This window comes from Ciconia boyciana, chromosome 9 (assembly GCF_034638445.1).
Source record: "Ciconia boyciana chromosome 9, ASM3463844v1, whole genome shotgun sequence".
In the NCBI taxonomy this organism is placed as follows: domain Eukaryota; kingdom Metazoa; phylum Chordata; class Aves; order Ciconiiformes; family Ciconiidae; genus Ciconia; species Ciconia boyciana.
Genome location: NC_132942.1, coordinates 1,060,955 through 1,182,850, shown reverse-complemented (window position 1 = coordinate 1,182,850; position 121,896 = coordinate 1,060,955). Strand labels below are relative to the sequence as shown.

Below are 121,896 nucleotides of genomic sequence, written 5' to 3'. Positions count from 1 at the left end.
GGTCGGATTTATCGGGGTTTTTTGTTGTGGGGTTTTTCCTCTTCTCCCCCATCGTGCTGTACGTATCGGTCTCTCTCGTCACCTGCCACGGTTAACTTTCCTGTGACTCGGTTTAACTCTTGAGATCTACGTGGATGTTGCTAAGAGCACTTTTCTTGCCTTTGCTGTCCCTTGCCGGGATCGGATTTCATACTAACTGGACTCTGTGTGCCTGTATGTGTGTTCTGAGTGTCTTGAAATTTTGCTTTCCTTTACAAGAGCTATGCATTAATTGTAACCAAGGTAAGACTCGCTGTTCTTGTTCCCTCATGTGCATGTCTAAATTAGATGTTTCTTTAAAGATGAAGTATGTATTTTCTTCTAAACGGTGGAGTCATATGTAGTCCTTCCATTGATTAGTACTTGTGAAAAAGAAGCGTAGAACTTGCAAAAAAATAGACCTATTTAGCAGGAGATCTAGCTTGGCTTTCTAAACTGATCTGCTTTTCTCTGTTGCAGCTTCTATGATGCTTAAAAGAATCATTTGTGTCTTATTTTGTCTTCCTTTTTGACAGACCTGTGAATGACCATAGGCTTGGCTTGACCTTGATTTTGATGGCTTTGTTGGAAGATCTAATGATGTGATTGCATTTCATGAAGTGATTGCTCTCCAGCCTCTATGGCTTAGGGTATAAGCCACTTCTGCCACACTGTCACTCATGGACAATTCTGATTTTTTTTGAACAAACCTTTTGGCTATTTTTCTTTTCTCACTTCCTTTCCCCCCCCCTTTCTCCTTAATGTTGGGAGCCTTATTCTACACTTCGATGTGATTGATAGTCCTGCTGCTTCGTGCTGCTGATTTCTGTTTTAAAGTACAATGGCTCTAAGTGGCAACTGCAGGACTTACCTTCCTCCTCGAGAGCAGGGGACTGGGCTGCACTCCTTCCCGGAGGTAGTGGAGCTAAACGTGGGCGGCCAGGTTTACTTCACTCGCCACTCCACCTTGGTTGGCACCCCTCACTCCCTGCTGTGGAAAATGTTCACCCCAAAGAGAGACACAGCTAACGATCTGGCCAAGGACTCCAAGGGAAGATTCTTCATCGACAGAGATGGTTTCCTTTTCCGCTATATTCTGGACTATCTCAGGGACAAGCAAGTGGTTCTGCCTGACCACTTCCCAGAGAAGGGAAGGCTCAAGAGGGAGGCCGAGTACTTCCAGCTCCCGGACTTGGTCAGACTCCTGACTCCCGATGACAACAAGCAAAGCCCCGATGATTATTGCCACAGTGACTATGAAGAGGTCTCCCAAGGCAGTGACACGAGAATATGCCCACCCTCATCGCTCTTACCGCCTGATCGGAAGTGGGGATTCATTACCATCGGGTACCGGGGGTCGTGCACTATTGGCAGGGAGAGCCAAGCAGATGCCAAATTCAGGAGGGTCCCAAGGATTTTGGTTTGTGGAAGGATTGCTCTGGTCAAAGAGGTCTTTGGAGAAAGTTTGAATGAAAGCAGAGACCCAGACAGGGCTCCGGAAAGGTACACCTCCAGGTTTTATCTCAAGTTCAAACACCTGGAGAGGGCTTTCGACATGTTGTCCGAGTGTGGATTCCACATGGTGGCCTGTAACTCCTCGGTGATGGCTTCCTTTGTCAACCAGTACACAGACGACAAGGTCTGGTCCAGCTACACCGAATATGTCTTCTACCGTAAGTACAAGACATTTCTGAGGGCAATGTAACTACCTGTTTTAAGCCACTCTCTTCTGCTGACTGTACGATTCTCAAAGCACAAGGAGTGCAAATTTCCTTCTGTCTTCTGCGGACTGAGGCTTTATTTAGATCTGGGGGGGGATAAGCTTCAGTTTAAGCTTTCAAAATGTAAAGCGAGGCTGAACTCAATGGCTTGGTCTTGGCTAGGTGGCAGCACAGACTGCCAAAAGCACCCCATCCCTGTGGCTGGAGGACGCTGCTGTCTCTGGCTGTGTAAATCAGCCATCTGACTGCCTTGCACGCTTCCCGAGTACGTGCGGGATGCAATATAAGCCTTGCAAACACACTGCAGATTTAATTACAGAAAATCTTCAAATGGGATTCAATTTACAAAGGTAATAGCTGCTTGATAATAGTCAAGCACAGTCAGCCAAGCCATCTGTCAACAAACCTGACACACTTGCACACAGGGAAGGGAAAACAAAATCCCATCCCCCTGGCTGCTTTTCAACAGGGGGCCTTCTCGGAGCCAGCTGATGTGCTCTGAAATGAGGGCTCAGAGCAGAGAGAGAGGCAAGTTGCTGCGCCTTGTTATGCAACATGCCTATGAAAAACAAACTATCCTCATAATGAGAAGTATCTGCCCTGCTTACCGCAATCACATCAGATCACATACTGTTGTGGTAATTTTAGCTGATAGCTCGAGCAGGCTCATTAACTTTCTAAGTTGATATTCAGGTAGAGGCACCGTTACCAATGGTAACACGAGGGTAATTTTGATTCTATAATTCTGTATCAGAAAATCATTCCACAACTGCTGTGCTTAAATATTCGAGAGGTTCATGAGGCTGTTTTCCTCCATTTTCATTTCAAGAGGGTGAAGGATGGAACATTTCCCCGGTCCATTTGTAGAAATGGGCTTTAGCCAGCTGCTGCTTTGGACGGTGGGGTTCGGAGAAGGATAATGCGTTGCCGGCAGACCTGCTGCGCTCTGTGCGGTGCTTACAGTTAGCAGGCTCGGTAACGTGGAGAGCTGACAAAAGTTTTAGATGAAAGATGTATCGGGAAGTGAATAGTTTGTGTGTAATACTGGCTTCAGCGCCATCTACTCTTGTGTCTCGGCTCAACAGGCAGCCCTAATCTGCTTATGTAATGATGCTTAAGTTAGCATCCTGAAAAGCCATCTGTATTTTTGACATGCATAGATTTACTTAAAATTAGTTTTCTAGCTGGATTTCTTAGCAAAACTGTTCTAAGGTCACGGATCCGCTTATATTCCAACGGGGATGGATGATTTCTATTATTAGGCTTCTTCTGTTCGAAATCATAGTGTCTTATACAAGGTATAGGAGCAGAATTAATGTAGTTAAAGGAATGGATTAGAATAAATTGTGTTTGCATTTACATTTAAAATCGGAAAAAAATACAAGTTCCTTATAGGCACAAGGGTTTGCTAACTGAAGAGAGGATGAAGGTAGGTTTTGCATGAATTGGCAAACACAGACTCCTGATTTTCATATTGCTCAAATTTTTACCTTCAAGGATCGCTCGTTGCTTCCGCATCACTATAACTAGGGTAAGGTACCGAGATGAGAGGTACCTTAGAAATTTTGGAGAGTGAAAGTCTATAGTAGCTGTCACAAAATCTTCTGTCACCAATGCAGGGAAAGCCAATCCAATTAAAATTCCTGGAAAGACTCTTATCCAGTTCAACAGGCTTTGCATTTGGCTCATAGCAGTTTTGTGGATTTTTGACACTGATACCGTTTCAGAGATGGATTTTTCAAAGGGTCCTTCCCTAGGTAAAAGCTAAAGCAATGACCGTGATGCCAGATCACTCTCTTTTATCTCGATCCAGATCGTTCCGTTACACTTTGTGCCATTTGCTGCTTGCTGCGATAGAGCCGCTGGTGGGCCGCAGGGGCTCCCCAGCCGCGTGCTTGGGGTCTGGCGGCAGTCGACCCCAACTGCAGATCCCCCAGGTATTGTGCCAGCCGACCTGAGAGCAGGCATGATACCTACAGAATTCACCTGGAGCCAAAGAAATCCCTTTCCAAATTTCCCGAAGTCATTTCATTTGAAACTTTGAGGACCAATAAAATTGACATCTGGCTTCTAGTGGAACATTACAACTTCTCTGCAGCTGCTTAGCCATAATTATTTAATTAGAAGTTGCCAACTGTGTCTATATAAGCATTAATTCATCAAGCTGTTGTGATCAGGTTAATGGGCCTAAACATGGGAGGTGTCGAATACAAGCGGTTAGGCAGATGCAGAGGTGGTCTTTGCAGAGCCCCTTAGTAGCTGCTGCGAAATGCACAGTTGGAGGGACTCTTCAGAGCTGGAAAGGATGATTATTTCCAAAGGAGGAAGAATAGAGGAAGGAATGTTTTTTTGATACGCCAAATATGCTCCAAGTACTACTCAGAAGTTAAATGCCTGCGGTTGGCACGAAGATAAAGAACATTCTTCATGTGCAAATCCTTTTGAAAGTAGATCAGATGGACCGAAGGGGGTGTAAACTGTGCAGCTACTCACATGGGTGCAGTGTGCGCTGTTAACAGAATTACACGATTAATATTGTATGACGTTTTCTCCCCTTGTTCAAATTTAGGTGCTATTAAGGCTAATGGGAGATTCATGTTCTCTGTGGAGGAGGCTTTCCCGAAATGCAGGGCACGTAGAAAGCGTCCAGTACAGCAAACCTGCAGCTGCTTTGCTGAGTGGGTGGCAAGATGGGCTGCAAAGCTGGCACTCGGGATGACAGTGCAATCCTCGGAGCGCAGCTGGGCTCCACTCCAGTTTCAAACAGGCTGATGCAAAGGAGGGTTTGGAGACAGGCTGTGTTGATACATTAGAGCCATAATTAAACAGCTCTTTGAAACGCAGTTCCTGCGTGGTGGGGAGGCAGGAGTCACAGCCTGGCTCCTGCTCACAGGTGGAGCATGAGTTGAGGAAAGGAGGTGAGGGTCTGCTCATGCATTTTCTTTCCCTCCAGTTTCTCTCACGTCAAAGATGTTTACTTACATTTTATACTGGCTAAGGTTGGATTTCTAACTTGAACCATTTTGTGGTTCTCCACCCGCCCCCGTTGTTTTGATGATCTTGAAGTAAAACCTCATCTCCAAACACTCTCATTTTTGAAGAGGGTGATAGCCTGTGCTTGGATCTTCATTTTTAAATGTTTTCAACCTTTACGAGGGGGTGAATCAAAAAAGTGCACTTGAACATCTGGTAAATGTTGTGGCAGGGGTGAGGGGTGTTAAAGCATATGGGCTGGCTCAGCCTTTTGTAGCCTGGCCCCGTTCCTGACTTCGCAGTGACAGCAGCACGCTCTTTTTCACCACCTCCCATAGCCTACAAACAAGCCCTTTCTGCCTGGTTCCAGTCTTGCAGCATTGCCAGGACTGTGGGTGACAGTCCTGCACGTGGATGGTGTGATTGCCAGAAGAGCAAAATAACAGGTTGGAAACGGAGAAGGCTTTAGCTTCAGACAGCAGGTCAGCAACACGGCAGGCTGCGTGGATGTGTCTGCAGAGCAGCTAGGAACCGAGTGACATGGCAGCGGGATGGGATGGGACGGGATAGGATGGGATGGGATGGGGAGAAACTGCATGGCAGCCCCTGTCTGCATATTGCTATTGCCCCCAAAACCCTGACGTCACGTCCCTTCTCTCTCTGCTTGTCGGTGGCCAAGACTGCAATAGGCTCTCAGAGCAGTTCACAGTACAGAGGGGAGATCTTAACTCTAATATATCACATCAAAGCCCTTGCTTTTACGCTCATGGCTCCCTGCACAGCTGTGGGTAGCACCGATAAGGAGCGCAGTTGGCACCACAACAAGCAGGTTGTCCTCTGCTCAGCTGGAGCAATAAAGCCAGGGTAGAGAAGAGCTACTAGGCAAAAAGGAACAAATATAGAAGAAGTACAGATGGAGGAAAAGGAGAGAAAATTCACACGCAATCTGGAGAGAAAGAACTAGGGAAAAGATGGGGGTACTGACAACTACACCAAGACACGGTGAGGGAGAAGTTGTTAGATACGTCAAGCCTTCAGTTTAACCCAAATGTTTTCCCGCAACCAGCAGGTGGAGAGGAGTTGACAAATGCTCCTTCAAGTTCACTCGCAGAAAAGAATACAGAGATTTAGACAGATAACTGTCCCTGCCCTTCCTAAGGCTGTGTTTGAAAGTCTGCGCAAGCATGAGAAAATCAGGACAATCAGTCTGATTTGCTTAAGCCTTGCCTTGCGCCGGCCACTTCACATCTGCACACGTGGAGCAGCTCAAGCACCTGCAGATGTTCAAAGGAAACTGTGAGACATTCCTGGCACTGTAGCTCTGAAAGCCAAAAATTAATTAACAAGGCTCTTGCTCCTGAAGGACATGTGCTGCCTCTGCTCCCTCTAGGGACAGTTGTAAATTTTGGCCTTCTCACCTTACTCTTCCCAGAAGATGCTGGCTGGGTGTGCTTTTCCCTTGCTGGTAGGAGGGTGATGCGCAGAGATGTTTGTTAAGTAGGTTTCAGATTATCCTGGGACAAACAGATGAATCCTCTGTGGTGGGGCTGTGCAGGAGGGAAGAGAAATGCCAAGAGAGATCCTCTGCAAATGCGTTCTGATGGCCATGTATCTCTGGGATAATCCTGGTGTCGTTTACACAGGATGATCCACTTGGGATTAATGCAGCCAGCTGCGGCCCGTCACTTTGTATGCATGAACAGACCTAAAAGATCCCATACTGATGTACCTACCACTGACTCATAAATGAATCGCCTGGTAGAAATTTGACTAACAAAACTGGTGCTCTTGCACAGTGACACCTACAGCTGTGCTGTCAAACGGGTTAGATGTGGAAGAGGAATATCACCTATTTTCCTCCTCTTTAAACTGATACTGTTCTATGTTCTAGTAGTTGGTTCTGTCTGGTTTTAAATCAGTGAAGATCAAAATAACCCAAAAGATAACAAAATAAAGTCTAATCCGATTAATAATGCAAGCTTCCTTTCCTGTTTCCAGGTAATTATTGTCATTGTCAGTGAATCTGGTCCACCTTGCCAAACAACATTCTCTGGCACAAGGATTCGTCTGCAGGTGGTGGGGCTGTGATCAGCCAAGCCTGCTAGAGTATTCATGTCAGAAGGACCTTGCTCCTAGGTTTTTTGGTTGGACTTGAATGATGGTTGATTTTTTCCTAGTTTGTCACGGCAGACTGAAAAGCCTGTGGAGTTTGTTGGTTTGATAAGAATTATTCCATAGACGAAAAATGCTGTTATTTATTAGAAACCAATAGTGTCAAATCTGATTGTTAGATCAGTCTAAAAGTCTCCAGCTTAATGGATAACTGAAGCAAAAATTGGTAAAAAAGCTGGTTGGATATAGGACTTGGAGTTCATTCTAACAATGTATGGGTAGTGATGTTCAGGAGCCGGCAAGGATGGCTTCTGGGTACTGGCCTTTGTCTCTGCCCAGTTTTCACGGCATGGCTGGTTATTTCATAGCCCTTTGGATATGATCTTCATCGGCTTGAATGTTTGAGATGATAGATGTTTAGCATGATTGTACAGATCTGTTACCTTGCTGCTCCAAAGTACCACTTGGCGATGCAAGTCCCCTCTCTGTCACAACACCTGCACAGCAGCTAGACAGATTTCCTCCCAAGGAAAATCCGTACCCCTCTGTCCCGTGTCTGTGGAGGTCTCTGCGGTGGAAGGGGGTTTGTGAGTTCAGGAGATAAAATCAGCACTGCCTGAAGAGGTTGCTGAGTGGGTTTTGATCTGGTGTTTGCGTCTTCCTTCTCTTTCCAAGCTGTCAGGAGGGCTGCGTGCGCTTCGTGCAGTGCAGGTGTCGGGGAGGCAATGGAAATATTCGTGCAGGGTTCAGTGAAGTGAGGGCCTGGCCGCGGGTGCAGGCTGCCGCGCGTCCTCGCTGCGCCCGGCCACCACCTCTGCTGCTGCAGGATCAGCGGGTACGGACTGGAGGCAGAACCTCACCTGTGAAGCTTGCATTGCTGCTGCTGCTCTGTGATCCAGAAAGAGACTGTCATGACTAAAGGATTAACCAAGGGGGGCTGGCATTTAGGGAAAAAAGAGTCAGTGTATTTTAAACTGCAGTCCTGAGCTGGATGTTTTCCAAGAACAGCGTGCGTGAGGTCCCACAGCACCGTTTCGGTAGACTGACTGGTCAGGGGAGGGTTTTGCTGTAATAAAAGTAGATGTGTGCCTGTGAGGTGTTCCCTCACTGGTGTCCCACAGAGGTGGGGAAGCAGGGAATGCCCAGTCTGCTGCCCGGGGTCGGCAGAATCACGGGTAGAAGTGGCCCAGCATCCTTGGGTTGCTCTCTGCGGAGCGTTGTGGAATGGCTTCCGCCAGCTGGTTTTCTGCAGTTTTATTCAGCCTGGTGAGGTCTGGCCTTTTTAAACATTTGCTGAAATGTAGTTGTGGTTCTTATGAAAACAAAATCTGAAAGAGCAAAGGAGTGTAAATAAGAAAACATAACACAGATATTTGCCACTCAATGAATATCTGCAACATATTGTATACACAGACAAACACTTCCTTGCAGCAGGTTGGGGTTTTTTTTCCAGCCATCCCGGATTTGTTTAAATTTGTAACTGCAACATTTTCTCAGTTTCTTTGCCTTTTTTTTCGGCTTTTCAAGTTCAAGGCTAACATACAGTAAATATGGAGAGAAGCAGCAAAATCTAAATTACATCTTTGCAAAGAGCAAGAGTAACCTTTTATGAAACTCACTCAATGCTGTATTTTTTGTAAAGGAAGAAAATAGACTGAAGTGAGTTAGACTTGGTGGAATTGCTTAAATTGTCACTAAGGTGTAATGGCGAATGAATTGGCCAGTCCAAAGAATCCTGCTCGAGTGATTTCACCCTGCTACTTTCAGAAGACGTGCTCAAGTTAATAATTCTTGAGTATTCTTGAGTATTATTGAGGAATACAATAAAACATGGCTGCCGTTATTATGCCTCCTAATGTTAACCCAAGTGCTTAAGGAACAGTGGAGCTCAAGCTTCAAATCTGATGATGGAAGGGAGCGTGTTATTTTGATGATTAGGGAAGTGCTGAACACCTGCAATGCCTCTTAAGTCCATAAAGATTCAGGTCTGAATATGAGTAAGCAATATAAAAGCTTAGTGCATAAGGTAACATCTTCCTTCACAGGGCCACTGTAGGAGGCTGGTGTTTATTTCTGTGCTAACGGCCCTTACTAAGGCCTTCCTAGGAACGTCGGACTTCTGTTTTGGAATGAATGTCCCTTGGTTCTACCTCTGCTACCAGGATCTGGGTAAATAAAATAGAGAATGAACAGCAGTATACTGGGCACCAGAGTACTGTGTAGGCTGTTTTCCTTAGTTTTCCCAAATTAGCTTGTTATATTAGTTTTCTAGTAAAGTTTAAAGGAAAGCGAGAAGTCTAGAATTGGGAGAATAATTTTTACATTTAAAGAGCTGGGTATGAGCTTTGTTGAAATACCCATAAATATGAACCGTTCAATTAGAGTGTGATCCTGTTGACCCCTTTCTATTGACTCAGTCATGTAAAACGCCTTTCCATCCATAAGCCGAGTGTTGGTGTGAGAACTCTACAGCTGTAATAACCGGTTGGACTTAGGAAGCTGGTTCATAAATCACTAGTGTTACAAATTTTCCAGTGCTGCTTCTGAATCTACTAACAAAGTGATTAGCGATTTATAGGAGCTCATTGATTAGCTGCTAAGGCAGCTAAAAAATTCCCCTACCCAAAATATAGTGAATAAAACCCTGGCCATCCTGGTTTGCAATCCATCCGGAAAACCTCGAAAACAAACCCCTTTAAGTCCGCAGTGAAAATCTCTATAGCTCTGCTCCAGACACGGGGCTCTGGAGTTTGTTGGAAAAGGAGTACCACATCCCCAAACGCTTAATTTCAAATGGAAAATGAACCTGAGTTTTGGTGTGTGCTTCTAGAAGAACAGAATTGCTTTGGAGGGAGCAGCAGCCCAAGGGGTGCTCTCATCCTCGCTCTGAGCTTGGACTGCGGGTGGGAATGGAGACCCAGTGCTGCTCTTTGGGCATTAGTCTTTGCCCAGGGCCTGAAAGCCAAATTTAAAGAAAAAATTCTCTCTCTACATGTTTTGGGGGAGACTTATTTCAAGACTTCAGATTGAATTTCCATCAAACTGAATCAGAGTATATTTTTACACCAGAATTAAATCAAGCTGAAATAGAACCCAGTGGAACATGCTGATTTTGACTGAATTTTGCACTTTAAATATTCTCAAAGCCAAAAACTCAAAGCAAAGCTTGGGTGAGCAAAAAGCATGCCATCAGAGAGCTTGAAAAAATGTTTATTTGGGCATTTTTGGGCACGAAGGGAATTTTACTGAATTTTTCTCAGCTCAGGGTTGTCACTGGTAGTGTGGGAAAGTCCAACATTTTGTTCCACAAAGGACCAGAAGGATTGCAGAGGCTGATCCCGAGACTGGGAAGTGAAGATGGCTTTTTGCAAATGTCCTTTTTGCATGCGCATATGAAAATGTGACTACTGATCATCAGTTAAACGAAACGTAACATCTGTATCGATAATGGATGCTTTCATATAACATTTGAACAGAGTTTTCTCTTGCAGTGTTGGTGCCTTAGTGCGGTGTCATGTGGCAAATGAGCATAGGCTGGGCATCAGAGCAGAAGAGTGGGGCTTCTGGAAAAATTGAGAGGTTTCACTGAAGATCTAACACCTCCTTGCTTATAACATACCAAAATCAGTAAGGAGGAATTTGATAAGCTGCTGATTATTTCATAAGTGTGTTGGCTTTGGTTTTCTTTGGTTTAATCTCTTAGTTTTTAGGTGATCATCAAAGTCAGTGCAGGGAGCTGGTCCTCAAGAGAGTGCCTGGTTCTTTTCGTTTGGGACAATGTTGCAGCATAATTGTGGGGAAGAAAAAACTACCACTGTCTTCTTGCAGAATTAAAGAGGGAATTCTGTTTCTGAATTAATGGCCCAATAGTGGTCAGTGGTAATATAATTTTAATGCATAAATAATACTATTTATTATATTATTTATTACCTTTATTGTTAATATTGATAGGGTTATATGTTACAGTTATAGGCAGAAGAGTAAATATGAAGGGCTCAGATTAATGACAAAAGCTCTGCTGAGCCCAGCAGAGCTGCACCAGCTACCACAGCTGAAGACCTGGCCAAGCATTTCTGCAGCCCATTATCCCTCTATTGCTTCTTACCCTGACAAAAGCGTACGCTCCCATGTGGCTTGGCTAATTAGAAAGGTTTGCTATGGAAAATATCTCATTGTTTGACATAGCAAATATATTTAGTTTACTTTATTTAAGTACAGCTAGAGAGGTCATATCGGAAACATGTTGCTGACCATTTCTTGAGAGTTGGGTTCCTTTTGTCTCATTAGTTTGATCATGACATGCTATAACCTGAGTGCTTTTCTCTGACTGATTCACCTCTCTGGCGTTCCTGCCAGCAGGGGACAGAATGACTTTCTCTCAATCCTGCCATCCCTCTTAAACCACAAGACTTGTAGGTTAGAGAGGTTTTGTACCCATGGCTCAAGTAAATCCTTTCATTCCCTTGGACGTTGTTTAACCTAAACCATGCCCTAAGCCCAAGGGTGTCTTTACTTTCCCCGGTGAAGCCACAGTTATCAAGATGCAAAAGTATGTGTTTCCTAGCTGGGGGAAGAGTAGTTTCTAGGTATTCTTGATTTCATTCATTTGTGAGCATTCAAGAGAACGAATCCTCTATTCTCTCAAGTCAATGCACTTATATTACATGAGGATTAAATCATTCCCTTCCTTCAATTCAGAGTCTGCAGATAGAAAGCCGGTCTGCCTTACTTTAAGCGGACAAAGAATATTTAAATAAGGATGCTGATAAAAATGCTTTCACCAATAAAGATTTGATTAAAGAATCTGTTGCTTTAAAGAGTCCTGTAGGCGAAGGGAGAAGTCAAAAGATACCATTTCTTGCAGAGAGACTGACAAGTTGGTTTAAGTTTGGGAAGGATTTCCCCAGCCCAGTGACAGCCGCACTGCTGGGCAGAGACCAGGTCCCTCCCCGCTGGGTCACCGTGCTCCTCCGCTGCACCCCCCCGGGGGCTTTTGCTAAGGCCAGTTCACCTCTTCCAGCCCGGGCAAGGATGCTTCTGATTTCAGAAGTCCAATGAACATTTTCACATGTCATCACAAAGATGAACATTTAGTGGCAATAGTATTTGTTCTGTGCACTGGTTTTGATGTCCTTCATGATAGAAATAAATAAATACAGTAACCTCCCTCCCAGAAGGACAGTATTGTCACATTTTTTGGACTTAAAATAGAAATGGATGTCACAACTAGTTTTTCTCCTGGTTTATATCTGTTAGTTGGTTTGGAATTTTTTTTTTTTTTTGCTTGCAGGATGGGCAATGAATACAAATGAGTCTACCTCCCATTACAAAGATAAAACAAAATTCCCCAGGTATGAGATTAGGCATCTCATGGTCATCTGCATCCCATTGAGACTGGCAGTTCTATTGGAAGTCATTAATGGGGAGAATCAAACCCTGCTCTAACTTGCTTCTACTTTTAAATCTTCAAAATACTCGACTTGTACCTAGGAAGCATCAGTATTTACTTTATAAAGATTTTCTGGGTTTAAGAAGTCAGAATAACCTTTCCTGTGCTGAAACTCAGAGGACTGGAGAGGATGATCCATTTGAAACTCCTAATAATTGCATCCTTTCTTCTCCAGCAGCAGCCCACATGTTTCCAGTCGGGCTGGTACAAAGCAGGTGGCACGTTAGCAGCCAAGTCCTGTTGACGTGGGCCGGGTGACTGATTCGTCTGCCTCTCCCCGGGCATTTCTGGCGTCTCTTTGATTTCAGATAAGCCCGGGGATTCAGACCTCCTGTCTGAGGCTGTGCTGTTCCCTGGCCATGAGATGTTTCCCATTCCCTTTGGGTGCTGCACGCCACTCCGTTGCTGCCATGCCCGAACAGATGCGCTGCAGAACAGAGGTTTGAGTTTGTGGATTCGCAGTCCAGCAACAACAGACTCGGGATCAGACCAAGTCTGGGTGCAAAAAGGCAAAACCCGCGGCTCCCACAGCATTCATAGCTGCTGGCAGTGAAACTGAATTGTGCTCATTTGTACATTTCTTTTCCAGCTTTTGCTAGTGGCTTTGGTACAAATGGCGTTGTACTTGAAGTGTGTCTTTGCAAGAAGGCAGTCACATACGGACGGGGAAGGAAGGGCAAACCTTCCCACAAACCGTTTGGGAAGCAGCCTCTCTACTGCGCGCCTGCTAATGAAAATGCAGCGGAAACCAATCATTGTCTGGATGAAAGCTAAAAGCTACATGGCAGACAGTAAATAAATAATTGAAGGGAAACATTGCACATAGATTTCTTGGGGAACAGAACTTAATTAAATTTCGTGAACATGCCTACGTAGTTCCATTGATCAGGAAGAAATGGGTATGTGCTACGTCTTTAAAATTTACTCACTTGACAGTGTTTTGCCTTCCTCCCCTCCCTCAGTTTCATTCACTTCATATCCTGCAGTGGTAAGGGAACATGTTTCTATTTTTCTTTCCTGAAGAAATTGATCCTGAGAAGCACAGGATATGATGTATGGTTTGTAACTCGACAATATTGCTAAGCAAAAAAAAAAAAAAATCACTGAAGAAGGCTTGGCAGATATTATATTAATTTCCATTTTAAAATGGATTTTTTTTCCACTAGGACCAATAAAAAATATGCAAAGGCTTTCAACAGCCTCTCTAGTAATAATTAGATAAAGATGGTGTAAATCTTACTAGGCTAATTTAGCACGGTAGGCTTTTTTAGACACTTCCCGAGACATTTTTTTGCCATTGAATTCACACTGATCCCTGAATTCACAATTCCAACCACTCTGGGTCTTGCTGGGATCTCAGCGTCTCCTCTTTGGTCCATCACAGAGACAAACAGAAGCAATAGAGGTGGCCGCGCTGGTGCCTGGCAGAGGTGCAGAAGGACCAGACAGTCACGGCCACCGCCGTGGCCCAACAAAGGGCGCTGGGTTGTGCCAGGGGACTTGAACCTCATCACAGCCGTGATGGCTCTCTCTCTTGTGGAAGGGCTTCGCTGGGGCTGCCAACTTTGCAGGTTGGCAAACGCGCCGCTGTTGTTGAGAACAAAATATATTCCACGAGAACCCAGAGAATTTGTTCTGTTTATTTTTTAGTCTCCAGATGTCCTACCCCAATTGCCCTTTTACGTTAGGGCTGTGAGGGCGGCTCCTGGAGTGCACCGACGGCCTGGGCCTGTTTCCCCCACCCCAGGGTTAGCAGCAAGTACCCGGATCCATTTTGCTCCAGGTTGGCTGCTTTTCGTTCCCCGTCTCATGAAAGTATGGCAGCGAGTTGTTTGGTAAATGAGGAGGCTGCTGTCCTTGCTAGCATAATTGTGATTTGGCATATTGGTACAATATTAAAATTCCAATTGAACAGATGGTGTCAGGATTTTAACTTATGCTTATGAGATGCAGATGGTCCAAGGAGTGAACTTGTACACTAGTTATTTTTATTTTGAACAGGTTAAGAACAAAATACTTTTTGACTATTGTTATTATTGCTCTACTTGTCATTTTTTCTTTCCCTGTGCGTGCGTGCACGTATGTGTGTCTCTGTGCACGTGTGCAAATCTTCTCATAATCCGTTTTCCTTGTAACAGCCCTATTTCTGCCTGAAAGCCCTCTCTCTCTATTTACTGTTTCCTTCCCAGGGGCCCTTTTATTTCCCCTTAGAGCTGGTGCTGTTCTCCTTGCGAGGTGCGGGGTTGAGGACCTGCCTGCCAGGGCTGCGGACTGGAGCTCTGCAGAGGTGCCGGTGCTGGGTGCTCGGCCCAGCCTCCCCCAGGGGAACGGCCCCGTGCCCAGGGCGAGGGGGGAGGCAGCCACTCCGACACCTCCCGTGGCTCTGAATGCCCAGGCAGGGCTTGTCAGGCGGGAGCGCTGAATGGGCCACGTACGCCGGTGTGACTGAGGATGCTGGGGCAGGTTTCTGGTCTTAGTTGCACTGGAATAACTCCAGATTGACCCCACTTTTACGCCGGTAAGGATCCAACACTTATTATCTAATCCTGTCTTGAAACACAGGGTTATATGTTTGTCGTAATTTATAAGCTTATTTAATCTTTTCTAGAAAAAAATACAATCTACTGCTACAAATTATTAATGGCTACCTGAATATTTTACAACTACTACATAGTACTAATTTTCATGCAAAGATACCAGTGTTTTGCATAAAGCACCTGCATACATTTTCTGTACTGTTTCTCCTGCCCCACGTCACGTAGCCGGGGAAGGACTTCGGAGCATATGTTCCAGGCAAGTCTTTTGCGTGCCAGCCTTGACTCTGCTTTGGCTTTGTGTCTGCTGGGGACTGCAGTTGGTAGCATCTTCTTGGAGGGGTGAGGTGTGACGTGGCTCTTTGATCTTCCTTCTCAGCAGGGGCGTTTGCTGTGTGCAGCTGGTCACGGGGAAGCTTGTGCCAGTCTGTGGTGTTGGTGTTTAATTTAGAGCCCAATCCAGAAAGCAGGAGAGTCCCAGTGCCTCCTGCATTTCAAACAAGCTGTAGGTATTTCAGCTCTTTAGATTGGGGAAAACAACATTTCCCAAGGGTTAAATCATTAGGTGTCTCCCCGGGTTACTCCTAACAAGGGAACGTATTTCTGAGGTCTGACTGATCAAGCCACTGGACCAGCAAAAGTAAATCTTAGTCTGTTACCTGTCCTTGATGCATTTCACGTGTACATCCTGGCAATATCGGCTGCAGGGGAGGCTTCCACGAAAGACGATGCAAACATATGGCATAAGGGCAAAGATGCCAGTTGCAGGTGTAGGTATAATCAGGTTCATTTATTCCTCCCTCGTGCCTGCTGCCATTACTCATTCCTCTCACATGCAAATGTACAAATCTCCCTGCCGCTCGTTAAAGCCCGTGGTGTTTTAGAAGATACTGTTCCCGTCCTTAAAACGCAGTGGGTCTGGGAGCACAGTGCTAACGGGATGGGAGCACTTTCCCGCGGCAGGGACCTGGCACCCAGGGACCCCATCTCCCCAAGTCCCCACTCGGGGCCCTCGGTTGCAATTTTTTCTGCTTCCTGGGAAACCGGTGGGGAATGCGAAGGGCTTTGGTGGTGGCTGGGCTGGAGGGTGCGGCAGGGGCTGGCTGGGGGCTGGCTGGGGGGCTGCAGGGGCACTTGGGCAGCCGCAGACCAGAGTGCTGCTGGAGCGCATCTCCAAAGGCTGCGACGTGTCTCGTCCCCACGGGGCTGGCATGTCCCCTCTTGCTGGGGCGGCCGCGCTGATGCAGAAAGGGCTTTTGGGATCCCCTGGAGCGCAAAAAATTGCCCTCCCACCTATTTCTGATAATTAGTATTTTCCATAATTATCCTGGATAAGATGACATTGACCGAGAAGCCCGTGCCATAGCCAGAGGTGTTTGAGCTAATTTGGTTTTCCTCGGAGTACCGGGGAAGGGTAGGCTGTGTGCAGCGCCGGGGCTGCGCGGCACCGTGCCGTCGAGGGGAACGCATCGGCCTCTCCTCTGCTCAGATGCTTGAGTACTAATGGAGACAGGGTGAGTGGGGATGAGTAACGAATATTTCATGGGAAAACATTACAACACTGTATACGAGAGCCACTGACTCCACCACATCCTCGCAGCTGCCCCCTTGCTATAGACAATGTGTTTTTTCTCTCTGGTGACCTGATGGGGAGCGAACCAGTGACAGAGGAAAGGCACAGTGCCCTGATCCGGGCTGCCACCTTCTCCCTCGCAAGCATAAATGTTTGAAAGTTTCTGTTGCTGCTTCTGAATGAGGGGATTAAAGAGCTCTGCAATATTAACTTCTTGCACTTCATGCTGTGTTTGAAACATTGCCTTCAAAACCACAGCCCCTCGGGTCTGTGGGATGGGAAAGAGGTCTCCCTCTGCCCCCCGGAGTTTACAGCAGTGATGACCCCATCTCCCCATCCCCGGTGGAGATCTCCATGCTGGTGGGGCCTTGGTCTGCCCGCTGGTGGCTGGTCCTGGCTGCAGGGAGCAGGTTACGGCTTTACACCGTCCCTTTTGCCCGCTGGGAACCTTGGGGACCGTCCCCCTGCAGCGCATCCCCATGGGACTGAGCATCGGCGGCCGCTCTGCCATGGGCTTTGCTGCCGCCCGCTCTTCTCCATGCAGATGAAGCTGTCTGCTGGCACAGCCTGGCACCAGGTTGCTTCATCCTCGCGGACGATGTCCCACGTCCCTCAGCACGCGTGCACCACCCTCCTGCCCGCTCCTTGCCAGCCATATCCATGGGATTATCATCCCATGCAGATCTTCCCATGCTTTGCTCCACCTGCATCTCGATGGCTTGAAATCAAACCAGGTCTTGACATCAGTGTCAGTACATCTGCTTACATTATACAGCCATGAAACCAAACCTGAATTCTGATATCATATTCCAAGTGTCCACCATGCTGTTTGGTGACATAAACCATCACCTTGGAGAGAGAGAAATGTTTCTGTACCCGAATTTCCTGCACCTGACCCTGCCAGGTTTCTCCATGCAATGGAGAAACCCAGAAAGAAATATAACTGATGAAGACGTTTGCAAGTTCTGTGATCTTATTTTGAACATATTTGAGAAAGAAAAAAGTGAAATGTAATAAGTAAAATATTAGGTAGAATGTGTTTGCTCAGCTGCAGTGACAACTGTAGCTACACACTGTATTTTTTGTTTGCAGATGCTGCTTTTACAGAGCCATGGCTATAGGAGAGATTAAACATTTTTTGAAAAAGTGATCAAAGATTTTGTTTTCAATCATGCTGTAGCTCTTCTCTAAATATTGGAAGCATTTTAAATTGGTTTGTATTGATAATGGCATTGTAATGCCTTTTCTTGCTTGTACAGATTGTCAGTGTTTTAATGTGCTTATTCCCAAGGGATGAAGTAACTGAAGAGAACAATTAAGTTAAACCTTAAAGAATGTTTTGTTAGGGAAAATCATATTTCCTTTAAAACGGCTTTGCATAAGGTTATTAGATACTTGATTGTTTGTGTTTCTTGCTGCTTATGTAAACAGTCTTCATGGCTAGAGCACGGTTATCGGTCTTCTGACTGCAGTGCTCTAAATCCAAATGCATAAATACGCATGACCTAAGTCAGGGCTACTTCCAGAGCCTTTCAGGAAAGGCTGTTCCCGCCGTGTCCTCTCCGTGGGACCAGGGGGGAGGTTTGTGCTGAAAGGGGGGGACCCTGACCTCCGCCGTGCATTTCGGTGCCCGTCCCCTCCCTTTTCCCTGGCAGGGTTGTGTAGGAGCCAGTTCAGGTCGCTTCCAGGGCTGAGGGGAGGCAGGCTGGAGCCTACGGACCTTAACAGGCACTGCATTTTTAATCTGAAGCATTTTCTTTTACTCCTATCTGAAAATGCAAACCAGGGGACGCTTGTGTGTGTGTTGAAGTGCTCATCCGTATTTTTGCCTGTCATAATACGCTCCATCACCTTCTGCGCTACCTGGGCGTGCAGTGACACAGCCACTTCGGAAAGACAGATCAGGTTTGATAAATTCATAAAGACACAGTTTGCCAAAAGCTGTTTGGATGTACAGGAGTCACATTTTTACTGAACTGTTCTGAACACGTCCACCTGGATATAACCTCATATAAAACAATTCCCTTCTGCAGGACAGGGACACGTTCCATATGTCCCCAAAGGAGACTGAATCCATCTGACGAGCCCTTCCTCATCAGCCCTTTGAGCTGACACGTATAATCACAAGGTCCCGAGTAAAAATGCATAAACCTCTTGGTAAGCGTGGGATCAGAAGGATTCTGTGCCCATTCACTAGCATTGTTAAATTGATTTCAACGAGATCTTTAAATTATTTTCAGCCTTCGTAGCTGAAGTTTTATTTGGTCTGTATTGCACGCCCTGATAGCAATGTGCCAAATAATAATGTGTGTATTCATTTGACCCTCCCAAATTCACCAGAAACACAGAGCTAGGTTCTACAACAAGGAAAGGTTTCCCTGTGCTTGGAACTGTTGTTTAAATACGGGATGATACAGAACCCGTCTTGTCACCGTGTTTTCTCCTCGACAACTTATTACTGGGCATGAAAGACAATCCCATGTGCTTTCCCTAAGAATGCATCACTGACTACCAAAATAGGAGATAGGGAAATGTGGTATGGATTAGCAGATCTTTAAAACAACACAGAAGGACCACTGTCATCCGCTACCCCTGTTGGATTTGCTGGCAATAGCAAGCTGCGTGCCCCCATCACTGGGGACGACAACCTTGTCCTGCTGGCTGATTTACCTGGGCAAACCAGGAAAGAGCAGGAGCCTGGGCTTATAGAACGGGTCGCTTGTGAAGCAGCTGTGTTGTCTCCGGCATGATTAAAAAGCCCCCACCAGTAACGTAGCCCCCAGGTGTAAGCTTACGGGTGGTTCCTGCAGCCCCAGGGTCAACACTTGTACTTACCTTAAACCCCCCCCAAACTCCCCCGGACCCAGAAGCGCCCTGTCTCCAGACAGGAGCATGAGGATCAACGTCGGCTGTCATGAAATGCTCAGAAGAATTGCAAGAGCTGGCAGTGTTGATGCATATCGATACTCTGTTTATGTTTATTGCAATAAAGAATATGATAAAAGTCCCACATAACCAATATTTCAGCTGATCAAAATCCGGCTTATTTGTTCATTTTTATTGATGCTCTGATCTCTGGTGAGAAAATAATTGGCTTAAGCAGCAGAAGCCTATTCCATTTAAAATCAGTGACAGCTTCGTTCAGTGGAAGCAGTAGGTGACCCCATATACAGTAAACAAACAAATATTCTTACTTATGTACCAATTATGTGTTGGATAATTTAAACTCTGAAGTATCCAGTTTGCTTTTCACTAATTATTGTGCTGTCTCTTTGCATATGTCTCCCCTTGGCTAATTGCAGTTTTTAAACTTCTGATTGCGCTGTAAAATATCAGCAGGTCTGCAAACTGCGAGTTGCAAGCTCTGCTAGGAGAGCATGCGTGTTTGGGAGCAGCATATATACCTGTGTATATATTTAAGTTACAGATCGCTCTGTTGTGCACAGGAAAGTAGCCTTCTATATCTTAGCAAAACTCAGACCGGGAGGGGAGGCAGCGGAGGCTGGATCTGAGCTCTTTAGTTGCTCTTTCAGCTCCGCATGAGTTTGCCCTTGCAGCTTTCGCAGTGCAACGGGCGGGCGATGGCAGGCGCAGGAGCAGCAGCCCCTCACGCGTGCCAGCAGCCACCGAGGAGGAGATGAAACAACCCGAGTCACTGGGTACCAGTGAAGTTATGTGAACCGAACGGAGCGTTGTCAGGGAATGAGCTGTCTGCTAAAAATAAGTGTCTTCGTTTCCTAAAGTCATTTATTTTTTATAAATGCCTCAGCCTTGCATTTGTTTAGCAGCAGGACAGCGTTCCTGTATTCCACTGGCATTGCCTTGGCTGCAAGAAACTTCTGGGCCCTAAAAGAGCTGATTTTAGTCTTATGGTAGTCTCTAAGTTCCTCCACTTGTTGCTAGCGATGAGCCTGGCTACGTCTCTTTATTGGAAACAGCCCCTATCACCGCTTGTAGCCCAACCTTTTCTACCCGGCACAGCTGCGGTTTGTCAGGACGTTCATCTGCAGGGGGTGAGCGCTGGGGAGGCGGCAGGGGACTGGGGGGGTGTGTGCTGGAAGGTGCGGGGAGCGAAGGTAAGGCTGGAGCTGTAGTTGGAATTTGGGCTTCTCAGTTGCTTTGAGTATTTATGCGTGAGTTTTTGGACTGGTCTGTTTTAAAGATAAACCTAACTTGAGCATTTTTGGTAGGGACTGAAGCCTGCGTCTGTTCTCATAATGGAGGAACACCTAAGCTAACTGAATAAAACTTAAAGTTTAATGCATGATTTAGCTATATGATTAGCTGAGCTATTCTGCATATTGAATATATTTGGTGCTTAAGTGAGAACATAAAGAACCTGAGTAGTGTAGAAACCTAATTTTCTCTTAAGATAATCTATAGGCGTGTACAAGTGTTTCATAAGAAAACCCAACCTCAAGGAGCCATTTCTTTGCTGTTATTACAGATTGAAGGAAGAACTTGTTTTCACATTGGCTTAGAGTTTTGCTCTGCTTAGGAATGAGTATGAGATAAAGCTGATAATCAGATACACAGATTCTTTCCCTAGTTCTTAAAACCATACTGCTAGTAACGATTAACATTACGAAGACACGTGCTAGTATTCTACTGCTTTATGGAAAAGTGTCAGCTAGGGATGTTAAAGCATCTGTGCAGTCACCAGCTGGCCCCCCAAACCTCTTGGGCAACTGCAGTTTTCTTTTTGAAGGCTGCAGGACGTGCTCTGTGTCGCAAGTCTGTCCCTTTGCGGTGCGAGGCTTGGCTGGGCGAGGGGGCTGCGATGGCGGGGAGAGGCTGCTCCTGGGCTCTGCCTCGGTGGGGTGTTGCTGGCTGCCTGGGGAGGATTGGGGGTTGTGAGGGTTTTTCTTTTCCTTTTTTTGCTTTAGCTTGTATTTGTTATTAGCTTTTTGTGAAGACTTATTCTATTTTTTTTTTATTCTCAGAAACTCTATCCAGCCTCTCTGCTTCCTCTTCCCAATAATCTGGCTGATACAAGTGGCATTGGATTGATGAGAAGAGAGGAGGGTTGCCCTGCAACCCAAAGGCATAACTGTAGTAGTATGGCTTTGATAAAACAGCATGCCCTAAACAGATAGGGCGAGTCACAGGGAGGTTAAAATGTTGTTTTCATTCAGGAGAACAGGAAAGAAATTACACTTTTGTCTATTTTCACTTTTAGTGCAGAAGACAAGCTGCTGGTTCTTTAACGTGCAGGATGGCTCAAGTGAGATGTTACCCAGCTGAATTATTCATAAAGCTATAGCGAGCTCCAGCAAGCAGCCCTTTAGAGCTCTCAGTCCCTCTGTGGGCCTTTGCCCACCAGGCTTAGGCTTCACCTAAGTGCTCTTGGTCGCAAGGAGGGCTGAGCCCCCGGTGATTTGCTCTTCAGCCTTCTCTGCACCAGCCCAGGTCTTGCCACCACCTTTCCAGCTCTCCCAGCAAACCACATCTTCAGTAGGACTTTTTTTTTTTTTCCTAAACAAAGTCCACTAAAGCTGGGCTGTCTCAAAGAAGTAGTTTTGTTAGAATTGTACTTAGCAAATCAGCAGCTCTCGTTTCCCCCTTATATGTGAACATTACTCAGATAACACTATTCACATGAAAAGATTTCTTGAAATTCTTTAAGTGCACATTAAAATGCAAATTGGTCTTCTTATTAAAGATTTCTGGAAGTTCTCTGACAACGCATTTAAATGCAAATCACTGAAATGTAGACTCAATATTAAAATCCAAACAATTATTTGATCCACATGCTGAAATTAAAATGGGACTATGTTATATGTCTCCATAAAACCAGTGCCATTTTAGCAGCATAGGGGAGGCAGCTCTGCGTGGGGCTGGTCTGGCCTTTTGGGGAGCAAGAGGGGCAGGATGGGGCGCATGGCTCGTGCAGGGCTGTGCCAGATCCTGTGTCCCAGGGTCACTGAGCTCTTGTGTCCCACCACGGGGATCTCATGGGGTCAGACTTCTCTTTGCTGAGACAAAAGCTCCTGACGTGGATCTGGACTAGCGGAATGAAAAAGCCCGGCTGGAATTTATAATAAAGTGTCCCTGATGGCATCAGGTCCTCTTTGTGTCCAGTTTGGGTGTCATCAACATAAAAACGTGCACGTGAGGAGCAAAGGCAGAGCGCTTGAGCTCTGCCCGTGTGGAGTCAGACTCATCGACATCCAGGAGATACAAGTGGGAGCATGTGAGGCAGCAGAACAGGCTATTAAAATACCCTTAGTAAGTAAGAAACTACAGCTAGATTTTTTAAATTTTGCCCCAAATTATGCAGTCTGAGGTTAAAGCTCTACCCCCAACCAAATTGATGGTAATTATTTGATGGAGTTTTAATGGGCGTGCTCTGAGGCCAGCTCTAAAAGCTCTTGGTGTTATGGGCTGCAGCTCAGCTGAATGCATCTGATCTGGTTTATTTTAAAGTATGATGATCCATTAGGAACAACAGGCTTTAAATATCTTTAAAACTGAATGAGGTCCTTTTTTTTTCTTTTGCTCTGCTGTGCTTATGAAGTTCCTTCAGAAAGACTCGAGAGGAGCAAAAGGTGCTTTTCCACCGCTCTTTCTTTTTTCCTTTTTTTACCCCTCTCTGGTTTTATTTAGCTGCTTCCCCTTAGGCTTTGCTTTCTCTGTTAAGTAACTTGGAGCAGTGCCTTCCCAGGCAGCGTGAGACCAGGGGAGCTGGTGCTCTGACTGCAAAGTGCTGTCCACTAAGAAAAATGTTTCTTTTGCTCTCCTAGTTTCTTTCAGTCCTTAGACCGTCTTACAAATAAGACGCAACATTTTCAAACACAACTGTCAAGTTCCAAGTCGACAATGTTGTTTGGAGGACACTAATGACTTTGAGATATACCAGGAATTTAGGACCAATATATTTGGGAAAAATCCTGCCTGAAGTGCAGGCTTAGCAAAGCTCTGGGCGTGTGAGCTGGAGGATGCCGTGGGGCAGAGCCAGCCTGGCTGCAGAGCGAAGGGTGATACGGTCCCTTGCTGGGCCGTGTCCCGCTGGTGCTGCGGCCGTGCACAAGCTGACGCAGTTTAACTGCGGGTTAGCACAGCAAGTGCAACGGAGCAAAGTCCTGGGGAAGTGGGGCCGTGCCTTGAGGGACGCTGAGTGTCTGCAGGGCATCCGAGAAAGCAGCGTGTGCTTCATCCACGCTTCTCGCAGCCAGCCCTGGGATTTTACTGAGGCAATTTTCTTGGTCTGATGTTGGCATACTGACTTCCCTTGCTAATCTTCCAAAGGCAGATGGATGCTTGCCTGAGCCCACGGCTGGATAATCCCGGGGGGGTTAAGTCCTCACCCCAGTGTCCCCTGTTGTTTGCTGCAGAGGGAGGTCAGCGTGCGAAACCTGCTGCCTGCTCGCTGGTAGGCTCCGTGCCAAGCTGGTGGCAAAGGGGTCTCAGACCTCGGTGAAAATGAGTGATACAATGGAAGAAAGAGTAACGGTTACACCCTGTGAGGAGTCGGAACGAAGGCGTAGACAGCAATGCTTACGTTGCTCCTTGTGGAGCAGCATCTGACAACCCCCGGGTGTGACAGATGCAACCTGTTGCTTATAAACTCATTGCTCTTGGTTTGCTCAAAACTCTGCATTATTGATCGCCTCTGGGTGGTTTGAGCCTGGCTTTGCGTGCGTTCCCGCACCAGGAACGGTTTGTAACCCGGATGCTGCGACTTCTTGCATGGTGTTTGTCCAGCTCCTTGGCTGGAGGCAATGTGTTCCCACAGCAGATGTACAAAACATGGGGGTCAAAAGGAGATAAAGATTAGCCAGCTTCTAGCATGGATTTGCTGACCATGGAAGTTTCACAGACGTTTCTTATCGGCACTGGTCGTGGCACATGAAGGGTCTCGTGTCATCAAAAGGAACAGAAGCGGGTTGACTCTTGAGCAGTTTATTCACAGTTAGGAATTGTTTGTGTTATGCAGCTTTAGATGGGCTGAAGGGAGAGAGGACAGTGCAGGATCACTCCTGTCTTCATCGGTCATGTCCGTCTTTATGAATGGCTGATGTACAGCTAACATCTGAAGTTTCTCCAAAAGAAAAGGGGGATTCTTTTCTCTCGTGAGCTGGATATCCCACAAATGAGCTTTGTCAACACCAAGGTTTTATTTATTTGGAGTATTTGTATTTGAGGGATCTGAAGCTCTGCGTGCGTTTGGATCTTTTATGTTATTTCATGTGCTAATCAGGGCTTTTTAACTTGACTGTCACTCAGATGCTTCTTGATGATGATGAGCAAAACTAAGCTATTTTACTGCTGAGTGTGTATCATCAGTGAATTTTAATTTTAAAGGGGAAAGGGTTTTGTTTCCATGTTTTAAGTATGATTATTTAAAAAAAACAGGATAGTGGTGTTGGACAGATAATCATCTAAACAAAATTGAATCCAAAGTACAGAATGAATCTGGTTGTTCCCCCCTCCTCCATATACTCTTTGCATGAAATTAAATTGCATGAAAATAAATGTCATGCCCAAGTATTTTGAGTGATACACAAGGACAAAATGTACTGTAGCTGGTATCTATCAGTATCTGAAAAAGAGAAAGAAAGGGAAGCATTTTGGCTCCTGATACTCATGGGTTATTTGTCTCTGCCCCACCCTTTATTGCAAATATTTTTGTGTTGGGGAAAATCAGATCATCAAATGTAAATGACAGAAAAGGCATTTTATATGTAAGCGGGTGGGAGCCTCAGGAAAAGGCGGGGGGGAGATATAGTGTATACAGAGAAATCCAGAGTTTTCCACATGTGAAACCGAAGTAATCTCACCTCTTTGGGTGCGGATTCACTCCAGCGTAGCTGGAAGAGGAGCGGGCAGCGAGTCTGCAGGGGCTTTGCTGGAGTGCGCAGGGAAGCAGGCAGTGGGAGGCAGCAGCCCACGGTGGTGAGGGTATTTTTGCCCGTTTGTTTGCCTTTAGACTCATCTGGCATCGGTGCCGATGGCAAGGCAAGCACAAGCCAGGTCTGTCCCCGCTCCTGCTTTTTTGGCTCTGATGCGAAGGAGCCGGGTACCGATTCCTGTTGCCTCTCGCCCTCATGGGAAGATGGTGCATCTCCTCCAGCGGGAGGTCTGGGGGATGGGGACGGGTCCCTCCCTTCCTCCGCAGCTGGGCCGAGGAGACCGACACTGCTAACCACCTCTTGTAACTTGATGGATTGAGCCATTTCCTTCGTGCTGCTAGGTTTTGAACAGGGGTTGCTGATGTACTGCTCCGCAGGCCTTCATTTACAGCAAAGATCTGTATTTTCCAGTGACATATACTGCAGACGAGCATAACTGTGTTTTTTACCTTCTTAGCCAGCAAGGAAGAATAGCTTCTGCCACTGACTGTGGGCGATGAAATCCCTGACATGTGCTCTTTATTATGGGCTTAAGAAGCCTGGAAAATCAGGGAATCGGCAATCCCTCAACATAATACATGTTAGCTGCAGCGTATAGTACAAATCATATTGGAAAACTGCATTATTCTCGAGCTATTTGTCCGTGGGTTTTGTTGCTAAGTTGGTGCTTTCTCATTCAGAAAAGAGACAGAAATGCAAAGTACCTATCGTCTGTGGGTGCTTAGATCTGCGTGGAAAACATCTGCCGCACACTGGGAGTGCGGTGCTTAACTTTGTTCTGCTCCCTGCTCAGACCCCCGTACTCTGTATCAATACTGGAAATGTCTTTTGATGATATTGGGAACTCATAGAAATTCCTGGAAACGGTCACCTTTTGGGGTGCCGGCACTGAAACAGCTCAGCACCCTCCCCTTGAGCACCGCCAGCTGCCTGCACCCACCCATCGCAGCGTGGGGGGACGGGCAAACCTCTGCAAGCCGAGGAGGGCTCCGTCACGGATACGGTCGTGCAGTGCTTTATGGGCTTAAAATTCAATTTCTCATCCTCTCACACTACATCTCTTATGCTCCTTTTTAAGTGCTGCTTAAGCATTTGTCATTACATTTGCTCCAATCGTACTCGCTCGCTGGGGAGGCAAATGCAGTGAGCATCGATCGGCACGCGGGCTCCTTCCGGACGGGGCTGTGGTGGTGCCGGGGGCTTTCGGTGCTTGTGCCTTCCCAGGAGGGAGCGAGGCGGCACCGGAGCGCAGACCTCCAGCCGCTTCGTGCAGCTTTTTGTTTTCTAGATCTCTTTAATGCCTTTGATTTTTATTTTTAATTTTTTTTAAACATATAAAGGAAAACTGCAATTGAAGATGGTGAGCTTTACTGCCATGAAAGGCCCCTGAAAGCCCAGCAGAGGCTGGTCTCCTGGGACGCTGCATGTTGGGTACCCTGTTGTGTCCCCCCCCAGGGAGGTTTTTAGTCCCAAAGTCACCTCTGCCTGTGTTTGCTCCCCCCTCCCAGTGGACGTGCTCTTGCTTTTCCCTGTGGTGCAATGGCGGATATTTCCATTTTGCTATTGAATTTGCACTCTCTGCTTGACCCAACTTAGGAAATTGCTGTCCTCAGGCTTTATTTGAGACTTCTGGGGACGGGGAACCCAACAGCAAGCAAACAGTGACCAGTTCAGTCTGCCCCGCTTCCCCTTCCTCCTCACCCGGGTAGAAAAGGCTTTTCTCCTAACAGAAATCACCCAGCCCCCTCGCCGTGCCCTGGAAAATACTGCCCAAACACATTTTCTGTAATGATCCCAGAGCAGCAGTCAGTATTTAACGGCAGCTCTTTAAAGCTGCTTGCTGGGCTCTGAGGAAAATTCCTAAAGAAACAGTTTGTAGGAAATGTATTGGAAAATTAACTTCATGTTCATCAACACATCATTAACGGTTTTCTCACCCTAACAATCAAAATGTCCGTGATTGTTTCCATCCTGGAAAAAGGTGAGCGCTGGCACCAGGCCATATGTTCTCTCATCATTTACTGATGGCAGTGCTGTTCCCAGGGGGCTGCAGCTTCCTAATGAGTGGGGACAGCAGAGAAAAGGCATCTGGCGTGTTTATCAGCCTGCTTACAGCTCAGAATCCAAAACCAGTCAGTGTTGGAAGTGATATTTTTTTTTTTGTAAGTTTTTACAAGAAACAGGCATAATTCATGAATTCCTTTTGCCATTTGCAGTTTTCTTTTTCTCCTCTCTGTGTCTCCTTAGCCACCCAGTGCAGCTTATGATCTCTGCCTGTGTTTTCTGACGTCTCTCTCTCTGTGCCAGCCTTCTCTGCTGCATGAACAACACTTTTTTTCTTTTTCCTTTTTTTTTTTTTTTGGATGCTGGTCTCTGAACGTATGGTTAGCTAAAGGTGCCAAAGCTCAGTCTTCCTTTTATTTGCATGGGACAGATGTGAAAACGCCCCCCCTCCCCACACACACAAACAATTTTTGATGAGCCTTAAGTGAGTTGTCGTAGAGCCTGTGATTCTCTCTGTTGCTTCCTATGAATAGTGGCGACCGGAATTATCAGGTAACTTGGCTGATGGTCCCCAGAGCAAAACCGCCGAAGGCTGGCAGGCTGGGCGTTCGCAGGGATAAGCGTGGGCTGAGGAGCTCCTTTCCAAGACGGGTCGCTGCTTCTGGGTGTCCGTGAGAGGCTGTTCCCCCACAGCCTTGGAGAGTCACCCTGCCGCTTCCTGCGAGGGTCTCTGGGAAGACAACCACGAACCCCGTTTCAGGCGAGAGGAGGGAGGGAAAGCAGCAGCTTACGGCTGTCGGAAAGAGGAGGCAGAGGAAGGGGGACACGGCTGAAGGGACGGCTGGGGGAATGACCTTTCCCAGGATCTTCTGGTGGCGTGTGAATGGCAGGAAGGTAAAACAGCCAGAGGGAAGAGTTTTGCAATGATGGAGGTGAGGATTTTGTTTACATGGAAATAGGGGAGAGATTGCATCTGTAATAGTTGAGGTGAAGAACTGGCAAGGTGTGATATAGCCAGGACGCGGGGACACAGGGACACCCAGGCTGAGGATGATCCCAAGCTATGAGGCCGAGTTACTCGTATGATCAAGATGTTGACCACAGCGATGGAGAAAAGTGCGTGGTGAATGCGGCGAGAGTGACGTCTTCCGTGTTCGCTAGAGCTGAAGGACAGACCTCCTTGGGGCTGGGGGGGAGACTGAAATTGGGGTCTGAACTGGAGAAGTGTGTCTGGAGCTAAAAAGGTGCATCCGTGAATCATCAACACAGAACTGTTAATTAAAGATGTGTTGGTGGATGAAATTATGCAGAAACAAATGAGAAGCAAAGACAAATGAGGCAGTTTGCTGAGAAACGCGCAGAAAACTAACGAAGGTGTTGAAGAGGATTTTCCAAATGACAGGTTGCAGGAGAGATTTTGCGTAAATATGTGGAGTTTCGGGGAGAGAAGAGCTATCTGAATCCCTGAGTCGGAAGGGATGACAGACTCGTATCCTCTCCCGTGGGCGCTGGGGGTCAGGAGAGGCTCCAGCAGAGTGTGGTGGCCAGGACTGAGACTGATAGTTTGGGGTGAAAGTGAAAGAAAGGGCACCTCACAACTGAGACGACGCCTGTAAACAGTGCTGTCGGTGACCTTGGAGAAAACAAGGGCAACGGAGAAGCAGTCGAAAGGTGCATGGGGTGACGGGGGTGTTGCTCCCTTCACAGCGAGCTTGCGGCCAGCCAGTCTGGCGGCAATGGAGAACGATAAAAATGAAAGAGGTGGCGCAGGACTTCAGGTGGGGGAATTCAGTCTGGCCACCATTGAATTGCTACGAGACGCCTGGCCTGCGGGGCTGAGCGAAGGAGGCAAGCGCGAGTGCTGTGAGCCGTGCCCTCATTTGCATTTAAACTGCCTTTTCCCTTGTGGGTGAACATCACTAAGTAATCTCCTGGTTTGCTCATGCTGACATTAAAAAGGGAATAACAATAGGGTAACAAAAAAAGATTAATTTTTAAACAGCAATTGCCTTTCTGTTGGTAGCGCTGACGACTCCCTGGCACCTTCCAATTACAGTATTGGTGCGTCTTCCCTTTGCCTCAGTTTCTGCAGGTCCACGCCTATAACGAGATCTGCAAGGCCAGTCACCAGCTCTTAATTTGCCGCCGTTCCCCCTTGCCTGTTGGGAAAGCGAGTGTGAAAGTGGGGTTTGGCTTGTATGAAGAAATCTCCTGTTTGTAGTAGTTGTTACGAGTGTTGTTTCTTCTGACTGCAAACAGCTACGCGCATTAAGGGACATTGCTGTGAGCTGATGCACGTGTTTCATTGATTTCTGGGCTTTATGTATTTATTTTTCAGTCCCTTTGCTTCCCCGAGCACCATCCCCTGTAGGGACAGTGCAGGAGGGGACAGCGGGTCCCCAGCAAGGCGTGGATGGTGCAGGCTCCGGTGGGGCCCTCGCTGTGCGGGGAGGCCAGGCACAGCCACCATTGCTGACGCTTCTGCACTGAACTGGTAGCTCTGGAAGTCCCAGCGTGTTCCTGTCTCCCTCTGCATGAAGGGCTTGTCGTGCAATAAAGGCTGGTGGGAAACACGCAGTGTATGTCCGTGATATGTGTCGTGATAGTCTGATTTTGACTGCAGAAAATACATACTAAGGACTTGTTCTAGACAAATTTTAATAATGCCTCATGCTTTCTGTAGTTGGACTTTCCCTGGGCTGTTGTAGGGTTGTGCTCTTCTAAATACCTGCAGCACCGAACCGGCTTTGTTTATAGTCTGTTTAATGCTCGATGGTGTGAGCTGCCTCGGTGGTGTCTGTTGCTCCTTCTGTAAGACTGTGGAGTGCACGCAAGGCCCTTGTGGAAGTAGCTTTGCCAGGTGCCTTTTAAACGTGATGGCCGTGATGGGTTAATGTGCATTTGGTGGACTCGGGGGCCCTGTTGTCCCCAGGGTTTGGGCACTGTGGTGGGGTTGGGGTGCCTGTGCCTTGTCTTGGGCTGGGGCAGCCCTGGGACTTGGTCCCTGGCCTGGTGTCCCCAGGGAGAGACTGGGGATGTTCTGGTATGCCTCAGCTCAGAAATGGCATATTGGACAACTTCAGGTCAAGGTGAACACATCCTCTGTTTAACAATTGAGGACCTATTTTTCCTGTCACTTCTGTCACTTCCGTTTTTATTTGCATTTAAAACCCAAGCAAGTGTTCAGGACAAATGGATCTGGAAAAAAAAAATGAATGCCTGTTAGCTGTTCTTCTAGAAAGACCACAAGCAGCACAGTAGACCTTATGCTCAAAAAGACTTTGAGGACATCAACAGACCTGTAGTAATGCCTCTTAAATTTTTGGCATACTTTCTGCATGCGTACCAGCCAGCCCTGCAGTTCCCTCCTTTGCTCATGTTTTTCAGTACCTTAAATCACAACCCCAGAGAGGGGCAGGGTGTGCTCTGTGTCCTGGCATCCCTGTGCCCCGACGCAGTGCCTGCCCTGGAAATGCAGTGCCTGCCCTGGAAATGCAGTGCCAGGCAAGCGCTGACGATTGGCTTCCATAAAATGCAGACTGGTACCATGGCAGTGTTGCAGATCCACACCCAGAAATACCAGTTTGGCATTTGCAACCAACTCCAGTTTCACCACGTGGTTTACGTGTTTACATGCCTTTCCCCTTGGTCCCACAAATCTGTTGCTTCGATAGTTTCAAATGGAGCGTCTTGCTCCGGTGCAAGCAGATGGGCAGTGTGCATTGCCCTCTACTCAACTCTCCCCAACAGTGATCATTTTTTAGACCTGGGTTGTTCATAAGATTTAAAATTGAATAATTAAATTTGCATAACTATATAATTCATATCTGTATGAATAAATTCTTCTGAAACAGGATAGTAGTGATAGTGCTAAAATAACTTCATTTACACTTACTTGTTTGTACAGTTCAGCACAAATGATTTGGGATAACTGATGTTGCCAGTGAAGAGACCTGTGCAAATGCAGGTGTAACATATGAGGGGGAAAAAGAGTGGAACAGATAATCTGCGGAACAAGAGAGCAAAGAGTTTCTGAGCCCGGAGTCTGCACCGGCGCAAACAGTAATTCTGGTGGTAGGATGCTGTGCTGGACCCTGGGGAAAGCCCCTGGCTTTAAGTGGGATGGAGCTGGCAGCCGGCAGTAATTGCATTTCAAGATCTGGAAGCAGATTCTGGACAAGTTACACTAATGCCTTCAAGGGGAATGACTTCATATTTGGACCCGCGCAGCTGAAAGCCGGATCTGAGCCGAATGGGGGTGTTGTGCACAGTGCAGTGCAGGCAGCCGATGCTCACACGTGTGCCTGGCGCGTTTGCTGGGTCGCTGCGGGGCCCTGAGCGCACCAGTGGTCCTCGACGTCCCGACTGTCCCCCTGACTTACCTGGAGATGCCCCATGGGGCAGCCGAGCTCATTACGACAGGCGCTTATGCACTTGTGTTATTGGCTACCATATTGATTGTTGCACTTACGTTTATGGCTGCCATAAATACACACACGAACTCTCTGTTCACATAGCGCCGATGATCTAGCCCTAAAATGAGAATAGATTTTCTTAAACTTATTTGCTGTTTAAATGAAGCGATTTCATTCTTGTCCCTGCTTGTGGAAATTGGTACGATATACATGATAAGCGTGAATGATATATGTAATATATTGCCCGTGGGAAGCATTGTACGTTATGGTAACGCTGGGACGTATGTGTGAGGGCTGAAAGAAGCTGAAGAGATGTAGAAATGTACTTTGTCAAGTGTAATTCATCCTAGGATAATGTAGGTATATGCACGTAATGGGATTCTCGGCTCCTCCGCTCGATGCCCTTTGCTACGGGACAAGGGGTGCATTATTATGCTGCTGTTCCCGCACTCGTTGTGTCCGCTGTGCCAGGAGCCCGATCGTGCCATCTCTTCTGGCTGCCTTTCCTCCATAAAGTCATTTCCCTGAGATCATCTTTCAGCCTGTGATTTATCCGAGTCCCGGACTAGGTGCTTTGAACACTGCAGTTCTGTATGTGAGGACATTTCCAGCATGTCTGCAGTTGTATATCTCCCAGTTTCCACCAGCCTCTTAGTGTTTACATTTTTATGGGTGTTAATACCTTCCTGCTCACAGGGGAAAAAAAGCTGGTTTTAGGGAAAGAAGAAAGGAAGGAGGACCTGGAGGCAGCAGTGATTTCCATGGGCTGAATGCAATTGCTCCTTTTTTACAGCCGTGTCATCTGGAGGCAGCAGATCCCCATGAGCCGGTGATCTTCACCAGTAACACCTTCAGTTCCTCCCTAGATTTCCGAGTGCTTTTGCAGAGTAAAATACAGCGGCCTTGTAATTCTCCCAATGCGTTTCATGCTACGGCAGCTGTCAGCACCACCCCTTGCCTGGTCTACGTCTACTGGCTCCACTTTATTTCCCTTTCACTGCAAAAAAAGAACATGAGAGGGGCTGGAGCCACTGGGGGATGACGAATGGCACCCGAGGCTGGCGGGTGCTGCTGAGAGCATTTAGCGAGCAGGGGGAGTGCTCTCATCTGGAGGCTGCATCGGGAAGAAGGAGATGCACAAGAGGTTCCACAAGCCAACAAAATCGGATAAAAGCAGCCTTTTAGGAAGAGCTGGATATGGTGCTTGTGGTCTGCGTTCATTTATTGCTTTCATCCATCCGCCTGTCTTATTGCAGAGAGATGCTTGCTTGTATCAACCTAAGTGTTGTTACGGATTTATACTTGCACAGGTAAAATCAGAAGTACTTTAAAAGCTGCATTTAAGTTATATCTGGGTGATCAGACACTGCTGCCAGCAGCGTGCTCTCTGCTGCCGGGCATTTGAGAGACTTCCCGTCAGCATTGCCCAGGGCCTCCAAAATCCCGGTTTGCTTTTGCTCCGAGTTGTTTTTGGAACAAAACCAAGGCGGTCCATTTACAAATAATTGAGCGCTGAGAACCAGGAGCTAAGGAACTGGAAATGGGAGGTTGTGTTGAGAACCTGCTCTCGGCACACTGGCTAGCGATGTGGCGATGAGCCTGTGAACTGCTTCAAAATTGTATGTTCTGTGCAAGCCCTTGCTCGGTGAGGTGGCAGGAGAAGGCAGTGCAATCACTGGTGTAAGGTGGGGGAGATGCTGACACTCGGCAGATGCAAACCTGTATACTAAAGGTGAATTCTTCTCCTTTTTTTTCCATTTCAAGGAGAGCCGGCATGGCCAGGCTGTACTCCTGCTCTCCATGGAGAGCTGGAACAGCGGGGTGTTAGGTTTAGTTTCTGTTTGTGTTTGAATGCACACCAGTAAATATTTATCCTTTTGGATGCCCCGAGTCATTTGGGGTGCAGTTGTAGGGTCTGAATTCACGATTCCCTCGAGTCAGCGGGGAGATGCTGATCCTGGAGGAATTTGGACTGGGCACTTGAGCTCTGGCTGTCAGGCCGGGCCGGGAGGCAGCTCCCGGGACGGGGCACCGTGCGTCCGCCTCTCCGCGCGTTTTGTGTTTGGGATCATCCCGAGAGCAGCGTAGCTGTGTGCAGGCTGTGTGGGTGTTTCTTAGCTCGCCCTTTGGTGTTTGCCCACCGCAGAAGGGAGCAAAGCTTGAGGCCTGAATTAAACTTCCAGCGGATGCTGGGCACCTTCGGACACAGCCCCTCGACTCGTTTCATTGCGGGCAGCAGGGCTGGATGCAGAGAACTGGCTCTGAGGTGGAGTTTGCTAACCCGGGAGGGTGTCCTGAGGAGTGCAGGTGGTCAGGAGCCACGGACGGTGCCTGGCATCCGTGGCCGGCTCATCGAGGTGCCCGTGGGCACCCGGCAGCCTCCACCCGCTTCCCAGGAGCTGATTTTGGGTGGGTACAGCCCTGTGAGGGGTGCGGGGAAAGCCCGTCCGCCTGTCACCCCTGCTTCCCGCACTCAGGAGCGATTTATCTTTGTGTTTTGTGGAGTTTCCTTTCTAAAGAATCTTCAGTGAAGCATATCCTAAGATAGCGGCAATCCTTTCTGCCCGGTGTTGCGGTGACAACAGCCGGTATCAGCCCGGCTCCCGCTGGCTCTGCTTCGCTGCTCCCTAATGAGCAAAACAAATGGGATGTGGGCACAAGTCTGGGCGGAGGAGCGAATGTCCAAGAGCAGGAGTAACTGGCCCTGGGCGTGTGGTGCTGTAGCCAGGCTCGTGTGTCTGTTGGTCTCTGTAACGCCGGAGTTATCACTCTGCCTATCTCGTCCTGCATACGTGGGTTTTTTTTCTGAGTGCCAATTACAGTATAAATAATTACTTGATTACACAATTTTTGCTAACGGCCTTGTTCTCCATTTTGTCTTTGATCGCTCAGGAGCATTTCAGGGTGAAATAATTGCATGTTCAGGGAATTTGCTTAGAAGCTGGTAATTATTAATTTCCTCATCGATTCATTTTCCATGTGCATTTGCTGCACGATGGGCTCTGAGAGCAGCAGGTCCTGCTGGAGAGTGGATAATGGAGATCACAGGCCGCTTCTTCCCGAACGCAGAGTCTAATTACAGATAGCGACTTCCCCGCTGCCTCCGAGGAAGAGCGGTGACATTTGCTTTGTTTTTCTGCAATTACATCATCATGGTTCCAGTCAGCCTAATCACTTCTTGGTCTTAACTAATTTTCCATATATTTTCTGTGCCTTTTCAACTCTATGGTTATGTAATATAATTATCTTGTATCTTTTATTTGATGACCATGTTTTATTAGTAATGATGTGCTAATTATTCTGGTTCCGTGTGTGTTGATAATTGCTTCATATTATGATAGTAGTTTAAAGATCACTAATAATATGTAGCACCTCATCTATGAGCTGTTATTAACTTGTACTGTAGCCCACTGAAGAGTTTAAACTCGGTTTAAAGCTCCCATTTCCCGAGTGGAAGTAATGTATAGGTGTGATGAATGTGATAAAATCCTCATCTCCACCCCCCTCTAGACTTCACTGCAAATGCCTAATTACTCTTTCCCACAATTAGACCCATTCTGAACTTCCTAACTGTGAAATAAATAAAAAAAATAAAAAAATTCCAGTTTCTTACATCTCTTTTAAAAATACGGTAATGAACCTTTCACAGACTCTTGAGCCGGGTGCGGGATGAATGGGGCAGGGGGGACCCGAGGCTCCCTCCTGGCCCCGACGCCGTGTTTCGCTCAAGCTTTATGCTATGCTATAAAGCAGTGAGGCTGGCCTTGAGTTTTCTTCAGCCGGGGCTTTATCTGAAGAGCACTGAAGTTGATGGGCCCTGAAGGCTGTTGGGCTGTGCCTGCGTAGCAAGCCGTCCTTCGTGGTGGAGCGGGAAGTCCCCCAAGCGGGGCCGGGTCCTTGGCGATTTGTGCTTCCATTCCTGTACCGTCTTGGTGATCTTCAGAAGCAGAGTCCTGATGAGAGAGAGAATTAAATTTGTCCTGATAAGCATCACGAGATTGCTCTCATAATATCTTGCCACAGATTTTCTAATGGCTTCTTTGACTGTCAAAGGGAGCAAAGAAAAGTTGCACAACCTATTTTATTTTCCACACTTTTATGCTCATAACTAAATTTCTAAATTTCACTAAGTTTGGCTTAAAAAAACCTAGGTAAGTTGGTGTCACTGTGTTTATATTTAATTTCTTCTTGGATCTTCTAGTTAGCAAACACTGTGGCTGAATTTCCATAACTGTTGGGATACATTTAAATTTTAAAGAAAATACCATTGCGAGTGAAACATTTTAGAGGAAGAGAAATAGTTCTGTTAATGATGGGGAGAAATCCAGGGGCTTCTGGAGCAGAAGCACTAACGGTGCCTCGCCTGGAGCAGCGGGTGCTTTGGAGGCAGATGCGAGTAGTTTTCTTTCCCACTGTGGAACTGGCTGTTCACAAGGAATAATTTCTGTTAGAGACTCTTCCATGCGCTGAAACGTGGGATTTTATATGCTTGTTTTATACATCTAAATTCCTTGTCTAGCAAGTTTCACAAATGCATGAATCGTCAAATGTCATCTTCACAGCGGGTGCCCGCTCTTGGCCCGAGCGATGCCTGGCGGCCGCCGGTCCCATGGCAAAAGGGCAGGCTTCCTCGGAAAAATGCTGTGGTCTCTTACTGAACTTAAAGTTTTGTACGTACGCCCTTTTTCTTTTAAGCCAAGATCATATCTTAGCTTCTGAAAGATCTATGTAGAAACACTTAAATTCTCTCCTGTATTTTGCAAGAGTTTAGAAAGAAAGACTAAATAAAATCTGACATATGAGACAAAACAATTATCAAAATGTATGTATAATTGCTGAATACGAAGCAGTGGAGGAAGATGCTTTGCAATGTGTCCTATAACAAATAGGAAACAAATAACTGTTTGAGAAGGATTTAATTCACCTGAATGAATTTAGTTAAGCAGGCATTAAACATTTTACCCAGAGTATGCGCTCTTATTTTTTCCACTTATACGTGAAAATGTTCCTGCTATGTTTGTGCACACTACCCTGAGATTTTTATTAACTTCACTGTTTTCATTAGCTACCTGTAATTAAGTATTTATGGAACAGTACCTTGACATTTCTATAAAATATTGAAAACGGAAAGGAAATATGTTTTCAGGAAATGGAGAATCAGGTTAACACAGGTGTGGAGTTCCGTGTGACGCTGCCCGGGGTTGGCTTTGGGCCCCACAAGGATGAGCGGGTGTGGATGTTCGGCAGCGTTGGGTTCTGCTCTGTCCGAGATTCATACTCAGACTGTGGGCTCTGACCAACTGGGTCGTGAGCATTAAGAAATAAAACGCAGCCGCCAGGAAGGGCAAACAACAGCGATCTTTCACAGCAGCAAACGTTTCTGCCTGGGCTCTGCTGTTTTTCTTAAATTAATGTCTTCTGTCAGGATGTGTGCTGGTTTGTCATGAGCGGTGTAGCATTAAGCGTTTGTCCTCTTAAATCACGTTGTCAGCGTTTGTAATTCAGGCTAGGAAAATAGGCATGAAAAATACTGGTGTGGTAGACCTCACAGGACCATAAAATTTGGGAGGTTTAGTGCAATTTAATTAGTGACATGAGAGAGTTCTCGTCAGACACTTTCCTTGCAGAACCCCGTCTGTCTTCCTCGGCCACGCTGGCTAACCCAACGCGGTCCTTGCGGAAGAGACTCCTTCAGCCGAGGCTCCGGTCTCGGAGTCCACAAATTAATTAGAAAAGGGACTGCTTGACAAAAAGTGAATCTTCATATTTGACTGTGAACGGCTTCCCAAGACGAAAATCGAGCCCCTGGCCACCTGGGGCCACCCCCCCGTTGTGCCTGCAGCACAGCTTTCGTTTCCTCCTGCCGCTGCGTGATGTCGGGCAGGACGCCTCTCCCCCTGCAGCAGAAACCAACAATTGCTTAAAAGTTACATCTTTTGTTAATTCAAAGACGTAAGTGGGAATTTCTGAGAACAAAGGAGAATCGTTCAGAGACCAAAATAGGACGCATTTTTGCCTTTTTGCCATTGATTTCATTGTGGTTGTGTCAAGTGTAGTTGATATTATATAGGGCAAAGAATTCAGAAGACCGTTTTGGCTTGGTTAAAAAAAAAAAGCAGCATCTCATTTAGGCAAAAAGCTCAGTAGCTATTACAGCAAGGCTTTTTTCTTTTTAAACAAGTAATGCATTTTTGTTTAAATAAAGGAAAGAACAGACTATTTATTACTGTTCAGAAATCTGTATGGCATTAGCAGCTGTGTAAATTAGTTTAACTTCATTGACTTCCACGGAAATAAACTGATTCATCTCTGCTGAGAATCTGGTTCCGTGGGACTTAATTGATTTTCGAGCTGACATTTTTATTATTAATAACATTTAAGGTTCATATAATACTCATCAAATATTTGCTTACTAGTGTACATAACATCCTTTCTAGGTAAATAAGGTTATTGTATGTATATAAATCTGGATAAATAGATAAAAATCTAGAAATTATGTTGATAATTAACCAACAGATAAGATGTAGAAGGTGAGGTTGCCTGTCCTGAACCGTACGATGAGAGCTGCGATTACACGGAGCAGCGTATGGCGGCCAGCGCGTCTCTGGGAGGGGGAAGCGGTGTCATACTGTCCCCTGAAATGAGGTGGATTCAGTTCCCAGGGTCCTGGTTACGAAACGGACCTCAAAGATTCAAAAGGTCAGGTTGACTTGGTGAGCACAAGCACCAAATGGCCTCCATTTTAAGAAATGCAGAATATATGCATATTCTGCAGATGTATATTTAGGTATATATAAAAAATATGCATAAAACATGTTATATCAGGTAAATGGCTTAGAAGAACTTCGTGGTGTTTCTGCTGGTGCTGTTGCGAGGATGTCCCCTGTGTGCTGCTCCAGGATCTCTCACCCTGCTGTATTTACCTTTTAGGTGAAGGGAAAATAAGAGCCCAGTTATCATCTGGGACCATCAGCTGTGGACCTGCGTCTGCAGTCACCCATGCACTCGGCCTGACCCAAATCCACCCGCAGCTGCCGGGCAGCCCCGGTGTGTCCGTACCCCCGTGTCCCGCCAGGCTCCTGCCTGCCTTGCCTCCCAGAAGGTGAGGTCAGGAGCAAGGTCCTTGTTAAATTAATCCTGAGCCCCATTGGCTGCGCCCTTGGTGCTGATGGGATTGTGCAAGATACGGGGTTTGGGTCTATTCGGGGCTTTATTCTTGCAAAAACGATAACGTTTTCCCCTTCAGTACCAGGGAGCTCAGACATTCTTGCTCCTGTGAGCGTGGTCACCATCCCCTCTTCCTCTGTGGAGGAGGAGTTGTGTTGAGATCATGACTCTGCCAAGGTTTCCAGTACCTGAAAATAAGGTTTATTTCTTTATTTCACTGCGTAACAGCACAGAGTGCCTGCTGCAGGCTTTCGGCATAAATGCAAGGACGGCGGCTGCTGTTCCATGTAGCAGCACCCAACTCGGTTGACATCAAATCAGTAAACCAGGATCCAAGCCTTGTGCAAACGTTGTCCTCAAAGCAAAACCCTCTGAATGAATCCCTGTGAAAAAGTGGCTTTTTAATACATGTATATGCACATACATAGTATTATCATATATAATAGGTGTGTTATATACTGTAATATTACTGTATGTTATATATGTTAAATATTATTATATATTACTGCTCTGGGTTGCTTAAAGGTGGGAGAGAGTGAAACCCAGCATATGGACCACGCTGTACCGTCTCCGGGGGTTTGCACGAGCTGGTTTTGGGGCAGCGTGGCTGTGGCTGCTGCCAGGGCTCCTGTTTGCACGTCCGTCTCTCTAGGAGCTACTTAGCCTGTCATTAATTCCAGCTATACGTTAGCATGTGACTCAGGGCTAAAAGAAGCAGGAGGAAGGAATTAAAAACCCGAAGGAGTGAAGTGTATCAGATCAGTGCTCACTGACAGTATTTAGTCTTAAACCGTAAATTCAGTGGCGTATGTAAAATACAGTCTCTGGCACCAGCAAATTGTTCTTTGAGTAATTGTATTATGTACTTCAGTGCTTCTTTGATAAGATGTAATTTGTGTGAGGTGATAGCAAGTCAGTAATCCCTAGTGTTTCAAAATCTCTTTACAGGGAAAGTTTCTACTGATGGAAACTGTTGGCTGAAACCTGCGGGGGAGAAACGGGCTCGTTTCAAGGGGCGGAAAGTGTTACTTGCAGCTTAATGAGGGTGACCCTTGCATTTAAAACCTGATACACTTTACTGGTTAGAAATGTAAGGAAATGTCGTTTTTACCCTTTGACAAGAGGGGGTGAAAGTGTCGGCTGCCCGGAGGCAGGGGCTTCTGCCTCGGGAAGGAGATGCTTCCCCCTGCGCCCGCCGGCCCACCGCGGAGGGGTGCGGGAGGACCGGGCTGCCCTGGGCAGGTTTCTGAGCAGTCCCAACCTTCGGAGGGGCTCGGCGAGCCTCATCGGCAGGACCGGGCGGGAACAGGAGGAGAACGTGTCAGGAGCAACGACAGCATCTCCCCTGACTTGTTATGGAGAGGTGAGATAGTGACTCTCGCTTATGATCTCTTGTTTTCAAGCATGTTCTGGATTTTGCTGGAGTCATTCCAGAAGAGGAAAGATGTGGATTTTTTGGTAGGTTTTTTTCCTTCCAAATGTCTTCGTTTGGCAGCAATAGACATTCCTGGTTTGTAGAAAGCAGGGGCGGGAGGGTTCCCTGCCACCATCCTGGGTCTCCTCCCTGGGTGTTCCTGGGCACGGGGCTTGCAGCGGAGCAAAGGGCTGTGAGAGTCAACCCCCCGGCCCCCAACGCCTGTCTGTAGCGTACGTCCAACTGAGTCACGGAGAATAGGCGCCGTGTGGTGTTAATGCAGATTAATTGTCTCTCTGTTGATCCTGAGCCAAAATGTTTTGAAGTGGAAGAGACTCTGAATCACTGGTTTGATAGCATTTCTTTTAATTTAACCATTTTGTGTCCTAGCTGAGTCGCAGGAGCCAGGTGGCATTTGTACTGGGTAACCTCATTATACAAAATGACCCCTAAGATGACCGTAGTGCTGGAAGGCTTTGACATCACAGAAATATTTGTTAAATTTCCTCCTTATTCATTATTTGCCAGGATAGGCAGCCCGAGATCTCTGCAGGGTTGGGTTTTGTCTTCAGTTTAGATCTTCATAGTATCATATGCAGAAATAACGAAACCAGGCAAATACAGGTGGATGCCAGGTATTGTTTTCCCTTTTATTGCTACCGTATTAAATGCTGCTACTCTAGAAACAAATGTGTTGTGCAATAGTTTGGTTAAGTGCCAAGAACAGCATCTGCATTTGCATTCTGTGAATTAGAAAGCAATCTGTTGCTAGAGGGGAGCTTGTGTATTCATTTCTAGCTCAAAGTACTCTTGAGATATTTCACTGGAAATACTGTGTGTCTAAGGCCTTTCCTTCCTCATGTCTGAGATAAAAATGGCAATACAGGTGCTCTCTGAAAAGAACAATTTATAGCTTCTTGTGTCACTTCCCTCATCTTGCTCTGGAGAAGCAACTGTCCTAAGATGGTTCCAAGGAAAAAACGATTTTTTTTCTTTTCTGTGTGAAGCTTTTCATAGTAAAACTAAATGCTTGGATTGTTTTATCTTTCTGTTCAAAAAATGGCAACATTTTTGCTTAGATTCTTACGAATGTGGCTAGTACACCAAGCATGCGATGAGAGCAGGCTTGTGCTATTTGCAACAGACATGAAGGTTTTTATTGTGACCGGGAGGATGATGACACTGGGTGGCTTGGTTTGACACCGGCCTCTTGGCTGTTTGTTTTAATCTGCTGGCTGGGCATCATCAAAGTCTGAAGTTCATTAGGACTGGACTGAATTACAGCCTGCTGCAAAACTGGGTGTCACCTTCCACCTGCAGGGAGGTGAATTTTGGGTGATGCTGACAGACAGCTCCCGTGTGGCCTGGATTAACTGTAAACATCGTGAGCCTTACCAATCACCTTCCTGAAACGTGCTCTAGATTTCATGTACAACAGTATAAAATTGAGTTGCTCTGAGTATGAGGGGTTTGCAATGAAAGCTTTATGTACATCTGCAATGGTCTGTAGGGGAAACTCTGCTGTGACATCTCCCTGCAGCCCTGGGTGATATGGGCCGACAGTCCCGTACGTCATGCCAGCATCGCGACGTACGCGGCGCTGCCTACGGATAGGGCATAGGGTGGGCTGGTCGTATGCCAGTAGCACGCTCTTCTTTTCTTTGTGGGTACTTGGAAATACCATGATGATGACAGCCCTGTAAAGAGTGCTCCGGCTTTGCTGCCAAGAGATCAAAAACTGCTGAGTTTATATGTGAGCGTATATACTTTGTAAAATGAAAATAAGTGTCTAAACCCGTAAATACCATCTGGGACAGCGAGCGCTGTTTCAGTGGGTTATATAGACACTCCGTGCTGGAGTAATACTGCATGTGACCTAGATATACGGGTGGTAAATGGAGACTTTTAAAATGATGCCTGTTGCTCTTCTGTCCTGGAATAAAACCTGTGGTGACGACTTTCCCCAGGGAGCCTTTGGCTGGCCAAGGCTGTCACTTGCAGCCTTGCTGGCCATGCTGTCCCCGAGATGGCAATTTTAGGCAGCCTTGATGAAAAAAGCAGTAGAGACTCTGCGAGCTGCCGCTCCATCTGATCAAACCTTACCGGAGTCTTGTACATAGGAGCAGTTTTTCCTCCCACTCTTTCAAATAAAATAAGCAAACCATTGTGAGCAACCGAATTCACTGGACCAAAAGGAACTGAGTAACAAAAGGGAACGGTACCCAGTGAAAGCCAGCCCAGGGCAACGGGCACCTTTTAAATAATTTGCTTCTTCTGCGCCCTCTCGGCTGTATCAGAAGATGAAAGCTTTCTATCTCAGCTCAGCCTTACTAATTAAACTGGTCTGTTCAGCTCCCGCAGGGGCAGCTGGAGCAGCCCCACCTCTGCTTTTAGCCTCTCCAACATGCTGCATTTTAAGATAATATGGACTCCGGGAAGGGTTTTTGAAAGCATGCTGCATTCACTTCCTCTGCTTCCCTTGGAGCCAGGGATTAGAGTCAGCCAAGTCCTCGATGCTTTTGAAACATCTCCCTCCGAGCCTGCATCACCTTCAGACAAAGGCGGGGTTAAAACAAAGGGTAAAAGCCTCCGTTTGGGTAAAGTGCTGTAGTGTGGCTGGAGGCAGCGGAGCCTCGGCAGTTGAAACCAGGAGAGAATTTGGCCTGGAGCAAGGAGGCAGTAAAGGGAACAGCCCTCTCGAAAAACATAAAAGTTAACTGTTATGCAGAAGTGGTACATATTTTTCAGTTCTCAAAGATCAGTGCTCATAACTTCCCCATAAAAAGTGCAGCTGGCCAATATTTTTTCACTTTTTCCCGAGTGAATTGAAAATTAAGGCATTTTTCACGCTCTCAGATGGGACTCTGAAAGAGAGCTGCTCTGAATAAAACCTGGGGGCTTGGTGGGAGCTTACCTGGCTGCCAGACGCCCATCAGTGGTACCCGCAGCCCTGCGCCTCCCCGCCGCGGTCCCTGGAGCGGTGGGGGGAGGCGGGGATGCTGGGGGCTGCCCAGGCGCTGGCAGCCAGGCTCGCCTCCGCTTCTCTTGCAACCGCTTACCCCAAAGCATCGGGCAGGGGCTTGCGCTCTCCTCCCGACCCTCTCCCCGGCAGGTCGCGGATCTCAATATGAATTTGGCCCCAGCAGGCTTCAGCTGCAGGGGCTGCGATCGATTGCTAGACCTTTTGGGTGCCATCCAAAGCCTGCTGGAGCTGATGGAAGGACTTCAGTGAACTTTAGATCATACTCTAAGTGCTGGATTTCTTTCATTGTGAAAAAGCAGATCCTGATTTTAATGCGTTTTTTGTCAGCATCCCCAGAGGTTTTATTTACTTCAGCTGCTTTCTTTGCAAACTGTGCCGATTCATTTAGCTGAATCCTTGTCAAGTTGCTCGAGCTAAAATTGAGATGCAAATGTACAGCAGCTATTCCTATTTTATTTTTTTTTTCAGATGTGGAAAGCAAGTGTTGGAAAGATAAATTACCGTAGTTCCCTTTAGGCACATATTGCTGAGAAGCAAACACTAAAACATCAAAATAAAGCCTTTTTTTCTTCTTTACTCTTTTTAAAGCAAGAATATAATTATGCTCCGTGGATCTCAGCAGAGCACAGATCAAAGCAATTAAGTAATTGCTCTTGGCATTTCGACTGTGGTCTTGAGTGGCGCGTACAGCGTTCGCTCGGATGCCACAGGATGCAGTTGTCGCTGCAGGGAGCAGCCCCGGCACCTGGGGAGGGCTCGGTGCGGGCACGGGCGCCTCTGCCCCGGCCACCCTGGAGCGCGGAGAGGAAGAGGAGCAGCAGCAGGGCCGGGAGAGCTGGGGTGGCCCTGCCCTCCGCTGCTGACCGCGTTTTCCGAGGCGAAGGCATGTGGTTAGGGGAAAGTGCTTGCAGGCTGACAGCAAAATGGATGCTCGTATCAGAAGTTGCTTGTAGCTTCAGTGGCTGCTTGGCTTATTTCTCGTTTAGGGTAAAGATCTCTCTGAATCTTGGGGATGCCTAAAATGCAAGTTTTGTGACTCATACTTTCCAGCAGGACAAATTAGATCCTAAATCCAAGCACTGACAACCCTCAGTTTGGAATGTGGCAATGGGGGCTGGATCATTTCTACTAGTACAACAAGGAGACCGAGCAGAGATAAGACTAACCGTAATTTTTCAAACAGGAAGACTTGGCAAAAAAAATGACATTTCAACATTGAAAGCACTTTATATTTCCCCCCAGAAATGTTCCCCTGTTTTAAAAATAAAATGGCTCCCTTCTTGCTTTGCTTCTGAATGCATGACCCTCTTGCAAGGCAAGTTATAGCACCGTTTTGTTTCTAATTGAAGGGAAAATTCCTAATTTCTGATTCATACTCTGGTACTTGTTAGGCTTTGTGCACTTATTCTTTCACGGTGCTCCTGGTACAATCAGTATATTGAATGAGGAGAGAATTTATGGGAGCAAATTGCAATAGAGATGACCTGTATGATGCAGTTCCGAGGAGGGTTCTGTCCTCGGGGTTCAGCGGGGGTGGCAGGCACCCGCCTGCCAGCCCTGGGTCGGCGCCCGAGGGCGCGTGGCTGGCTGCGGGCAGGGCTGCTGGCTGCGTCTCCCCTGTTATCCCATCGGAAGGCAAAAGGAAGAGGCTGAAGAGAAAAGCCGACTGTGGAAAGGAGAGGTGAAGAGAAAGGATGAGAAGGAAAGGGAATAGTCCAAACGGGGGAAAAGAGGGTGGCCCTTGCAGACGCAGGAGCTGTGGCATCACCCGGGTCCTGGCCATGCTCAGCTTTAAAACTCAGATTCTGTGAAACCCACCTGCGTGCGGGTTAGTGCAACACAACAGTTGGCCAAGGCCCAGGCCAGCTCCCTGACTTCTGCTGTGGGATCCTCGGGGATCCGCTGTGACCCATGTGCCACGTAATTGAAAAGCAGGTTCAAGCAGGCTCTGCGGCGTAGGGGCGGTGGCAGAGGTAGGTCTGTGGTTTTGCTCAAGATGCCTTTGAAGAATGACTCCTGAGAGCCATCATGGTGACCTCACCAAAAAACTGCAAATGTGAATCTGTTACGCTGCAAAAGAGGAGCCTTTCACAGTCCAGGGTGTGAGAGAGAGATCGCTGTTCATCTTGGGTTAAATTCAAAATTTTCATTTGAAAAAGAAAAAAAGTTTTCATGAGTGGTGTTCTTTATCATTTGCACTCTTTCCCAGGCTGCTGGAGCAAAGCTCTTAAACCACAATATGGATGCAATTTGATTGCCAAAAAAGTAGACTTAAACCCAAAGTTTCTCTGAAATGAACAAGGGTATTAATTAAAATACGTAATTGTGGAGCTCCCTTAGAAAGTAATGATAGGATACATAATTGTTTCTCTGTGATTCTTGTTAATCAAGAAGAGAGCCAAAGAAACAATATGTTAATCAAAGGTGAAGATTTTTTGAGGACATAATGATTGATAAGGACCCAAATGTCAATGACTATCACGGGAGTTTTACACACAACAATCTTTTGTGCCTTTCAAAATCTGCCTGAAACGGAAAAACCATGAATCCTTTCTAAGTCTGGGCAATGAGGAAAGGATAGTAATTTGTCTGCCATAATTGCATGGAGGTTTAGTAATAGGAGGATTTGAGCTTCTCTCTGGGCACCTGCACATCTTGAATTCCTGCCATCACTGCTGCTTTGCTGAAATAAAAGCTTGCCAGATAGCTTGGTTGGAAACAGTTTTACCTTAACTAATGTAGGCGATCCTCTGTCTGGTTTAATCAAAAATCTCCTCAATGGAGCTGGAGTTTGTTGTTCAGCAGAGCACCCGTAATAAAAAGTACACTTCTTACTGCTCCTGGAGGGGCATGTAATCTAGCACTTTCTATGTCTCCTGAAGGCACAGGATTAAATTGAAGGACTTGCACCTAATTTTTGAGGTTTAAATAACTACCAGAGTTTTTATTAAGATGGAGCTGCAGAGCCTTTACGGGGCTTTGCTCTGCCCCTTGCGTAACTGGAGGAACGAGGACTCGAGCGCATCGTTTGTCACGGCGGTTTAGTGTGTTTGCAGCACCGTGCACTTAATTACAGCCCCATTCGCAGGCTCTGAATAAAAGCACCTACCAATAAAAAGAAAACCAACAAGTAATTGCTTTATAATTATTTTTAGGAAAAACTGTCTTCCCAAGAGCAGCTGGAGATGGAGATGAGTCTCTAACCTGATAGAGAAAGCCTCGGCTGAAATCCCGATGTGGTGGATCCCCCAGCCTACTTGAGGTTGGGGTGGTTTGTTGGGGCCTTTGTGGCCTTTGGGATTGCCCAGCTGAGCGGAGGCTGGGGACCAGCATCATCCCCTCGGAGCGAGTCTTCCCTCCAAGGGACGAAGAGCTGCAAAACAAATTGTCTGACCTGGCTCTGTAGCGGCTCCTGGTTTCTATGCAGGGTGGTAGAACCTCTCCTGGGTAACCTGAGGCTCTCCTTAGCTCTCAGTTAATTCTCTCATCCCAGCTTTACTCCTGGTTTGAAATGTATTTGTTGAGCAAGCAGTAAATCTGTCATTCCAGCAAGTGCTTAATTGAGCTATTCAGTCCTGGGAAGTCTTTGTTTCCTTTCGGAAGATAAATAAATACCATCTACCACTGTGTTTCTTCTTTCTTCCTTCATTCATCCCTTTTTCAAACTAAACATTTCCAGGCAGTGGTATTCTTCACCCATTCTGCATTCCTTGGCGGACGTGTACAGGCAAGGGGGGGTGGCACCCGGCGTGAATCCCTGTGGCAGAGCTGGTGCATCCCCCGCACAGGGTGGGAGCAGCGGGATGGGTCCAGCAGCTCCGGTCACCGCTTCCATCGCTCGGGGCTGCTGCTTGGCTCTGCCGGCGATTGCTCCAGGTGGCCTTAATCAGAGCAGCCCTCGGCATTATCTGAGGATAATGTGAAGAAATATGAGAGCGAGCATAAATACTTGTGTATCCTCTGCTGGCTGCATTCAGCTCAGTTACAGCCTGAAACCAGGGCCAAGGTTGTCAAATGAGGCAATTTCTGCAGTCAGCTTGCAGGCTGCCATGGACCTCACTCAGAATCAGCCTTTTTGGGCACATCAAGGTGTGCTCCTTCAAAGCCCTCGGCTGCGTGCAGTGCTGAGCTCTCGCCAGAGCGCCTGGCTGTGAAGGGCGCAGACGCTCGGTCCCTGGGGCCAGCTCTCCCCGCTGCCCACGCGTGCCTGCGTGGAGCTAACAGAGCTCTTTAGCTGTAACCTGGAAGCTGCCAACAGCCCTTTTTTTAAAAAAAAAAAAAAAAAAAAAGGCAGGATTTTCTTCTCTTACTGCTAATTAGATCAATAGGGATCTTATTCACCAGTTATTGAAAGAGGCAGTTGTAAACTAATTAGGCACGCACTGGCTGAGCACTGATGCTTCCTCTCCTGCCCCTTCGTTTCCTGCGAGCAGGAGGAATCGCCCCGGGTGGCTGCAGGCTCGGGCGGCAGCACAGGCCATCTCCTGCCGGAGGGTGCTTTCTCTTTGCAGCTTTAATTCCTGCAAAATCCCCCTGCTGCCTGTGACGCAGCAGAGGTGAGGTACGGAGGGTGACGAGGCTGCGGCCCGCCAGGTGATGTCTGCTGTATTTAGATCTTTGCTCTGAGGATAACGCGGTGACAAAGTGGGAGCTGGCTGGGCTGGAGCAGGATGGAGTCGGTTCATCTGGGCCCCCCTTCCTGCGCCTGCAGCGCTCCGCTGTCCGTGCTCACGGGCCGTGTACGCGAACCTGCACGTGCCCATCCCAGCCAGCGCCTGCTGGGATGCTTGCCCGCACAGTGATCGATTGCACTGGGCTGACTGGAGAACAACGCTATTTGCTGTTACAATAATTTTCGGTGTCAAATATTTTACTGTTAATTTGAGCACATGAGGCTTTCTTTAATGCTGTTCAGGGCTTTGAAGTTAAATTGCAGTTTCATCAGTTGCATGATAAATCACTTAATGGAATCTCCCAAATGTTTTAAAATTAAGTTTATATTTTCCTAAAAGAATGTCAGGCTCATTGCTGTGATGGGGGCTGCAGGATCTCTCACGGTTTACTAGAAATGTACACTTCTTTCTCGGTAACTCGAAGTCCAGCTCCTGCTTTCTGGGCGTTTCAGAGCGGGGGCCGAGCAAGGTCCTGCCCGAGCTGCGTGTGGCGCCTGCAGAAGCGCGAAGCCGTACTCGGTAGCTGCTCCTGACATCGCAACTGGTTTAAATTTCAAAGCAGCGCAGACTGTTAGTGGGGAGTTGGGACCCGCTTCCAGGGTATTTTTTGCTCTGATAAGGGACCTCTTCTTTGCCCCCTCTCGTTTGCATGTGGCTGAAATCTCCCATTCCTGCAGAATGATGTCATTACCTAGGCAATTCGGCTGTCGTCTGAAGAGGCATTGGGGTGATTTTAGAAACACGTTTGATCATGGTAGCATGAACCTGAGAGAGAAAAAATTTGCTCCAAGTGAAAATCTCAATGTTGCCGACCAACTCGTAATGAAGAAATGGAAATAAGTGAAATAAATACTACTGTGAGCTTTTGGGTGCTGTGGGAGCAAGGGGAGGCAGTTTGTGCCGGTTTTCATGTGGTTTGAACGCAGATGAAGCGCACGGCAGATACCCGCTCGCGCTGGGCAGTGCCACGGGCGGCTGCAACCCGGGGACGTGCTGGGGGACGGGGCGGCCCGGGGACGCCGGGGACCTGATGTGAGCCGCAGGTGCCCTCGCCCACTGCGATGGGCAGCGCCTGGCAGCCGCGTGGAGGGGAGGGGGGGTGAAGTGTCAGGCCCCCAAGAAATTGGTACATCATACTGCGGGCTGCCATGTGCCGTGGAGAGAGCAGGTCAGCTAAAACATCTGAGCCTGGTGGCTTTTAATTCAACGATCACGTTGCTCTGATTTGTTTAAAAGTCGCCTGTTGGCTATGGACGCCTCGGAACGTGACTGTACGTAGAGAAGATGTGAGGATTCAGACAGGGGTTTTCGGGAGATCGATCTGGAGTGGCAGTGCGGGCTGGCTTGGAGCAGGCACGTAACTCAGATATGCTTATGCATTTGGATGGCTGCTTGATTTGCCCTTGACTTTCAGTCTGGAAGCGCGGGTTGAAGGGGAAGCAGGCATTGCTGCGGCAGTCCTGTTTCAAGGCGTCAGTCTTGCTTTTCCTGTTTGATGTAGTTGACAGAGTTTTTGTCTCCTGCATAATCCAGAGCTGGGTAGGCAGCTGCAGCCGTGACGCAATGAGCTGACAAGGTAGGCACGAGAAATACCAGCCTTCAGCTCCTGAAGTGGTATAATCACAGTGTAAATTTGTCAGCGGACGTACTGTGGTTGTACAGGGACCCATTTTAGGGTCATTCAATAACTGTGCTAGACCCAGCACACAGGGTGTGAATTATGGTATTTCCGATGATGCTGGTGCTTCTCGGTGGCGGAGAACAGGCAGAATAACTGACCTGCCTGTCCTGCCGGCCAAGCTCTTCAGCCGTTCCTTCTGCTGGATGAACTGACCTGCCTCCCTCTCGCATGGTCGCAGGGCACAACCTGGAGTCTTTAGTTAAACCCGTTATTAGCGATGGACTGAAAGCGGGCTAGGTAATGCACTGGGCTAGCTCTCATTCATTAGCATGGAACTTCTGATGATCTGAATTCAACTCCTGGCTAAGGTTAATCAGGCAATGTCAGTTGTGTTGCCTTTTTCTAATCCTCTTTTGTGCATATCACACAATTATCAAGCACGACTAGGCAGTTAATAATTGTAAGGCAGTAGGGCAGTGCTGGGATTTGAGGAGGAGGAAGCCCAGCCTGAGCTGAGGACTTGCTTTCCATAGGAGTTTTCTTTCCCTAACAGGTACCCGGGTACGTGCTTTCAGACTCATGTGGCAGCATACCTCTCTCATGGTAGGCATAAGGATATTATCTGCTTTTAGCTGCCTGCACAAGCTGTTTCCAGCGAAAGACTGAACGCTGGTCCCTTCGGGCTTGTCTACGTGACGTTTCGGACATGCTGTGGGCTCTTGTAGACTTGCTATCCAGCGCAGACTCCGAGCTGACTTTGCTCTTCCCAGGATGTTCATGACTGCCTAAATCGCACGGCTTTTCCTTCAGTCCACCATCAAAATGTTTTAAGCAGGGGGCTTCCGAGTGGGACTAACAGTCAATGGGAAGCGAGTAGCGCGTTTCTGGTGCGAGCGGTGCTCCCCTAAAACCCTGGGGAGTCGTCCGGCTGTGTGGTGTGAACACGCTGTCGGCTGAACGTCTCTGGATGAGACCTGGCGTGGCCCCACGTCAGGCAGGAAGGCAGCACGGCGGAGGATCTCCTGGTGCCGGAGCTGGCCGCGTGCTCAGCTTGCAGTCGCCGCGCTGGCTGAAGGGAGCCGCGAGCCCTGGGCTGTGCGCGGAGGAGAAGGGCTGAACGGTGCGTCGGAGCGGTCGTCCCGTGGAAAGGCCGTGTGCTCTGCTGAGGCTGGGGCAGCCGCTTCTCGGGACCCGCTTCCTACCCCAGGAGCGCTTTGTGCCACCAGGTCCCCGTCCTTCTCATGCAGAGGCTGAAAGATGCTGGGAGACAAATACCTTTTGCTACTCTTATGTTTACCTGCTCATTGTTTTAATATCCGCTTTGCTTTTTTGGGCATAGGCCGGTGCGGAGGTGGAGGGAGGCAGGGGCTCTCCCTGTGGGCAGGGAGCGGGAGGGTGCAGGGGGGCTGGCGCTGGCGGCAGCCCGTGGCCCGCAGCCTTGCCGGGGCTCCTGCGGACTCTGCTTCACGTGTTGAGGTTTTTGCATCAGCTCCAGCACTCTCTCCAGTGCTTTCATAACAGTTCCAGCAAAGCCATCAATATTTAAAGAGGCTGCAACTGCTCGTTTCCAGAGCTCCCGGGATGCAGGCAGCAGCGTTTCACCAAGCGTAGCCCTGCACATAAACCTTTTGCTGGGCCCTCCTCCCTTTCTTTTCCTGGGGATGGATTTGTCTCTTATTATGTATATCCTGAAATGAAGATACCAGAAAACATGTATTAGTCTAATAACCATATCATAAATATCTATTTGCACTAGAGTGGACAAATATCTGCTGAATGATTTTTTTTTCTTTAAAAAAACCAAAATAAATTCACAGGATAAATAATTCAATGATTAATATTTGACCAGTTGCAACGTACGCAGAGTTATCTTAATATGTTTGTAGGCCAAAACTGACTCAGTAATGCATAGCGTTCGTACAATATTTTTACAGCTGTTAAATATTAAGGGCCTCTCGGTCATGTGCACGGAGGCCCCATAAATCATTTTGGCTCTGTAAAGGGGCCTTGAAGCATAAGTAAATTACATTGCCGCTTATTTTATGGCCCTTGTATGCAGTGAGAGAGGCATAAAAAGGCTTAATGTGTAAATGAGAATCTGACTTCACTGGTTTTGGATTTCTGAAGCTTTCCAAATGACAAACTTCCCGCAGTAAGCGGGAGTTTGGCCGGAGGCAGCACGTGCCGTGGCAGAGCAGCTCCCGGCAGGGTCCCGGGGTCCTCCCCGCCGGCTGCCCCCGCCTTGGCCCCCCGGGCATGGGGTGACCCCCGTCCCAGGGGCTGTGCTGGGAGGACGGGGCAGCCCCAGGGCTGCTCTTGCGGTGATGAGGTGTCTCAGGTCAGCTCATCCGCTGGTCATTAAATCACGTCTTAAAAATGAGTAAAACCTGGAATGGTTTTTAGGCTTGGCAGGTCGTTAGCCTGTGTTCCTTGCAGCCCTTCTCGCCCCTTGCTGAGGACCAAACATCCGTTCTGTAGAACAATCTCAAACAAGTCAAGCATTACCCCCACAACTGCATTTCGTTAAAGAGATAGAGTACCTTCTTCTGGTTTACAGTTTTTCAAAGCAGTGCCTGGAGACTGGTAACACAGCTCTGTCTTGAATCTCTGAGCCCGGTGGGATCTTTTCAGAAGGGCCTGGTTAACCCTGTAAGGCAGAGACCAGCGAGAATTGACTTGAGCAGTGCTGGAGATGCAGTGACTCCCTGGCATCCCGACGGGTGCAGGGACGGAGCCGCAAGAAAAATCTGTGCTCGCACCACTTTTCTGGGTTCCTGCTCAGAGGACCGGTGGTGGGACAGGACTTGATGGCACCTAGATGAGGTCTTGGTGCTTTATCTGCCCTCTCTGCTGGTCCAAAGGGCCGGGTACCAGTGGAGGAGCAGCGCGTGTCCTGGCCGTGCACGTCGCTGCTTCTGTCTGTCTCCGGGCCGGGGCTGGCACGAGGAATCGCTGCTGCTTGGCTCTGCCCCCGGGAACGCTGTGTCTGGGTCTGCTCCCCCCATTCCTCCACATTGCAGCTAAACCATGTGGGGTGAGGAGGCACAGTCCCTTTGCACGTAAGCCCCTCCTTAGTAAGGCTGAATAAATATAATAAAATGTGTGCATCTTTCCCGGATACTGGTAATGTTTGTTTTAATTTTATTTTTGCTTAATATGTAAGAGAAATCACTAAATTCAATGAAATACACAGGCTGGCAAAGCGAAAACTGTTTCAGTCAAGATGTCACTGAGATATCATAACTAGTGCAAATGGCTTTTGATTTGGTGATGGCAATGAGACAGAACTTTAGCTGTAAATTATTCATGTCGAGTGCTAATACAGCAAACGCTACAGAGCTATGCCAAAATACTGCTTGGTTATTTGTTATGCTTGACTGCAATATAGACGAATGATTCCTTTGTCTTAGGCAGTATTTGGTGATACACTGATCTTTAACTAATGCTTATCATAGCACAAATGCAAATACCCATGAAATGAAATTTCACCGTATTAATTAAATATTTTGTGTTAGAGATTAATCTCCCATGTTGAATACGAGTTTGTTTTATTCTTTGAAGGCAATAGGTTGAACTTTGAGAGTGTGAAATGCAATATTAAGCTGCAGAGAGTGCATAAATCCTGCTAACCCGTGCACCCAGCCGCGAGCGTCCCGCGCCCGGGGAGCCTGCGACTTTCCGGGTGTAAATGGTGCGATTTCTCCTGGCTGAAAGCTGCTGAGCTTCTCCCTCCTTTCTGTGACGAAGGGAGCTGGCCATCCCCACCGCACCCGGACCCCGATGGGTCGAAGTCCCGGCTCCGCAGACAGGTCTGCTGCTGCTCCCATTATCCCAGTCCCGGGACCACCACGTGCCTCTCCGGCTGCACCGGGAGCCCAGCCTGCGTCTCCTGCCCAGCACAAGCCCTGCCCAAGCTTATCAGCTGGGGTGAGCTATGCGCGTGGTGCGCTGGGATGCGTGTGTGTGTTATTCCACATTAATTCACGTCTAACAGCTCCCTTTAGAAATTACTTGCTGGATTTACAGTTTCTTCTAATGGCTGCAGAGCGAAGCTGTCAGGAATGTCAACTCCCCCCAGGAAGCAGGAGATGCCTTTGGCCAGATTCACGCCTGCCTGGCAGCAGCTTTACGAGGGTGCAAAGCCACCAGGGACGGGTCAGATGGAGCACAGTGCTGACTTGAGCCTGGGCAGCTCACAAGGAAGATGAGAACGGTGTAAGCAGTAGCTGTTCTTACACAGTAATATATTGAGTTCAAGCTGAAACATTTAGAGTCTTTAAATTATAGTTTGGGCCTTTTTCCTCAATTTAACAATCATATTCCTATTTGTCTGCACCACTTAAAAACTGGATTCACTGCTTGCTTAACCCTATTTTTGGCTGAGCAGCGATGCTGAAATGAGGCTGGTGCTATGCACGGGGAGCCAGACCCTGCACGTCCCTGCCGCAGCGGGAGCCCGCCGGCAGGCTCCCCTGCCCGCTGCCCAGCCAGGGCTCCCATCGCCTCCCCGCCTGGCTCGGATAGCTCGCGGTACCAGATTTGGATCTCCTGGCTGATCAATAGATAAAGACCATAAAATACTGAAACAAGCCTCTTGAAGAGCAGGTCATGCACGCTTTTAGAATATAATTTATCTTTCCTGAACAATATAACTAGGTTGCGTTTGGTTTGCACCAGATAAAGCTGAAATAAAGCGATAGGGAAGACCAGAGCAACCACCCCCTGTGTTAAAGAAATGATGCAAAAGAAAAGGACTCCCAAAAACTAGCTCTAAATGACTTCCTTATGTCTGGGAATTAAGTGGAGAAGAAGAGAGCTGAGGGAGATTTTTTTATTTAAACCATGAGCTGCTGAGGTGTGGAGGAGAAAGGAGAGAATGGACGTGGGAAGCAGAGGGGAGCTGAGTTCAGGGTCTGTGCTGGCACCAAGCCTCCCCGCCATTGCTGGGATGGGGCCAGTCACCCCAACAGCAGCGGGCTCCAGGGAGGGGGAGCGGGACGTTGGCCACCCTGGCGAGGGTGTCTGAGGCTGAGCTGGGTCCTGCAGCCCTTCACGTGCGGGATGAGGCCTTCCTCCTCCTCCTCCTCCTCCTCCCCCCCCCTGCACCGGGTCCCTCCCTGCTGGAGAAAGCCCCTCTGCCGTGTTCGGGACGTCAGGGCCGATGGACCTTTGTGGTGTTCTGTGTTTCCTTGTGCTGCTGAGCTGCACTGTGTGTTAATAAGCTTCTTACTTGACCAAATTATTTTGTTTTTGTAGCTGATTTGAAGGCAAAAGGGCCCAAGAGGGTGCAGGAGGGAAGGGAGAAAGGAAATGTCTCCAGTAATTAGTACGATTAGAGCAGCTGAACACTCTGCTTTGCTAAAACTGCACTGTTTTCTCAGGAGACTTTTACTATATAATCGCCTGCATGCCTTTAGTGTGAATGCTTCCCAGTCCGGCGGAGGCGGGGAGTCTTTCCTTGTGAAGCGGGGCTGGTGCGTCTGCCTTCCAGCATGGCCTCTTTTCCTATTCGGTGGTCTCGCCGTGGGTAGCGAGAAAGGCCTTTTCGAGGTCCTCTTATTCCTCGAACGTTATTTGATACCACCCATGAAACCATGCTTTGTAATTACTTTTAAATCTAATTTTATGTGGGAGAATGCCTTTGCAGGCAGTGCCTCCTGGGGTCTGTTGGGCTGGAGCAGGAGAGTGCCGAACGTCGGGGACCGGCACGGACCCCACGTGTTTGCCAGTGCCTCCCTTCCCGGCTAACCTCCTCTTCCATCTAGAAAGCGTAAAACACATCAGAACAAAACTGAGCTATCACCCGCTCGTGCTGCAGCGGTGACCGCTCTCGAGGGGCCACGTCCTCGGGGCCCGCGTCTGCAGCCGAGGCAATGAGCACCCATAAAGAGTGAAAAAATAAACTCCTGCTCTAAAGCAGAATTCATGGGAGGTGTAAACGTGGCAAAAAAAGCGACATTTGGTGAAGTCCCAGCTTGGGTCAGGAGGGGTTCAGGGTTTTGCATTTCTGGCGAGCACGTCCCCGGCTGGCCGCGGGGCCGGGCAGCCAGGAGCGCGGCTCCCCCTTCTCAGGGCCCGGGGCGGCAAGCCATGGCCCTCCCTCACCCTGCAGCAGCTGCTGGGCAGGACAGGATTTAACCTCTCCTTTCCTTTCTTATATTGTCACTTTGCTTCCCCCTCAGAAAGCGAGCACGCCTCCAGGTGTGGGGAGAGCCGGCTGGAGAGTTGCGTTTCTTCCCAATGTTAAACAACTGCACTGTACAAAGCAAAGGACTCCATCTCCGTTCTTGGAAGAAAAAATGTGTCCTTGGGTATTACAACTCCTGAGTATTTCGTGCTTCCAAATGTTCAGTCTTTCCCCTCTGGCAATGACGGAGCTGAGTGCAGGGACGTGCGGGGCCCAGGGTTCCCCTTGCCCCGTGCAAACCCCGACAGGCAGCACGCAAGCGCAAATCACTTCCAAAGGGACCGAGCAGAAGAGTGTGCAGGTGATTTCTTCGTCATCATATCTACTAAACTGCTTTTCATCTGAACCAAGGGATGACAACTGAAGGAACAGTTTTAGTCAAGGTGGAGTTTCGTAGGTGCTTTTTGTTTTGCTGTCACAAGCCGCATGTGAAACTCCCGGCAGCATTTATTCCCAGCCTACCTGTCAAACTAATGCACCTGTAGCAAAAAAAATAGAAGTGCCCTATGTGAGTTAATGAATGATATTTCCAGGCTCTGACAACAGGTGAAATGATTTTCACAGTGCCAGAAGTAAATATGTGGAGGGAAAAAAAAAAAAAGTAAAAATACCCATAATGTGCCTGTTTTATTCTGAATCTTTCAGGCACACGTGGGAAAGTTATGTTTTTCTCCAACATAAAATATTTAGAAAACATTGCAAGGTGTTTGCTGGAACTCGGACTGAAATAGCTCATCTATTGTGGCAGCCATAAGGCAGTATCTGATATTTGCTGAAATAATTGTGCTGCCCGTTTATCACTTCAGCTAAGCAGTTACATGCATTTTAGTATTTCAGAAAGCCTTTATATACGTGGGCATGGTGATCCCTCAGCCAGGGTCTGTCCCCAACACGAGGGTCCTGCCGGGGGCACTGGTTCGTCACCAACCCAACACCCTGCCGTGCAGGAGCTGCTCCTGGGCAGCAGATGAGGACCTGGAGCCAAGGGCTGCGGGGAAAGTGCCTCGTGCCTGGGAAACCCTGGGGCGTGGGGGTACATGGAAATTCCCCCGTAACAGGCAAAATGAGCCTCACTCCATTTCTCGGTGACAGCTCCGGGCAGCACCCTCCAGCCCCTCTCAGCCCTGGTGTCCTGGTTTCAGCTGAGATAGAGTTAATTTTCTTTATAGTGGCTGGTGTGGGGCTGATTCCCAGCTGGGGCTAAACCACGACACCTGGCCAGATCCATGACGTGATGTGAATTCCTGCCACCAGCGGGGCACCTTCCTTAGTGCAATTTTCGGAAGGCATGTGGGGACGTTACGCCCGCGCTCCTCGGGGTCGGTTGCCCATGACACGGACCGAGATAGACGACAGGCTGCAGCACAATGCATCGTTCTGTGAGCACGGGCGATGTCTCTGAAGGGAAGGGAAGCCAATGACTGCAAAAGCGGCATGGGACCTCCACGTGCCGTTCTGTGAACTGCTGGAAGGAGCAAGGCGTTTGCATGGCCGTTGCCTCTGGGCCTCAGCACGTGTCCCCCCAGCTCTGCTCCCTGCCAGGTCCGCAGAGCCACGCGGAGCCCAGCCCAGCTCCCGAGGACACCCGCGTGGCGAGAAGCTGCCCCGCTGCATCTCCAGCTTGCGACTAGAGGCTCCTGGCTTGGCTCTTGGGGCTGCACGCAGCAGAAAGCAGACGTTCCCAAAGCGCGGCAGAGCACAGCGCAGCCGGTGGGAGGCTCGATGGGAGGAGTGACTAATGCCCTCCTCTCTAACGACTGTTTTTATTACCAGGGTTGTCTACAAAACCAGGGTGAAATAAATTTCCACTTTGTAGAAAGCATGGTTCTCCTTCTGTCTGCTTCCGTTTGTGGAAATAGCTGGGGGAAAAATTGCTCAAAATCACAATGCAAACAGCTATTTCTTAATTTTGCCATAAACGGAAACTTCTAAATTAAATGCAAAATTAACCCAGGACAAACATTTTTTCCTCCAAATTTGATTTTATAATGATTGTTTTCTTTGAAATGCAATAAAAAAATCAATACAGAGTTTTTCAACAAAACAAAGATTTTGTGTTTAAAGACATGTATTTCTATCAGTTACTTTTATTTTGCTGGAAAGCGTGTGTGATTCAGTGCTAGGGCATTCTAGAGAGTCAGGGAAACCTGTCTACAATTCAGCTGGCATTCTGGTATCCCGGATCCTCACTTGCCTCAGTTTTCTGTGTCCTAAGTATTTGCTTTTCAAAATATAAGGCCCATGGATTTAATTGGAAAAACAGCCCATAAGTATTACCGTCTGTGTAGGCATCACAGGAGGAACTACACGTACGGGGAGGTGAATGAGGCCGCGTTCGTTTGGCAGGTGGGGAGGGTGGTGCAGGCGTACAGAGCAGAACGAGAGTCGTAGTGAGGACCGAGAGCAAAGGAAAACAGGACCCACAGGCAGCTGAGGAAAAATGTTTTTGAGAATGTTGTAGTATCTTGGATCTAGTTTGGTAAATTCCCCTTTTTCCTTGGGAAAAAATTACTAGAGGAAACCATTGTGGAACACAATGGTGAAGGAGATACCCACGTACTAGTACATGTCAGAAGCAGCGTGTGTCTGGGGACCTGCAGAAGTTGTGGGTGTTTCTCCTTTTGTGGGAAGGTTTCCCCAAGTTCCACTGCAGATTCCATTTCTCCCCCCGAGTTGTACCCCATCGGTGTGCGAGTGTGTGAGACCAGTCTGGGTCCCTCCTCAGATCCAAGACCAGCTGGGCTGGACTGGGTCTGCCTTGGCTTCCGCTGTGTCAAGGGCTGTTTCATGGGCTGTTTGGAAGGCGTCTGTAAGTGCTGATTTCCGATGCCTGCTGGAAGCGCTGCGTTCAGTTCCTCCAGAAATGCATTACGAGCACTTCTGATCAAACCTAAAACAAATAACAGAAATCAAGAAAACACAAATTGCATGTTCAGTTACTCCTTGGCTCCACTACTTCAAGCAGATGGAGGCAATGCTGGCTGCTCTTCCAGGGCTTCTCTGAAACCTCCCTCCCGTCACTTTAACATGATAGTGGTGAACCTGACTGTCGTATATTCCTGTCTGTGTCTTGTTTCCTGCAGAGGAAGGTTTCCTCTGCAACATCTGTAGGTCACGTTGTGCAAACAGACCAGTTGCCCCAGCAGCCATAGCCAGGCTGCTACTACCATGACCTGCTCCTGCTCCATGGCCAACCTACTAGGTGCTCTGTTGAGGAGTAATTACTAAACCAGCCTGGGAAGCCTGACATACCGATCCTGAAATTAACTCCGTACATATATTTCTTTTTCCTCTGAAGATTTCTTTAGACTCAGCCTGCCTTCGCAATCTGCCTTACTAGCTTTTGGATAGCTGTGATTTCTAAAGAAATAAAGTGTCTATAAGGTAAAGAGCACAAAAGTACACCATGATGCTACGGCTGTAGCTGGTGTGCTCTTTGGAAGTCTTTTTCAGTCAGTAGAAATGCTCACATTATTTTCAGAGGGATTAGGATCAGGTCTTTACATAGCTGAGAGCTGACTTAAATTTTCAACATTTCTTCAAGGTCAAAGGACAGTTAGTCTAATTTTTGATGTTTGACGCATTTCCACATTACAACTTGTAGAAAAATCCTTCCATTATAATTATTTTGAATAGATCTGTAATGCTCTGAGATTTCCTGTGAATATGTTTTTCATCCACAGAAGTAATGGACTCATAATCACTGAGATTTTCTGCACTCTTATGGAGAAGTTCTATGGAATTTAATAATGCTGATACCAGTAGTCTCTGTAAATGACACTAAAACCCTACAGAGTTTAATAGGAACCACTAACATCTCTAAAGACTTTTTGCATCCTCCTGTAGAAATATAGGGAAGAAAATATCTAATAATGTTAGATTTAGCAGAAAAATGTATTTTTGTCTTCTATAGATGTAGGGCAGAGTTGTATATTAACCAAAACCAGTTTAGTTTCCCCAAACTGATCCAACCCAGTGTGCCCGCCTCAAAAAAATCACATTATCCTCTAGACACTTTAGGGAAAAACCCTACAGAACCTGGCAGCAAACCTCTCCCCAGGCTATGCACGCAGCTGCCGGTGTTCCGTACCGAGCGGTGTCACTGCCTCGGGATTTGTGGGGTGGCTCCTGCGGCTGTGGACAGCAAAGGATGCCACGTCCCCACCTGCCTCTCTTTGTGCCCGTCTTCCCCTCACTTTCCAGTAAGAGATTTATCTGCTTCGGCGTGTTCCAGTGCATCCTCTCCGTCACCTAGGCATGGGCGCTGTGTTTTGCTTAGCTTTCCATCTCTAAATGTCACTCACTCCAGATTTCACTTGGATTTACTCCCACGGAGCAGGTTCACAAATGTTACTGATTCGTTTTCTGGAATGACTTGTCTGAAGGCCACATCCCCTTCTGCACAGTGCCTTCCTGGAAGTCAGAAGAGACGGGGCAAGGTTAGGCTTTGGTTGGTTTCTACATTTATTTTGTATACATTGCAAAAATAGAAGGAGTCGGGTATTGCATTCATGCTAACACCGTGTGCTAGGGAGCTTCAGAGTGACCTCCATGGACCTGCCTTGCGATGGGAGGACAAGCCCAGCTGCGGCGTTTGCTGCCCCTGCCAGGCTGCTGCCGTGGCTCAGCACCCTCCTTGCCCCCCTCAAGGCCCTCTACTTCATGGAAGAGCTTGTGATCTCAGAGCACTTAGGATTTCCCAGGCACGGGTAACTTAATTGGTCTTGAAGCTGGTGCTAAAAATGTTTGGAATGAACTGCTGTATTTTTTAAAGCAGTATGTGGAGGGTCGCCCACTGCATGCATTTATTTGATGCAAAAGTGCTTTGGTCTAGATGCTAAAACTGATAAACCAAACCATTCATTTCTTAAAGTTCAATTCACCACTTAGAGGACAGAAAATAAACCAAGCTAAGCCACAGCAACATTAAACAGCAAGATACGGGATTTAAGGCAAAGCCCACTGTGGCTGGGAATGTTTCTCTCACATAAACCAAATTTATCTCTGTAGAGCAGAAGGCTATTTTATGAGGTTCAGACAGGAAAAAAAAATGAAAACTTCCAGAGAGAATGTCTTCAAGAGCTCATAAAAAACAGGCATCTGCCCCTATGGAAAGGGATATCAGATACTCCCAGAAATGCGGCAGCCCCGATGCAGAGCTCCGGTACCGTCCGTGCCCCTGGCTGCGGGCTCGCACTTCCCTCCGTTGTTCCGGCAGCAGCTGCCTTTGTCATGCTCCACATAATTAATACACAACAGCCCTGCAGGGCTGCTCCCTTATCTAGCAGCCCCTCACTTTCTGATTTTCTTTGTAGCCGCAGTGTTTACCTCGATGCAGCTGAACCACGCTGGTGGGGAGCAGGAGCCGGCGGCGCGGGGCAGCGCGAGGCCGAGCCGCAGGACAAGCTCCGGGCGGGCGATGAGCCGCCACCGCCCACGCTGCTCCCTGCGGCACGGCTCCCGGGCTGGGACCCGCTGCGATCCATCGCCCGGGGTGCCAGCACCGCACAATGTTGTTCTTAGGAAGCCGTTTATGAAAAATGAGGCTTGGTTCAATGCTATTGAAAACGTGCTGCTACAGCAAAGAACATGAGTTATTTATTAGTGCCCGTTGTCAGAGTGAAATACCGCTGTGATCCTAAGCAATAAATAAGCAGGGAATGCACTGCAACACCGCTGGCCAGGTTCTGCAGTCAGCTGGGCTTCTGTTGCAGCATTAATTCCTGTAACTGGGGAAGTAATTTGCGACTTCATTTGGGGATGCATCCTTAGGATGGAGGAATGGTGCCTTATGTCAACTGGTGGAAACTACCCCGCGTGCAGCCCGTTTGGTCGGGAGGTGCCGCAGCCACCGGGCAGCTGCCGGCTGTGCAGCTGGTGTCTCCGTGTGGGGTACGTGAGGCCATTTTGTCCAACGCTAAACGACGAGTGAAGGATGTTAGACTGTTTAAAATAAGCCCAGGATAAGAAGAAAACTATATCATGGCAATTAGGAGATTAGTAATGGCTTTAAGCAGGGAAGAAGAAAGTGATTTCTAAAGTAATTGTTTTCAATAAGCAATTTTTTCAGTTGGATCTCTCAGTAGGAGAACCATTTCTGGCTGCTTAGCTGGTCCTCTACCCTCTCGCTGCCGCCTGGCCCAGGTGCACAAGCCATGCTTCATCTCTCTCCATAATAGCGACATACATCACGTCACTGTTCCCCATCCAGAAAGCAGCTGTTCCTCTCAGCTCCGCCAGTGCCGTCCTGGCTCAGGGGGGAACACCGCAAACGGGGCTAAACTAGGGAGAAAAGAAATGCCGCTAATAAACTCATTGTAGGTTGAGAACTCTATGCCGCTCCTGCAGCCGTCTCCATTGCCTGTGCAGGTGACGCTCAGCGGTGCTTAGCAGGCGGCTTCAGCCTGTCCGAACGGCAGCGACTGCCCTCCAGGCACGCGGGTGCCGCCGGCAGACCGGCAGGAGCAAGTGGTAAAGAGCCGGTTTCCTCCATCTCCTGCCCTTCGCACGGTGCCCAACGCGGGCGTTGAGTTTTGCCCGGGGGCTGGGCGGGTGTACAAGGAAAGGGGTAGCCCTGGAGCCCCCTCCCTGGGGACGGGAGACGGGCTCTCCGCAGCCGTCTGCAGCTCTCCCGGGCGGTGGCAGGAGCCCGCGGCTGCTCCCCTGCTCCCTGGGAGGCTGTTCAGCCAGCCTGGCTCCTCAAGGGTGAGCGGCGTGGCTGTGTTAACTAACCTTTGGTAACCTTGGTTTTAAATTCAAAGAATCTCCCCCCCCCCTTTTCAACTGAGTCATTTCAGTTGTGAATTATAACAGCTCACTGCCTATTATTACAGTCTAATTATTAATTTATAGCCCCATAAACCCCCCATGCTGCATATGTGTAAAGTGAAGGAAAAGGACTAGTAAAGAAAAGAGACAAGAAGTCAGTGACCCCACGGAAAAGGAAAACTGGGCCGTAGAGTCCAGGGGGGGACCTGGCCGAGGAGCCCCCGTAAACAGTTCATGGAAAGGGTGACTTTTGGGAACAGCACTGCACTAGAGACAAAGAGGCAATGGGAGGATACTCCAAGAATAGCAAATCCCCTGATACTAAGAGTAAAAGATGAGAGAGGAGAAACTGGAGCAACAGAAAGACTGCAAGAGCAGAACAAATAAGAGGTGAAAGGGGGTGAATTTATCCATGTGACGATGGCAAGCATAAGTGTCCACAGAAGCCACTGACAGGATCCAAGGAGATATATAGTTATGAATAGTATATATTTATATATGGGGACCAGGCGGAGAACAAAAGGGAAGAACGTATGTGATTAAATAATCAGGTGAAAAAATTTAACTTGGGTCTTTTTAAGAGAGAGCTGAGTTTGCTCCGACTATAAGCATAATAAAATGCAATGTAAAGACAGCAGAACTGTAGATTGATTAAAAGAAATCTTACTGGTTGGTTGAAACCAGCACTGTTAGCAGAAACTCCTCATTTAGGAATTAGTTATCTCTTTGCCTGGGGATTTTTCTACTTGACATCATGAAATAGCTTGTCAAGCTGGTGCGTGTCTGAATGTAGATGTTGAATGACAGACTTGCTGTCTTTGAGCACGCTGGTCTTACTCGTAAATGCCTTTCGCCTCCGAGAGTTATATCCCTGCTGGATTTGCCTGCTCCACCAGCTTTTGCAGTAAGCATCCAGCCTGTTACTGAATGCTGTACAGTTATTTAGGTCATTCGATTTTTATGTCAAAATAACTCTGTCAGGATTTGGGGGCCTTTCTTGTAAAGCCAGTCCAGCTGAAGACACAAACCAAACCACTGTGTTGCCCAGTAAACCAATTCCAAATGGTGCTTCCTTTCCCTGGGAGTATATGCACTTGTTTGTAAAAAAAAAAACATATGAAGCATGACTGTAGATTTCAAATTGGCTTAAACAAATCAGGAAAACGTCTTCATTTGTAGCTGGCATAGGTGTGGCTTGTGCACTTGTTTGTAAAAAAAAAACCCTTTGAAGCATGAGTGTCGATTTCAAGGCGGTGGCTTTGGACAAGGCTGCTGGGAGCACACTCCTTTGCGCCTCTTGGTTTCAGCTCCGGAGCATCGTGCGCTTACTTTGTTTCATCTTCGTATTTGGAAATCACTAATGGGTTAATAACACGGTTGTTGCCTATGACAGTTGCCCAGAAACGTGCCTCTCTTGTGCCGGGCATGGGCACGGCGAGGAAGCCTGTGTCCCTCCGGGGTGATGGGCGCGTGTCTCCCCTTCTGCCGGCATCCCCGCTGCGAAGCGCCTGTCCTCCTCCCTGCCTTGCACCGGGGTAGGCACTGTCTTCGTCTGGGCAGCTCTGGAGGCTGCCAGGTCCTATGCAAGTGGTGCCATTGAAAACCTATTAATTTAGGTATATTTGAAGCTTTTCATTTTTCTGCCTCTAAAACCAGATTTTCCAATTCCTCTCCAGAGTCTGTGACACCTCTTTGGACAACCCATTCCCATACTGTAATATAAAAAATGGGCTCCACTTTGCCTTCTGCCCTTGACACTGTTTCATTATTATTGCTTGGATTTGAGGTGCGATGTTCCTTGAAGACATTGGTTTCAACAAATGAGATTGGTACTGTCTGGAAATCCAGGGAGTAAGCAAATGTATTTGCTCAGCAATATCAGAGCTGCCATTCTGGAAAGTTTCAGAGGTGCAGCCCCAACAGGTGACTGAGATTCCTGGTCTCAGCCTTGTCTCTTATGTTTTCTAAATGTGCAGCTCCTAATGTTATTGTACCTGCCAAAGAGGCGGAAGGAAATCTGGAATCAGGCTCCTCTTACTCTTTTTTCTCTGTTTCCTGAGATTTCTTTGCACCAATGTAATTTGTGGTGGGGGTAAAGGGGAACACACAAATTAGTCTACATTATGTTCAGAGTAATGACAAGTCTTAAAATAGCTCTCAATTAGCAATTGATTGCAATTAATTGGAACAACATAGGCTGACATGGTATCTTCATATCTCCAGAGCATTTTTGAGTTCATGAGTTCTAATTTTCAAAAATTTAAAAATTGTGGCTCCCGTATTACCATAACCATCTGTCGGCAATTTATAATATATATCTTCAAGAAGCGGGGGTAATACACACTTTGGCTTTGCTAATTAAAGCAGGTGTCCAAAACAGGGCTCAAGCTTGAATGTAAACCGTGTTTTTTACATATATATGTATGCAAAGATATACATATGTCTGTGTCTCAGGGTCTTTCATACTAGATCAGAGCTGTGTGCAGTCACAGGTACAAAGCGTTGGGGTGGGCTCCCACCCCGGCTCGGTGCCGAGGGCGGCGTAGCCGCGCTGGGGAAACTGCCCCGGCTGCGCATTTAGGCACTCATGCTTTGCTGACACTCCTCTAATTCTGAATTTCTTTGCTTTAGCTGCTGAGGAGTCTGCAGTAATGCTCATGCAGGTAATTCTAAAATTAGGGCAATGGGAGGGGACACGTTTTCTGATTATTCAGACTAATTTGGTTTTGCCTGTGTTTTAATTAACGGATGATTGGAATTTCTTTCTTAATAAACGCCAGGAATATGCCAGTGCAAAACAGCTGTGGGGATTCAATCCACGGCCCTCCTGCATTACTTCCCTGGCTTCTGGTCTGGTCAAGTTAATGTCCTACCAGAGGGTTTCATCTCTTTTGCTAACAGAACGGCGGTGCAGCTCTCAGGTCGCGCCGTGCTTGACTCCAGGGGGTTGTTCAGAGAAGACAAGGAAAGCCCTCGCTCTTTAACCCAGGCTGGCTTAATTCAATCAGACTTCACTTTCAAGTTCTTGAGCGTAAATTTAAAGTAACAGAAGGTAAAAGGAAAGATTGTATTAAGATAAGGTATTAATACAGCGATAATAAATCAAAAAAGATACTGAAAAGTCTTAAATTTGAGGGGCAAGGCTGGACTTGAAGAAGGAAGATGCTGGTAGTGGCAGCTATTAATTCTCTGTGCACCAAACTTAAACGAGCTAGAGATGTTTGACGGAAGGACAGAAAGAGCAAATACTATTGGCAGAAGAACACTTATGCGCCAGTTTTTCACATCAATGTAATTTTCCCAGAGGAAGACATACTTAAATGCCACTGTCCTGATGGCCAAATATTGTTTCTAATCACAGTATTTGGAAAGGGGAATACAAAGCAAGGAAGCCAGCGGCACTGAATTACTCCTTGAATTACTTCTTATATTGGACATGCTGAACAGTCGGACCTCTTCAGCTATTCCTACAAACCAGGCTGTTCATTTTACTTTTCTTCTTCAGGTTAAATGCTTGCTAAACTGTCAATGAAAAATACAGGTGAGAATGAAAGACTATTGCTCAGCTATGCTCTTGCTTCAGTCTGGCCAAAGATTTTGCTTAGTGGATGAGAACTAAAAGGAAGAAAGGCAGATAAATCTGGGGTGTGCAAGCCCCAGTGATTCCTGCAGTGCTACCAGAGAAGGATTTGGTTAAGCAGACAGCTATGGTTAGGCTGATAAAGAGGTTTAAAAAAAGGATTGATTTGAAGACACCGTAATCAGAAACAATTAAAAGTTGACAGATGACCTGAATTAATGATGGAGACATTTGCTGAGCTATCGCCACACATCTTCATAGTAAGAGGCAGAGCAGAGTTTTCCTGAACGTGGAAATAACTCGCTGAGGGGTCGCGCGTACGGAACCGCAGGGTCTCCTGCCACCCTCCGGCCTCCGTTTAAAAGCTGCACGGGCTTCGTCAGAGCCTGCCAAGAAGACTGCGTGGGGTCACTCTCTGGGCTGAGTCCTCACCACGTGTTTTGCAGAGCAGAGGGTGCAGAGCGTGTGGGCACCTTGTTCCCCGGGAAGGATGCTGATGTGCTGGTAAGGCCGGGCTGCTCCTGCAGCAGAGGCAGCTGCCATCACCGCCTGCTTGCCTAGGTGGGAGATGCCTGAAGCTGAGGGGTCCTCCCAGGACGTATTCGCTGGTTTAGACAGGTGCTGAGTAGCCCAGGTACAGGCTGTGTCTCCAGGCAGGCCAGCATGGGGGACCCCAGGTAGAGTCAAAAGTGTTCCTTGCACAGCAAAGTGATGCCCAAAAGAATAAATTGACCATGGAAGCGGTTTTCCTCTGATAAAAAGGCTTTTGTTATGAAGTCTGTACGGCTTGGGGTGCGTCACAACTTTCAGAAACAGTCTGACAACGTCAATGACCACGGTTGACCAATTTCTCTAAGCGCTTTCTGTTTCTTAGCATACTGCTGCTCACACTTTGTGCTTCTCTTTCCACTCAGAATTTTAATTTCATCACATGTTGCTTTGAGAAAGATCCATGTATAAATATTTTGGCTCATTTAATATGCCTTCTGGTATTTTAACACCAGGTCTCATATTTTCTCCACCATTTGGGGAACTTGTTTTTATTTTCAAACAAATTTGATACTCTTACAGAAGTTTATTTCCAGAACTGAGTGTTTTAGGAAAGATCACAGGAGTGCTGGTAAAATGACAAAGTGCTAAGAGACTCCTGATAAAAGTGTATGTGCTGGCTAGGGACTGGCTGAAATTCTCTTGCAGGAATCGTAGACCTCCCCAGACAGAGACCATGGGCGAACAATTTTGATTTTTACACTGAGTTGGCAAGTTCAGAAAATTTAAATGGAAAAAAACTTCAAAATAGAAAATTTAAATTAGTAGAATGGACTACGAAGGAACCAGGTGTCTGCGGAGAGCAGCTCCGGTCCTGGCCACGGCAGCACCCAGGTGTCCGCAGCTGCTCCCAGAAGGGTAAAAAATTGTGTTAGCTTAGTACCGGTGCCTGGCAGCAGCCACTGCCTCCGCCGGTTCCCTTCCTCCCCCTTCACTGCTGTCTTTGAACATACTGGAGAGTTCAAACCAATAACATCACTGTCAAGTCCTTCCCTGGTTTTGTTTGCTTGCTGAAATTTTACTGAAGATACTTGATCCTAAATGCAAATAAATCTACCGCATGTCCGTCCTGCTGCCAACACTGATCCCAGAGCCAATTACTTGCATGGCATTTGTCATTGTTCCTATGCTTTACCTTGGTAATTTTATTTAGACAGGGGCATTTTCTGCTGATAAATCTAGCTCGATTACCAAGTCAGAATGTATTTATTAAAACACCAATTAGACCTTGGTCTCTCATCAATCACAACACCTTTAATTCATGCATGGATGCAAAAACTGTTTGAGGCATTGTGCATGCATGAATGAGTGATCTAAATCGAATTGTCACTTTACCGACATTACCTTATCTTCAGACCTAGAGGCAATCAATTTCTTATTTACCATATGAATAATGTGTAATATTTTTAAAAGCTCCCATACTTCATTTTTTTGGTGTTGAAAGGACAATACTTGCTTCACAAGGTTGGAAACAAAGGTGACGGGCATGATCCTCCAAAGGGGATGGAGGTGATGGGGAGCTGGCCCGGGGGTGGCCCTGGAGGCTGCCTGGCTCAGGGTGGGGGCTACCCTGTTCCCACCTGCCGATGGTCCTGGCTACCCGGGCAGAGTTGTTAATTACTGCTCAGATGGGGATCGGCTGCTGCAATTAGCCCCAGCAGGAGAGAGAAAGTGTGGAAGAGACAGCAAAAACCGAGAACAGTTGAGAGGTTAAAGTCACGGGGACAAGGAGGAAGAAAAGGAATGTGAAATAGAAATAAAAAACCAAAACCAAGAACAAAACCCTAAAGCAGAAGAAGCAGTAAGAAGAATAAAAGGTGAAAGGACAACATAAATGGACAAGAGTGGACTGTGAACAGTAGGATAGGAAAATGGCTCAAATTAGGATGATCACAGACTGAAAGGTTGGTATAGCCCACACATGTAGAGGTAATGAATGTCTGGATACTGAAAATACCTTTGCCTGCCTCAAAAAGCATATGGTGCGTAACCTCTGTGCCCTGCCTGAAGGCACCGTCCCTTCCCACCCACGTCTCCTGAGAGACGCTCCTGGGGCTGGTGCGATGCCCATCCCCAGAAGCAGCCTCGCCGCGGAGGCGGCTGCTGGGGCTGCACAGTCGGAGCGGGAAATGACCCAGCAACGGCCTCTGCGGGGAGCGCCCGGCCGTGCCCGGCCCCGTGGCGGTTGCTCAGGAGGCACTGGCAGCGAACCGTCGTGCTGCTGGTGAGGTGCCCTCTTCTGAGCAAGAAAACTCACCCATGCCTTTTGATCAGTAATTCATTGCTATCTCCATATCTGGTAGCAACAAACCTGCCATCCATTAGGTTGTAAGACAGGCCCAACCGTCCGTCTTCCCCTGGGAAAAAAAAAAAAAAAAAAACAACGAAAAACCCCAAACCAAAAAAACCCCCAAACCTCAGGAAAAAGGGATGTGAAAACTGTAGAAGCTGAATAAAAGGAATATAATTCTGAGAACAATGAGCTCTTCTGCCTGTAAGGTCAGAGCTACATGACAAGCAGTCTCCATCCCACTGCATGTTCTCGCACACCAACATGTATTTTCATTCCAAATTCAGTAGGGAAAAATATCAAAATTTTGAAATTTCTTGTAGAATAGTAATTTGTAACATTCATTCTGAAATATCACAACATTGCATTTTTATAAGTCTGAAACATTTTAACAGAAAATTAACTATATGTAGTTTGATATTAAAATGAATATTATAATATGGATGTCAAAATGAAAGGAGGTGTTGAAGTGACTTAGCTGAGCACTTTCGCAGTGCAGATGTCATCAAAATCACCGTGCTCTTTTAGAATATATCAATTTCAAGACAACAGCGTTTATCAGTGAAAAATTGCCTAAGAAGCGTTCATCCCTTTCTCCTGGGATCTGTCAGAGGTCTCCCACATTTGGTTATGCTCCCTCTGCCTTTCCAGGTGGGCTCGGAGAGCAAGGGGTGATGATTTCTTTCCAGTGCAGCAGCTGGGTAATTTGTTAGCGGGATTAAACTGGGGGGTGATCACCGGGGACAGGTAGAGGCTGAAACCGGTGCCAGTCCCAGAAGTGGATGCAGCTACACGGTAAAACAGCACTTGGCTGGAAGTCACTTATGGATAGCATTTAAATTTGAATAGTATTCAATTTTCTGTTAACCTTTTTCTGGGTGAACTAATGCGAAAACCTACTTCTCGAAGTTCCTAGAAGTCGAGGAGGGGGAGATGTCCCAACCCGCTGCAGCAGTGGGGTTTGGGGCAGTTTTAGATGCTCGAAGTGCTTCTGCGAACCCCCCGCAGTCGGAGCATCACCGCTGGCTTTGGGGGCTTGCGGAGGGGAAGGGAGGAGGGGGAAGCGCTGCCCTGCGAAACCCGAGTCCGTCTCCATTGGGCTATTCATCCCAGGCTTAGCACTACAAAATTCAAACACTGTGGTATCTGGGATGGACTTAACGATGGCTAGAGGTAGGCTCTATGTGCTATTTCTTACAATAGAAACTCTTTGTTGATTTTGGTTTGAAGGTCGTGTGCTAATTTTGTTTTATACCATACCTTCTCTCTCCTCCCTGGTTTTCTGCACACCAGCCGTCCCTCTTCGTGGGGATTTCCCGTTCCCTGCTTGCAGTGTTTGTTGTGAAAGAGGGAGAGAAGAGAAAAACTGGATGGCTGATGGTTTGTGGGTCAATTATACATCAGAGGCTTTACTGCTTCTTCAGAAGGTTCTAATAATAATTATTATAATTAGGGTACTGGGAGAGAAATGTGCTGAGATCAGGGAGAAAAGCAGGAAAGCCAGGCCAGAATTAATTAGCCCCTTTTATCCAAGAATCTCAAAGCATTTAGTCATTAATTAATGAATTCTGTGGTTAAATCAGCACGATGTTCGGTTTGCCGCTGGGATGGCGGCTGGTCTCAGGGCTCAGCACCCGTCCTTGCTCAGCCGTGGGCTGTGCGTGGGTTGATGCCGCTGCCGATGCCTTCCTCGCGCTGCAAAATGCAGAGAAATATTTCTTTTTTTCCTGTTGGCTCTGTCAAGACCCAAAACTGGAACGGGGAGACCAGACCCTGTGCAGCGATGCAACCGGGCAGGTTTACACTGCTGGGAGCTGCGCAAATCCCCACAAGCCCGCGAAATGCACCGAAAGCTGATGGCTTCCCACGGTGACTAAAGGCTCTCTGCTGACCCGGACCCAAACTCAATGAAATCTCCCACCCGCAGCACTTAGATTATCCCTGGGACTCCAGCAAAAATGTTTATTACATGACAGAATGGTGCCGAAAAGAATAAATTGACCCTGGCAGCAGTTTTCCTCTAATAAAAAGGCTTCTGATACGCAGCGCAAGGGAGTGGCCCAGCTTGTAGGGTTTATGTCTCTCTTGGCCTTCTAGTATGTATGTTTTTGCTTTTGATACAGGATTTAGTGGGAGATCTAACTGTTCTCTAATTCAGAGATACTCCCGCATCAGACGCCATACCTCCCTACGCGTTAGCTGGCAGCACGCAGCCGAGGCAGCGGTGCCCTTCAGCAAGATACAGCAGTCCTGGTACGGAGCAGGAGGGAGCGCGGGTTCATCTCTGAGGGCTGTGCATCCTCTCCCGTACTTGTGAGCACGCTTGCCATCCGCGCTGGAGGGATGTCCTGCTGAGACGGCCCGGCCCGACCCGGGCGCTGCGAGCCCCGGCGTAGCCAGCGGCAGCCTTGCGAGGGTGTTGGCGCGGGGATTTGAGGCTGAAAGTCACTAACTTCTCCCCCAAAATCACGTTCCAAGAAGTGAATAGGTGGGTGAAATGTCCTTTAAAAAGTGATCTGGAAAATGTCTGGAAAACATTTGAAGAGCATCAATGCTGTCCTGGCACGGGGCTGAATGACTTGCCTTAGCTCTTCTTTTTAATGACTGTGATAGCTCTTATTTTTTAATTGATTTGAGTTCAGTTTGCAGCCATTGCCTTTAGTTAGCAGCAATCTGCATTGTCTCAGTAGTGCTTCATTGATTTCCATTTGCACGTGGTCGCTCCACAACACAACACATACAGTCAAAGACTGTGCTCCCAGTATAGAGGAGCTGGCGTAGCCCCGAGCCTAAACCCGTGGCCGGTCCTGCTCCCGCACAGGCTGAGTTCACCGGGAGGGTTTGCAGTTTGAACGCTGCTTTTGCCGGCGGTTGCCTTGACCCCACACAGTTCTTGCTGTTGAAAACTCACTGTATCCAGCAAAATAACGTGTACTGTGTGTGCATGGAAGGTGTGAAGTGCACTGCTCTGCTCGTTTCATTACAATGTAATACAGAGTCATTTTCTGATGCAACCTGACATTTGGCAGCAGCTTCCAATTACACCCAGATACAGAGGGGTTTGCATGGAGGTGACACGTGGCACAGCCTTGAATCCGTAGCCCTTTGCCTCCCATTCTCCCTTTCATGCTCCAAAACATCTTTTGAAAGTGACTTTTTTTTAAATAGCCCAACTGTATTATTTTCCTTTGGTAGGGGGTGGCTGAAGTGTTTTGGTTTAACGTTGCTAGAAAAAAAAAAAAATCAGCCTGAGGCAAGCAGCAGTGAATTTTTTTTCTCTAAATCCTGAGCTCTTTTGCATCCCTCTGTGCCAAGCAACCTGGCCGTGCAGCGACCGACCTGGCTCCCTTGCTAAGGCACATCAGCTCCTTCTTGTCTTTGACCAGCTCGGGACCCAGCTGGTGCTGGTGGCACCGCCGCTCTGAAACCTGCTGCCCATCTCCCCAGTTCCCAACGGGCGTTTTCCTCGCAAATGGGAGCGTTGAGGACGTTGCTACTAACGGGCTGCATTGCAGCCGTGCATACAGTTATCTGGGATTCCCCCGCCTGGTCCGCGTCGCTCTGCCAGACTGACCCATCGTCTTCCCTCACTTTGATGTCAACTAATTGATGTACTACAGAGATTAATTTAGTTACTTAAAATGGTAAAATTATATCTTGTATGATGTGTCTAGAATCTGCAGCTTCCTTTCCTTGTTAGAATTTCGTTATTGTATTTCCTTACCCCACAGTCTCTGAAACTCTACGGGCAGAAAGAGCGTACCCTTCAATGCGTTCACTTAGCCGGTGAATTCATGTGACTGATCGCTGGCTTTAGATTTAGGCTTTTAAGTGTGTTTTGGCAAGTCTGCCTCTGGAACACCCTGGCGTCCTTTGGCTCCCGAGGAGGTGACAGAAGCCGTTTCACCGAGCCGATGTCTGGAGTTGTTTGTCAAAGCGTGCGGGGAACAGAGGTTTCCGCAGCCCGTGCCTGCCGGAGTCAAACGTAGGCAAAGGGCCTTTGCAAAGCAGTCAGCGAGACAGCTATGCCTGCGCTTTTCGTTGTGCACCTGCCACAAAGTGGAGCTCAGCTTGCTTGACTTGAGATCAGATAATTTTACAGTACTGTTTTAACTAACAGAGCCAACTTCCTAGCGTGGTAATTACTTTGATCCTGGTTGGCACAGATGTATTCTTCATGTATTATTGCTTAATACTGGAACTTTTCTTTTTTTTCTTCCTCTGGTATCTGAAGATAGCCTAATGAAAATTATTTTTTCCCCCTACTTCGTTAAATGCTAAAGGGCAATTCAATTTTCTCCATAGCTTTCCCTCTCTCTTTAGATTCTCTTAATGTACTGCTCTGGCTAGACCGATATGTTGTTCTTGTAATGATTATATCAAGGTCTTTTCAGCATAAAACTTAAGCTCATTTTGTAGCTAAATGTAAAAGTACACGTCTGGCGATGCCCGCTGCCCACACACCCACTGGGGTTCTGGCTGCGTGATGCTGGGCTGAGGCCAGCAAGGGCAGGGACGTTAGGAAGGCTGGGAGCCAGACTGGCCGGACGGTTTATGAGAGCGTGTTTAACCGTGCATACAGACTTCCCTACCACTTAAAGGTGTCAAAAATGTATTTATCAAAAAGAAATCTGTTCACCTTTGCCCCTTCTTTTTCCGCAGAGTGAAGCAGTTGTTCAGGTTGCAGAAAGGAGCTCGCTGGTTTTAGCTCTCCCTGCCGCTGCGGCAGCTGCTCGGCCGGGCTCTCGCCTTTCCCCGGGCGGTGTGGGGACGGCCGCCTGCATCCGCTGCAGAGACGCGCGGCGTGCCCAGAGCATCCGCTGCGGGACATCGGCCCTCCGGCCCAGCCCCGCTCCCAGGGAGCCGGCCCAGCCCAGCTCGCTGAGCACTGGTGCCGGCGGGAGGTCTCTGCCTGGGGAACCTCTCCAAACCCCGCGGCTGTTTCCAGCACCCGGATCCCCCCTGGTTTTTGCTGTTCTGCCTCATGAATAGATGAATTTCTGCCTCCTGGCTCACCTGTGGTATGCCCATCATTGGTGAATATTCATTAGGTGAAATCAGCATCTATTAGGTCTTAATTAACTTATAAAAGGCTTGTTTTGTGGTAATGAAGTACAGACTCTAGATATTCTTCAAGGCAGCTGGTGGGTCCCCGTGCCCACGCGGCCATCCCCAAGCAGGGTCTGACCCCTCCGGCGAGGGCAGGGGGGCTGGACCCCTTCTTCTTCCCCATGGCCATGAAGTTACATCTGTGAGGAGGTGTCTGCGACCCGAGTGTGTGCCGAACATTAGCTCCGGTTTGCGAAGTTTCATTAGGTGACTGTAGCAATGTCCTGCAGTGGTCTGGTATTTGGTGTCTGATGTTTGGGGTCCGGGCTGTTTGGGCACTTCAGGCACCTGATGGAGTTTTGTTCCATGGCTGGACGAGTGCAGCCCTTTGATTTGGGTTTCAGGGGCTGTCCCGCTGCAATGGGATATGGATGGGCTTTAGCTGAATGTCCCTATGAGTTTGCTTAGAAACTGTTAGGGAGGCACCGAAAACTGCCGTGCTCAAAGCCAGCGGTAGGATGTAGGAGGAGGTTGCACAGCGCGCTAATGGGAACCGACCTGAGCAGTGACCTTTTCCCTCTCGACTCATTTTTCACCCTTTTTCAGACTTCATTCAGTTCAGCGTGGGGTGGGGAGGCAGCAAGGGTAGCGGGGGCGCATCGTCCCGGCGTGGGCGCAGGTGAGCGTACCCAGGGCTGCCTGCCGAGAGCTCGGCCTCGCTGTCCCCCAGGGCCGTGACGGGGAGGGAGGGAGCCTGGCATCAGAGGAGGGAAAACACCATTAAAGAGCTGGTGGCAGCAGCGGTGCTCATCGAATGTATTTCCTCCGTCAGGATTCACTGTCGTCCTTAAATGCACACAAGCAGCAGGGGGAAAATGACTGACTTGGCAGGTGAGAAGAGAAAAAGGAATTACAGGCAAGTGCAGAGCAAACACTGAAAAGGAGAGCAGGAGCTGCCCTCCCGCTGGCCAGGAGAGCTGTGATGGGGATGCAGTCCCCTCCCAGCATCGCTGTGTTTCCACAGGGCCGGCCAGAAACACCCTGACCAATTCCCTTCCACCGGATTAGTTTTTGCCTTTCAAGCGCTGGTGGTTGCTTGCCCGAATAAGTGGCTCTGTGTGCAGGAAGGGCAGAGGCTCGGGAGCAGCCCCTCGCAGGGAGCACTCAGCAGCTGCAACGCAGGAAAACCCGCGCCGAGCTGTAACGTCAACTGCAGCAAGGAGCTGCAAATCAACACCGCTCAAGGATGTGTTTTTCAGAAGCGCGTGCGATCTGAGTTTTACAAAGGCTCAATATGAAGTACCTTTGTCAAAGCCAAGCAAATTTTAAAAAATTTCAGTTTAGCCATTATTGACTTTTTACAGACAAGATACAGAGCAGGTCTTGAAGCAAGTCTATAAATTAAATTTAGCCACACAGCTCACAGACTGAAAGACTCCTTCATCATTAACAAGGAAGAGGAAGGAAGAGATGAGGAGGGGCTTCCTGACCTTTGTTTTTCCACCTGTTTCTGTAAATTCTATGCGTTGTGTCATGCTTGTGAGAAAGATGGCGAAATGGGAGAGCAGGGCAGTGACTATGAGCAGCACAGCTTTTTAACATTTTGCTGCCATGAGCTTGCAACCCCCCTTCCTCCAGGGTCTGCTCCCAAGCTTGGGGGTTTGAAATTGGCAGCAACATTTTTTTTTTTCCGTTTTCTTTTTTTGCCCCTTTTTTTTGATGGGGACCTCTTTCTGGAGTGGTGGCAGCAAATGGTCACCTTGGACCCTGGCATGAGGAAGAGATTCCCCATCAGCCTCGCCCCCCTCTGCCGCCCTCCCCCCAGCCGTGCCGGAGCTGCCGGCACGACCGTGATCCCAGCACCACGCATTGCCTGTCACCGCTGCAAAAGCCACTGGGCCAGTGCTGCAGCTCTGACCCGACTGTTCCCCCTTTCCCTTCTCCTCCCTCGCACCGCTGTAAGAAATGCCACAAGCGTGGGGTCCGATACTGGCCACGGGGCCCCCGGTTCCTTCTCATGGGTGAGACCAGGGGCCGTATTGCTGGTCCGAAGTTGCTAAGCTGAATTATGCTTTTCTTCATCTGGATAATGTTACCAATCTGCATGAGTTGGAAATGATAATTACATTTTAGTGGGAAGATGGATGCTTCCAAATGACATTTAAATCCATGATTATTGCAGTGGTTTGGTCAGGGAACAGTTGTTATCAATGCCAGCTCTTCCCCTTTGTCACGGATTACTGCGTTTGGGCAAGTCTCCAGCTGAAAAAGAAAAAATCAAGCCACGCACTACACAAATCAGGAAATAAATTAAATACTATTCAGGGGTTCTCATCACCGATGGGTTATGCAACTGAAGGACTGTGTTCCCCCAAAGCCTCTGTTTTGTTCGTGACCAAGCCCCCACGCAGAGGGAGGCTTCCTCTGCAGCGGGGTGAGCTGTCGGCAGGGGTCCGGGTCTGGGTGGGCGGGGGGACACCGGGGTGCGATGCCCACCGGGACGGAGGCTGGCGGCTCTGGCTGCGCCGTCGTACAGCCAAAGCTGGCTGTGCTGTGGAGCCTGAGAGAAGAAAAGGTGTCTGGAGAAATTAGGGGTGCTATAGCTGTCATTAATGAAAAAGACAATTTCCCGAACGCTATTCCCTGGAGGCTGGGGGAGCCAGGCACCCTCTGATACCCAGTTCTGAATGTTATAGTGGGCTGTATATATCCATTTTGTTGTGGGAGAGATGTTTATTGACATAAGTAGCCAATGGTCACCTGAAGACTGTTTGATTTCTTACAGTAAAAAAGAACACATAGTCATATTTTATCCAATGAAAGTATAAAGACTGTGACGATTACAGACTGGAATAATAATGAACATGTTGCTGAGCAGTGGGAGCAGAGCAGTATTGTCTGAACGTTTTGTTTAGACACGAGGACCATCTTGTTTTGTTTTGTTTTGTTCATGCCGTTGGGAAAGCGTGTGCTTCACAGGGCCGCCTGTCTGCGCGTCCCGTGGCGGTGTCACGCAGAGATGCTGGCTCCCCAGGCTCCCCGTGCTGCCGTGCCTCCCGCAGCCCCCCCGCTTGCTCGCCGCGTGCTGGGGACTAGACCGAAACCCGTAACACTGAATTTCTTTGTGACTGCCAGGATTTTACCTGTAAGATCCGGAAAAAGATCAGTGCGAGCTGCCCGTACCCAGGATCTGTGTATTTTGCTTTTGGCACACGTTCCTCTGCCATTCCCTTTCATGGTTGCTTTGCTGTAGCACCTCATGCTGCAGTGCCAGCAACGATTCTGCGTAGCGCTGCTCGCTCCGATGGGACCACAGCACGTGGCAGCGCGTGTCGTGCTGGCAGGAGACGGAGGGAGCGAGCCTGGTATAACCTGTCTGCTGACAAACCCACCGGTGGGCTGGCTCTGAGCCTGGCATCAGAGGGTTTCTCCCCGCGGGGTGTTTGCTGTGAGCCAGCTTGCCGTGGGGCTGCGGGGAAATGCCACGGAGCACCATTAAGGCCCCCTGGAGCGGTGGGGGTGGTGCCTTGCCCTGCAGCGGGGCCAAAATTTCACCTTGGCCATATGCCCGTGCCACGTGCCGCCAGCCCGTGCCACGTTGCTTGTGCTGGTCTGTTCTCGGGCAGAGCCCCTGGCAGAGCATTTACCTGCACTGGTTCGTTACATGCGATTGCTAATGAGGGGTAGGGCTCTGCAGTTGTGTGTAATTGTGCAAATCCACAGGTCTTTGGTCTTAACCTGGCAAACAGGGAAAAAATGAGATAGGTTGGATTTAACAGCATATTTGGTACTGTCCTTTTAAAGGCAGAAATATGACTTAGGCTAGGAGGGTTCGATGGGATTTAAGCATCCTGGTGTTCCCAGGTGAGACCTGTCGGTCCCTGCAGCCACCTTGGGTACAGCCTTGATGTCTTCGCACAGCAGCACAGACAGACCCTTCCTATGCAAACAAGTTTTATTCCCTCCTGTCCAGACTTGTCTTTATTGGACGCAAACCCGGGGAAGATCAGTGCCAACGCGAGTGGTTGGACCCATCGAGTTTTGTGGAGACGGTAGCTGGGATGGGAAGGGGCAGCAGGCTTTGCCTCGTCCTGCCTCCTGAGCGCTGCCTTCCTCTGGTAGCCAAAAATCCATCATTTCTTTGTCTGTTTTGAACTAGTAACCTTGGCCTTGGCCCTGTAACCTCTGTTCACACCTATGAGTTTATTGGCTTCAAAGGAACCCCACATACGGGTAAAACTTGGAGGAATGGATCGGGAATTACAAAATCTGAAGTCCTCATTCTGTTTTTTCTCTGTCTTTCCTCAGGCAAAATTTCTGTGGACTTCACCAGGATTTTCTCTTAAGGGAGAAAAAGCCTCGTGTGATCTGCTCAGGGTTTGGCCTCGGGTGGGTGGGTGGAGGTAGCAGCAAATCATTACAAGCCTAAAAAGCCATTAGGGTTCCTGGAGCAATGGTTGCTCACTCTGGTTAAACACCCGCCTGGTTCCTCGCATGACTGTTTCTCACTGAGGATCTCAGAAAACTTTCAGACGTGCGTTGGATGTCTCAGGGGACCCGCAGGGGACCCGAGCAACAAGTGCTCGTGGAGTGGATGAAGGAGCTCCAATGTTTATGGAAATCAGCTCCCACCTGAGACCGGGTGGAGGTTTTGCCAACAGTTTGGTGATATTCAGGAAAGCTCCCCGAGAGGTTTCCTGCTGTGCCGGGTGGCTGCATCCCTCCCTGCTCCTGCGGGTCTCGGCGGGCAGCAGCGAGCCCGGCGGTGGGTGAGCAGCCTGTTTCGGGGTGCAGGCAGGGGGGTCGGAGCTGTCGGTAACCCCGGGGTGCTCTCTGTTCCTCTTGCAGGTGAGCCCTCCCGGTGGTCCTCGTCCCACTGCGACTGCTGCTGCAAGAACGGCAAAGGCAACAAGGAGGGAGAGAGCGGCACGTCGTGCAACGAGCTGTCGACGTCGAGCTGTGACAGCCAGTCGGAGGCCAGCTCCCCCCAGGAGACTGTCATCTGCGGCCCCGTCACCCGCCAGCCCAACATACAGACTCTGGACCGGCCAGCCAAGAAGGGGCCGGTGCAGCTGTTGCAACAGTCCGAGATCCGGAGGAAGAGCGACCTGCTCCGGACTCTCACCTCCGGCTCCCGGGAGTCCAACTCCAGCAAGAAAAAAGCAGTGAAGGAGAAGCTCTCCATTGAGGAGGAGCTGGAAAAATGTATCCAGGATTTCCTCAAAATCAAGATCCCAGACAGGTTTCCAGAAAGGAAGCATCCCTGGCAATCCGAACTGCTGCGGAAGTACCACCTATAGGCTCAGGGTGGGGAAAGCACACGACCTTATTACCATTAGAGCAAGATTCTAAGTGATATGAAAATAATTCCCAATAATAATTACTTGTTAGGTCACAAAAAAAAAAAAATCCATCTCTATAGTACTGCCTAATTTGCCTATTTCACCTTAACATTTATAGTCATAGGGTAACGCTATTTTTCCAGTCGTGGAAGCACAATGACAAACGCTTTTATTTGTAAACTCTGAGTCTTACACAATCTGAATACCTTAAGGGCACAACCATACCGGCAAGAGATGCTCATGTGCGGATGCTGCTGGTGCCGGTGGGCGTGTGGCACGTGAGCGGGGGTGTCCAGGGGTGTCTGTGGACTGCATGCCTTCTGCGTTCTCCTCGTAGTGCGTTTGTTTGGAGGGGCGTACACAGCTCAAAGAAACAAGCTATGCCATGACAGTTTACCTTAAGCATGTGTATATATATATGTGCATATATATATATGTGTGTATATATCTCTCTGTGTATATATATATGTATATATATATCAATATATATTGCTTAAAGATTTTCTGGCTCTCTCCTTATAACTGCACTTTCTCAGAAAAGAGCATTTTTTAGCAGTCTGTGGATGTTCCGTTTCTTCTTCAGGTCTTTGAGGGTTGAACAGTAGAAAACCCATCCCTGTCTCTCTGCCCCGCTCCCTCTCTCTACCCCCCCCCTTCTCTGAGACACTGTAAATGCATTTCGGTGGAGACCAGGGAACAGTGTGTGGGTCTTTGTTGCTGTCAGCAAAATATTCCATTTGGTTTTGATGGTCTTGTTCCCTCTGTGTCCTCCCCACGCCTCTTGTCGTGTTTCTCAAGGCTCTCCGGTGCCAGTGGGTTAAGCGCGTGATGATCCCAGTTGGAAAGCTGTAGGAATTCTTCCGGGGTCGAGTGTGGTGGCAGGCGGAGGGAGGGTGGCTGATTTCTGCAGGAGCGTTTGGCTGATTTGTGCCAGGAGTGTTTGGCCCCAGCTGGCAGGGAGCGCGGGTGCTGGGTCCTGTCCGGCACAGAAGCGAACACAAGAAATTATCCTCCTAACGAGCCACGTTTAGTGCTTTGGCTGGCGGGGGATTGATCGCTAGAGGACGGGAGCAGCGCGGTTCCAGCCACGTGCGTTTCAAGAGAAGATGCAAACCCCGAAGGAGGTACCCATATTCCCTCCTGCAGACGCCTGTCTCGGTGTCGGTCCCGTCCGCAGCCGGTGGCGGGACGTTAGCCAGCAAGCTGTGCTGAGTGTCCCGTGTTGTCACGGAAGCCGTGGGAAAGGCCGTGGGAAACTGAGCCGTGGGAAAGGCTGGTCCTGCACCGATCGGAGCAGGGGTCCCACGGCCCCCCGGGGCGCGGGAGCTTGGGGAAGGGGAACGGGTCGGTCTTGTGGGGTGCAACAGGCTGTCATCGCCGGGTAATGCATGAGCACAGCAGCAAGGACCAGAGAGAGCCCAGGAACCGGGTGTTAGCAAGCGGTCGAAGGCGTAGGGCCAGGAAAACCTGGAGCAGGTAAGCGTCGGGGGGAGCTCGGCTCAGGGGTGAGCTCAGGCTGCCAGGGCGGGCTAGCCACGGAGAGTGACGGCAAAATGAATTGCTCCAGCTAACCTATTTTGGCCATAGCTGGGAAACAAACCAGCTAGAGTATTTGAGGTAAATTATTCATTTTCTAAAGGCACAGGAAGAAGGAGATTTTATACCTATATAAAAAGATATGGGAGTGATAGTGCTGGTAACACAAAGCACTTTGATTCTGACTTATTTAGCATCCTGCAGGTTCCAGGGCTTCCCCCCCTCTTAAGTTTCAGAGGCTGCTATGGGAGATGAGGTCAAGTATGCACAGATCGTTTCTGTTGATCTTCGTGCAGTTTCAGCAAGGTGCTATCTTCGTGCTTGCGGGGCTCCACTGCGCCCACACACCTGGCTGTGACATTTTTGTTTTGCCAGAAGAACCGTAAGGTCTGCATGAGCACACGGGCAGAGGTTCATACCCATCGCTCAGCTGCAGACGTTATGCAGGTGTTTATTGGTGAGGATGTAAATTTTACCAGCAAAAAAAGGAAGCAATACTCGTCCAGAGTGATCCATAAGTATGAGCTGGCTGTAGGGAGGGGGAAAAACCCTCCCAGCAATACACCTCCCAGTCTTTGGAGAACAGGGCTTGGAGTGGCAGCTTGGCATCATCTCTGCTGAGGTTTTACACGTGAGAAGGGTGCTATTTCTTGCAGTGAACATGCAACGTTGGTAACGCAGAGTGAGGATTGTGAATCGAGGGTCTGACCTGGGAAATGCTGGGCTCAGTGAGAAAACTCAGCACTTCTGGGGATCAGGCTCTAGATCCAATTCAGGTTTTAAGGCATTCACTCGCACTGGAGTTCAGGCATGGTAGTTGTGCATCCCTCCACTTACCTGCTCAAAAGGCACATTTTCACATGGAAAGCAATGTTTTGCACAAGATCCACAGATTTGGCTCCTCTTAGTTATTTGTTGGTTAGTTTATTACATTTTTCTTTTCCTACTCAACATTTCCCGCATCTTGTCCCCCCGCTCAAGCACCAAGCAAACAAAACTGGGGAACAGATACGGCTCTCCCTTGGGATTTTCAGCCGAATATGCCGTTCAGGATGGATCGCCCCTCTTCCTCAGCAGCAGACTGCAGCTAAAACCTTCCCACCACTCCAGATGATTCCCTGTCTCTTTTTAATATCACAAATATTTGGGCTGTAAAATACGTGTGACAGAGTGGAAGAACAGGCGCTGCGTGTGTGTGTGTGTGTTCCCAGACTGACGTTCAGGGTGCACAGGATTGCACGATGATTAATAACTGTAGAAAAATTAGACCAAATGAAATGCGCCCGAATGGGCTTGATTTATGTGGCCTTCATGTCTTCAGTTTTAGATGAAATGGTTATTACTCTCCAGTGCTACAGAAATAAAGGTCTTAAACTTCAGTAATCACAGGCAGGCCAAACCTGTTAGGAAACACAATTTAGGATGGAGCCGGAGGAGAAGAGGCGCCCAGGCGTGTGGGTGCACGCTCGCCTGTGTGTGTTCGTATGCACTTTCTGCTGCGTTACTGCAGGGATCTAATTCTGGTCCAACTTCATGTTGCAGTTGGTGTATGGGTGGCTTGGTACAGGAGCTAGGGGCTGTGCTTCGAGGCTTTTTGCTGTTGAGACTGACTGGCAGGCTCTAGGTGGAACAGCCTCTGCTGTAGAGGAACCCCTGGGCAACGGTGGGGAGCCGTCCACCCCTCCCCCATGGGGGTTAGCCTAAATGCTGGATGCTCCGCAGCATCCCTTCCTGCTGCTCCAAGGTCCCCTTCTCTCCCTCCTTGCCTCACTGCTCTTCTCTGGACCACCGATACCCCATGGCAAGAACCGCACCCCGCCAAAGAGCCACGCTTCGAGCACCTTGTTCTGCCACTGTCAGGCGGCCGCAGGGCCACCGCCGGCCACGGGACCCTGCCCGCGTGAGCCCCTGCAGCTGGCTCTGCTGCTGGGGGGGCAGGGAACGGGAGCACCGTGCAACCGTGTGGAGAAGCCATGGCCAGGTAGAGACAGGCACCAGGGTAATTAAAAACACTGCTCCGCGACAGCCCCGTAGTTCACGTGCAGGTGGCAGCGGGTCAGGACAGAGCAACCGAACCGTCTGCTGCTGGCAGTGTCCTCACCGTGCGGGCACCGAGATGGAGATTCTTCTTGTCGCAGGAGGGTGATGTATCAACTCTGGAAGACCTCTTCCCAAAAATAGTCATGCACACATACATAAAAAATAGTGTCATGCACACATACTATACATATATACATATATACAAGTACATACACATACATACCGTTAGCTAGCTATATACATGCACCTTGGGATGAAAGGCATACACTTCTGCCTTTTCGGCAAGGTTGTTCTCCCCCGGCTGCAGGACGCGGCACCGCTCACTGTTAGAAGGGGCAGGAGAAATTCCTGCGGTAGGTGGGTATCAAAACGGTACCTCAAACCAAACCGTCAGCTCAGCAGAAGTAGGGAGGTACGGCCGGTGCTCGGCACGTCAGGCACCTTCCTCGCGCCCGGGCTTTTCCCCGGGGCTGTGCAGGGGTGGTGGCTGCAGCCCCCTCTGCTCACCTACTGAAACGAGGCAATGAGGGAAAGAAGGGAGACGGAATGCCGTGGGGGAAAATGAAATTCGAATAACAGATTGTCTAAAAGGTAGCTGGGTTTTGAGCTCTAAAAATATTCAGCTCAATTCTACTTTGTTTCAGTGAGAGAACCCGCGTCTATCCCTAGGACATTTTTGGTCACTTATCGGCAGTAAGCCAAAATGAAACTCAGTTAAAAGAGTACTTTACTCTTTCTAAAATATCTGGGGAGCAAACTGGGCTTTGAGCTGCTTTCCACACATAACAAAGACCAAATATAAGTTCTATTGAAACTAATTTGAAAACTTACATTGACTTCAGTGGGACTCAGACTCTATTGAAACACCTTTTCTCAAGAAAAATGGGCACTTGCGTCGGCAAGGATGAGAGAAAGCCATTAGACTGTAATAAAATTCACATCCACTTATGTTGTTCGCAGCGTTCATCACTTCTGTGTATAGCAAACAGGTCTGGCCATTTGGTGATGGTCTTGCATAGCCAGGCTTTAAATATCGTGGCCTGTTTAGTAGTCTTGCTTAAGCGCTGCTTAGGACGCTGGGCTGAAGGAGGGTCGTAGGCGTACGTACCCCTGCACAAGTGCACCGCAGGGTGAATGCCTTGCCGGTGGGTGACACAGCACGCGGTGCCCGGGCACCCTCCTGGCCGCGAGCGCTGCTGGCCCCTGGGCCAGCTCAGCCCAGCTCAGCTCAGCTGGGCTCAGCTCAGCTCCCATCGCAGCCCCGCTCATCCCCGCTGGCCTCGGCGACCCGCGCCTGCTGACGCCTTTCACAGTCAGAAATACCCGTTTTCCAAGGGCTTTGTGACATGCCCAAATGGCTTTGTGACATGCCCAAATGGCTTTGTGACATGCCCAAATGCCTCGAGACAGACACCTGAGCAGGACTCAAAGCATCAGGGGGAGACAAAGGGAGAACATGTGAGTTCACATAGACCCATGGGAACCAAATTATTTTATTTTTTTCCCCTAAATCATCTGCATGCACGTATAGAGGCTTCACAGCACTCTGGAGAACATGTTTTGGGTTTTTAATTCTAGTTTTGTGAGTCCATTTATTAATTTTATTTGCAAAGCTGTGGTCTGAAGGAGAAAGCAAGGTTGATTTTTATTGGCAATGACCATAATGTAACCGAGACCTTCAGCCATATCTCACACTGCTCTCCCAGCCCTAGAAAGGCCGGAGAAAACTTTCCAACTTCTTACCCTGCCCTGAAGCCCTTTCCACCATTGCGAGTATGCACGTGGACTTGGCTTTCAGAGTACTTTATGCATAAGGCCCCATGTATATCATGGTACAAAATAATTGTCCAGTCTTATGGATAGTTTATGCCCCAACGGGGTTTTGTAGATTAATAGTAAAAGAACAGAAAAGCACTTTTAAATTATTTATATTATAAAAAGACATTCTTTATTTTTCTTGGCATCGATATCACTTAGCTAAAAAAATCAGTTTATAAGTATGATATTAGAGATTTTAAACTATAGCAATGATAAAGCAAACTCGAAAAAAGCAGAATTCAGAATTAAACAGACAAAACTTACCAACGTGAAGCAGAAGGATGGCAGGGCCCAGCTGGTTGAACGGGAATTGCTGGACTTCAACAGGGGATGTCCTCCCTGACGTCCCTTCGCCCCTCTCCTCTGGCCGTGCCACCCTGGCCCCGAGGAGCGGGCGCACGGGGCAGGGAGAGGGGCTGGCCCCTTCCCCGTGTTTGCAGGACGTGATCCCACCCGGGCATTTGGTTTATACAGACAGACCCGCGTTAGAGGAGCGAGTGCTGCGAGTGCAATATTTTCCCAGCCAACACAGGATCTAGAGGGGGGGTTGGTGATTTTGTGATCTATTCGGGGCCTTGCTCATGTTACATTTTCGGACCTCATACAAGCACTTAATGACTTTGCTGAGGCTGAGTCAGTCTGTTGCACATTGACGTAGATTAAGTGGCACCCACTGAATTACCTCTCTACTTTCCAACGTGGTTCACTTGTATATAAGTGTAATGTCAAATTGTTTACAGGTTATTTTGTGCGTAATTGTGGAAAAAAAAAAAGTTTTAACTACAAATTTAAAGGAATCGATTTTACTGGAAGGTGTTTAAAAAAATGAATGTGCTTAATACAGTATAAACATCATTGATTATGGTCTCACATGAATGCATGTATCTCCGTGTTGTCAGTCCCCACCAGTGAGGTTATTGGCAATATTCTGCAGTCTGTGAATAGCAAATATGCATAAACTACTGTGACTCTGACAAATATAACTCGGTAACTGTTTCTACTGTGGTATGTAAAGAAAAAATCATGTAGCTTTTAGCCTGCTGTATTTCCCTGGTACAAATAACGCCATGAAAGAACGAGAGACATCTTGGAAAAAACCAAGTCATAGCTGTGACCTGTGTGGAGTCATTCATGCAATGGCACCTGCCAGGTAGCTGTGGTCCAACTGCTAAAAAAATGCCTATTTATAGAGGCTTGGAGGTGGTAAATGAACGTGTTGCTATTGCCTTCTGCTCCAGCGTCACTGCTGGCAGAAGAGATGACCTTTTTAGGATGACGATAAATGAAGAGAGCCACTCCATATTAATCGTTTCCGTGTGCGGGCTAGGTGTTATACAATATGCTGGTGAAAAGTACAGCTATCAGTGTTGTGGCATTGGGCGGCTGAAAACTGCAGCTAATTTGTGTCTTGCCATTCAAATAAATCAGTGCATATACACTGTAAGAGCACAGACAAGAATAAATAAGTTGGTATCCTTCAACTGTCATATATATATATACACACACACATAAATATATAGACAGATACATACATGCTTTCTTGCCCACTGTGATTTAGCATTGGTTCATGTTAGCCAGTTCCCTGCAGGCTGGGGATTATTATCCCTTGAAGGTGGTGGGGGGTTTTTTCCTCATTTATTTCTGGGTTGAGCTGAAAATAACAGTTCAGTGGTCGCAGGGTGAGATTCTTCTGCCTCCGTGTCTTGAACAGAGATTTTATGACGCTGTGATTTGAAAGTAGTCGCCAGCAGCAATACTTCTGGAAAAGCCATCCTTGCATCAGGGGTTACCTGCTAAAGTATTTCTGAGAATACTTAGAAATACTTTTATCCTCTGTCACTTTAGAGACGCCTTGGCTAGGGAAGGCTTCATCACAGCCAGTGGCTGAGTCACAAATGGAGATAACACAGGGCATGGCAGGAGGAGAAGGGTACAGAGGGAAAGGCAGGGTATCTCTTCTGGACATGGAGGGGCAGCCAGCTGTGGCCTTTCTCGGTGCTGGTCGTCATCCATCCCAGGCAGGTCCCAGGGCCGGCAGATGGTGCCCAGCTGTGAGGCTTGACGTTCCTCCAGTAGCTGCTGCGGAGATAAAAAGAGAGAAAGGCTGCCGGGGGTGGGAGGAAGCTGTTTGCAATCCTCTCCCCCAGCAGTGCTGTTCTTGGAATGACAGGCTCATAATTTGGGTTTATTGTCATATCTTCTTCCCTTCTGCACAGCTGTCTGGGGGGGCTTGGTACTGCTGTAATCACCGCCCTGGATGGCCCGGATCTCATCGTTCTTCCAGCCACGCACGCACACTAGCGCGACTGGAGTCGGGAAGCATCGCTGTAGGCAGGTTGGGTCTGAAACAGCCAGAAAACCAGGCAATTGCTCACTTGTGGGGCTGAGTATCCTGGGATGATTTTTTAAATATTATTATTATTATTTTTAATCTGTGGTACTTGGCTGTTCTTCAGAGGAAGCCCTTTCCGATGGCCCCTTCCTGGGAGAAGGTGAAAGATCCTGTTTTTGCAGAGCTTCCCCCATATGGTGCTTCACCAGAGCAGGGATTTGGATGTTACAGTATCTGCACAAACATATGGAAAGCAAAGCATTTCTGGAAGTTACGTCTTCTCAGATGGCAAGGCATGATGCTCGCCGAGCGGCAGTCACAGCCTGCTGTACCAGCTCGCTCCACTGGCAGCCTGCAAACGGCCAGCGCTGGAAGGACCACGAGCCAGATGATCACGCAGTTCCCACCCCAGCAGGTGACTCTGTAGAAGACGCCTGCCTTCTGCATCGGCGACAGCATGCCGACACCTGCAGAGCCAGCAGCGGGGGCCCCGCGGTCCCTAAACTGCCATCACAGCTCTCGGGCGAGCTTCTCCCAATTAATGACCCCTTGTCTGGAGCCAAGGGGATGGGGAGGAAGGGCAGGGATGAAATGAGGAGACGGTTCTGCTGCTGTTTCTAAACAAAGCCGGTGGTCTGTAACCCTGCTTACCTGCCTGCTTTCTCCCAGGTGGCATTTGAAACCTGGAGCTCATTGCTGGCTTGTTGGGCGAGCAGCGGCAGCATCCTCTTCTGGGGCTGGTTTGGCCAGGGCCGGTCTGGGGGACTGCAGCTTGGAAGGTGGAGATGAAGATCAGCTCACATGGTAGTGCACTCGTCTTCGTACCAATAAAACAAGTAGCCATGCTGCTATCACCAGTTTTTTATTAGAAATGACACAGGTTACTTCTCTGGGTACGCTTTTTTATCCTAATGGCACATATCTAAATTACTGTAGGCGTTTGGTGCCGGTAACATGAACCAGTAACTGCAAATAGCTGGACTCCAGATGTCTGTGGAGCTGTTGCACTTGTGTGTGGCTGAGATCTTTGTGACTAATGGATTTTGACTTTGCTGACCAATTTTTTTTTAAATGTCAGTTTGGAATAAACAAAAAATTGAAGTTTTTCTTTCTTTTTTTTTAATGTGAAACTACAAATATAATTTTGTCTAACATGAAACGAAAGAAAAGTTTCACTTCAAACAAAAAAGAAATTAACAATGATTTAGTACACTCATTTTTGCTCTTTTTTTGTTTGAATTAGGTCAGTTTTGAACAGAAATATGAGAACATCTGAGAACAAAAGTTGAAATTCTTCACTTTTAGAATGGCCATGTATGCATTTTTGCACATTTCACCATGTCCCACTTCCATACTTTTTTTTTGCCATCCAGACCTGTTTCCCAGAGTCGCCGTGCATTCCTGGATACTCTCATTTCCATGGACCTGTTGTAACCTGTTCGCCATCCTGGCCACCCGCTTTCACCCCACGGCAGTGACCCTGGCAGGCGGCGGGTGGGCTCCCTGCGAGCCCCAGTGAGCACAAACCCGAGCATCCGTTACTAAAAGACAACGCTGCTCCTTCCAACATCTATAGGCCTTCGTAACACACTAAGGCTTTTTCAAAACAGCACATTTTGCTGAAAACATTTAAACCAGCTATACTTGTTAGCATATATTGATTTAAGCCATGCTCTGGGGTTTAAGTGGGTTTTGGGGGATGGTGCACAGGGACAGCTCTCAGGCAGCAGCGCATCTCGTCTGAGAGCCCTGAGGACGAGCATACTCATTTGTCCCAGGAAAAAAGTCCTTTAAGGCCTCCTGAGCTTTTGGGAGGTGTAGTTAGATGCCCTAGACTACGTCCATTGCCTGGGCAGACAGAGACAAAAATGAAAGAAATCAATTTAAGATTAAAGTTTGTTTTGTAAAAATGATTTGTTTTCCTTTGGTGGCTCAACAGACCAGTAACGCTGTACCTGTTCTTGCCCTTCTTTCAACTTTGTTTAATTGTGCTAATACTTTATTATGTCTGAGGCAATGTTGGGGGTAGCTCTTGGGAAGCTGCGCTCTGTGAACATGCCTCGTTACAGAGGTGTCATGACTGCGGGTCTCGGGTACGAGGTGTGAGCAGACAGCCCTCTCCAGGGCGAGCACGCACCGTGCTGCACAGCGGCGTGCCAATTAGCAAGGCTCTGGCCAGCTCCCTAATAATAAATCTTAAGAAAAGCTGAACTGTTATGGAATATATTATTGTCCTCATTCCATTTCATGTGGAGAGAAAAAAAAAAACCAAACTTGTTCTTCTTTACTGACTGCTGAGGTGAAGACGAATTCCAGCAGTCGGGAGGAATGGGAAATGTTCAGAGGTGTTGGTCCACGACTCAGCCCAGGCTCTGGCTCCGGCTCCCCCCACGTTGCCCCTCTCTGGGGTTTGGTCTCCCTCTCCACCTCTCTTGGTCTTTCCAGTTTGCAAAGGAGGAGGACACGTTGGAAGCACCTGAGATGGCTGCTGCGGTGGCAGGGTCCTCTGCCCCGGCAGGTCACACCTCTTTCCTGAGCAGGGGCTCAGCTCTGCAGCTTCCCACACGCTTTCTAGGGCAGGAAGCTGAATTTTGCTATTCCTAGCCCTTCTGAGTACTGTCTTGTCTTCTTTTCATGTCAGGGCAGGTGTGAAAGAGCAATGGATGTTCAGGTTAGAATACCTGTATGATAATTTCTGAGGATTTAATTACCTTCCCTATGCAGCAATGTATGATGTGCATGGAAAGTAGGAGAGATTCCCTTTGATACCAGGTGATATCAGAAAATAATTTTAATATGCCTTACAACTATATAATTAAAGGAGCTTATATATAGAAATATATATATACACACATATGTATATTTCTTTTTCTTGCTGATTGAGTGACAGTCGTTCTAGCCTGTGATCAGAGTAAGCAGCACCAGGCCAGGTCTGGGCTTGCTCTGTGCCTGGAAGGTGTGTTGCTGTAAGCCACGCAGGGCCGTGGTGCTGGGAAGAACGGCACTAGCTCATCACTTGTTCAAACGCTTGTCAGAGGAGAGGACACCTCTCCCCAGATGTAACCCCTAACCCCCAAAATGACAAGCTGTCCAAGCACTCAATATACGGCGGAGAAGGTCTGGGATGGGAAGGCTGCCGGTTAATACCTGTGTCACCCTTTCTGCTCGCCAATCTGAGCAATTCCCACAAGACGCGGTGTTCAGGCAGGGTGAGGTGTGACCGTGCAAGCCATCCACGGCCTTAACAGAGATGGGAATGAATTATTACTGTGCCCCAAAACCAGAGCAAATGAGGAGGTCAGCGGCTTGATGGCATCCAGTGGAGGAGGAAGACCCCTTCCGCTGTCAGGCAGGACTCGGGTGGGACCGCGGTGTTTGGGACCCAGACCCGTGCAGCCTCCAGCCTGCAGCAGCAGCCTCTCCCCGCTGTACTGAGGGCAGGGGCAGGGCGCTGAGATAACGAGATTGTCTCAAGCGAGAGCAGAAGGCAGCAGATACTCGCTCCTTGCTCGACTTCTCTCTCCCGTTGCTGCTGCGGAGCGCCGAGGAGCTGGTCCTTGCCCCGTCCTCCGGCTGGCGGCGACCACCCCTCGGGCTCCTGCTGTCAGAAAGTCTGTAGGGGAGAACTCTGTAAATACAGCAGGTTAAAAGCTGGCAAAGTAACAGCAGATCTGTATTTAATGCAGATGTTTCCCATGTTTTGTAGTATTGTTTTATTGATAAATAAAAATCAACCAAAGACAAAAAGGGCGTTTGGCGTTGTATGTGTGACCTGGACCAAGCCGCTCAGGTGCAGTTGCCTATAGAAAGGGGACGCTGCCTGTCCCACGAGGAGCTGCACAGCCCTCTGCCTCTTACCCCCAGCTTCACCCTCTCCCAGAGGACTTCGGGGCCGGGGACCACAAGAGATCCCGTCCTCGGCTGTTGGTTACACCGGGGTTAATCCTCGTGGTGTTGCCGACAGTGCTGGAACCAGTGCTGGGCTGGGGAGCACAGCTGTCACTCAGACGGTTTAGATTAAAATTTTGGGAGACAGTATTTCCAAAGCTATTCATTGAATATATTTTATTAAGCAGCTGAATACACACCTATTACCTGGCTAGCCACAAGCCCGTGGAATAAATAAGGAATTCTGCATCAAAGCCACAAAGATGTCTCGTGATCATCCCTGCGTTTCTGCCCCGGTCCCTCTTCCACCACCGGTGCAGGGAGCTGCAGGGATGGAGGAGGCTCTTTGTCCAGTGAGGGCACTGAGATATTCCCTTTTTATTCCTGACAGCACACATCATCTCTGCCGTGATCAGTCTATAGTCCACTCCTAGGTCAAAAATATGATGCAGAAGTTGAATTTCAAGACAAACTAGGGTTTTCTGTCACATAAGAAATATATATTAAAAAAAATACAAAAAAAATCAGAAGTGTAGATTAGAAATGTAAATCTGAACAAAAGTATTTCTAACTTTAGGGAGGCGTAGAGATTGGGTTCAAGGATACTGATTAAAACCAAACCAGACTCTAGATCTCAAAGCTACTTCAGATTCATTTTTAAAGCAGCTCATGGATCTGGGGTGCAGTTCTGCAGCAGCAACCGCCACCGAGGCCGGGCTGAGGGCACCTTCCCCTGGCAGGGGGAGTCCCCGTCCCCCCAGAGCAGACACGCTGATGGGTTGGAGTGTGGACGCCCGAGCTCTGCTTGTTTCTGATCGGTCAGCTCAGCACCTTTTGCACACTCTGCAAATGTTTCATTTTAAATATTAATACCAGAATACCTCTTGTAAAGAAGTGTGGTGGGATGAATTGATTCAGGGCTGAAAAATAAGAACAATTCCTAAAATATAAATCTCGTCTTCACCACTGGCATTGAAGTCTCACTTCTTGGCCACTCTGCTTTGTCCTTTGTTCTCATGCCTAGATGTGCATATCCCTAAGCCATTAAAGGTTAATGGAAAACCAGGAAAATTTGGTGGATTTTAGGCATAAGTGTTATGCTACATACTTCATCCACCCATTCCTTGTTTAACCACAACAATATGAGAGGGCAAGACTTCTTCAGCTTAGCAGAATTTTAACAAAGGGAAAAAATACCTGGAATTTGCAATTTGCTCCCTCAAAATTAGGGGAGCAAGGACCTAAGTGTAATTTCAATCAAGTCCACTCCCAACCTGTGAGAGAGCACTGTGTATATTAAAAAATAGCCCTCCTGCTGTCTCTTGGTCTCTGAGAGCAATATTTGTACGGCTGAGAGGAGAATGATAAAGCGGCAGCTCAGATGTTCATGGAGGTGGGTGTGAAACCGGAGGGGAAATTCATCTGCCGTGAGCGGGAGGCTGGACCAGAGGACCTCCGGAGGCATCTTCCAGCTTGGCTTCTTGTGTTGGAGGGGGAGAGCTTGCCAGAGGAAAGGCAGATTCATTCGGGGAGAGGCAGGGTGGAGGATTACAAGACGGGGAGAAAACCAGGAACAGAAATAATGAAAGGTGGGAGATGAGAGCGGCCCTTCAGCTGGAGGAGCCAGAGTCAGGGCTATGGAAGAGTTGTGGAGGGCAGAGTAAGAGGAGAGGAGCTTCCTCTTGGTCCGAGAGCTGTCTCAGGGGCAAGACCTTTGTGAATGAGACCAAAACTATTAATCTTGCGACCAGCTCCTGTGAATTGCTTGGCACAGATTTAACCCTGGAATCCGTGTATTGTTTGCTCCACATTGTTGAACACCGAAGCCACGGTCCTCCAAAGGGAAGGACAAAACTCATTTAGCCAGGAGCCAAGAGGGCAGTTTGATGAGCTGATTGATACCGGGCTTTTGTAAACTGCTCTTGAGAGGGCAACTCCAGCAGACCCTTGCTGTGTTGCGTCCAATGTGCATTTTCTTCTCAGCCAGAGAAGATAGATACACTCAGCATAGAAACAATAATTCCCACACATGTCTTTGTTGGCAAATGATGTGTTTGGAGCCACCGGTGAACCCGAAACAGCCCCTTTCGCAGCCCAGTTGGTGGGCACCAGGCAAGCCTTCGAGCACCCCTGCACGTTGTGGCTGGAAGGCAAAGCCATGACAGATTCAAAGTAAATGGAATTTTTTTTTTTAAAGTATTTTTTTATCTGAAGGAAAGTACTGACAGAGGGCACCTCATATCCTTTGACCCATGCAGTTAACGAGCACTGACACCTGTATGAACTCTGGTGTGTATTTCTTAAACACTACCTAGGACAGACAAGTAACAGCAATGCACACATCCCTCTGAGACTGAGTTATCACAGATAACACCCTGCCGAGCACAAGAGGCAGTGGGTGAGGATGTCACCGCTGTCTCTGGAGCACGACAGCGCAACAGTTCACATTTATCCCACCGAGCCCTTCAAGAGCTCAAGCTCCCTCTGGCTTCAGGTGCCCTGTGCTGGGCACCCAGAGCGTGGTCTGTTTGGTCCAAATGACTCAAAGCCAAGTGGGGAATCGGTAGTGGAGGCAGAAATAGAAGTGCAGACCACCTGCGACCTGCTGCACTCTTTTAACCACAAACCCCGTCCTTCCTTCTGCTCAGCACGCCAGCCAGCGGAGCCCCGGGATGCGCAGCGTGCCCGGAGCAGCAGGCACAGGGCGAGGGGGAGCAGCGATGGAGCGAGGTGATGGAAGGCACCTGCTGGGAGGGATCCCTCCAAACAGAGACCATCGTCCTTGATCCTTGGCTCTTGCCGGTTGCTAGTGAGGGTGCAGCACGACAGTCAGCAGTAAGAGCCCCGGTAACTCCATCTCAGTGTTATTCAGCTCAGGGCTTTCTCCAAACACAAACATTAGTTTTTCTTCTCCATCTGAAACATAAGAATTACATTTCAAACCCTCTCCTGCAAACTTCCCACAGTGGTGGAGCACGGGCAGCTGAACTGCTAAGCGGTTGGTGACATTACCATAAAAACCTGCTCCTACACCCATTTAAATTAACGAGAAAACATCCACTGAGCTTAGCAGGAAGAGGAGCCGTGCACTCGTCACTGGCTGTGAATGCATCCTGCTCTGCAATGGGATTGTTGGGGCAATACTGAGTCACGAAGCAGGACTGCGATGACAAAAATATCACTAATGGCTGACAAATTATCCCAAAATGCTCAGGATTTTTAAAGCACAGCAAGACAAACAAAACTTGAAGCCATTTAAATGCATGTAAATTAGCTGCCTCCCAAAGAAAAGCTTGAGGAAAATGGTTTCATGAGAGACTCGTTAAAAATCACTAAAAACATTAATACTATAAACATCCTCTCTGTGGCATAAATTTTGCATCTTTCCAGATGTATTTTTATTATTATACCCATTTTATGGGAGGGGAAAGTGAGGCACAGCTATTAGGATTATTTTGCCCCAGAGATCACGGCAAACATTAGCCAAGAGGTACTAAAACCATCTCATCTTATCGAATTCCCAGTCAGGTGTGCCTGTGCTGCACCAGGCTGCCAAATCTAAAACCCTTTATCAGATTTTATTTAGTCTTCACTGAAGCAAAACATTCCCCAATTTCAAGACTTAGTGCTGACAGTACCGGGAAGCCAATACCTGTGATTCCTGCAAATGTCCATTTGCCCATGAAATAGAGCTGGGGGAGCAGAAAGAATGCAGGAAGAAACTCTGCTTGGATTTAACCCCTTGAACTGCCTGGAAAGTATTTATTTACAGAGCTCTTTGAGCTTTAGACAGTACGAGACTGTCAAAAATTATTTAGCACATTTCAATGCCAACATATTTTAGCATACGGATTTGCTGAGCTGCTGAACATAACGCGATGGGCTATTTCTGCATTTGCTCCGTCATCCTAGACCTCATCTGTAATCCCGAAATCCTGGAGGCTGCAGCACTGGTATCCACAGTGGAATCCAATCCTGGAGCTGGCATCCACAGCTTTGTGCTAATAAGACAGCGACCCGAGAGGTCTGAGGTCTCCCGGGGGAGAAGGACCGTCACGGAGGGAGATGAGCGCCAGCTCCTCCGGCAGGGTGGGGAGGGAAGGGAGCCGGGGCGGCGGGAGCCTCCGTCCCCCCGCGCTGTGCCCTGCCACCGCCCTCTCCTTGACGGCAGGAGAGACGGAGAGGAGCCAGGGGCTAACTGAGCCCTGGAAGCCCTCTGCACGGAACCGGTGTTATTTCAGTTCATCTGACTCTAACATCGTTATTAACTTTGCTCCCCCGCCCCTTATTCCCTCTTTACGAGTTGATATAAAACGAAGATAAGCTACAACAACAGATGAGCAGGAACAGATAAAGGGCTCCAAGTGTGTAATGGACTGTACGCACTGACGGCAACAGCGATGACCTTGGCTGTACCTCCGAAGATAAATCCGCAGTTTCCTTCTTTTTTATTTAGTTACAGACGTTAACCCCCAAGTTAAATTAGCAGCCTGCTATGGCACAGTCCCTTTCCAGAACATCTGAAAGGGTGCAGGTGCTCATAGACACATATCAAAAATGTAATTTCTGCTTCGTCTATGATCTTGCCTGTGTTACTTGAAGATGTTATTAAGATACTCTAACTATTTTTTAAAATCCAATAAAGACATCTAATATGTTTAATTTTAACAGAATGTATTGGGAATAGTATGTAGTTTAGTGATATTACCAGTGCTAAAATAAATGGTGCTACTCCTGCAGCTATGAGCTTTCATTTTCATCATTAGCCCAAAAGAACAGGTCTTGATCTATTTAGAATTATTCATTAGGACCATTACATCTGATCCCCTTCTTTGCTTTGCCATAAGACGCTTTCTGTCGTATTGTGAGTGTTGTGAACAATCACAGAATTTTGCTTATGTAGTGCTCTTGATGGTGTATGATGTATGGGTAGACAGATAGATGTAGGTGTAGAAAGTGCTCAGGCAACCTGTGGCACGTGGCTAGGATAATCACGTGCGACAGGGCCGTGGGAGAGAGAAACAATTTTTCCTGTTGCCACCAGATCTCTCCCTGGCCTTTTGCATTAATGAATTAATCCAATCTAAACCTGTGAGAGCTGAAGAGAGCATGGGCTGAAATAGCACGGGTTTAGGCAGAACGATAAAGAATACAGAGGATGCAGGCAAGGCTGCAGCTTTGTAATAATAATAATGCAAGCACGACTGCCAACACTTAATGCAGTCAGGCTGCTGGGCTGCTAAATTACACGGTTAGACTGACGTACAGCCTGGGATAGGTAACAGTGAAGGTCAACGCCCACACATGCAGTAATAGAAGGATTAAAAATATGTCTCTACTCTAATAATCCCTCAATTACCAGCAGTGTTAGCCTGGATGTGTCCGCCCATGCTTTTAACCCAGATGGCTGGCCAGGAGTCCCTTGCCCAGGCTCCTGGGAAGGGGCAGGGCTGGGAGGCAAGCTGCCGGGGCTCCTGTACCCGCTGTGAGGGGCCAGCGCTGCAGGACCAGCAGCTCCCAACCCCTGCACGAAGCAGCGACTGGTTCCCAGTGCTGAATGTGGGTATGCGGTCGCTTGACTTGCACAAGTTTCGGCGTGTGGGTAACTCGCTCCGTGCCCGCACGTGCTAACCACAGCGGCTTTGCCAAGTGTCCCCTCTCAGTCAGCGCCGGGATGCTCTGGCTGAGGTGGTAAAGGAGAGGAGCAGCGGGGGAGCAGGCTCCAGTGATGGGTGACCTCCAGCTTGGGAGAACAGGGACCAAAATTCACTCCCATAACCGGAGACTCATCTGCGTCTCTTGAGTGCTGACCGCTCTTGCGGGAGAGACGTGGTATCCTTCTGCCATTGCTTTGGGCAATTAAACCTCACACAGGGGGTCCCACAAGCCCTGCGAGGCTATCCTTGTGTTGTCACTGGTGTCCATACTTGTAGGGAGAAAACAAAACCAAAAAAACAAACCAAAAACCAACAGAAAAGACCACCAAACCAAATCCAAACCCAGCGGCCCTCTCTCCTTTCATGGTAAAATCATTATTTAAGGGAAAACCTGTCCCTGACTACAGCAGCAACGAGATCTAGCCCCCGAAAATGCAGAAGTGCGGACACCTTCAGCTGTACTTTTCCCTCTGCCCTAACGTTTCCACCTTTCTCTCCAGCTTTGTATCCTGCTTAGGACTGCTCTTCTCACCTGAATTATCCCCCCACCAGCTACTGCCACGTTTGTCATTACATTACAATTTACCTCTTTAAGCTGTCCACAAATCTAATATATTGATCTAATTATCTACAGAAATCATTCCGGTCTTCACCAGCCTCTTCCTGCATTTTTGCAGCTTTTAGCCAACACAAAAGACTGAAGATTTTTCCCTCATAATGTCATATATTTTTAATCACTCACATCTTCGTGTCATATCTAATAACTCCCTTTATGTCTAGAGCAAGCCGCACTGAATAGAAAACATTCTCCAACTCTTTACCTCTGCTACTGCTTCCTGCTGCTTGTTATGCCCTGCGTTGCATTGCAGTATTAGTACTTATCTCTAACTCACAAGCATGTTTATTTTTCCAGCACTATGGCTGAGAAATAAATTCAGCTAACAATGCAGAACTAAACCTGGCAGTTTAATTGCAGTTGTACAATATGCCTCCCCAGCAAACAAAACATGAGCGAGAACGTTTCCTTCTCCTCTTCCCTGGTGTACCAGGTAATTGTTACTGCGGCTGCGTACCCTGTGCTACAGAGACCTGATGTGGAGAGGAGTGACAGCTTTCCATCTGCTTCGAACTTTTAGTGGTGCATTCAGCCTCATCTGTAGCATCCTCACCTCTCCTGTTGATCTCCTTTGACTGATAGGACAGCCGAAGCATCCTGGAGGAGCATACTGTTGATATCACGCCGGGCACCTTTTCTGAAAGCATCGCAGGCCCCCTGCTCTGGCACTGAAGCGGGCAGGCAGAAGCTGGGTCAGCACTGGGTACCACACCAGGACCGAATAGTAAGATCCACTTTAGGTTTCTGACTTCAACACACACAAGCTGATACTTAAGCATAACAAAAAAAATAGTAGGGTTTGGGTTTTTTTCCCATCGGGATAGAGCTATCAGCCTTGAAGACTTGCCTGTCACTATGATATCTACACTTCCAGTGGTTCCCGTATGTTTAAAATTAATTAAGTACTAGGTGTTATATCAGGACCTGGATGCTGAACCCAGCTTCAATAAATTAAACTGAATTTGCTCCTTTGGGTGGTCTCTTTGGCAAATATTATATCATTTCACAGGATCAACTGTAGTGAAATCTCAAGCTGCTATGGCTTGTGGGGCAGCAAGTTACTTGCTTTGCTCTGCACCCAGAGCCACGGCGAGTCTCCCGCTCTTCCAGCCAGAGGTAAAATCAAGGGCATTGGAGTGGGGGAGCAGTCAAACCCCTTCGTAATTCCTTCCAACTACTAATCTATGCCCTGAAACAGGAAAGTGGATATTCCCTTTAGATCTACCTGCTAGGAATACGAATGTTATTCTGCTTTTTATAAATGCCCTAATACTGTATTTAAGTTCTTTCTAAAAGGACGAAACAGGTGAGCTCTGTTTTCCAGTCATCGTTTCTCCAGACAGACCAAATTTTCATCCTGCAGTTGTATTTTAGCACTGTTATAACTAATCATCTCCTCCAGGTTAAACCTGCAAAGGCATCCCAAATCATGTATTTAAATGATAGCAAAAAAATTCCCCCAACTCCTTAAAGTTAATGATCTTCATTTTCATTTTCCACATATTTCTCTCCTTGTAATAGCCATGTGCTAAATCTTCATGAGATTTTTATAGTTTCACTGAAGGAATATTTGCATAATTATTAGAGCATAATCTACTTTAATGGTCCCACTGATTTTACTATTATAGCTAAATGTATGTGGTGTCAAATTTAAGCATATAAAGTTCTGGACAGTTCTTGGGCAAATACTGTGTCTGCTGGAAAGAAATGTGCCCGTACCTGTGCTCGCTGCAAAGGGAAGAACATCACCGGTGCCCCGGCAGGAGCCCCTCTTGCTTGGCTTGTTGGCGCGGCAGAAGCTGGGCTCAGCACGATGGGGTGCAGAGCTGCAGGGCTTGGTGCTCACCCTGCCCCGAAGGAGCAGCAAAGGGAAACCCTTCACTGTTGTTGGCCTTTACTGTGCTATGTGGGGGAATAAAAGCCACAGCAGAGACCCACATCCCCTGGTGCCACCGCGAAACGCAGGACCTCCACCCGGCGGCTGCTGCCCCAGCACATGCACGGCTCCGAGAGGGGATGCGGGGGCCCCGATGCAGCAGCAGGACCCCCCGAACCCCCCTGCGTGGGGCTGCGCCGTGTGCCCCAGGGGACCTGCACACCTCCTGCAGCCCACATGCCCTGACCCCTTTGCTACCAGGAGAGCTCATGGAAGCAGAGCTGCTCCTGTGATGGGCAGCGAAGGCGATGGCGAGGAAGCACCCTGGACAAATACAAATTTGGAGAAAGGCAAATTTGGAGAAATAGCTGTCTGCCTTGCTACTGCATGAGGCGTGTCAGCGGGCATTACGCTCCGCTGGACACAATCCCCTCAAATCCCTGCATCAGACTTTGCTTAACGCTCGGCTTTGGCGATTTAGGGGCAGGAGCCAACAAAAAATCGTAGGCTCAGTGCTTTGGGTAGGTTTTATGCAGGCTGAATAGGGTCTGTCCTCCTTCTCTCCCATTTTGGAATCTTCCCCCATGGGATTGACGTGAAAATATATAAAAAGGATCTCCTAAAATAAGAGGAGTGAGGTGTGGGGATGCTGTGATGACAGCAACTATATGAGGCAGCAGAACAGAATTTTTGAGGGAAAGCATCAAGCTTCTGCTATTTTCCAACCAGATCATACTCTCTCTATAAAATGTCATCTCTAGAATTTTTTTAGACTGTTCTAATAGATACTGATAAATGTTCTTCTCCTTGGGGCTTGTCAGGAACAGAGGTGATTGATACTATCTTCAGAAGTAGACAAAAATGTTCAGTACAGTATCTGTCAGTATGACACAAAAACGATGGTCTAAACTGTACGAAACTTTTTTTTAAAATATTTAAAATTCCTACAACAGCAATTTATGTTTAAATCATACCTCTTCATGAAAGTCATAGTAAAGACCTTTTGACTTGTAAAATCTGGGAAATAAATAAGAAAAGCAAAGCACCTTAAAAAAATGTAGGCAACAGTGTGGTGTGAGTACAGTTTTGGGGCAAACTGCTTTTTCTGCATAGTTTTTGAAAGTGTCATTATTCAATTAATATTATTAAATAAAAATACTAACATGTTTTAATTGAGAGATTCCCCAGGCCTGAGCCCAGAGGCTGGGAATGCCTCTTCTCTCCCAGATGCGAGCTCAAGCCTGAAATTACACTCTTAATGCCTTATTAACAGCAGAGTTTTGAGTGTAAAATGATCCGTTCTTCAAATGATATATTAAATTAACTTTCCTTATGTATTTTCAGATGGAAGTTAAATATTTCCACATAGCTCTAGACAGCAAAAGACAATCAAGTGGGAGTAGCTGAACGTTTTTTTCTCCATTAAATGAGAACTCCAGAGCCCGAGTGGGGCCGGGGTCGTGCAGCAGTGCTCCAGCTGCCGGGGCTGCAGCCCAGCACGGAGCGCCGTGCTGCGCCCGTTGTCTGCTGGGCTGTACTTTCACATAAAATTTCCACCGAAATCCAGGAGAATTACTTATCTGATGGGCACTTTTCCTTGGTAAAAGCCACACTAGTAATGAGCATCCTTGTGTTTCTCGTATTTCCTGTGCTACTCTGGGGATTTCAGCTTTCTGAGACACAGTACGGTATTCCAAATTTGTTCTTCCATAACAGCTGACAAATAACATTAATTGTTATCCTTTCAGCTATATGCAGGCAACAACAGAAGTTTGTGATTTTTTTTTTTTTAAACAGAACCTGTCAGAATAACATGATTAAATGTTGCTGTCATATCCCCAAATTGTGCATATTGTAATCCTCAAGTTTTTTCAACAGTTTTGATGGTACCTTATTTCCATAATAGCGGATAAACAACCATGTAGTACAAGGCTATAATTTCATTGATTGTTCCTGGCAACCTTGTATACCATGGCAGCTCCCGCAGCTCAAGTGATTTGTCACTTGGAGCTCAAGATGCTACTCTTCCGTCTGACACGGGCTCATATTTTACATACAATCCACTTACATTTCACATCCCCAAAATAAACATATAAAGATTGTATAGGAATCTGATGTCTCATTTCACCTCATCTGCAGGGGGTCAATAAAGTGCCTCATCAACCATTTTGGGCATATTCCTTCCGCTCCCTTCCCACCTTGGCACCCAGCTGGGACTGGGGCATCTTCCTTGGGACCTCAAGCAACATTTGAGGCATGGAAGAGAAAAATAGCCCCTCCAAAAGGGAGCCTGACCTGCAGCTGCAAAACCTTGGCTGCCGTGTCCATCCTGAGCTGCCTCCAAGGATTCTGTCTCCCTGCAGGACAACCAAAGGAGAACGGGACAGGTATTTTTTGCAATTTGGGAGTGTTTGTGGAAACCACCACTACCATATGGGTGTGGAAAATTTAGCCTTTTTGTCTGTCTGATAGACAAATGATCAGCGTCCTCCTTTGTAAATGATGCAGCTGTAAGAAATTAGGAAATAACTTCTGGATAAATAGATTTATTGGTGTAATTTGGATTTACATGGCTAGAATGGTGTGTTTATGAAATATTTATAGAGTTTTCCTTTGCAGTGATGGAACGAGAACTGGTTAAACAATGCATGGGTCTTCATTAGTGCTATTTCACATGCAGGTTTGTTTTCTGTCTTGTCTTGTCCCTTCATTAAGTTGGCTCTCGTGATAAATTGGCCCAGATCATTAATTAATAATTACCTCTTCTGTATAAAATCAGATTCCTCGAGTTAGCACTACTGGTTATGAATTTAAGATTATGCATAAACCTGTATGCATTTCTCTGCTCCATATTTAAGTCATTCCGCTATTCATCCAAAACCTCATCAGAACAGATAATAAACCACTTCATGAACAGATGTGCCACTTATTCATCTAGTTCTATAATGATAATGAAGAAAATCTAATCTGGAGTGTCTATGGAAGATGATCTAAAAGACAGATTGGTATGAATAATAAAGACACTACACAAGAATTTAAAAACTGCCATGAAAAGGCAATCATTAACTACTCTACAATGCTGCCTTTGATATAGTCCAATAGTGTATAAAAACAAGCACCTCTTGGGTGTTGGACTCCACAAGGAGCTACTGTGTCTGCAGATGTAAATGCTCTAAATTGCTTTTACTTTAAAGAAGTATAAAAGATAATTTCTCTTACAGCTGGAAGCAACATCTGACATTGCAAAATGCTGAAAACACATTGAAGAGAGATTGGAGATTTCAGATACATTCAAGGTGAGCGGGATAACATGCATAGCTGAATATTTATCCAAAAAATAAGAAAATGCAGAGACAAGTGGAAATTTGTGAGGCCAACTTGCTCTGAAGAGCCATTTACCTCTCATTAGCTAGATATATGTTTATCTGTTTCCTCATATATGCTGCTATTGATTCCTGTCAATAAAAAAGAATCAGGAATGCGGTAGAGGCAGGAGACACTTATTGTATTTGATCATTCAAAATCCCCAATGTCTTTGAAGACAAAAAGCCATTGCATTCAATGTTGGTGAAATGTCCTAGATTGACAACTGTCATCTATTGATTCCCAAAGTAAGAAAAGGACAAACTGTGCAGCACAAGCTTTCCAAGTGATATACTAAAAAAAAAAAAAAAAAAAAGAAGAAGAAGAAAAAAAGAGTCTGCTTGGAAGAGGGGGGCATCATCATCATGATGCCCATAAAGTGGCACTAACTCAGAAGTTTACTCTGTTCACACATTAAACACATGCAGTTCGTCAGGAGCTCATCAACCAGAGCAGTGGGGAAAGTCACCCTTTGCTTCTGTGGAAGACAAATGAGGAGACCTCAAGCAGAGACAGACTGGGGGACACAGGCGCTCACAGCTACGGGTACAGAGTCATTAGCAAAGCTGTGTGGGAGAAGTAGGGCTGTGCTGTTGTCTTTCAGCTGGAGGGAAGTGAATGAAACCATTCGCGACAGCACCAATGCAAAAAAAACCTCGAGCGCGTCGATACGCTCAAGACCCTTTGAACTTCAGAAGCATTACCTGTGCGTTTGACCCCTCCCCAGAGCAGAGCACTTGTCCTAAGGAGGACCAGGGCTGTCAAGAGAGGGAGCCTGTGGCATCCGCCCATGCCCATCCCCTCTCCACGTCGCTCCTCCAAGCCCACAGAAACAAAGAAACCCGATGGCTTGTCCTGTTCACATCTCTCCAGAGCGCCCGCAGCCACCGGGGCTGATGGAGAAGGCATTTCTAGCTGCCTCACCCTGCTGGGTTGGAGGAGGAGGAGAAGCTGGCTGTGCTCCCACCCGTGCCGGTCGGTGCTCCCTCTGGCTCTCCCTCCCCGGGACCTGCTCGCGGCCACGACTTTGCCTCTCAGCGGGAACCAGACTTAGAGCGGAATCTCATCAGTGCAGGAAAACTGAAAAGGAGCTTGGCATGAATAGATATTCCTATCTGAACAAGCCGCGACTTTGAATTACTTGCGTGAGCACGCAGGACACTGTCCTTCCCCGAGGGCCCTGATGTCTGCGTGTGCCCTGGTGCTGTGCCCCCTCACGTCCTTCACTGACAGAGCCAAAGTTATTCCCTCTAGAAAATGACCCTGAGGGGAAACAGCCCCATAACAGTAAATCTTTTTTTTTACAGTTTGTCAACAAAGTACTGTTTTTAGCACCAAAAATATTGCCAGCCTCTTTCAGCATCTGTCACAACAGCAGCAGCTGACACCGCCACAAATTCTGGGTTAAGGAGATGGGAAATAAAACAGGTTTGAGAGGGCAATGTGGAAACTGGGTTTCTCTTTTATGTCATGTCCTTGAATCTGAACCCACAGGAGTACGTGAGAGGAAGGATCTGGCCACGTACACATGGGTCCGAGTTTGCTATGGAGTTGGGCTCCATGGCTGTAGTAACCGGGGTCTGCTAAGGCAGAGTTTCTTCACTCTTTGTTGCTTTCTGACCAAATTTGGGGTCAAATCCTGGTTTGTGAGCTTTCCTGCAGTTTTCCCATTGATTTTCATGGAACTAGGGTTTGCTTTAATTCACGGAGCTCTTATCTTAGCGGACACATTTCAGATTCAAGGTGTCCCCCTTGCTCTAGCTATTTACCAAAACAGAGGACACACAGACATACCTGTGTGGGCTCAGGCGTAGCATGTAGGAGCACAAATAAATCCACAGAGTTTAGCTATCAACTTCTGCACACACTTGCTGTGGCAGCACCCAAAGATATCAGCAGGACCAGAGTCCCGTTTGCTGCACACTGTCTCTACCTGTGCCTGTCTCTTGGCCAGGAAAAGCCATTGGGGGTCCTGGTCTGCCTCCTGCAGTCCCAGGCTAGTCGTGGTAGAGGCCACCTAACAACAACAGTTGTCAGGGATCACAGTGGGGGCTTGAGATGGCTTTAAACCCAAGAGAGAGACAAATAGGGTCCCATTACCTGGGACCACTTGATGCTTCTTGTCCTTGACCCAAGTGAAGCACGCAGCCCCCAGCCAGCAACATCTACTCAACTTCGCTGGAGATGGGGAGAGCCACCAGTGTTTTTTAGTTTCCTTGGTGATTGCTGTCAGATCTAAAACACAAAAATGAAATGAAAGTAGAAATGTATCAGAATTAGTTATATACATTCATATTAATTATATACCTTCTCTAACAGCTAGCCTTTCATGGAATAGATTTTAGTACTTTTTGCTAGATCTCTGCATCTCAAGGACTAGCATGAACTGGTCAAAAGGATAACTATTTAATCTTCTAGTGATAGAGCAGACATTTAAATAGTGAGATTGTTTTATTCTTAGGATACTTTCAATAAAGGATATACATCTTCCCAAGGACAAATAATTATTTGAGCAGCCTACAGCAATTTGTCAATGAGAATGACCCTGAGACTAGTTGAAGTTCATAAGGTGCAACATGAGTCACCATTAGAAAATAACAGAACTATTTCTCTCAATGACACAAGGTGAAAATTCAACAGCAAATTGGTATGAAACATTATGACCCAAACTAAATCAGAGATGGGTAGATGAAGAATTACAGTTGCTGCTCATTTAGGAAGCAAATGTGAGAGTATGTATTTTGAGTGCTTGAGAGGAAATTTGGTATCTCTGGTAACATAGATATAAAGATATAAAGGAAGAACATTGAAATGGTTTTCATTTTTTTACTGTAGTCATGGAACTTGAAAAGGCAATGAATAATCCCAGAAAGCATTTTAAGGACTCCACTTTCAAAGTGCTGGTGGCTCAAGAGCAAACGGTCCAGTGGTCCAGCAGCCATCACAGACAGTACAACACTGCAAAGTGCGCAATCGGAGGAGAAGCTGTAGGAAACGCACGTGAATGAATGCACGGGATTATACCATGTCTGTTCATCTGCCTCATGTATACTCTGTGCTGATGAACATTGGCATTTACTCGTGATGTGGCACAGCTCAGGCCTCCTGACGCAAGTCCTTGGTAGGCATGGCCTTGGCAGGACGCCCCGCTGCTCCATCCCACAGCCTTCCTGCCTGAAGGCTGACCTACAGCTCCTGCTCTCCTCCACCTCCACGTGTCACTGATGGGAAATGGCAGGGATAGGCAAGCGTGAAGCAAGCGACCCATTTGGGCTTTTTTCCAGCTCTGTGCTGGCAGCAGCACAGTCCCTGATATTTTGGTGCAGGGCACGGGGATCTGCTGCGGCATGGCTTGCTCCTTTCCCAAACAGCTGGACAGGGTCTTGCCTAGCTTTCCAGCAGCTCATCCCTCGCTCGGGAGGAGCACCAGGCCAGCCAGGGGAGCCACAGGGAGTGAGGCTCTGCTCCCTACCCCACCGAGTGCAGGTTGCAGGCAGATTTTACAGAACTACACTGCAAAACCTGACAGTGCGCTGACAGAGCAAGCGAATATGGCCACTGATCAAATATGCACTCTGACGGATTACACACAATCTTAAATCTTATAGGAGAACGTATTTCATCTAGAGAGGAAACTTTAAGCAGGACACAACAGACATTTTTCTTACAATATTAAGAATTTACCATCTGAACTTTATCTTCTCCTTGGATAATAACCACCAGACACTGGGTAAAGGAACAATTGATTTAAGATCTCAATCAAAAGAAAGCATTCATCTTATCTGTAGAGCCAAGCAATGAAGTAACAGTCATCTGGGGTTATTGTACATTTGTCAGTCCATTAAAAGCATGGACTCAAGATCTATATATGGAATGTAAGGCATTTGCGGAAATGACTCTTGCAAAAATCTTTTGTGGTTAAGAGCTTGCAATCTATGCCTTTCCCTTGATTTCTACAACATTTACAAAAAAGGACAAGGAAAAAAAAAAGATAATTTTTGTATTTCCTATACTCAAACTTTCTTCCCTCCTTCCACATACTTTTGTTTGATGATTTAATTGCTACTCTGATCAGGAGCAATATGGAGCACAAGGTACTCTTCCCTCTGTCCCTCTGCAGTTAGTTGGGATGTCCTCACCCACTTTGGTGCAAATGCAGGGAACTTCTTCTATGGGTTTGGAAATAAGACCACAGCACCTTAGTAGCGATTTGAGTTGTGTTATTTTGTGTTCTGAAATATTTGCCACTGTGGATTTATCCTTGACCTATTCCTGACAAAGCACAGTAGTCCAATGTGCTGGGCGATCCACTTGCAAACAAGACGGGAGGAGTATTTGATGTGGCTCTTTTCAATCCTACTTATCTGCTGAAGATGGAGGAGGAATTCATCACAACGTTACAAATGAGAAAAGCATGTTGGGCTTATATTGCATGCCCAACACTGAGTGTGAATGCAGTTTGAAATGCCCAAACTAATGATGAATGACTGATTTCAAACCAGACCAATTTGATAATGATTTTTCCCCACATTCTGCCATCTCTTGTAGAGTATATACTGGTGTGAGGCAGAGTTGTCGAATCCAAACTATTCTGAGTTTTAAATCACAGTATTTTCATTGACAAAATGAAGTATCCAAATCCTTTTTTCTTCCTAAATTTGTTTCTAGCAATTATTTTAAGACACAGCTTACAATCTGTGCACCCTCAACTGATCTTACCTAGGATTTCCAAAGCAAAACCCTTGCTATCCAAGGTTTGCTCTACTGTTAACAGTGGATGAAGCACTGTTATCAATCAAATCTGAGTTATTACTGATCTAAACCAACAGTTACAAGAGCAAACATTGATTCCAGATGTTTCACCATGGCAATACATATGCCATATTAAATACAGTAAGTCCTGCTAAAACACTAACTACCTTCTTCAAAAGCTATCCTGAGTGGAAGAATAGCCATGCTTAGTAGGCAAATGCATTGGTGTACCAATAAATTCAGTAAATGTTAAGGTTTTCTCTAAATAACATAAGAATGACATAAAACCAGAAATAACCATTAAAAGAAAGATCACGGTGTACTTCAGCCTGTACAGAGCTTACCAGCAAGATAGCCTGTGCATGTGTTGGACTGCAGAGCTAAAGCTGCAGTGCTAAAATGGATGAAACCATACCCACAACCTTCGTTATGCTGGGTTTAACTTCAACGAAGCTTGTGCTGCCACAAAACAGTCCTAAAGGCGGATGCTCACCCCACACACGGAGCTCCTGACCTCCCCTGGGCACGTGGAGGCTTCTGGTGCCCCATCACCCCACGGATGCCGATGTCTCCTAACTGGGGAAAGGCACGTCCACCCCGGAGCCCTCTCCCGCTTTTGCAGAGTCTCCACACTGGTGAACAAGGGGGCCCCGCCGAGGTCTTCCTCTTCTTCCCCAGATGCAGCTCAAGGGGAAATGATGGCGATGGGCACAGATGCCATCGACACCAACCAATTGCACAGGCCTCGGAGTGCAACGCGCTCGTCCAAACGTTCAGCAGGCCTCCCGCACAGCACGGAGCGGGGTGGCTGAGGAATCTGGTGCAAGTCATGTTTATTTTTAATGTGGCTGTTCTGCAAAGATAATTGTGTCAAGCTGAATGCATGGTGCACTGGTTACATTTCTGTTCCAGTTACCATGGTTGCTAATACTTAAAAAACTGCCTGAGAAAGGAAGAGAATTGTTCTCCCCATGCTGGGAAATGTCTCCCTGGCTCATTCCTGCCCACACAGTGCAGCGATGCTGCTGGTCTCCGGTTCAGACGTGAAAGCTTGAGGAGATCTGCCTAGCCAGGTCTGGCAGATGGAGCTCGGTTTCTCGTGGTTTATCACCGCACTGGCAGAACAAATCTCCTCACCTCTACTTTGGTTTTAGGTAGGGAGAAATCTGCATCCGTGGGAGAAAAGAAAAGTGCACTTGCATCCCAAAGACTGTTCCGGTGTATTTGATCTGAGCCAGTAACAGCGTGCAGTACCAGGCAGAGAAGAACAAGGCAAAAGCCTAGAAGAGCAAACCAAGTGCAGGCTCAATCCATGCTCCCTTAAGCACAATGCTCCTCTATGATAAGCAAATAACTCTCCAAGATTAAAGAAAAAAAAAAAAAGCGGACAGAGAACAGGTATTTCCAAGTATGATGGATTTGAGCATAATAAAGTGGGCTGTTTAGCAGCATGAGCCTTTGCCTTAGTCCTGTTGCTAAGCAGGGGTAGCTTGGCAGCAGCATCTCCCTTCCCGGCAGTAGGTTCAGCCGTGCCTACAGCCAAGCAAGCTGCGTGGGTGCAGCGTGGCAGGACTACCACCGGCCCCCCGCGCGCTGTGCCAGGGCACCCCAGCCATCATCAGCGTGGGTCTCCTCTCCCCAGCGCTGCGGTCCGTGCCCGGGAGGGACCTGACCCACCCCACTCTCAGCAGGCACCGCCGACAGCATATATGAAACCCCTCTAGCTGCCAATCCCCTTCAGTAGTCTCCATAGTTCAGAGCAATAAAAAAATATGGAATCAATGTGGATTTGAAAAGTCTTTTGACTCCAGGTCTGCTGCAAAGCCTCCAGCAGGTTGATTTCCCTCTGGCTCTCTACCTCCCTACATCCGCGTGGTGATTCCCTACGTACAAAGAACTAAAACAAAATGTCACATCGAAAAAATACCTGAACTCTGTGGAGTTTAAATTCACAATGAATTATGCATTATCAATCAGGCACAACAATTAGCCGAACCATTGAATCTCTAAAATGGTTTCAGAATCAAAGGGACCTTGGTTCAATTTACCTTCATTTAGGAGACCCAAAATAGGGTTTAGAGCCAGTTTAGCTAAACTCACGCCTTTATTCACTTGCGTTCACTTCTCTGAGCATTTCCATGAAGATGTTTCCCTTCGTCCAAATGGTGCCTTGCCCGGGAAGTATAACCAGTGAGTTCTCACCGTCAGCACCAGTTTCTCCTTTCTACCAGTTTGAGCGAAGTCTTTAAGCAGAAGGCTGCTGCGGGAAGCCTCACTCTTCATGGGTTTGGGGGGATTGCTGCACTGGTCAGCACAATAAAAATGCCCTGCAGAGAAGAGGAGGAGCCGGGTGGTCTCATCCTGCCGGGGAGCTGTACCACCGAGAAGAGGCTGCTGCTGCAGGCAGCGGCTCACGTGGAGGTGCTGCTGCACGTCGCCGGGAGCAGGCTCCCCGGAGTCACCATTCAGTGACAGGAACAGGACAAGGGACCAGAAACTGAGTAAATCACCAAAACAAATAAATGTTTATTGCCCACCTGATCGTCTGGTGAAACACTCCATGTTCCTCCATGGGAATTTTTAATTCTATTGCTAATGTTTCAAAGAAAATTATTAAATATATCTAGGAAAAAAAATATTTCTACTGAAATAGGTTTTTCCTGTTTTCATAAAAAATGTTTTGACCAGCTCTTCCTATGCACCTTGGCATGTCATTCACAGAATCACAGAATCATGATTCCCTGCTGTAATCCCTAGACCTAATTATTTAAATGCCTAAGCAACCATTTGGAAACCACTGCTCTCCAAGCACTGTTATTTTTCCTCTATTTTCTGGTACATGGCTGACCAGAAGGCATCATTGCATGTGGTAAGCTGCAGCCACACCTGTGTTTAGACACTTGAATCCTACTGTCACAAAACAATGAATTGGAAAAGGTCTCAAAATGTATCGAAGACAAGACACTGCCATACATCTGTGCTACTCTTTGAGCCTCTGCAACAGATGCTTCTTAATATACCTGTCCATCTGTCCCCAGGCTTCACATTCTTATTCTATTTTTTTTACTGAAACTGTTAATGAAAAAACAATGTGTGTTTACATTCCGTAGTGTCTCCTGGTGCTTCAGGATGGCAGATCACCTCTGATCAAACCCTGTAGTTCTGCAGCACATCATTCGATACATGGCGGGTTTGGCTGGGACGTATTTTGTCCCTGTGCTCTCAAGACATCAACTGAGACTTCACAGTGGTTCCTTCTGGCTTCTGAGTCTGCCAACAGAAAAAAAAGCAATAAAAATACTTGGATCATTGACATTTCAGTGTAAAAGAGTCATGGAATTAAGGCTCACCTGGCTCTACTGTTTCCTACTGAATGAGTATCTGGTTTATTGCAACCTATTCATAAAGTTATCCATCATTCCTCACAAAATTTGGTACAAATTCATGTGAAAAGTCATTACAATATACGCCTTTCATTATGCTCCTGCCTTTACGCCCATTCAACCCAGCTGCAGAAATAATACCGCATGACGCCAGTGACAACGAACAAGCAATGCCGTGGGATGAGGCGGCCACGGCCACCCATGGCCACCACCGGGGGACACGTGCCCGCGGGTCCAGGGGAAGGTGAGGACACGAGGCGACGTCTCGCATGTACACATAATCCACTCTGTCTCAATTACACAGTTCACAGGCAGCTAATAGCCCAGTAATGGCATGCCAAAAAGAACTGGCAAGTGCTTACAGACTGCTACACCAGCAGAATATCAAGATGGAGCGGGGAGCTGCCGGCCGTGCAAAGGCTGAGACACCGGTGGAGGGTTTTGTCCCCAGCCATTTTCAGTCAGAAACGCTCCCCGCTGATGTCACTCACGAAAAACCCAAGAATGGTAGAAATATGCAGGGAGAATGTGATTTCCTCCCTCCCGGCACCAGCAGAGCCGGGAGTGCCGAATCCTGCAGACTCAAGCCCGCGCTGGAGGCAGGGCATCCTCCGAGCCGCCTACCCGGGTTTTTAGACCTGTTTGTTTGATTATTATTTTTAAGCTTGTTTGAGCAGAGGCTCCTTTTGAGAGAGCAGTGCTCCCTGGCCAGATCTGGAGAGAAAAGGGACATTGACATCTCTCTTCAGACGTTTTGAGATATAAAAAGCAAGTTATGAATAATATGAAATTCCACTGGCAATGTGCATAATGCGTGCAAGAAGCACAGGAGAATGGAGGGCACTTGAGAGCCAGGTCACAGAAAGTGCTCCACGTGCAGCATTTCTCATGAGCAGATCAAATACTGTTTTAGTAAGGACTTATAAATATTAATACAGCACCTGTTTCAATTACTTTCAACTAGCAGGAGCAGTCCTGCCCAGTGTGCACGGTGACACAGAAAGGGAGCAGTTCGTGACAAGTCTCCCATGTTTACTTTCATGCTCTTTTGTAGGATTGCATGTGATTCTTTTTTAATTGGCACTCGGGGGTAAAAGCAAAGGTAATCTAATCACAGGCTGAAGAAGGAAAAGCTTCATAATTTAATAGGTGTGCACCACATCCTCAGAAAGAGGAGGAGAAGGGTTCAGTAGGTCCCAGAACTGAAGAAGGGGATGCAGGTCTGAAGTACATATGCCTGTATCTAGAAGTGCCTTTGGCTACTTGAATTATTGAGAATTGCCAGCATATTACCTTGCAGTAAGTACCCTCCTACGTAGAGGACAATGCAGCAGATATTACATTTTGATCAGTGTCAATATAGAATTTATTGCTGCCTTTGTACCCCATGAGACGCTGTTTTGTTACTGGTCAGAGACTGCACACGGAGGCTACCCAGGTTAAAGCTCTTACAAATGCTACTCTTCTGTAATAGAGAAATTACATTTTTGGGTAAAGGGCAATCCATTCGGTTCTGCCCACCTGAAAATTTACAGTGCTTGAAAGCGAGCCACTATATTTCGCCTGATCCTGAAGCCTTCCTTCACACGGGGTGTCCAAACTGAATTCTGCCACAGAACGTGCAATCAGCTGGGACTGCCCGAGCTGCGCAGAGCAGCGTCCTGCCCGCGGGCCTCCCGGACCTGCGCTCCGGGCCGAGGCACTGTCTTGCCCCTCTTACCTGGCACGGTTCTGTGCACCGTGCTGGAGTTCCAATGGGAATAAATAATGACGACACAGCTCAGGAGTTTAAAATACGAGGGGAAGAAATAGCGAATAGCCACAAAATATTTACTGTCAAATAAGCTCAAAGTGCTTTTACAACTGTTACTCATGTCATGAGATACTGCTGTGATACAGTGGTAAGCACATCCAACCATAAAAATATTATGTATTTGCTTTTTAAGTCACCTCCAAGTATTTCAGTGCAGAAAACTTTTATATAGTATAATTGTACTGTATCACATGTGAGCACCTGTGCCTCCTGAGTGCTTCTGCATCCACAGCAGAAGGAAGCGAGGTGGTACCGGCCCCTCGCAGATGAGGAACGGAGTCACACGAAGAGGCATGCCAAGGTCACGGAGACAGGCTGAGCAGAATGGAAACTCGCTCCAGCATCCCCTGACTCCAGAAGAAACCTGTACTTGCTGAACCCTATTTCATCGTGAAGATGCAGGAGCTTTGTAATGAGGCACCAGAGCCAGCGTTTCGGAATAACCCAAGTCAGGGAGGGAGGAAATATGCTGTAGGAAACAGGTTTCTGGATGATAACCTGACATGAGTTAATGTTCTATGTAATCCCTGCTTATCCTCTCTCCCCTTTCTCCATCCCTCTTTTTCAGCAAGGGCCTACATGCATCAAGGTGAATAAGAACACAGTGGCTTAGGTATTTCAATGCTTCAGTCTACTACACAGGTACCTTGGGACCAAAATCCACATGGTCTCACTCTCATCTTCCCCTTTTTGTCTCTGCCTTCCTGTTTTAGCCAGAGGGACCTCAGCTATTCCTTGACGCTGTATTCAGTTTCTGATGTATTTTCCATGAGCAAAAGGGGAACTTCTTTTTTTCTTCCATCAGCAATTTTCTACAGTAAATAAGAAAAGGAAATGGAAAACCTCGTAGGAAGTCCCAGGCTGCTGAGGCTTTTTAAATGGGCTCAGAGCTCAGGCACGAGGCAGATTAATCACAAAGCAGATGTGTTGAGCCAGTGCAGAAGATGACATTTCAGGGCTAGCATAAGGAAGAAGGATTAATTGAGTGAAGGGACTAGGAGCAAGAGAAGCCTGAGCGTGAACCACCAGGTACAGGAGAGTCAGGATGTGACAGCACTGAGACAATGCAACAAAATTAAGCATGGCCATGGAAAAGGTTTCCTTTGCGTGAACACTGTGATCTCATTCTAATGTGCTTGCAAGAAATCGTAGATGATTAATTGGATCATTTCCATATCCTGCTCCTAAGCGAGGCACTTAAAGGAAACCGTGTTTCTGTTGCTGCCTGACCTACAAATACAGGGCATCAGCCACTCCAAAGCAGCTTCAATATGACAAAGGGTGAAGTGATGAGCAGCACATATTAAAGAGACGGGCAAAACAGGTAATAGCCCCCGTGTCCCCTGAAATATATCCCATTCCTCAGGTTAACACTTAAGAATGTATTGTATGGAAATGTACCCCTCATCTAACAAAAATAAATAACTACAGTCAAATAACAGGTTGCTGTTGACAGAAAGCAGCACTTGCCAAATATAATGATGCCTTTTCACGCAGCGTTAGTGCTCCAGAATGCTTAATCTTTGCTCAGTGGTCCTTTTACCCTAAAAATACTTAAGATACATTGCAGTGCTTTCTCCACTGGGAAACCTACACATAATACTACAGCCATCAGCACCGAGACTCAAATCCCTTTGTCATTTCTCCCCTCTCCTTTGCCTACAAGTGCTGCAAGGTAGAGCCGAAAAAAGAAAGGAAGGAACAGAAAAGCTTCTGCTGCCTCGGGTGCCCCCTCGCTCCTCGTGGACGGTGCAGTTCTGCTCCCCGAACAGCCGGTTCCTTCTTAATGCTTCCTTTACTCTGATTACCAGCGGTGTATCTCCTTGTGTATCTTCAGCCCCAAATATTTAGTTTTCTTGGGGCTGGAAGCTGGCTCTCAGAGCGCCTAAAAGCTGGTTTCCGCGTGCTCTGTTTCTGCGCAATTATGTTACTCATGAATGAGCAAAAGGAGGGGTTTACTCCTATGTAAAACCAGGCAGGTAAGCAAATGTTTCATATTGGGCATGGAGACAAGCTGTCAGTGGGATTTTATCCTGTGCTGGAAAACCTGGAGTGTGCTTAAATAGCTACTGAATTGGGTAGTCTCGGAGTACAACGTATAGCTGGCTTCTCGTGGAGGTTTGCCGATTCTCTGAGCCAGTCAGCGTCTCAGAGACAAGTACCCGGAGATGTGAAGGGAAAAGGTGTGGTTTCGACTTGTGCGTCATTCTGAAAACCTTCCCATCAATCCGTGACTTCATTTCAGTTTCTCAGCATTGCTAACTTGTTCTGAAGCTGCCGTTGATTTACTGCTCAATTTCTGAGCTGTTTGAAGAGTTTTTCCCCAGCATAAACGCTACTTATTTGGGGTAGAAATTGAATCTGATGGGAAAACTTTTAATTTGCAAAAACAGAGGAGGTGAAAAGGGGCAGAGAAAAAACAACCTCCTCAAACCTCCGATTGACAATTTTTGACATAGCAATGGTACAATAGCAGTTCCTGTACTGATTTAAAGAAAAAACCAAAACCACAACACCTTTCCAACCCTTGCATCACTGAGACAGGTTGAAAGGACCTCCCAAAGTGCAGAGCATTGTGGTCTGGCTCAGGAGGTCCACAAGGCGAGTACTGACACCTGAGGTTACAGCTCACTCGTGGTCTGGTGCAACGTTTGGTACCACGTATTTGCAGTGCACGGTCCGAAACGAACTGACTCTGACCTTTGAGGTTACATTACCTACAGTGATTTTAAAATGCTTTACAGATACGAACAAAGTAAACCTTAACACCATCTCCCCTTTCTGCGCTCCCATACGTGATCTGAGGCAGCTGAGTACTCACCTTCTAAACACAACGGGGGAGAGGGAAAGGCTCCGTGTCCTGCTCCAGGACATCCCAGGGAGACGGAGCAGCTTGCAGACCTCCAGATCTGTGACCTCAAGTCGTACTTTAAACCATCAACCCAAACCAGTGCTCTGCATCTTTCCCAGCTTTTCCAAGCCAGGTTACCCTCTCTTGCCATCTGTTGCCACTGCTGCACCGCCGTACGCTCGCATTTTCTGTGAGGATGGAGCAGGCTTTCAGAAGGCATTCCACCATTACCACGCGAAGTAGCACTGTTTTCAAACTATAGTAACGAACCAGCTCTGAAATGAATTAATGTGGTTCTCTTCTGAAGTGTGCAGAGACACCTTACTGTGTCATTTTCCACTGAATATACAGTGTTTCTCTTTGCTGAATTTATTTGCCGTTTACCCGTCTGTACATTTGCATTCTTTGTTGTTGCGTTATGTTTGTAATGAATTTTCATTTGTACATTGTAGAGAAATCTCTCTTTCAGTCATCACACAAATGCTGCTTCTTGTTTCCTCATCCAATAACTCAAAAGCAGAGACTGTAATTTTCAAGTGTAAAGGAAAACGATGTTTTTGAAGACTGTGTTCTGTGCAGAATAATTCAAAGTACGTCACATTTCTTCCACTGTGAGATCCTTGATCATTGGTTTCTTCTTTCTGTTAATACGCCGTTACCAGTAACACTGAAATTTAGATTCCTGGGTGAGCATTACAAACCTAGAAGGGAAATACCTTGAACTGCTTTTCCTTGGAGTTCCCAGAGGAGAAGGACCTTGCCGTTGCACCCCTCTGCCTGGGATGCTGTCCTGCCTCTGCCCGAGGCAAAGGCACAGCGCAGGTCGTCTGAAAAACAGATGGCCGGTAGAGGAGGGGCTGGGGCAAGTCAATAAGCGGTGCGACACGCATGTGGGAGATGCGGCAGCGGGGACAGGGCTGGCGGTCGGTGAGCAGTTCTGTCTCCTGCTGTGCTGCATATTGTCATGGCTCACTGTGCCGGAGCTAAAATTGCTGGTTTGGATATTGTTAGCCTCCATAGTTCAAGATAGGACTAATTATGAATAACAGACTGTACTGTTCTTTTATCGCAGGTTTTTGATTAACATGAGACATTGTCTTTGGATATTTCCTGTACCAAATTATCCTTTCAATTACTGAAGCCTACATCCCAAGTATTTACAACTGGTCGTGTTCTTGTTGAAGGAGAACAGGAAGAAAAGGATAACAAAGTTTAGCTGTCCTTCAACTCCTGCCCAACACTCCTGCTGGCATCATTCAAGTCTTGTCTGTACCTACAGTGGGAAGGGAAAAAGCTTACTAACACTTGATTTTTTACTACAGCTTTTCACCTTTTAGGCCAAGCTCAAAGCAGGGCTGTGACCTTCACAACATATGACTGAATGCTAAAGCAAAACACAATTCAAGTCAAACAAATAACGTATAAATCCGCCGCAGCCTGGGAGAGGCATGCCTGCGCATCGGAGGCGAGAGGGGATTGCAACGGGGTGAACGGGTTACAAAGAGGGTTTTTGCAAAACACAGTACGTGAGCCTGTCCTGCTGCTGCCAATTCTGCAGCAAGACCGAGCAGGGACGTGGCTTCTGGGAGACCTTGTGCAGGGTCTGGGCTCCACATTTTTGGGCTCATGACACCTCAGCGTCGGTGGCTGTGTCTCTGCCCCATCATGGACCCACGGCTGCAGGAACCCCCCACCACGCACCCCCATGCCCCACACGCTGCTGTGCATCCCTGCCATGAAAGCAGCCTTGTGTCAGCCCTCGCCGCTTCAGAGGACTGAAAGTAGGTTAGATTAAATCTGGTGGACCAGATTTTGGTCACCTTAAAAACAACAACAACCCCCCCTTTTCCCTCACAGCCCTCCCACACACACATCTGCCATGCTTAAACTGGAAAATTAAATCACTTTTCCACTCAGCTGGCAGGAGTCAGCCGATAACTCATGAGAACAACAGTGTTTTAAAACAAATTAACCACTTCAGCGAAGCGGCTGAACCCAGAGGCGGGCAGGGCTGGAGGGTCTGCTCAGCAGCATGGTGGTCGCAGCCAGGTCTGTCCCTGCCCTTGGGGCACAGTGGCTAGGAAGGAGGGCTTGGCCAGTCCGGCATGAGATAAATAGCAAAGGCAACGCGGAGAAGAGCACTTCCACAAGGACAATGTCCAGGCCAAGCAGCAGCTTGATGGGGCGGGTTGGGCGGAGCGGCCGCCCGCCCGCTGCTGCACCGTGACCGCCCAGCCCGGGTCCGGGGATGCTCTCCCTGCGTGCAGGGGTGCTCGGTCAGAACTGGAGAGAAAGGAACAGGGAGGAGACAGGCAGATCCTTCACCTTTTTGTCATTCTTAGTTTCCCCACTCAAAAAGAAAAGGAAAAAAAAGGCAGCTTAACTTTACCATTTTGTAGTGTATTTTGTGGCAATAGATTAAAGGTCTTGTGGGGAACTACAAATATTAATTATTCTCAACCCTTAAATGATGCTTTCTCTGTCATTCAGAAATATAAGGCTACAGTACTCACTTATAAATGCCTTCACTTTATCTGTAATTCACACATCCAAGTGTCATCTGAAGCGCGTGGACTGTCTCATCTGAAATGAAACGTCTGCTGTCACATGCTAGAGGAGACTTTTATCTTTCTGGAGATGCAACTAAATGCAAGCTCACATGTCACTTCTCGGCTGAACTGGCATTTAGGTGCATTTCCAGAAAGATAACACTCCCTTACTGAAATTATTCTATCTTATTTAATTAATTAAGCGATTCTGCTGACCTCCTCTCTGCATTGTATTTCCACTTACCTTGTGCTTCATTAAACTTGCATGAAACTATCCAGCTGTCAGTGGCTCGCACTCAGGTTGCCAGGAACTAATCTGACAACAGACTGGAAATCACCATGTAAAATAATAAACAGCTTTTACTGGAGTTATGAAAATACTTATGTCATGTAAGGCAGTGCAATTAGCAGGGAAGCAGCTGAGGTCCTAATAGCGAGAGAGAGATGATGACAGACAGACAGAAACAGAGTTAAACCTGCTCAGGAGAGAAACGGGCTGGTGACAGCTCTGGGACTGGATGGAAAGGGAAGAAATCGCGTGAGCACAGAAGCAGGCAGGGAGAACTGCTGCATGACCACAGCAGGTTTTACTACTGCACTTTTTTTTTAGTCTCTATACTGAATTGCAATCTAGACAGCATAAAACATTTATAGAAGCACTGTGCCTCGTCTATAGCACTGCAGTAAAACACGGCCTTTTGCAAGTGTCCCCACACAAATTTGATTCCAGTTGTCAGCATCCAGCTGAAACTGTTACCCGAATAAAATCATACAGATGAGCACGTCCAGAGCCACGGGCAGCCCACGCCCGCCAGGCAACGCCACGCGTGTGAAACGAGGACACGAAGAACTCCTCAAAGTGCTTGCTCCATGAACACAGTCATTTGTGTCTGGCAGACGTTCTCCTGTAGAGCTGGCCTTTACCTGGAGCAGGAACGTTAGAGCAGTTTCCAGTCTGTGGGTTACGCTGCAGGTGCTCCCTCGGGGATTAGGTACGTGGGGGGAGATGGGGGGCACTGCCTACCAGCTCGCTCACTCTCTGTTCACCACTCACTTTTGCAAAAAAGATTTTATTATTGGGCAATATCCCCTCAGTAGGCTGTGACTAGCGTGATGAAGGTTTAGCTTTGACAAGCCTCTCGCATCTCCAGTTTTTTGGAAAAAATATTTTCTGATTTGAAGTGACTACATTTTAGAAATTGTTGCTCGCTTCTGATTTTTAAAAGTTCCAAGGACAAACCCGGATTAAACTACAGTGTGATAAAGTCTAAATGTGATGCTCTGATCGAGAACTCAAATTTGTAATGCTGAATACTGTTTCAGAAAAATTTTTAGAATTTAGATTTTTCAACACAACTGAGTGAGAAAAGAGTTGACATCTCAAAAACGTCCTGCCCATCTCTCCCACCCACATCCCAGTGTTGCTTCCAGGAATCTCTATAGGTTTATTTTTAGCTACTCATTTTCACATAAGATTCAAGTCCAAAGCTCACTCTCATTTTAACAAAACATGTTTAGTATTCAGCGTTGAACTGGAGGGCACAGAACAGCAGGCATCTCTCTGCAAAGCTTTCTAGCAGAAAGCTGAGTCAGCCTGGTTGCATCTTCAGAAGTTTAAGCCAGGCATCACTCCCTCAAAGACAGCGACTGGCAGAAATGGCTTAAGAAGAAGGGTACAGCAACCCTGGGTGAAAGCCTGGTTCACATGAAGTCCAAGGAAACCCCCCAAAACCCCGTGATATTAACACGCCTGGCGTTTTGTTCTTCACATTAGTAGGAGAAAATTAATTTCAACATGTAGATGTGAATAATAAAAATGGAGATGCCTTTTTTTAAGTCCTCCCTTAAAGCAGTTTAGATGATGAAACAAGCATACAGGCGAGTACTCCCTAGTGTACTTGCATCCAGCAAAATATGACCGAGGATCAGCAATCAGCGCAAGAACGAATCAGTACAAAATTATTATCGTTAACAGAAATGCAAGCATGCAGATCAGAAGCAAATAGCGCCAGGAATGCAGAACAGCAAACGAATCCAACCCTGTTTCTGTTGAACCAGGAAGGGATTAAATTTACACTGACTGCAACGCGAGCAGAACCATGCCTTCAGAGAAGCGTCTCAAATTGGCCATAAATGGCTGTACACATGGAAAGCCTTCCACATTTCTCAAATACCCGTAAAGACTTGAAGGATAAAAACAAAATTAAGAAAAATATGCAAATGTTGATATCTAAGTAACTGAGGTGCTGCCCCTTGATGCACGATGCAATATCTTACATATATCAGGCACTATTTGGTTAGAGATTTGATCTTTTCCTTTGATTGAAATATAGCAAGGAGCAACCTCAGAGTACCTCTTGCTGCATCAGCTAACTTGGGTTGTTTATTCGAAACGCATAACAGTCAGTGGCATTTCTTTTCATTTAGCATTAATCATGGCACACAGCATACTTTATGTGGCACCACATTCCCCTGCACAGCATACTTCATATTCATAATATTCCTAAGTTCTTGCAAATCAGTAAGATTCAAGCTCTGTTATTCACACTTATGGCGATATCGGCAAACACCAGAGTATTTGAGAGACCAACCAGGACACTGTGATTTTTGAGAAGGGAACCAGTGTTTAACGCTACACTTGGAAAAAGCACTTTTCGCAAAGCAACAGTTCCCCACAAGTGTAGCCATTAACTCCTGGCAGGATCTCCAGCTTTGCCACAAGAGTTGAACTCAAGCATTTTGTGAGCTGTTGCCCTCAGTGCACAAAGACGTGCTCTCTAAATTGATGAGAAATACCACACTTGTGAGATGCGTTTATCTGCTTTCCTCCTGACATGCCCTTGGACACTGCGGTGGCCGTACCCCATTGCAGCTACCTCTATGAGCACTCTTCTAGGGGAACGGGATATTGCTCAAGCCACCTCTGGCTGTGTATTTTTAGCTTAAAGTCTATCATGAAGTCTATCATTTTTTTTTTAAATTAAGTTTAACTTAAAAATTTACAGAAAATGATCCAGGTGTTTATGCAAGAACTGAGACCCCACATGAACATCTATGATGGTATTTGTGGTATTTCTCATGCTTAGAGTGGGAAGTATTGTTGTAAAGCCAAGCGTCCAAGGTGGCAAGCCTTGCAGTACTGCTGGGAACCACTGCAGCCGTGGATGCCGCTGCCCTGCAAAGGCATACGTGACCGTGGAAGAGGATTGATTCGGTGCACATCACGCAGCAGAGGCATGACAACCCAGTGCGTTATTCGGCAGAGCCTGTGATGGCTTTCCATTTAATCTATGTGAAAATTGGATTTATGGTATAGGAGTAAGAGCTATCTGAACATGGCCCATAAAACTGGAAGAATCATATTTTTCTCTTCAGCAAGCAACTTTTAACAGCTCTGCTGGGTGCTTATTTGCAGTCACAAGGCAAAAATTTTCTCTCTGCTGTTTACAACCCTTTTACTCATTTCTGTGACAGAGGGGGGTGGTTTGGAGTATGGTGCCAGTGATGCTCTAGTTACTGGGTGTTATTTGCTCCAGGGACTCTTTTGATATGTAGTCCTCGGCTGTACTAATGTTCCCATTAGTCTTGATTGCCTCTGCAGGGGGTGGTAAAGACTTCTGTAACAAAGTGCCTAGGAAAATCCTTCTTGAGCCTTTGATATTTTCTTTGTAACATTTTCCTCATCTTTCACAAGACATCAGTTTGACTTTGAAGTTATTTCCAGTTCTGTTGTTGTCATTACTTTATATTTCTACTGGGTAGCTGGAGGTTTCTTATGGGGGAGCAAGGAACCACCAAAGAGCCTTCCTTTCTGTGTTCCTCATATGGTCCTGATCTCTTGAGTAAAGCTTCCCGTTATTGAAACCATACAGTCTAAACCCACAAGGTATTAAAATGCAGGCATCCAATGCTATGAGGTATCTCAAAGTTGCTGCAAGGAAAAATGAAGAACAAAAATATACATGTGGAAAATCATATACATAGAACATCCCAGTGAGAAAATGGGTGCAGACCAAAGCTGTTTAACAGCCATAAAGCATACTGGAAGGTCAAATAAAAAAAAAAATTAAAAAAATTGGATATTGGCCTAAAATATTCAGAAGTCCAGGTGTTTTTTCATACCATGGAAGCGTGGCGGGTTGAGGAGT

General features: G+C 47.4%; 1 protein-coding gene across 1 annotated transcript; it reads left to right on the top strand.

Annotated features, from left to right (window-relative positions):
* Positions 1–738: 738 nt before the first annotated feature.
* On the top strand, positions 739–87,236 carry KCTD16 (potassium channel tetramerization domain containing 16). The gene is made up of 3 exons (XM_072872836.1): positions 739–1,691; positions 78,781–79,239; positions 87,125–87,236. The coding sequence occupies exons 1-2, from the start codon at positions 860–862 to the stop codon at positions 79,230–79,232; spliced, it is 1,284 nt and encodes a 427-aa protein (XP_072728937.1). The 5' UTR covers positions 739–859; the 3' UTR covers positions 79,233–79,239; positions 87,125–87,236.
* The last annotated feature ends 34,660 nt before the right edge of the window (positions 87,237–121,896 follow it).

Coding starts and splice junctions, on each gene's coding strand:
- KCTD16 (XM_072872836.1), top strand. CDS start 860: ATGGCTCTAAGTGGCAACTGCAGGACTTACCTTCCTCCTCGAGAGCAG. Junction 1,692..78,780: donor CACCGAATATGTCTTCTACC/GTAAGTACAAGA, acceptor TTCCTCTTGCAG/GTGAGCCCTCCCGGTGGTCC.